Source organism: Pogona vitticeps, chromosome 2, assembly GCF_051106095.1.
Source record: "Pogona vitticeps strain Pit_001003342236 chromosome 2, PviZW2.1, whole genome shotgun sequence".
Lineage (NCBI taxonomy): Eukaryota > Metazoa > Chordata > Lepidosauria > Squamata > Agamidae > Pogona > Pogona vitticeps.
The window spans coordinates 99965656-100109834 of NC_135784.1; the positions used below are offsets into that span (position 1 = coordinate 99965656).

At 41.0% G+C, this 144179-nt stretch overlaps 1 protein-coding gene across 1 annotated transcript; it reads right to left on the minus strand.

Annotated features, from left to right (window-relative positions):
- Positions 1-59304: 59304 nt before the first annotated feature.
- On the minus strand, positions 59305-115776 carry TGFBI (transforming growth factor beta induced). Its single transcript, XM_020782669.3, has 17 exons — positions 115533-115776; positions 111702-111800; positions 83674-83738; positions 82749-82906; positions 81961-82125; positions 80319-80465; positions 80050-80191; positions 78475-78687; positions 77387-77524; positions 75754-75890; positions 74847-74983; positions 72259-72389; positions 68022-68146; positions 66921-67023; positions 64749-64828; positions 64510-64534; positions 59305-62012 (listed from the first exon to the last, which is right to left on the minus strand). Exons 1-17 carry the CDS (start codon positions 115652-115654, stop codon positions 61969-61971), a joined length of 2031 nt encoding a protein of 676 aa, XP_020638328.3. The 5' UTR covers positions 115655-115776; the 3' UTR covers positions 59305-61968.
- Between the last annotated feature and the right edge of the window lie 28403 nt (positions 115777-144179).

Consider the following 144179-nt stretch of genomic DNA (forward strand, 5'->3'; position numbering starts at 1 on the left):
ACGGAGGGTGGGGCTGAAGAGGGAGGAGCTGGAAGAAAAAGGGGTGTAGATAGTAGACTTTATATTAAGGAAATAGAGAAGCAAATTAGGGTTGTATATTGCCCTGTAGCAGTTTTAATTTTTTTTTTAATTCAAGGAGCATTGTTAGAATAATGCAAAAGTCTGTTGACCAAAGCAACCTTCTACACACGAAACTTCTTTAATGTAACATTTTCTCATTATCCTTTCAGAAGATTTTGAGAAGAATTTTCAAGTTTTATGCCAATCACTTCACAGTCCTAAAGGTTTTACAGTAGTCAGAAAGTAATGAATAACTAACACTCTTTGCAACATTTCCTCACACAAATTACTTTGGGGGAGGAGGGTTACAACAACATCCATAATGAATTACCTTAAAAACAACTTTCCAAGTACCCAACAGAACAATAAACAACTGAACTGCTGAATAGCTCAATGAGAGATGGCACGCCACCCCAAACTGACCCGTTTCTTTCCGCGCGTCCGTTGCAATGGGCGGGAAGGTAGGCCAAGGGCAGGGGATTGTGGGAGTTGTACTCTAAACCTTTTGGAGCACCCCCGCCACCCCCTTCTTGAAGCAAACTGTTACACTCAAGCCACTGACATGCTGCCCTTTTCGCCTTTACTGAACGGATCGTCAGGGTTCAGGGAGAAAGAGGAGCAGCTGACTTTCTGCAGTGCGTTTGCTTGTCTCTCTATGACAGCCCCGTAGATTTTGCCCTCAGCGCACTCAGTTCAATTTGAGAGCTTTCTCTCCCAGAGGATTTACACATAGAGGCACATCACACCCGTGTACACAGAAGACAGGGGAAGATCTCAAGTTTGACGTCCCTCAAAGCCATTTAAAGTTGGCCAGGTGAACTTTCTTCCCCCCTGACAGCCAGCCAACAGGACAACAAGAAAAGCCGAAAGAGCTGCTAAATTCCCACCCACCCAGGATGACCCGAGCCAGCCCTGTCCCTAGGAATCTTGCCACGCCACCCCAAACCGACCTGTTTCTCTCCACGCTTCCCTTGCCACAGGTGGGAAGGCAGGACGGACAAATGGGGCTTGTCTCTCCCTCCCCACCCAGGGGCAAGGCAGCGCTTCACCGGGTGAGGATGAGGATCTGAGAGACCCTTTCCTTCCACCCAATCCACACTTGGTGCTCCCCTAAGGGAGGAAGGCAAGACGTGGCAGGCAGAAATAGCTGGATTGTCTGGTGGTGGCGCCACTGGATCCTCTGCCAGCAGCGTGGCTGTAGCTGCCTTCACAGGTTTGGTTTGCTCCAGCGTCCCGCTACCGCCCCCTTCTGTTCCACTGCCCTCACACCGCCACTTTTCGTTCTACCGCGCCCCTAAAAAATGAAATCGCCCCCTGGGGGGCATTATCGCCCACGTTAAGAACCACTGTGCTAGAGTGAATGATAAACAAGCTTATAGAGAATGAATATTTCAATATAATGGATGAAATGCAATTAGAGTGGGGTGTTTTTTCTTACTGAAAATGATTCTCCAAAATTGTTTTTTCTGATATAGGACAATGGGTCACAATGCAGCCTTCCCTGTTTAGTTTCATGACCCCGTGCATTTTTTTTTAAACCTCAAACTGCAATTTTCCTTTAAGGGGTGCAGTGAGTAGACATCTTCTTTTCAAGCCCAAATATTTTCTGGAAAACCTGGAAGAAACATGATTCTGCTTAATAAGCAGATGTACACTCTCCAAGCACCTTATTTTAAAGGAAAACTGTACTTTGCTATTACCATGCCATTGAAATTCAATGCCGTGGCAGCAAAGCCAGTCCTAGCCCCAGATGTTGGCTATTATTTCAGTATAGGTTTAACCAATTATATCAGCATCCAGGGTGGGAAGATACAGAAATAATGTTTCAAGAGATGGCTGAATATACTGTACAAGTGGTTCACACTCAAGCTTGACTGTTCCTACACTAGCAAATAGCGATTATCTTTGATATTGCTTTGGAGAGAATGATAAGCATTGAATATGAATAATAGACAGTGCTCTGCTGTCACTATCTTGAAATGTATGAGCACTTCTGTGCCCATGCTGTCTTTTCATACAAGGAAAAAATCTCTTCTGCTTGTCATCTTATGTTTTGCTTTATGCAGAAATCAGATAGAAATGTAGCAAGCTGACAATTATTGAACAATGAATACTGTGTTCTGCTGTTGTCCGTATTAACTACCATTGCATGTAATCCATTAAACAGTGAAAAATTCCAAAACACCGTTGCACTTCTGCTATTGAATTCTTAAGGCAAATATTACGGCAACAAATTTGGAAGGCTGTCATCAACTACTGGAAGAATTTTGAACACTCAAATCATCTGTGAGGAATATGAAAGACTTGGGGACGGCAGTATAGAACATCTGTTATCAGAAGCTGCATGTGGGATTTCTGGGAAACAAAGAAGGGCAGTTACTTTTAGGTTTGGTTAGCTGTGGAAAATAGGTCACTGAACTAGATGGATATTTGGTTTCCTCCAGAAGTAATCTTACTGAAAGTTTTATTGATCTGTTTCAGTCTACACTAGCTAAATCTTAGTTCAGGGCTAAACTCCTGATCCTTGTGGACTTTTGTCCTCTCCCTCCTTCCCGTGCAGCCCTCTGCAGGTCATCTCCAATCCCTAGAGAGCTTGTCGCAGATTGTTTTCAGGGTACAATGGAGGCGGGAGGTGCGGATGAATGGGATTAGGTCTCCACTTGGGCTTCTGCACATGTAAGGAGCTTCTAGAACTGGAAGCACCCCATTGGTTATCCACCATAATGTTTGCAATTCTGTAAGCCAGGGGTGGGCAATTTATTTCTATAGGGGGCCACATGAAAAATCTGAACTGTGTTCGGGGGCCGAACCAACTTTACTTAAAAATAAAAGATAAGCAACTGATCAACTTTAGACAAAAAGCTATAAATGGTTTTGATGTCCAACTTGTTCATTGAGAGAATTCCAGTCTGTCTTGGGCTTGAACAAGTGCTTGAACACCAGATTTCAGCAATGACCAGCGGGCCAGACTGGAGTGGCTCACGGGCCGTATGTGGCCCTCAGGCCGCACTTTGCTCAGGTCTGCTGTAAGCAATACAACATCATAAAGGTACAGAGAAGCAGACAAGGCATGTAATCCAGATGCATTTTTAATTTCACTTGAGGGACATATTTTTTTAAAGTCGCCACCCTTCTGTGAGCACACAGATCCTCTCACCTCACCTGCAATTAATTGCAAATAAATGAAATGAAAGGCATTAAACTTCTCCTTTAAGAAAAAAAAAACCCTCTAGACTGGTATTTGGAAAGTTCAGAAGGGAGAGATCATTTTCAGTGGGAGTATCTTTGTGAATTGTAGTCTAAAGGATGATTTCTAATTATACTTGGCATTTCATTTTGGCTGTCTCTTGCTAAACAAATGATATAATCTGTGACATTGGCAGTAAAATGTCGAGTATAAATGGGAATCTATTAAGAGTTGCCCGCAATTACTATGATCATTCCAAATCAAGAAAGAAAAAGGACATTTGTTGTTGAAATAAAATGCACCCACTAGTTTTCCTGTTGATTTAAACTGGCAGTTTAAAAACAAAGCTATTTACACAGTGGTCATGGTCAGCAAAACCCCATAATTTTCACTGCTGTGAGAAGCTAAACCAGAAACAGACCGGAGCAGCAAGAAAGCAGGAAACAACAATGTGGAGTGAACCAATTCAGATAGACCAGTCTGGGAATTTTAGGGAAGAAGCCAAAGACAGACATGGCAATCTGCCCCAGGCTGTCAATTAAGGGATGTGTCCCTAGGAGCAGAGTGGAACATCTTTGACCCTATAAATGTTTGCAAATCACAGCTCTTACCATGCCTGACTTTTGGCCAGGCTAACTAGAGACAATGGGAACTGGAATTCAACACTGACTGGAGGACTACAGGTTTAAGTAGTGGTTTTAAAGTTCTAGAGAGCTTGTCACAGATTGTTTGTGAGAAAATCAGTAATGGCAGAACGACATCTCACAAAGTTTGCCTGACAGTCATTGCTTTCCTTTGTGACCGGGGGATGTTGAATGTGTTTGAGGACATCTAATTTCAGACAAAATAGCAGTGAGATTCCATGGGCCAGAATCCCACATGGACAAAATGCGTATCACAAAATGTGGCCTGTAATCTGTGATTTGTTAAACAGCAAGTGCCAGGACTGTATCCTCTTAAACCAATCCTTACAAAGCAAGAGGTTGGTACTTTCCATGGACCAAGCCTTTAACCGAGTCAAATGGACCAGTTGTCTTCACAACAGGGACCAGGCAGAGACAAGGCTGTTGTCAATGGCCTCAGTCTGTTCATCACAGGTCCAGGAATCTGGATATGTACCACAGAGTTGCAGGTGAAAGATGGGCTTCCACAATGTCTCCCACAAAGGCTCTACTGGCAAGACACATGGAATTTATCTCTCCCAGCTAGCCTTTTTTTGGTGTCCAGCTAAGTAGCATTCAGAGAGCCTTGAAATGCTGGCTGTGTTTGTACTTTATAACATTTTCAACCTCCATTTCTCCTCACTCTGATCATCTTCTGATACCTGTTAGTTTTGCTGCTTCCAGAAATGTCTAAAACAGCAGTGGCTGTGAAAAATCAAATGTTTTCATTCAGGCTCATTCTATAAATAATAATTCATTAAATGCAATTCATCCACTATTCTGTGCCCTAATTTAAGTATTCAGACTCATGTTAATAAGATAAGAGCTGTACCAGAGAATCATAGCTTGATAGTTCTCATGCGGCTCATAGTCTCTCAAACGTAAGCCTCTTGTGTACGCTACAAGAGGCTGTCCAGTCAGAATCGACTTATAGCGTCCCTAATAGGGCTTTTGAGTTAAGTGAAATATTTAAGGAGTGGTTTTATCACTTCTATTCCCCCAGTGAGTTTCCATGGCCAACTGGGAATTCAGACCCTGTTCTCAAGAGCCCTAGTCCAGCACTCTAGCCTCTACTCACCAAGCCTCTTAAATAACAGTTAATGCTTAAACTGATAAATAAGAAAAGTGCAGTCCTCACTCAAAGATGTGCCAGCTCTGAGTGGGCTCAGAATGAACAGAAGTCTCTTGAGCTGGCGTGGCTGCTCGTAGAATTCCCTTGTGCGGGATGATCTTGGAGATCACTGGCAGAAGGATCTGACAACACAACTGCTGTACTGGCTCTGATCAGCCAGCCCAAGAGCCAAAAAGGGGTGGAGAAGGGGTGGAGAGAGGGGGAAGTTGAGTTACGCCAGACCCAAACTGCTTCCCGGCCAGGGATGCAGCCACCGTGCCAACAAAACTCAGGCCAAGGTGAGGATAGTCCTAAATCATGTCCAGCATTCCTAGGTTGGGAGGGGTTTGGGTTCAGCACAGCTTCAACTGGCCTGGTGTCAGCTTCAGCTGGCCTTTAGCCACCTTGGCTGGTTGGGATTGCAGTCTTCATCTATCACTGAGATAAACAACCAGAATTTAAGGCAGAGTAGTGCTGAGCAGACATGTGGGAACAAGACAGTAAGTGAAGGTTTCCACTTCTGATTAACACTGACAAGAAAGCTCACAGTTTGCCATATTGAGGTTCCTTTTTCGATGTAACAGTTGGGCTTCTATGAGGATTAAAAGAAAAATCTGGAACACTGGAAAGCATGAAGTGGGGCATAAAAAAGAGCCATGTTGATTTATAACTGGTTTCAGTTTTATATGTGTGATTTCATATGTAGTTTTCATATGTTTCCAGTGTAGACTCGCATATTGTTTCATATGTTTCCAGTGTGGTGTAGTGGATAGAATGACAGACTAGGACTTTAGAGATCAGGGCTCAAATCCCCAATTAGCCATGGAAATTCACTGGGCAATTGGGCAACTGGTACAACCATTCCTTAAATATCTCACTTACCTTGAAAGCCTTTTTAGGATCAGTGTAAGTCGGTACTGACTTGACAACACATAATTAATTAACTTAGTTGCATATAATAGTGGAAATCAGTCCTGTTCCATACAGAAGAAATGACAAATTATTTGGACTCCTCAACAGAATTACTGGCTCAAGTCCAGTAATACGTTGCAGCTAGAGTAGGCCCATTAAATCAGTGGAGCATATGGAAGAGCTGACTTTCCAAATCCCCTCTGATTCAATGGGCTTACTCTACTTGTGACATACTACTGGATTTCAGCCATTGTGTTGTGAAGAAGACTAATCCACCAAGGGGACTGATGTTACACCATCTTCCCACTGCAGTTGGCATGTTTAAAATGGGTGAGGGATACCGGCTTCTATCAGAAGTTTGGGATATGGTGCATATGGTTAAATTTAGACATGCTGTTTGTGTTAAGAGAGGAGCAATAATTGCACAGGCTTTCTCGGACTGAGCCTTTCTTAGACATTGTATTTGATTCTCCAGCACATGCGTACTATGTGCTGAGCTGAACGCAGATTGGCTTTCCACAATCCCATCACAAGTACAGCTTTCTGAGCAGCTGTCACAGCACATAAAAGCTACTCTAAGTCCCGTTTAGTCTTTCAAGGGCAGCAGCAGAAAGCCATCAGTGGCTCAGGCTTATACTGTGATAAAAAATTGTCACTATTATGGGTTCAAGTGCTGCTCTGAAGTTGACAGCTCATGCATGTGGAATGCAAAGATACCAACCAGCAAATATACATAATCTTTTTGTAGGGGACTATTACTTTTGGCTGTGATCCTATTCCCATGTATCTTGAACTCAATTGGACATCATTATAACTAGCTATTTATAAGATTCTTTACTTCCCAATCATGGTGTGCTCTGCTTTCTCCAAACAGGGCAGCCTAAATTGTATAGTATGCAAATTAGAATATTAAATGAAGTGTGGATATTCAGACTTGACATTTTCTGCATGTTAATGGCTGCAGTGGCTTTCTTCCATCATGTTCCAGCCTTCAGGCATTCTTTCCATAGTAGCCACTGTCCTGAGAAGTGTAGCACTGCAGTGGTTAGATTGCTAGAACTGGAACCTAAGCTTACTAGGTGACCTTGAGCTAGCAGTTGCCACACAAACTAACCTACTTTATTGGACTGGCATAAATGGGGAGAGGCAAGCGTATAAGGCATACTATTGCTTCTGGAATGAGTGGCAATGAATGATTGTTTCATGACAGTGCAGCAATTATATTATGCTGGCAGAGCGAAACAATATTATACAAGGCAATTCTAAAAGTGGGGGTGGCCCAAACAAAAAAAATAATAACTCTTAAACGGGGCTTCAGGTCAGCACAAAATTTAGCACAGTTGTAGCTGTTCTTGCTTTCTGCCCAATTTGGGAACATTTGGAGAAAGATTGTTCGAGTTGTGTTTTTTAAAAAGTAAAACCGTTCACCCTGTGCAGAAACAGGCATCCCTAAATGTCTTCAGATTTAAAACAAATCACATAAATTCAAAACTCTAATCTCTAATACCCTCCAATGCTCACTACCATTCACACCTTTCAAAAAAACAGTCATGACAATTGGTTTGCGTTTGGGTGAGAAGTGGTTAACTGATGAACAAAGGAGTCAGCTTCTGGTCAGTTTTCTCTTGCTTAGTATCTTTTTGTGAATAGGAATGAGCACAAGAGGTTATATCACTAGTAAACTTCAGAATCGTTAATGTGTGCAAATTTAATTGTAGCGATTCCACCACCTCCACCTCAAGAGCCCTTTACAATATCATCCCGAGTTATAGAAAGCTATGGAGAGAATTAGGAAAATGCAAGATGGCACCTGACATTTAGCCTTTTAATGAAGCTTTTCTAAAGACTCTATTATGATTACGCAGTGACAAAAGACATGTTAGGCAAATTACCTGCTACAAATCCTAAAGTAGGTACTATGCTAATTAATAACTTGCATTCTGTTTTAATTTATTTTGCAAAATTGGGTTTTTCCCATCTGTCTAAAAAAATCCAGTGAAACATATGTAATAATCCCTGAGGGAAAAAATGGGGCACAAGTGCAAAATTAATTTGTCAGAACAGCATCACAAAGCACCTTAAACTGTAAATAGTGAAATTCATGTTGTAAATATCACAAAGGATATTAATATGGCTGGCACACAATTATGCACCCTGTTGTCTTTCTGGAAGAGAGATACACAACAAATTGAAGCAGAAAAATATTCTTTTATATCCAGCAATTGAACTTTTCCATTCTGCAGCATAACCCTATGCAGATTCATTAAAAAGTAAATCTCACTTCAATGGGACTTATTTCAAGTGAGAGAAGAGCTGTTAGAGGAAGGAGCCAAAAAATGAAGCACTTCACATAATCTTAGAGCTTCCATCCCACCCAAGTCTTGCCAGATTCTTGCTGGTAGGACTGAAATATCAACAGCTGCTCTCTCTTTTTTAGCTGTTCCCCCCATACTCTCTCTTCAGTGACTACTCTCTCCCACTGCAATCAGTATGAGGGGAGTTACACACACACACTCCAGATACATCAAAATTATTTTGCATATGGGTGAGAATATAGTCAAGGGCCTTTGAGCATTGTGCATCCATGTCCTCACTTATCACACACCAGATTTCCAAGGTTCATGCTGGGGTAAGGGAGGACAGAAGAACTGAAGTTGGCTTCCAACCCCCTTGCTCCAAGGTCATAAAATCATCTGAAGGGAATTTCTCATTTATTCTGCAGTCCCCACCACCACTGTGTTGGATAGAGTGATGGACTAGGACTCAGGAGATTTAGCAGCCTAAATCTTTACTCCTCTTTATCTTTATTTGTTATCTAATTGCTTCATTACTTTTTAAAAGGTCAAATGTCTTTGTAGATAATGGTTTTTCTCATGCCCCACTTTTAAAATACAGGTGGTTATTTATGTTCTACCTTTGCAATTTCTCAGTAAATATCTCGTGAAAAATCAGTGGGATCATCTTGTTGACTATACTAATTGGTTTCTTGTATGCCTTTTCATGAGGATTCACTTTACAAACCAATATACGCATATAGATGTCTATCCACGTTTGTGGAACAGATTGTTTTGAGAATTTTATGGTGGAGCCAGGACTTGTGGATCAAAGCTCTGTGATCTCTTGAATAATAGGAATGCTGATGTCATCAAACAGAGAGAGAGAGAGAGAGAGAGAGAGAGAGAGAGAGAGAGAGATTCCCTGTTCCCTTTGCGTTTAGATGCAACCCTCTCAGGAGATGTGGTGGCGTTGCGGGTTAAACCGCAGAAGCCTCTGTGCTGCAAGGCTGGAAGACCAGCAGTTGTAAGATCAAATCCATATGATGGAGTGAGCTCCTGTCGCGTGTCCCAGCTTGTGCCAACCTAGCAGTTCGAAAGCATGTAAAAAATGTGAGTAGATAAATAGGTACCACCACGGTGGGAAGGTAATGACATTCTTTGTCTAGTTGTAACCATGGAAACTGTCTTCGGACAAATGCTGGCTCTACAGCTTGGAAATGGGGATGAGCACCACACCCTACAGTCGGACACGATTGGACTAAATGTCAAGGGGAACCTTTACCTAACAACAATATACTGTTGTGAGTAGGGTTATAACTAGCCATATTGGTGGCTCAAAAGTGTGCTACTCTGTTAGTGAAGATTGGAATCATGTGACTATGTGGGGAAAGGACGGAGGAATTGGGAGGAATACCCAAGTGTCTGTACAGAATGGCCATATTAATTCAATGCTGAGTCCTCTTGTGTTTCCTTTAGCACAGGGAGGAGTGGCTGGAGGAGATCTACTCCCTTAGTGTGGGTAGGCTTGTATTCTTCCAGCATCCAATGCCAATGGGAACATTTGCACATTTGAAGCAGCTAATGTTTGTGCCTTCTAAATGTTGGCACTTGGAGTTAAAACCCCAGTAGCTATACCCCCATTACAGCGCTGGTTGTGAGTGTAACTAAAACATCCCTGTGGCAATGCAAATAATTTTGGCATGCTTGATCTCGATTGGGCAGCCAATAACCACTTAGATTTCTAAAACACTGAGTTAACTTAGTGGCCATTTAAGGATGTGAAAGCCAAAGCCAAAAGCCAGTTGTAAGTCCAAACTAGAACAGACCCACTGAACTGGTGCAACTTTAATACATGGCAGCTTACTACAATCACATTGATTCCATAGGGTTCCTCTAGTTAGGGACTACGCAAGTGTTATGTCCAGCATGCTAATTATTTCTCTGCCCATTGCCAGCCTACTGGTCTGTGATTGCCATCTGATCCAAATAAACTGTATTATTTCATTCTGTACTGCTCAACAGAGAGACAGAGATATGGATCAATGCAGCTGCAAGCATTTATAGAGTGTGGGAACCATTATTATGAACATCTGCATGTCAATCTTTACCATCACACCACCAATTTTAAGAAATAGAACATATCTGATGATCAGGCTAGATAGCGCTTGCTTGTATTTAGAATATTTTGTATTTAGAATGCTTTGCAACTTGAGCAATGGGAGAACAGTCTAGAAATGGTTTCTGCTGGGAGCCTCCACAGGACATTGTATACATATTTTAGTTAGCTTGACCAGCATGAATCCATCACTGGAATTTTGTAGTTGGCTATATCTGCAGTAAATATGCAATTATCTGTTGCCAGATCTTGCCAGATTTCACATTGATGGCTTTTTAATGAGGAAAAGGAGATAACAATTGGGATACACATGTGTCTAAAGTACAGTATATTTGTTCCCAGAAATACTTCACACTGAACCCTTTCTGGAGCCTAGGGTGGAACAACTATTCGGTTATCCATTGATAGCAGTAGTCTGTGAGTTTTGATTGAACTATTTGGGAAACAGCCCAGTACAACTCAGGCCAATTTAGAGGATTCCAGCTCTGAGTCCAAAGCTTGATTCAGAAATTTAGTGCCTGTTGTGAACTATCATTAGAAATAAACAAAACGCTAAAACTCATCCATTCTCTCTTCTGTTTGTCAGAATTAGATTTGCAGAGAGTCCCCTGGACTGCAAGGAGATCAAACCTATCCATTCTAAAAGAAATCAACCCTGAGCACTCACTGGAAGGACAGATCCTGAAGCTGAGGCTCCAATACTTTGGCCATCTTATGAGAAGAGAAGACTCCTTGGAAAAGACCTTGATGTTAGGAAAATGCGAAGGCAAGAGGAGAAGGGGATGACAGAGGACGAGATGGTTGGACAGTGTCAATGAAGCAACCAACATGAATTTGACCCAGTTCCAGGAGGCAGTGGAAGACAAGAGTCAGACACGACTAAACGACTAAACAACAACAGTCTCTTATGAACTGGGACATGTTTCAGACAATAGATGTAAGGGTTGTTCTGCTATGCACCTTTAAGTTTTAATTCTCACCACCACCACCACTGTCATTGCCAATTTTAATACAATTTGCAGACTTTAATAACTGCACTAACAAGATTTCAGCTACTTAGCCTGTAATCTTCTCCAATTTATTGGCAAGGAATAAGGTCTGTAGGATGAAGGCTGGTGCATAAGAGGAATGGGTGTGGACCAATCCAATAGATGATGGCCAGTATCTTGTTTAATATTCAGGTTGAGAAACAGAGATAAACATTGCTGAATAGACACATGGGTCTGTAGCCTTTTAATATTTAGATGCACGCAGAGCTCTAACTACAGAAGCTGCTGTGGCCATTTGAGGAGGCACCAGTTGTACACAATCAAGCACATGACTAGAAGCTCATCGGATTGCCATGGCAGCTTCCGCAGCTGGAGTTCCACATGTGGAGAAAGTGAACAAGATACCTTCCAAAGTGTCTACTCAGTGGAGCTTGCACATCACATATCCTCCTCGGTCTATTGTCTGTAAATACTTTTAAGCAGCATAACCATGCTACTTGGCTGGATAGCTCAGTGAGAAGGAGTATATGGCTGTGGACTCAGGGGCTGGAGGTTCCATTGCCCACAGCGCTTCTCAAGAGAACAGCCAGCCTTTGTGGCCCTGGGCAAGCTGCACAGTCCCAGGTTGCCCCGCAGAAGAATGGAATGACAAACCGCTTCTATTTTGCACCTAGAAAATCCATGTGAAAGCTGGACAGTGAAGAAAGCTAACAGACAAAAGCTGTAGAAGCAAAAATAACAAAACTGAGATTGTTGTACTTTGGGCACATCATGAGAAGACAAGAGTTGCCAGAAAAGAAAGTAAAGCTAAGAAAAGTTGAAGGAAACAGGAAAAGAAGATGAAATATGAGATGGACTGACTCTGTAAAGGAAGCCACGTGCTTGAGTTTACAAGTGTTGAGCAGGGCTGTTGAGGAAAGAACGTTTTGAAAGTCACTTGTTCATAAGGTCACCCTAAGTCAGAGATGACCTGACAGCACGCAGTTATCACAGTCTGCTAGCTTGTTATAATGAAAGCAAGGAGTCTTTTAGGACTGGAAAGACAAACCCGTTTCTTGTCATGGACTACGGTCTCTGTTGATCAAACACATCCTCTTTTGTCTGCTGAAGCCAGGTCTAGTCTGTGTAAGCTGGCAACACTACAAAATGTGTTACTTGTTATGGTGCAACAGGACTGTGTTGTGGTTGCTGTAAATGCATTCATTGTCAACATATTCTATACGAGTTCTGTCTTCTCTATAGCTGCTTTGCTCCCTGTTTGTCTGGTTCCTTGCCCTTTCCCAACTTAGAGACTGACACTAGTGTAGGGAAGCAGAGCACATGCCTCTGGTTACGAACATACCACACCCTACTTGCTCCAATGAGGATTGTATTGGCAGAACATTTGTGTGTGTGGGGAGGGGGGGGACCGGCCTGTGAAATTTCCTTTGATGCCATGTGTTTCTGGGAATAAGAGCAGGATTGCTTTTGCATCCTGCATTGGTCCCATTTTTACAGCATTTTGAACGGCTTCCATAGGAAATTTCAGCAGGCCTGTTGGCAGGCATTGATTCCAAATCGAAATGATCTCATCAGGAAGCTTAAAAGGTAAGGATGTGTTGTAATTATCTCTCTTGTGAGTTGGCAAGCTTGGGAGAGACCCACTATGAGGTAAACTGCACACTGGGGTTATAATAGCAGCTATTGCTCTAATTTATGCAGTTAGAGCTTTTAAAGCATTTTCATTGTAATTACAAGAAGTGTGGATCCCAAAAATGTCCTATTAGGTCTTGGAAACACAAAACTGGGCAGAAATAGTAGTTAAATGTCCTGTTCATCCCTATCACTTGCAGGAAGGAAATGAGGCAATTAAGCTTTCAAGCTTAATACTACTTATCGGTGGTTTATGAAGCATGCACAATGAAAGCTGAATTCCATCCTTAATAGGTCCTCTTTATTTAAATTAGGAAAGTAAGAGCAAAACAATATGGACCAAGATGACGAATGACGGAAAGCAAGTGGGGCTTCCTGCCTGACATTTCAGGGCATCTTTTTGTTTCCGAACAAGAGCTAGGCTGTTCATCATTCTGTCTAGTCACATGCACCCTGGCTGTTTCCTCTCTCCTTCATCATGATGTAACTCCCCTTTTGGGTAGCTTTCTTTTCCAACAGATGTTCAGCATTTCTGACCACTGAGCATACCCCCCCCAAAGGCAAGAGTGGCACACACTCTGAACTTCCAGGAAGAACTTAAGAGTCACCATTGGTCATGAGAAGGATCACATACTCATTCTTATGAATTGACCCAGCAATTCAGTTCAGCCTTATATGTGTTCCTGTAGGTGTTCCTTCCTTCAGAGGACAATCAAGTGGCTGTGGCTGGCTTCCTCCAGAAGAACAGATCCTCCATACCATTATGGTCAAGGATGGAGAACACTTGCATCTTTTGGAGCTCCCAAAGTGATTTTCCCATACAACACATACGTAGCCTGTACATCAAGTCAGACCATCCCAAACATATGGAGAGAATTAATTCAGACATTTTTACACAACGTAGTAGCTAACGAAGAGAAACTTAACCTTTTTATATATGTATGAAAATAAGCATTTCCTAGGCTATGCAGCTCTTGAGCAGTCGGATAGCTAGATGGAAGTTGCCCACCTTCGTCTTTTTATTTTGTAGCATTTGAACTGGATGTGAGTTGAAGAACTGCTTGTACATGTTTGAAATAAACAAATAAATTATTGTCTATGCACGCAGAGCAGAGTTGTTCCATCCCTATTAATCTCTACAGTGAGATCCCTATATTCTTTACATGAGAAGAAATTTTAAACTGGAAGCACCAATGAAAGTTTGAATAGCATACATATATAGTTTCTTTCAGTCTTCTTGTTCTGTCTTAGAAATCACAAAAGCTGAATGTTACCTGCTTTTCAATCATTAGTAATCACCTGGTAAGCTTCACACTCTGTCAGGATAGAGAGATTGTTAGGGTACTGAAAAGCTGAAATTTGATTTGTGGTCTGTGTTATGTTTGAAATCAAAATCAATACTCTCACAGGGGATTATTTCAGGAGTTCATTGTTCATACTGGATGTGATGCGAATCACATTCTAATCCCCAGCTCCCCTTCTTCCTTCCTATAGTCCCACCTCTGCTGATCCTTTTATGGTTCACTGTGAAGCCGCTTTCTTATTTAAGCCTTCATACTACTACATTTCTCAGAAAAATCTCTAGACAAAAATAACATGAAAATGTACTTAACAATCTAAGAGAATAGAATTTCAAACCTTTTAACAGTAATTATTGCAAAATATATCATAATTCACATGTTATGATGTTTCCATAACAACAAATGATTCCCTTCCCATCCACTACTCTTTTCCTTACTTTCAAGTAACAGATACAGGAATTACCTCACCTTGGTCAAAGTATATCTTGCTAATAATTAAAAACCTTATGTGAACAGTGGAGAGGCAATTCCTGCATGTGTTACTTGAAAGTATGGGGAAAGATTAATGGATGGGAAAGTGAAGGCAATTTTAATGACACTGTTAGACCTGTCAATTAAGTTATTAAAAGCACTCAGCTTTTGTTTCACAATAAAAAGGATTTCCCACACAGTCTGACAGTATTCAAGACTAGCATCCAACACCCCCACAAACACACATATTAAAATAATGGTGCTTTGCTTTTTGCAAAAGAACATTTTGGGAGTAAAAAGGGCTGGACTGATTGAATTCAGCTTTTGCATCATGTGGTCGGTAAAAAATACTTAGAATTCACCCATTTTATAAGTAGAACAAATCCTGTGGTATTTGACCATTTAGTCGAAGTCTCTGCAGGGCTTGGTATTTTAGAGTTCTTGCACTTTCTGTTTAGGCCTGCGGGAGCTCTTTCCGCCATTAAGGCCCACAAATCTATTGAGTTCATTGCAAAACAAAAAACAAACAAACAAACAAACAAACAAACAACAACAACAACAACAACAACAACAACAACAACAACAACAACAACAACAACAACAAACCTATGATGAAATGCAACATGAAATTTCTGTGCTCCTCATAAACACATCCATTTGGCCACGCAGTGCCCTGGGTAATCTTGGGCCAGTCATCCTCTTTCAGCTGTACCTCCTTCCAAATTGCTAAGGTCATCGTGAATACTGATTCTGTCTTCTGAAGCTGCCCATCTCAGCTAGGTGTCATCTGCAAATTTGATGAGCATGCCCTGCACTCCCTCATCCAAGTCACTTATAAAGATGTTTAGCAGCACCAGGATTAGGACAAAACAGTACAACAGCGTCCTGAATCCTTTTATCATTTTTGACTCTACAGTCAGTTGAGGCTTGATTTGGTTTATAACCCATTAGTTTCTGATTCTGGCAGTCCAGGATACCCACAAAGTTCTCTTCCAGCAGCATATTTCAAACAAATTATTATTTTTTCTTGTTTGCTCTTTGCAATGTCTCTCCTCTCTCATGGCACTTTTTTAAACATCTTCTCCAGGGTGGGCAATCCTGTTTGTTTGTTTGTTTGTTTGTTTGTTTGTTTGTTTGTTTGTTTTTAACAGCTTAATGAGGTTTACCTGCCGAGCTCTACCTGCCAGTAAGATAAGATACAGAAATGAGTGATTCTGGTAGGAAAGCCTTCTTAAGGGAGATCCTTAAACCAGGGGTCGTCAACTCTGGGTCTGCAGCCCGGTGCCAGTCTGTGGCCTGAGCTGGACTGGGCCACGAAGACAGACCTCCCGCCCCCCCTGCACACACTCCCCTCCCCACAGCCGCTTTACACACACACACACACACACACACACATACACACACATGCCAGTGCCGGTGTGAGCGCTCCCCCACCCCTTCACGCATGCACCCGAACGCCCATGCGAAGGGTGTGTGTGTGGGGGGGGATGCATGTGGTGGGGGAGGGCTCACAACGGTGCTGGCGGGCAGGTGCGCATTCCTCACCACTTCGCACATGCACCCGACAGCACGGGGGGTGCCTCTGCCTTCCTAAGAGGGCTCAGCCGGTCCACGGTCCCAAAACAGTTGGGGACCGCTGCTTTAAACTACGTCACGTACAGGCTTTCCCCTCCTCTTCTACTTGTGCAATCAGTTACACTGAAGAGAACCAGATCCGCTGGCGTGACTTCACAGCCAGATAATGTCACATTTCCCTCACTGTGTAATTGCACCCTAGATGAAATAGATGAGGAGATAAAATTCACTCTTCTCTGACACCTTTGCCTCTCAGAAACCATTCTGATTCTCCATATTCTGTCCTAACAGTAAATTCTTGTCCACAATGCATGTTATGCTTCAGGATAATCAAGCACTGAAAAATACCCATGTGTTTTAGAACAATCTATAGCTTCTCGTGATCCATGAATCTCCAGGTTCCTTATCATCAATTTCACTTCAAAGGGAATAATATTACCACTTGTTCTTCTTTTGCCAGACCTCTGTAATAGTATGCCCATTTCTTGGAACCACAGTTAAAACAGGATATTGTTAAACTGGAACACATCCAGAGGAAGGCAAACATGATGGTAAAAGGTCTAGAAACACAGCCTCATGAGGAATGCTTGAGGGAGCTGGGTATGTTTAGCTTAGAGAAGAGAGACTGAAGAATGATATGAAGATGCATATCTGAAGATGGAGCAAGCTTTTTAATATCTAGCAACTTACACAAGTGTTGATTTACTATGTTTGCATTGATTCAGTGAGTCTGCTCTAGTTGGAATTAACGATTGGATTCAGACTTTGCCTTTAAGATATTGGACATTGCCTCTGGGTAACAAATCCTTCTCATCTGAATGCTGTGTTTATTCCATTTTCCTTATCTACAGAGAATAACAATTTAGTTTTTTAAAAAAGTCAGAGAAGTTATAGCCAGCATAAAGTTATTTTTAACACATTGAACAATAGCTGACCTTGGACAACTACAAATGTTTGGAAAGCCCAACATTTTCATTGCCGTAGAGACTCCTACACCCATCAAAATGCCTGGGGCTGGCTTCCCTGCTGAAAGTTGCCCAGATGTTGAACCAATGACAAGCACACGGAAAGCAGGCATAAACAAAGACAGGGAGGTGAGGCAGTGTGAGTAGCTCATGTGTTCTGAAGTATAGATAGCCTTTTGTTTTCTTTCTTGGAGTGACAAAAATATTGGTCAAATCCTTCATCTTATTTTCTTATCACTGTAATTTAAAGAGAGTATTACAGACGTTGTTGTGTAGTTCTCACATTTCATTTGCTAATGACAAACTCCATTTTTCTTGTTGTTGTCTTGTTGCCGTCAAGTCACCTCTGCCTTATGGTAACCATATTAATGAGCGATCTCCAAAATGTTCTGTCCTCAACATACCATATTTTTCCATGTATAAAATAATTAGAGGAAAATTTGAGGGTCGTTTTATACATGGAAGGAGGCAGTCGTGCGTGTGCTCGGGCACCTCTTGCTGCTGCCGCCACCTCACGGCTTGTCCCCTCTGGTGGCTGAGGCGGCAGCAGGAGGAGGCGGAAACGGAGGCAAAGGAGCATTCACATGCACTCGGGCGCCTCTTGCTGCTTCCTCCCCACCTGCCCGATCACCACCTCCAGTGGGACTGACAGCCTCAGCTCACATCGCCACCTTGTCCCCTCTAGTGGCAGAGGCAGCAGGAGGCAGAGACGGAAGCAAACAAGCATTCACACACGCTCAGGTGCATCTTCCTGCAGCTGTCGCTGCCAGATCACCTCCTCCAGCAATCGTCTCCTTAGGGCAGGGGAGAAGGTTGTGACATGAGCTGGAGGTTGTTTTAGACATTGGGGGGTTCTGTACATGGAAAAATACGGTATTTGGTTTGCTGTTGGATCCACTTGTTTGTCTCTCTGGGCATACAGAGTATTTATAAAGCTCTCCTCCAGCACAATATTTCAAACAAATCAATGTTTTCCTGTCAGCTTTTTTTACTGTCCAGCTTTCATACCGATACATAATGATCAAGAATACAACAGTGTGGATTATCTTCATCTTGGTCTCCAGGGACACATCCTTACATTTAATGATCTTATGATTTCTTGGCTGCAGCCTCTATTTGGATAGTTGATTGAACCGAGGTATCCAAAATCTTTCAGTATTTCAATTCTTGCGTTGTCAGCATTAAAGTTGTGTCATTCTTCTGTAGCCATGATTTAGGCCTTCCTAATGTTCAGCTGCAGTCCTGCATTGACATTTTCTTTTTTCACTTTCACTAAAGGTCATTTCAAGCTATTGCTGCTTTCTGCCAATAAAATAGTTTCATCTACATATCTTAAATTATTGATGTTTCTTCCACCAGTTTTCACTCCTCCTTCATCTTAATGTAGTCAGCTTTCCATCAGTTGTGTTCTAAGTATGAACTGAACAAATAAAGGTATAAAATGCACCATTGTCTGATACCTTTGCCAATAGGGAACCATTCTGTCTCTCCATATTCTGTCCTAATTGTAGCCTCTTGTTCATGATACAGGTTACATATCAGGACAATGAAATGCTGAGGCACACCCATTTCTTTCAAAACTACCCGTACCTTTTCATGTTCTACACAGTTAAAGCCTTTGCTGTAATCTATATAGGATAGACTTAACTCTTTGGTTTGTTCTAGTAGCCAATAGATAGCTGCAAAATAATCTTGCTTCTTCCTTTTCAAGATCCAGCTTGAACATCAGACATACAGCAGAGAGAGAGTGTGGTCCGTTGGTGACTAACCTTGGGTCTGTCCCCTTGTCATGGTTGGATCACCACTTAATTAAATGCAACTTGACAATGGCCCTCCCCCCCTCACAGGAAGCTGGAACCTAATGTAATGGTCCACCCTCGCAGGCTATTGGATCCTATTGGATTCCAGGATTCCATGGATACTATTTGATCTGGTTGGCGCTCCTGTCAAAGCTCTGGTTGATGGATGGTTCGCCGCTAGCACCAGGGCTGTAGACACGATAACTCCTAAATGTCCTCTCCGCTGCTAAACTCGTTCATCGCCCTGGTTCAACCAGCAGCTGAGAGCTATGAAGCAAAATAAGAGAAGTCTAGAGAGCAATTGGAGGTGGTACCCGATGGGAAATAATTTAAAATCTGTCAAGATCACATCCAACCTTTATCTTTCTAGGATAAAGGCTGCAAAGAGAGCTTACTTCGCCATCCAGATAAGCGAAGTTTCCAACTAGCAGGTGGAGTTATTCTGTATAGTACGCGACGTATCCGGAACTGGTCACAGTGATTGGACTCCCCCTAGTATTTCACCTGACCAATGTGCAGCCTTTTAAAAATCTAAAGTGGAGGCCATCCTCTGGGACCTATCCCCCTATTTGAATCCAGTAGATCGAGCAGAGACATCCAGTGCTCTGTCCTGTCTGATGAAGATCACTCACTTTCAGGGTGACATCACTTGAGGTTGACAAGGTGCTTGACTGCTGTTGTGCCACCACCTCCTCCCTTGCCCGGCCTGGCTAATCAAAGCAGCCAGGCCCGTAACAACTGAATGGGCCACTGCTATAATAAATGGGTCTCTCCAGGAGCGCAGGGTTCCCCTTGCCCTCAAGGACACACTCATTATGCCCATTAGGAAGAACCCGAGCTTGGTGGCAGACAACATTGGGAATTATAGGCCCATTGCCAATGTTTCTTTCCTTAGCAAGGTAGTAGAGAGGGTGGTCGCTGACCATCTGTAGGCTCTCTTGAATGAGACTAACACCCGGGATCCATTCCAGTCGGGTTTCAGGCCATGCCATGGCATGGAAATGGCATTGGTCACCCTGCTTGATGACCTTTTGAGGGACGCCGATGGGATATCAGCTGCCAAGATATCTCAGCCGCCTTTGATACCGTTGAACACAGTAATCTTGGGGAGGCTCTCTGAATTGGGAATTGGTGGCCTAGCTCTTGCTTGGCTCCAATCCTTTTTGAGAGTACAGCTTGGAGAGTGTGTATCAGCCCTGTGGCTCCTCAATTGTGGGGTGCCGCAGGGACCGATAATCTCTCCAATGCTGTTTAATATTTATATGAGGCCACTGGGCAGGGTCATCGGGGGAAGTGGCACTTCATATCACCATTATGCTGATGGCACACAGCTATACATCTCCATTTTCCAACAGCAGTGGATGCCATTGTGTCCCTTGAGTGCTGCCTGGATGCAGGAGAATGGACTGAGGTTGAACCCGGACAAGACAGAGGCCCTGAGGGTGGATGCCCCTTCTATCAGTGGTTTGGGAAGCTCACTCTCTTTTTGGGGGAAAACTCTCACCACGAAGAGTGTGGTCAACAGCTTAGGGGTCCATCTTGACCCAGAACTTACCATGGAGTCCCAGGTGACATCTGTGGTCCACTCCACCCACTTACATCTTCAGCAGATTGTCCAGCTGCACTTCTATCTTGATGTCAGGTCACTCACCACTCTGGTCCATGTGCTCGTAGTCTCAAGATTAGACTACACACTCTATGTGGGGCTGCCCTTGAGACTGATGCGGAAGCTACAAATGGTCCAGAACATGGCCACCAGATTATTAACTGGGGTGAAAATACACCAACATATTTCCCCCACTCTCGCAGCCTTACACTGGGTACCCATTTATTTCTGCATTGATTTCAAGGTACTAATGCTTATAAAGTCATAAATGGTTTAGGGCCTCAGTACCTGGCACAGCACCTGTCCCCAACTAGACTCGTGTCACTCGATCAAGCCAGACTGGAAGGTTGAGGGGCTTAAACCCAAGAGAGGCCCAGAAGGAGAGAACAAGAAATCGGACCTTCTCAGTGGTGGCCCATCATCTTTGGAACAGCTTGCCCCTGGAGATTTGACTGGCACCCTCGCTGGGAATTTTTAAAAACAAGACTTGGTTCTTCCGGCAGGCCTTTCCCCCCTCCTATTACATAGCTCCTTTATCTCATCTTGGATCCTGTTTTCTTTATTGCCCTTTTGCTCTTATGATCAAAGTTATTTTAATGCTGTTCTTATCTTTATATTCTGTAAGCCGCCCAGAGTAGATTTCTGAATCTAGATGGGCGGGGTAAAAAAATGGAAGGAAGGAAGGAATAAATAAATAAATAAATAAAAAACAGCAAACACTTTTGTTGCAACACCTTGAGCTTGCATGAGAATAATAAAGCAATGGTCCTATGGCATCTCTTTTCTTGAGAACTGGAATGTATATCGAACATTTCCAGTTTGTTGGACATTGTTTTGTTTTCCTTATTTGTTGGCATATTCCTGTTAGGGTTTTGACAGATTTGGTCTCTGTGTCTTGATATAGTTCTTTGGCATCCCATCTACCCCTGGTGCTTTATTTCTTCCTGGTGCTCTCAGGGCAGCTTTTACTTCATTTTTTAGAACCGCAGGTTCTTCATCATAGGATTCCTTTTTAAAAGAGTCTGTCATTCTTTTATATCTCCTGTATAGACCTTGAGTATATTGTTTCCATCTTCTCTTTAATTTGTCCTGGCCAGATAATATGCTTCCCTCTTGGTCATTCAGCATTCCTAACCTATGCTTAAATTTCTCTTTGATTTCTTGGATCTTCTGCAAGAGATCTCTTACCCCCTCCTCCATTTTTGTTGTTCTCTCTTTCTTTGCACTACTTATTGTAACCAGTTCTCGTTGTCCCTACGTGATAGTCACTGAAAACCACATTCAGATTTCTGACCCTATTTCTGTCACCTTTTACTTTTGTGTCTCACCTATCCTTAATGATTGTAAGTGTTTCTTACATCATCCTTTTAGGTGTTTGTTTTTTCACTACAGGAATTGTCTTTCTGCATTCTTGGCTAATGATATCTCTGGTTTCAATCCATAGTTCTTCTGGTTCACAGTCAATTGAAACTTTCTGTCTGTAGTAGAAATTGCCTAATTTGGGGTCTTGGAACTGTTATTAATTACTTTTTTGCTTTTAGTTGTAAAGCTCTGGATACTATTTTAATGAAGCATGCTGTTTATGATGGGCAGAATCCTGCTGGGTATTTATTCATGCAAAGAAGGAATGGTGGAAGTTGGTCACATCTGCAATCACACACCCAGCACCTTGTAAATTAGTTACAACTAGCTATGGCGACTTCTGCAATTTCTTTTACATATGTGTACAGTAGATGTCTAGAAGGACTTTGGCCAGTGCATCTTTATCCACCGTAATCTTTTCCTCAAATAGTGTTTTCCATGATGGTGGTTCACGCAGCTGACCACTAGAGGGATCTCTTGGCATGAGCTGAAGAGATTGTGCCTAGAAGAAAGGAACAGAAGGGAGCAATGTTTCCATTTTCCATTCATCTCTCTCTTTCTTCAGTGTTCGGCTTTTGGTAATTTTGATTGCCTTTGGTTTTCATTTACTGCTATCCACCTTGAGATTTTCTTTAAAACAAACAAACAAACAAATGGAATTATCAATGTTTTGAATTAGAATTAGAAACGTGTGTGTGTGTATTATAATTATATATAAATATTATATAAATATATATTTAATTATATAAATATATATATATATATATAAAATTATATAAATATATATAATTCAGGAAAACAAAATCAACATGTGGCCTTTGGGAGCAGGAGAAAATGTTCCGATTTCACTGGGTTGGAAGATTTTGCAGAGATTTATTGGAACGTGTTTCTGGTTTATGTTCTCAGAAGTCTTAAATTATGATGAAGGAATGTTATTTCTGTCTTGATTGTTGAAGATTGAGATTCTCCTTAATTTAGGAAAAGCTTAGCTAGTTCCTTTCCTCAACATTTATTCCTTGAGATGTATACAGGTAAATTTCCATTAAGGAAGCAGAACTCAGGGACAGATATACCTTTACTGGATCAGTAAAAAGTTACCTTTTTAGGTATATCAAAATGTGAAGTTCAAACACTGCCTGGTAAAGAATTTGGTAGCTCACCTTATTTATAAGTTTTCAGTGTCCCAATAAAGTTATTGCCTAACTTTGTGTCTATGAATGGATCACTCAGCTATTATTTGTATTTCCACTTAGGGTCCTTTCCCCTCATAAACTGTCTGTCTTTCCATCGGTTTGGATTGTTTTTTAAACCCAAAAGCTTCCTTATCAGTCACTTAGAGTCAGTGTTATTTTTTGTTGTTCTGTAAACCACATTCCAAATGCCTTCATTTCAAATGAATGCCAGATTTCATGATGGCATTGGGGCTGAAGCAATCAGGCCTCTGGACGTTCGGCAGATTTCCCTGATGTCAATGTGCTTTTCCCATCAGAGAGGAATTTCAAGCGGCTTTAAGGATTGTTATGAAACGTGGTGTTCGATTGCAAGTTAAGAAATGATACTCCATGCATTTAGAATATGAAGCCCTTTATACAAGATTTAAAAAGAGAGATGAAAAAGGAATAGGCAAGCTCAGGCAGAGGGATTGCTGCTACAAAATTAAGATGTCTCTATGGATTTTTGTCATTTCAGATGTGCAGGCCCTGATACGTTAGGAGGCATTAGTCAGCCTGTATCAAGATCACAAGAGGCTGAACTTAACACTGATGCCACATCTGTGCATGATCCGTCCCCCTGAGGAGCTTGGAGAAGGAGACGTATGAGGTTCGCTAATGCTGCCAGAGCTTGGAAACAGTGGCTTGCCTTTGTCCACCAGGAAATGTAATCACTGAGCAGTTTTCCATGCCAAAAACACAACATTCTTGCCACTTCATTACTGTGGTTTTCAGCTGTGAAGATCTGGTGTTCATTGCAACATAAGTAGATTGCTTAGACTCATTTTTGTGGCGAGAAGCCCCATATTGTTACACTTAGTATACTCAGGGCCAGAGAAGATGCTAGGAAGAATGATCTTTGCAAGGATTTAACTCATCTCCCTTCCCACAATGGGATTTTCTCAGAGATACCAGCCTCAGCAATCGTAGCTGCCATTTAAGAATATGTTCACCTTCCAATGACCAAGGCTAAAACAAACAAAAAAAGTTAAATGCCAGATGCATAAGGGAGGGAAGTCACATGCTTTGAGAAGCAGATGTCTTTCACCATTTGAGGAAGCAGTTTTAAAAACAAACACCTTGATAACCACATTGTTTCATCTAATAGTTGTAATGCAAAAGGAGGAGTTCATTTTGTTACATAGTTCTGTTTTCCCTTGTTAGGATGAATGCAGATTCCCTACAATGAACTTCAGTGGGACATATACAGTGACCAATCACTAAAGAAAGCATGGTAAATCTATTATATGTAGATAACCAGCAGTACTAGACAAACAGATGTCTTTCACCACTGAGGGGAGCACTTATAGGGGAAAAACATGATAAAGATATCATCTTCTACTCTCAGCCTACAACTTTCATGAGTTTTAGTTGCTTACCAGGATGTATGGGCATGCATTGATTTCTACATTCATGGTTAATACAGTCAAATAAGCTATAGCTTTCAGGCTATTTGTAAGTCTATGTTAACAGCCCTATAGTAAACTGCTAGGGATCCTATCTTGAGTTTTATGTCTTGATTTCCAAAAGGAAACAACATTTGGTCCATTTGTATGTATTACAGGGTTCACAGTTATGGTCTTATGTTAAGGCTGGGTTGGATACACCATTTTGTGTCATTTAACTAGAAATGGATGTGAGGGCAGCAGCTTCCAGGGATTCTCAGAAAATATCTCCATAGACCGATTGATCTGAAGCATGGTGGCATGGAAGAGAACATTCGGGGGATGGCTTGTGCTAATTTGTAAGGTAGAAAAGCTAAATCTGATTTATTTATTTCAATTTAATGTTTTACAAGTGACTTCCAGCTATTTAGTAGGCAGTGCCAGGGGTTTATTTTCCCCCTCCTGCCCTTGCCCCAAGATTTCACTGAGGTGAGCATATGACCTCTAATTTCTCTACTTGTAGCACAGCTTTTCGGGAAACATTTGTAGTGTTGAGAAAGGGACAATGTCTAGTACGTGCTTTGCAATATTGTTAGCATAGATGTTATCATTCTTATTTTTACAAAGGTGATGATGTGTTCTATTTTATGGAAGCTGTTATCAGGCACATGGAGAACTATTCCACACTTTGCATTTGTAATGTGGAAGTGTTCGGATGGAGAGGTCAGGATGAATGTTACTGGTTACCAGAAAGATGGGAAAGAAAGTGGGGAGTGTGGAGAAGTATAAAGAGTGGGGAGTTGAGGAGAGGGACAGGAGCTTTGGCAGTCATTCCATTATAGGCATGTTAATTTTTAAAACAGCTTTTCAGAGGAATATGAGGAGCTAAGGGGTTCCCATGCTCATTCCCCCTCCCATATGCCAGGAAACTGCAACTGCCGAGAGCCCCAGGTCTACCAAATTTGTTATGCCTTCTGGATTTAGATATAGACGACTAGTTCCAGATTCCTGTTTTTGGAGCTGGGTGGCTGTCAATGATACAGTGGGAGATCAGAGTCACAGACATATCCCTTTGCTGAAATTGGCATGGAAATCCATGGAAATACAGCTACCCTTCAGTATGTGGCAGCCCTATGAATCAGTGACCTCCAAAACTCCTAATAGTCCTGCTCTGATTTTATCAGCTAAGAACCATCGTTTTCTTTACCGAATCAATCCACATCATTTTTAAGCTTTCCTCTTTTCCTAATACCTTCAACGTCATTTAAGATTATTGTCTTTTCCAGTAAGTCTTCTCTTATAATATGTAAAAAAGAATACAGTAATGTAGTTTGAACGAATTGTGGGGATTTTTCCCTATCCGCTTTCTGCATTGCCCAGCTTTTACATCTCTACTTTGCAACCAGGAACATCACAGTACTGAGGGCTTTCATTAGAGGACTGCTGTACAGGAGACCTTATCACCAAGTATCTCTACTCACCTGTGTGTGAGATGTGTCCTTACCAGCTGAACGAGTGCATACTGGCGAAGTAAGAATGTCAAGAACTTTCACTGATGTGAAGGTCTGTCCCAGGTGCCTGCCTTCAGCAAAAGGGCTGCCAAGGAATTGTTCAGCTGTGGAAAGAATTTGGCTCTACTGATGAGACACTGTGACTAATGTGAAGAATTCGCCCTGCAAGGAGACAGGCTTAACTATAAAGGTGGGAAGCACTGGCACTTACAGGTGCTGGAGTGAATGAGTTTTCATGCTTGTTTTGATTCTGTCTGTCTCTATAGTTGCCCACCTCCAGCACCACCTTTCCCACATAATGTTCCTGCCCTTTTATCACCCTCAGAGTGACAGTAGGTAAGTTGTTTTAAGCCAAGTACCAATACCGTCTTCACACTGAATATCCACACAATCAACATACAAGAATTTGATTCTTCATTCAGATCATGGACATTTCGGTTTTACAGGTTTTTGTCTTGCTGCCAAGCTATCTTGTGGATAACTGCTGCCCACAGAGATAAGTGTAAGTTCCTGCTTCCTCTTTTAGCTGCCCTTCGGCCCTGGCCCCATTCTAATCATCATTTTCTGTGAATTTCTATTTGTACAGTTGTGAGTGTGCTTGTGTGCATTTTGTAAATAGACCATAGAATTCAGAAATGGAATCTAAATCAGCCCTCTGCAAAGACCTAAGAGGCAAAGAAATCTGATGGCATAACTACTAATACATAAGGAATTGCTTTCTCCCTACACATGAATGCTTTGGCATCTCCATACTTCACCTCTTTCTGTATCAGCTGAATCACCCATCAGTTTTGGAACTATGTTGATATCTTATGAAACTTCTGGTTTATTCAGCATTGGCTGTAGATAACAACTGAAAAATAGCCCTTTGCTTAACAGAGTACATATTCTACCAAAGCAGTTATTCTTTAGTACGAAATCAAAGGGTTCCTTTGTGATCATTGGAGAGATTCCTTTCTCCAAGCATCTTTCTCCAAAAATCCTCCTCTGTTATCTGTGAAGATTCTCCGGGCAAGGTTATCTGGAAGTTGAGTCATGAGAACTTTCTTATTAGGTTGAGATATTTCACTACTCATCCAAGTAGCTTCTTCAGTCTGAGGAGAGTTGGTAGGAGACCCCTGATGTAGCCTCCACGTTGGTTTCACAACCAAGCTCCTACACAGAGATAAGACCGACACTTGCAATGAAACAGTTCCATAACACACTGTGAAGGGCTAAAGTGGTGAATTTAGATCATGAGATGTGAACTGAAAGCCATGGTCTTTCTGGGTGGTCCTAGTTCCATAACTCTCCTTTCGCCTCACCTCAAAACCTACCTAATGTGGAATTACTTACAGTAATTTATGAGAACATGAATTAATTACTGCAAAGAATGTTGAACTATGTGTATAAGAGAAAACGTTGGGAAGTGGTGGGATTAATCCAGAAATACCACCCTGTTTCTTTATAGAAAAGCAATGCAATGACTTGCGGTTAAAGCATCTGGAACTTAACCAATATCCATGTTCCAACTAAACCATGACATTCTCAGCTGAATGGTCTAGGACAGTCAATTGATGGCTTGGCCTGGTGTAACCTAACCTAACCCTGCTACCAAGTCAAGACTCACAGTACCCAACAGTAGTGATGCAGAAAACAGCCAAAATGCTTCTATCTCCCCCATCAGAAGAAATACAATAATAGAAAAGTACATATCTTATCAGTGTTCTGCATTACATGCAAAACCTGCTAGGTGAGTTGGCTGCCTTATTCTATGTCATGGAAGAGCCCTCATGTGCATAATTTCTGGATGAAGGACAAGAAGGATGCAGATATGAAAAGTAATTGGTGGTGTTTGCACAAATGTTATTTGCACATTGATCACCAGAACATTCTAGAAGTAGCACCACAAAGTTCACAGTGGAGTATTTAGTACTCTGAAACCCATTGCACACACACACACACACACACACACACACACACACACACACACACACACACACATACACACAAACACACATTCCCTCATGTTACTTACTCGTGGCTTTCTTTCGGCAAGAAATGAAAAGTTCTCAGTCAAGAGTTATTGGCATCATCAGTGCCAGTTTACTGTGATAAAATGGCTTCTCAGAAATGACCAGACGTCATCGAGTGCCAGGGAAACAATAGCAGTTCTAGTTCTTGTATATAAATAATGGCAACAGTTCCCAAAAGGAAAGGGTGAGACTGAGTTGACAGCTTCTGGTCCAGGGCTTAGTCAGTTTTACAGCACTCAACTGAGGTGGTTTTTATTTTTTAATTTTGGCTTAATGTGAAACATTCCTTGTTGAGGAAATAAACTCAAGCAATAGAGAGCACATTTAAATAACTTTGCAGATGGGAATAGGCTACAAAGAAGAACCTAGAAAAGAAAGGAATAGATTTGCAGTAAATTGAGGGAAAGTATTTATAAAACTGGTAGGCTCTTTTTGGACATAGCCTGAATTTTAAGACAGTGTTGTTGGGGTGGGGGTTGGGGGGGATAGATGCTTTACAATAACAGAAAAGCTTCAATAAACATAGTTAGAGGCCTTTGCTGTACAGTAGTTAAGGAAAGCACATTTTATCAATGTATTTCAAAGCTAAGCAAATTCTTTTAAATAATATAAAAGTTGTGGGGAAGAATTCAGGGTTGTTCCCTCAAAATACCTATGTGGTAGCTGGCCAGTTACACTAGCCACTTGCTTATGTGGTGTTTTTGTGTGTGTGTTTTTTTTTTTGTTTTTTGTCCTCAATGTTTTGCACCAAAGTTCATGACAGGAAAGAATGTTCTGCTTAGAAACAGGGTAAACAACCCATTTCAAAATGATCAGCTGCTAGGAGTAACCCTTGGTCATTTCCGTTCTTAACATTTACAACAGGCGAGGCAGACAAATGTCATATTTAGTGGCCTGATGGGCAGGCACTAATCTTGTCAGTATTGGCCAATACTGTACATATAGTTGTTTAGGCATCATTAGGAATTTGTGCCTGTGTGTGGGTGCATATATGTTTCTCTCCATTGAGTTTTCTTGGCAAAGATACTGGAGCGGCATTGCCAGTTCCTGCTCCAAGTGGATCGCTTTTAGTCAGAACTCTCCACTATGACCTGTCCGTCTTGGGTGTCCCTGCACGGCATAGCCCATAGCTTCTCTGAATTACTCTCAAGCCCCTTCACCACAGCAATACATGAAGGGGGAAATGAATGTACTGATGTAGAAATATTGTCAGATAAATGTATCAATAAAGCATACACACTCACACGGACCAAAAAAACCCCACCCAGCAACAAACAGCAATATGCTGCCACCAGTGCTCAGGAATGGCACCTCAGTTTCAACCACTTGGCTTGGAGTACATGGCTGGGTAAGAGGGCATGCTATGGCCCCTTATTCACAGTTGCTATCCCACTATCCAGATCATGTGGTTGGACCTCTTTGAGAGGCAGGAGTGGCAAGGGGTGAGGGACCCCCAGGAAGGTCTGTTGGATAGCTAGCAGCACCCTGTGTTTCCTACTAGATTAAATACCCAGACATTTCGTTTAAAGGGCCACACTTCTCATGAGCTGATAGGGACCACGTATTGGACTTGGGCAAGAAATATAGTTATGTGGTATTAGTTCAGCCATAGTGGATTGGTTGTAGCTGCAGTTCTCTGGTGGGTTTAGGCATGCATCCAAATGGCTCAAGGGCAAAGACAGGAGCCTATTCACCCAGAAGAGTGAATCTCCTTGTATGAGGAAATTGGGGCAGTGCGTCAACCCTTGACATATGAGAGTCATGGAGAGGGTATGCCTATGACATTTTCAGAAGACAGCTGCTTTTGGTGGAACCTTTAGCGGCTGCTGAAGCAAATGGTGGTGATCACTGGGTGGCCCTTGTACCTCACAACACACTGGATCCAATTCCCCAATGCTGACTAGGGACTGCCACTGTAATCTATAACATTCTGGCCTTCCTTCCAAAGAATTGTGAGTATTGCATTGTAGTCCATGGGCGCCTGATCAGTGGTAGGCCAGCAAACAGGGGGATCAGGATGCCATATATTGTAGATTGGAAAAAAACCCAGTTACTGTGAGGACTGCAGTCAAGCTAAGAGGGAGCAAGAAAGCCTTTGTTTCCACTGCTTAGTAAGTCCCAGGGATTTGAGTCTGCATGACCTGATTCCAGTACACACTCCTTGTACTACTTATGTAAGTAAAATACAGAGAGTAGGCCATTGCGGCCCGAGACTGTGAGCATTGTCTGCATTTTTTAATTTTTACATCTATCTATCTATCTATCTATCTATCTATCTATCTATCTATCTATCTATCTATCTATCTATCTATCTATCTATCTATCTATCTATCTATCTATCTATCTATCTATCTATCTATCTATCTATCTATCTATCTATCTATCTATCTATCTATCTATCATTTCAGTTTCTTAGTTTCTGTATATATATAGATTCTCTTCATACAGTTTAATCATGTTTCTAGCCCACTTTGCACATCTGATAAAGCTCATGCTCAAGTAACTTCTAAAAATGTCATGTTTGATCAGATATACAGACATCCAGGAAGCCAGGGGATAAGGACAAGGAGAAACAAGAAAAGAAAACAAGAATTTTCAAGGAAAATGTGCAAAGTTACTGAAACTCATCCTGTCAAATAAATTACTCCCTCTCTCTCTCAGTACTCATGTATTGGCCCATTTTAGACAAGGAAGTTCTTACAATAAATAACTCACTTAGTAGGACTCACGAGGGTTTATGCCAAAGTACTCCACCGCTAAATTTTATTTCTGGTGCTTTTGTTGAAGGCTGCCGAGGAAGTCAAATAAGTGTCCAAAAGCTGGTAAGCAGTCTTTTGAAGCCTGCTGGATTCCATTCCCTCTGCATGATTCTGATGTCTCTTGGAAACCTAAAATAATCTGGTTTCTTCTCAACCATAAGGACTCTGTACCGGAAGACACCAAGGGAGTATGGAAAGCCACCTGAAATAATTTGGCCACATGCATCAGTAGCACGAATGGATTTAAGCCAGAACAGTGAGTCCCATGAGAACAGAAAGGGGAGAGAATGAATGCAAAATGGAAGTCCTAGTATCAGTGTGATCAGCAAATGGAAAGAATGACATATTTTTCCACAATCACTAAAATTAAGAGGTGGGCTTTCCAAAGTGGAAGAAATCCAACAATTACTTATCTGTGGATTTTATTCTTACCTTATTTGTATAGTTTTTGTCATCATCAATAACAGACTCAACATTAAGAGTATCTGGGTTTCATCAACTGAATCTTCTCTGCTGACAAGAGAATTTGTACAGCTACAGCATTGGCTTTAAGAGGACTATTCCTGACTAAGTGGTATAAAATGTTTAGACATCAGTTGTAGGGAGGGTGATAGATGAAGGGCACCATTTGGTGAATTTGTCTGCTTTATCTCTGTTGCTGGACAAGTGTGTAAAAACGTGTGGGAGTCAGGAAAGAACTGTGAGCCAAATCTGGCCTCCTGAAGGATGATAACTGGGTTTCCATTTCCCCCACTAGAAACTAAAGGAATGGACAAAAAGCATCAGAATCAATAGACTTGCTGACAGGCTTTTTGAGGGACAACACTGAGGTGCTGGCCAGCATATATACTTGCTTCTCAAGGTGACCCACCAGTTGCAGATGAAAGAAATAAATTTTTGCATAATGATTTATATGTGCAAGTATGTCTGGGTCCATATTTTCTTAGAAGCCCAGTACTTCATCAGTGATAAGGCAAGGATTTCTGACCTAAAAATGTCAGAAATATGCAAGCATTTTGTGACCTCAAAATGATTTAAATATGATCAATTATACCAAAAATATGACTTTACAATTTTTCTGAAATTAGTACCCAATTTTAAAAAAACCTCTGCTTATACACATAAAAATTAAAAGCTTTGTTCTTCTTCACTTCCAGTCCAGAAGTACTAGTACTGAAGAAATCAAAGAACATTTTGAGAGTAAAATGGTCATATCTGAATTAGTTTCTGTCAACAGCAGAATTGCACTGTGCATCTGGAGGTTATGAAACTCAGAATTCCTTCTGTTATCCCTCAGTATGTTCTTGCTTCTGGAGAAACTCTGTTTGACATCACAAGAGGTTATAGGAATAAATCTAAAAAAACACCAATTTATCTGGAGAAAATTCTGGCTCAAATTTTGCTTCAAGTCCATTTAGAAAGTTTCTTATTTTGCAAAAGTGTTGAATAATCCAGATTAGATTGCAGCACTCTGACGTTTATCGGTAATTTTTTAAACCACTTTCCTTTTTAATCACTTTAAATCACTGTCAGTTTGTTTCACAGTTTTCAGTCATCACTAAATTCCATCCCCACATTTTCAAGGTGGGGATGATTGCTCTTGATAATCCAGTGAAGTTAGATTTTATATTTGTTAAGTTTCCAGCCAAGGTTTCAGAAAAGGAATCTTACACAATCTTGATGGAGAAAGATTCACAAGAGTAAAATTATTTAACTATCCGCTGCAAGGAATCATTATTTGTGGAATAATACATCGCAGCATCCAGCCATGTCCCCCAACATATCACAAGAGGCTGAGAAGGAAAAGCCAAAGTAGGAACAATTTCTTTGAACTTTTGTACTTGAAGTGAAGCTTGATTAAACAATTTTTTTTCCCATTTGAAATTATCTTATCTACATCAGTACAGTTGCTTCAAATCTCTTTGGCCACTCTATGTAAACCATGTGCAAGGTATGTGATATGGATCATTTTCGGATAAAGAAGTTTAAGTCCCTTGGGTGTCTTAGTCATGTATAGAGTGGCATGTGTTACAAAGAGGAGGATGTTCCCCCCTTTTACACCATTTAGTCGGAATAGTTTCATAGAATAGTCAAAGAGCATAGTGATAGTGGAATTGTTTACATTTTGTAGAGTTTCACGTGTTAGAAGAAATATTTCACCAGGCTTGTCACACTTCAGAGTTCCAATAATTAACATAGTTACATATCTTCCATTGAAACTGTACACTTTTCCCTCACCCACTGCAGCCAATTAGGTGAGTCAGGCAGCCTCGCGATTACCCTTCTCCCTCACACCATTTGCTGGCTCATCAGCAGAGTTGTGAACAACCAAAATATGATGTTTATTACAAAATTAAGCAGAAATATGACATAACACTTAAAAAAGGTCAAAATATGGTTTTCCAGGCAAAATAAAAACAATGTAATCCTCACCAGATTACTCATAAATATGTTCAAATATACAGTAGTTTGCAGAAAAAAATATGGCATGTCATAGAAACCCTCACTCTACTGATAATTATGAGTACTTAGCTGTTACATCAGTCAATCTATCCTCTATTTTCTCTTACATTTCACAGCATTTATGCTATTCAGTGCTTAAATATGTAGGGCTAAATGCTTACAGCAGGCTCACTAGAAGAGACACATTAAATCAATGGTATCTACTTAATTGTTGACTTAAAGTGTCCCATTCATTTAATGGGTCTACACCACTTGGGACAAACATTTGGATTTAGCTCTTAGTTTCCATGATTATCCTGTGCCCTTTGTTCTAAATTGAGACATTCCTTTTGGTTGGACAAATCACAGAAGCATATCGGTCTTGCACTGGATCAATGTGTCCATCCAGGTCAATGTTGACTACATTGACCAGGAGCAGTTCTGCATGGTTTCACACTAGGAGACTGTCAGACTGTCCTGGAGATAGCAACTTCTTCATGCAAAATGTGTGCCCTAGAGCTGAGGTGTTGCTCATCCACTTCGTTCTAAAGCTTTCAATTTATAGTGATCCAGTGAGTAACTTTTAAAAAAAATCACAAACAGCCATGTCACAGACTCAAGACTATGAGTTTCTTTATTGAGTCAATCTCAGTCATGGCACAATCTCAAATTGAATAAGCCGCTTCTGGTGCATAAGTTCAGTTGCTGTTCAGCATTCGGAACACTGTGATTATTAGAAAAGCATTCAACTCATAAAGAGTTATGTCAAAACACTGGGAAGGTTTGTTGCTAAATTCAGTTTATACTGTTTTCATGGGCTATAAATCTTCTAGCCCTGAGCCCACAGTGATTCTGCAGAGCAGACACAATGATGTGCCAAAGACATCATCAGCATCAGGTATGATGCAGAAATGGAATCTGCCATAAGCTGCCATAAACATTTGTTATTACTTGCATGCTGTGTGAGTAAATCCCGTCTTCCATTCATCATGCACTCTCCATTTATAAATAATGAGACTATAACTCAGCTGATATGTAGTTCTTCATCTATCACCATCAGTAATTCAGATAGGTTCTATTTGAGTAGGGAGCAGGGGCTGTGAATAAACTTTCCATTTTGCAACTATAATAAACTTTATGAGACTCCAAGACCATACATCATTAGAATTTATGGCAATGATTTTTTTCAAAGAATGTTAAATGATCTCCCACTGCTTCAGTAAAATAGGAGAAGGAAAACTCCGATTTCAAACCTCCACTGCCTTGTGGCTATATCCACTCATGGAAAAGGCTTCAGGAGTTAACCTCGAGGCAAAATCCGGAGCTGGAGACCCGAAGGCAGCATGTGTCGTTCTGCCAACTCCTGCGACATTGCTGGAACCAGTTGTATTGGCTCTTGCCTTTCCATTGGATCATTTCAGCAATGTGGAGAGGGGGGATCTGCTGCTTGGGTAACAGCCTATCCTCCATATTACCTTACCCGGGCTTCATGCTCTGGAGAGGACACTCCTCGATTCAGAGCATGTTACCATAGTCTCTTGAGACTGAAGGATGCCTATGCTTCAGTAAAATGTGCTAGTTTAAAAAGGCACACAGTAGAGGGGGCACAGATGGATAGACATAAGAGTAAAGCTGAGACTCACTTGCTAGGCTTTAGTGATGAAGGCAAAAGAATCATCCTGGTAAGGTAAATGGAGAGATGAACACACGTGAGATTTGCATTTGGCCGGAATTACATATTGGTGAATATTGGTGTTCTCAACCAGCCCTCTTACTATTTCCCCTAGCTTTAAACCTCACATTTGTCCTTAGTTGGACAACAGCTTAGGTTTTTCTATGCCTAGACTTCAGCAAAGGTCAAATATCCTGCGTCCTAAAACCACTGGCCAGAATCCAGTTGGTGTTCAGTTGTTTAGTGGAACTAGTTGTGGTTAATTGCAGCTTATTGATGACATCTTGGTTGCATGCCAGGACACACACCCCATTACACAGGCAAGGTGCATGCTGACATCCTGTCAATGCTCACTTATAGCAACCCATTCCAGGGTTTCTTGCCCAGGGTCAGACAGGCTGGCTGAGTTCCCAGGAAGCATTGGGGGTGTTAATACCCAATTCAGTTCCTCAGCCATGTGTCTAACTCACTGAGCTATCCAGCTAGCTAGCCATAAGGTGTGCATAAATGTCACAAGTCTTACACAAACACTAAAGGATTCTGGCCAGTATATAAACAGTGGTAACTGCTTAGCAAAGGATCTTCCAGTGTGACAGAGTTACTAAAGATGGCTGATGGACTAAGTACAGAGGCAAGGAGCACTTCATCCTCAAATTTCAGGAGGTGCCCCTGGCTCTGATCACAATGAGTGTTGCCATACTTTTCCCAATGGCAGTGACAGGAACTCTAGTTTTGTTCAGAAGTATGGACTCTTTTCCTTGATATGTTATGGACTTCAGCTTCCATAATCCTTGGTCATTTTCTTTGATGGCTAAAGAAGATGCGAGCTGAAGTCCAAAATAACTGGAGGGCAAAGTTTCTGCTCTTCTGAGTTAGCTCTTCCCAGCAAGTTTGTTTCCCTCTTTCTACAGGTTATTGATATGGCTTTTGTGCCTGCCACCTGCCTTGTCTTAATTGCCCACCTAATGTTATGCCCAGAAAAGCAAATGAGCAGATGTTGCAGAGTGTATGTGTGAAGATCTGAAGAGCAGAATCTGCCATTTTCCTGCAGTCCCCTGTGTATGTCCCTAAAATTCATAGTGTAAGGCAAAACCAAATGGTAAATTTAAACCAAGGATGGATCACCTGTTGTTGTTCTCCAGATGAGTTTAGGTTGCGACTTTCAGTAGCTACAGCCACCACAGGTAATAATGAAGGCTAACAGGAGTTGCAGGCCAAGAACATCCACAGTGCCAGACATTGCCCACTCCTGATATAATGATATACATCATTGAAGAACTGCTTGTTATGAATTGGGTCAGTCCCAATTCATTTTCAGTTAAAAAATTTGGTCCACCTTTTGGGGTGCCTTTTCTAATAACTTCAGGGACATCTTGAGGAGAAGGCGGAGACATGAAGCTGTCCCATAACCTGGCTGTGGCTTAGATCTTGAATAAAAGCCCTCCACCTGAGGTGGCACCCAAATTGTGAAATGCTCTTTCCTGGCCCCCAAAAGGGTTTCCTGGCACCTACTTTGATATGAGAATGTCGTGGTAATACTGGTTTAGTTAAAAGAACCAAGTAAGACTGCAGGGGATGGTACTTGTGGAGAGAGATAAGGCCACAGGCATTTCATGTCTTGTAACTTAGACCGACCCCTCTCTTTTATATAGACTGATATTCTCAGGGATACTGCTTCCTTCCCAGAGTCTTCAAACTGCACAGAACAAGTGTAATGGACATCCTAAGCACCAGACTCATCTTCAATGGAGTTCTTATAATAAAGCCTGTTTTATTTCTCATCAGCTGGTCTTTGTTTCTTGATAATGCGTCACACAACACCTTTCCTCCACCCCCCCATTAATTATGGCTATACAAAAAGAAGTTTTTTAAAAATTTTCTCTGGGTTTTATATTGTTTTGATTCACATTGTATTTTATGGTTGTGTGTTGGTCTTTTAGTTTTTCTTACTTCCAGTGTGTTGTTTTTATGTTTTGATTATTTATTGTATTTTATTTCTTTGTAAGGCATCTTGAGTACTTGTCTGAAAGTAAGATAGATGCTTCTATAATATGTAAGAAATCTGTTCGGGAAAGCTTTCTGTTTGAAGCTTCAGTCTTAGGAGAGAACCAGTTCATTTTCTGACCTCACATACTGCAAAAATAATTCAATATCCTTATTGAATAAGCACAATTTAAGATCTGAATTGGCATCAAAGAAGGGCATTAAATGGAACAAATGTGATTTCTTTAATAGACACTCAGCTTTGCTCTGCATTAAAAGTTGGTCTTTAAAGTGGTGGTGCATGGAATATAAATCATCGACATCACTTCATTTTCTGCAAGATTCTAAATTAAGTGGAATATTTTCAGTCTCAGAGCTAGTTCAAATATGTGTGGATATCACTTTGGCTGAACATATGATTGGGCCTGAAGTTTCTGTTTTGTGACGTTTCTTCATTTTGTGTTGACGTAATTAATGTGTGTGTGTGGGTTTGCATGAAGCACGATCAATTTGTTTCAGAACAGTCACATCTGCTGCTCCATCTTCCAATATCACAGCCAAATAATAGTATGCATGTATATTTATTGGCACATTAGTTAGGACTGAAATGGATAACTTCCAGAAATCTGCAGATCACATACCCTCATCTCTGCACTTGCTCCATCAAATACTCAAAATCTGTGCAACTTTTTTAAATGGAAAGAACCCCGTTTTGCCCTCTAGTGGCCTATGTTTAATTTTTTTTAATAGGATGCAAAGAACTCCATGAGCACCCTGGTGCCAATAAAACAGGTTAAATATGCCCCACGTGTCCTTTAGAGTCACAAGGGCATCTTCGGGGCCAATGTTTCTTAATATTTTCAGGTGTGCTTGTGTGTGTTTCGCCCAAGGATTGCCCATCCCTGACTTAGCTAAAGTTACAAGGCTCCTTAATCTTTTATAGAATGTTGGAGAAATGAAAGGTCCATAATTACTTTTGGATAAACTATGGAAGTGCAGCATTTATATTGTTCCTTAACTTGGTTTTACAAGCTTAGGGTTTGTTATGTGCAGAAAGAGATTTGGTGCTGGCTGCAGTCCTCTGCAAGCACCAAAGGGCATCTCCGCAGTCTTTTGAGAAATCCATGATAAATCCGGACCCAAGAAATGTTGCTGTTTGAGAGAAAAATGGCATCCTCCCCCACTCCATTTATTAAAGCTGGCTGGCCTGAGAGTTGAATCTTCTTGCATCCTTGGTGATGGAATGGGGTCCTCAACCACAAAGGGTAGCAAGTAAACTTACAGGGGTGGATATGGTGGACATGTTGTAATGCTGCCACTGCTCCTTCCCAATATCTTCTTCCTTAGCAATTAAACTGTCTAATGATATGGACAGATCAGAAGAGACCAGGCCTTGAGAAAATTACTTCTCTAGACCATAGCTCCCAAGATTTTAAAATACAGAGAACATTCAACTAAGTCAGAAGCAGAAAAAAAGAATAATAGTAGATTAGTAGGGAAGAAGAGAATCCCTTTGTGTCCTAAAAGCCTCTCTCCCACTGATGTCCAGTGTCACAGTGCATGCAAGATTGTTATCTCAACATAAAGTTCATGCAGTTTTACAAGAAAAGTGCTGGAAGTATGGTAGAAGAACAGTGCCTGAACAATAACTGGAAGCCCAATCTTTTTCAAGCAGTGACAAAAATCAGTCAGTCCGTCTGTCTCTTTGTACTCTTTGAGTGCAATTCTGTAACAGTGTATTCACCTGATAGTTCTTCTATCCAGCCCACGTTTAATTAGCTTGCTAATCAGAATATCACGGGACATTTTGTCAACAGCTTTGCTGAAGCCAAGCTATATTATGTCTACAGCATTTCCATCATCTACCAGGGAGGTTACCTGATCAAAAATGAGACCAGGCTAGTCTGGCAAGAGTTGTTCTTCACAAATCCGTGTTGGCATCTAGTTATTACTGGATTGTTTTCAAGGTGTTTTCATGTGACCACTTTATAATAAGCCTTAGAATTTTACCCAAGATTGATGTCAGGCTGACGGGTCTGTAGTTCCCATGTTCCTCTTTTCTGACCTTTCTGAAGATAGGGATAACGTTAGCCCTCCTCCAGTCATCTGACACTTCACCCATTTTCTATGATTTCAATAAAAGAATAGATAGTGGTTCTGAGATTTTTTCAGCCAGTTTCTTCAATACTTTTTGGTGCAATGCATCAGGCCCTGGTGATTTGAACTCATTCAAGGTAATAAAGTAGTATCCTTGACTATTCATTTATCACTCTAAAGCTGCAATCCTGCCCCATCCCTTTATATTTCACATTTGCCTGAAGGGTCATAGACTTTAGTTTGGAAAACAACCAAGCTAAATAGGAATTGGGTACTTCTGCCTTTTCTTTGTCACCTATTATCATTTCCCCATCCCCACTGAATAGCTGAGCCACTATTTATTTTCTTTGTCTTTCACTATGCACATACCTGAAGAATGCTTTTTTGTTGCTTTTAGCATATCTTGCTAACCCCAGCTCATTCTCCGTTTTTGCCCTCCTAATGCCCTCCTTGTAACTCTTTGCAATTGTACTCTTCCTTTGTAGCCTGGCCTTCCTTTCACTTCCTATATGTGTCCTTTTCTGTTTTCAGGTCCTCTCTGAGCTTTTTGTGAAACTATATTGACCTTTTTGTTCTCGTCTACCTTTTTTCCTTGTTGGTACTGTTTGCTATTGTTAGAATTCCATGCCATGGGACTTTACTTATCATCTAAAACCCAGCATATATGTTTGGCAACACTCTGTTTTAAATTTCCTTTGAAATCACGAATTCAAGTAGAACATGGTCACTTTCTCCCAGAGTTCCCGTCACTGCCGTTCCTTCTACCAAGTCACCTCTATTGGTTAGAATTAGAAATGGGCACGAATTGCTTTGTGCCATGTTGTCTCAAGACATCAGCGTGGCACCATAGGTGACACATGTTACCTTCTCCTGCCCCCTAGCTGGCTCCCCCACTCACCAGCTGTGCACACTGCTTTTCTCCTGCTCTTCTCACGACTGTCCAATTGCCTCAGGAACATCTGCTTCCCTCCTCTGCCTCCTCTGGCAGCTGCCCACTCAAAGGCTCAAATAAGGAGATGGGTCAGGGATTCCTGCAGCAAAGCCTTTGAATGGGCACCTTTGAGTGGGAGAAGATAATGTGCAGCACATGATGCAAAGCAATTCATGCCCATCTCTAGTTAGTATCAAGTCCAGGATGACTAATTTTCTAGGTTTTTTTCTCCATTCTTTGCAGAAGAAAATTATCAGCAACACAAACTGGGAACTTCTTGGAAGGGCCACATTTGGCACAATTTACCTCCCAGCAGTTATGAGGATTATTGATATATTATTTATTATTTTATATATTTTATATTATAATGCATATTATATATTATTTATATTATATATTATTTATATCCCGCCTATCTGGTCTTACGACCATTCTAGGTGGCTTCCAAATACATAAAACAGCATACAAATATAACAAAAGAAATTATTACATCAAATAACTAGTTCTTCAAGATGGAAAAGAAAAAATAAAAAGTGAACAAAGAGAAGAAAATCAAATATTAACTGGAGGGAAGGCCTGCATGAACATCCATGTTTTTAATTGGTTTTTAAAGATAATCAGTGAAGGGGTCACACTAATCTCCGGAGGCAGATTGTTCCAGAGGCGAGGAGCCACCGCCGAGAAGGCCCGGTTTCTTGTTTTTTCCCTCCGGGCCTCCCTCAGCATCAAGCTCCTCAGCCTCACCTCCTGACTTGCTTGGGTGATATGGGTAGACCTTGGTGGGAGTAAGCGTTCTGCCAAATATCGAGGCCCTAAACCATTTAAGGCTTTATAGGTAAGCATTAAGACTTTGAAGTCAATGTGGAACTGAATGGGCAGCCAGTGCAATGCGGCCAGAATAGGAGAAATATGATGGTATTTTCCAGCTCCACTAAGGAGTCTGGCTGCCGCATTCTGCACCACTTGGAGTTTCCACATCAACCTCAAAGGTAGCCCCATGTAGAGCACATTACAGTGGTCTAATCTGGAGATTATAAATGCATGTACCAAGGTAGTGAGTGCCCCCATATTGAGATAGGGTCGCAGCCGGGCTATCCGCCAAAGATGGGAAAAGGCGGTATGGACCACAGACGCCACCTGAGTTTCCATGATGAGCGCCAGGTCCAGATGGATCCCCAAGCTCCGAACCCCAGACCTTGCGGCAAGGGTCACCCCCCCAAATGAGAGAGAGTCACCCAAACCACTGACAGTGGGGGCACCCACCCTCAGGACCTCCATCTTGTCCGGGTTCAGCCTCAGCCCATTTTCCTGCATCCATTGCAGTACAGCCCCCAGGCAGCGCTGAAGGGACAGAATGACATCTGCAGGGATATATCCCATTACTACAATATTGTGTTTCTGCAATTCTTTAAGGTTTGATCTGTATGTTCTCCGTGATTGGGCAGACAGAAGTAGACTCCAGCTACCATGTTCCTTTTATTTTTCACCACAGTTACATTAATCTGGATGCTCTCAACCAACCAAACTTATCCTCCAGTATTTTTGTGAAGGAATGTGTATTTTTGATATATAGTGCAACTTCACCTCCTTGTCTGTTCTTTCTGTACTTTTTGGATCATTTATATCCTTCATCTGCTATATTCAGCAATGAGAGTTGCCCCACCAAGTTTCAGTTATCCCTATCAAGCCATATTTGCCCTTCTGAGCTAAGATACCCCCCAAAAGTGAAATATACAGATAGGCTGGTCCACTTCCACTTCCAAGCAGTGTCAGTCCAATATTATTATGCCTTTTGGTATTGTTTAAATGCATCTATGCCAGAAAAACAGGAACCTATTTTTTAAAAGGTCTTAAAATAGCCAAGTCCTCCTTAGTAGCAGTATAATTAATGCATTATTTGTTTTGGAAAATCTTCTAACTCCAACAGAAACCCATAATATATTTTTTTCCAGGGAGCTAAGAGTGATCTGTACAATATATCTTTCAGCAGCAATACCATAAATCAATGCCTGCTTGAAGAATAAATAAAACAACACGCTCCATTTCTGAAACAGGACTTTCAGGCAGTTGTCCACTGTGGCAGTATTTTCAAGATGTGAACTGCGGAGGTTGAGTTAAAGGGGTACTTCCCGGGTGTTTAACTTTATCAAGGACAATAAATCCAAGCTTCATTCAAGGTCCTAAATGTGAGTTTACAGTAGCACACAAAACAACAGAGCTCAGACAAATAGCTGCACGCAAGTACTGTAAAGAGTTGCTGTATTTGATTTTCCTCCCATCTTGTTTCTAGAATGCTTCAAAAAACACCATTTTCTTCATGCGATGGTCAAATACCACTGTCAAATCCATAATATTATCTACCTACTTTCTTATGCATCCAAAGGAGGTAGGCACAGCGACTTGCAATGCATAGTATATCTTGCAAAAATGACTAGTTACATCTAGGCCCTAAAGGTAATTGTTGTTGTTTAGTCATTAAGTCGTGTCCGACTCTTCGTGACCCCATGGACCAGAGCATGCCAGGCCCTCCTGTCTTCCACTGCCTCCTGGAGTTTGGTCAAATTCATGTTGGTTGCTTCGGTGACACTGTCCAACCATCTCGTCCTCTGTCGTCCCCTTCTCCTCTTGCCTTCACTCTTTCCCAACTACAGGGTCTTTTCCAGGGAGCCTTCTCTTCTTATGAGATGGCCAAAGTATTGGAACCTCAGCTTCAGGATCTGTCCTTCCAGTGAGCACTCAGGGTTGATTTCCTGCAAAATGGTTAGGTTTGTTCTCCTTGCAGTCCAGGGAACTCTCATGTGTCTCCTCCAGCACCACATTAGGTCATTAGTTACCATTAAATACCTCCTTTGAACATAATTATTTACTTGCCCAATTCTCAAAACTGAATAAAATTGTTACTCCGGGTATTTAAAAATCCTCCCTACAATTCTAAGTGCTGGATGTTGTTGGTCTGTGCTAGAAAACTGAGCAGATGGCTACATGGGCATTTGGCCCACTGTTTGGTCTGCTGTGGGGACAGACTATTTTGCTCCTTTTGCTGGTGATCAGATGATGTAATTGCTAGAGCGAATCAGCCTGCCCCCAGAGCATTCCTACCCACATCTTCTTGGGTCCATTTCAGGGGCTACTATTTTTTTTAGGTGCAAGAAGGATCACTCAATTTTAGTTTGTTTCTAGGATGTGTGATAATTGGGATTGAACCAAAATGAAACCTGTTGCTTTGATTTCCTCAGAGGTTTCAATTTATTAATATCATTAGTGGGTTAAAGCAAGCAAGCAAAATAAGTTTATTGCATGGCACACAGGCTATTGCAACATGCATGAGATAAAATAATATAAAACAATATAAACAAAATAATCTATTCCATTACAATATAGTACAATAAAATATTAAAAGCTATTTGGAATCAAATCAAGTTGATTTCTATTATGGCACAAAGTTTTAATATCTAAGGAGAGGACAAGGCAAATGGAAGACATTAACCAATGCCAGCTGCAAGCACTCATCGCGAGGGAAATAACCCCCAAAATACAGTTACTTAAGTATTGACTTTATTGGTAGTAGCGGGTGATACAGATTCCATTTTTAACTATGTAGAGACAAACTGCCATTCAGAAAGTGACAAATTTGTCTCTGTTGGAAAGTAGGATCTTCAACTTTTCTTGTTCAGAATTACTAGAATGTTTTTGTAAAATAGGGTTGAGAAGTCTTTCATGATAGGTCTCTAATATTGGCCAAAAGGGCACTATATGTGCCAAATTCTCCACTGATTTTTGATTACAAGAGCAAACCCTATCATGGTATGGAATTTGGGTTAAAGAGGAAGCTTTGCCACTTAATGATATTGGGAAATAGAGAAATTAAAAACTTCCCTCCTCTGCTCCTCTCTGCAGAAGAAAGAATCAGTGTTGTGTGTGTGTTTTTGTGTTGTATTTTTTAGCCAAGTAGACAGCACTGATCCACTATATCTTTTAGATTTTTTTTAATTGAAAGCTTCCTCCTAGAAATAGGAGGGGGCAAGGAGGCAAGGCCTTATAACTACAAAAGGAACAGATACAGCTGAACTGAAAAAAGAGGGAGGTTATGAATCATTACGTTACAATTCTGACATAAAGGAGTCATATTGTTATTACTAATTCTAAACTTTTGTTCTTAGTGGCTACATGAATGAATGAAGTTGTCTGCCATGGTTCTGGCTGTAGTCCTGCATTCCAACTGGAAAACTGGTCCTGAGCAAAATCCCAAATTTTAAGACTTTTATTATGATCAGTTATAATTCTTAAATTGTGCAAGACTTTGAGTTCTTCAGGATAGATACTAAAACAATAGGGAGGGGGAAGGAGCATCCTAAGCAGTGTGCCCAAAGAAAAATGATTGCACCATTCCCCAAAAGCAGATTATAGACCTCCGTGGTCTGTAAGGGAACTAGGTCAATGCCTTTGTATTGCACACCACCCAAGTAAGTACCTCAAGCAAATCAGAAAATCTATGCACCATCAGTCCATCAATGTCTCCCAACATCTCCATAAATCCTTATTGGGCTGCCACCCAAGCTCCCCAGAAGCTATACAGGAGATCCATAAAAGTGTATGTTTCTAGGCCAGAGTGTACTTTCTTTGAACTTTATTCTGTTGGAGTTTTATTTGCAACCTTACATGCTGTCTGTTTGGGAGGAAAGCAATGACAAACCTTGACAACATCTTAAAAAGCAGAGACATCACCTTGACGACAAAAGTCCACATAGTCAAAGCTATGGTTTTTCCAGTACCAATGTATGGAAGTGAGAGCTGAACCATAACGAAGGCTGACCGTCAAATAATTGATGCTTTTGAATTGTGGTGCTGGAGGAGACTCTTGAGAGTCACCTGGACTGAAAAGAGAACAAACCTATTCAATTTTGAAGGAAATCAATCCTGAGTGCTCACTGGAAAGACAGATCCTGAAGCTGAAGTTCCAATACTTTGGCCATCTCATGAGAAGAGAAGACTCCCTGGAAAAGCCCCTGATGTTGGGAAAGTGTGAAGGCAAGAGGAGAAGGGGATGACAGAGGATGAGATGGTTGGACAGTGTCATCAAAGCTACCAACATGAATTTGACCCAACTCCGGGAGGCAGTGGAAGACAGGAGGGCCTGCCGTGCTCTGGTCCATGGGTCACGAAGAGTCGTATACGACTTAACAACTAAACAACAACACTGTTGTCTGTAGTTTGAGAGACTGGAGGGACTTTCTGGGCCACAATGATTTTCTATTTATCCCACACCAACCAATCATCCTTTCCAGCTTTTGAATTTAAAAATAGGCCTGCCTGTCTGCTGAGTGTTTTTACCCTCCCTTTCATCTGTTGGAGGTAGTTGTATGTTTGCTCTTGATCTGTTCAGTTGCTTGCTAAGTGTGTCTGGAGTAAAAAAAGCACCATACACAAGTTAGTAGCTAAAAGCAATTGTAAGTAAAGAAATGTTTTAATTATTTCTCCTACAAATGTTTCAGTATGTTATTGAGACTTTAAGTGGAAGTTAATGAGAAAAGAACAGTCTTTGGGAAACTTGTAGCTATTCTCCTCTGTGGATATCTGTGCTTCTATTGTGTAGCAAAAGGAATTCTACCAGAAATTCAAAACTCTGCAGTATATTCTCCATTGTCTAATAATGGGCATTGTTTAGAATGGCTATCAAGCCCTTTCCCCTAGAATCTTGGATCTAGATTAAAAAAAACACATGGTATCTGATTTTCCTTCATATGTGCACTTCATGCCCAGCTTCTTTGCTAAATGCCCTTTGCTAAGTGCCCATGAAGGATGCAAATTACAGAAGAATGTGAGCAGAATTCCAGTTAGAGTGAAGCTGGAAGAGAGATTCTTCTATTCCTTTCCCTATTTTCTTATTTCCTTATCAATGTATTTCCCTCCATCAGCTGTTTTTGTCCCATGAACTCTGTAGGTGAACTGTGTAGCATGTTGGAAGCAACTGACTCCTGCCCTTTTGTGCTATCCCTTAGGTGGAAGACTTTATGTCTGTCTTTAAAAGATCTAATACCTTCTCTCTTCCTGTGGCTCTCCTATTTCCTGAGTCCCGTTTCCTGATCTTGCCATTCACTGCCAGGTGTAATAGCTTGCCCACTTTTTATCCAGCCAGATTTCAGAAGTTCCCTTGCACACATTTTTAGTTTCAATGATACCTCATTTTTAGTTTCAATGATACACATTTTTAGTTTCAATGATACCTCTCCAAGTAAACAACAATATTTTGTCTTTAGAAATATACCCCTATCTAGGTGTGTTCCCCACCCCGATGTACTGAAGTAAAGGGTTGCATGTAGCATTGGCACTTCACATGAACCTGTAGAATACAGAAATTAAAATTTTTGGCTGGAGCTTCCAGAATTGTTAGCTGGCACAACCACTAGCCATACTGTATCAGGTGCTGCAGAGAAGTTTGATTGTCATATACTGTGGTTCCAGCTGACCTGTTCTTCAGGGTGTTGCCCACTGGCTTTTGTGCTTCCTGACTGTTCCCACAACAGTTGAAAAGTGCATTCTAAAAATATGTATTTTAAATCCACATTTTAAGAGAAATTAGTCCTCTGCCTTGTCTGATCCTCTCCAAATTCCAGCTGACTCCAAACAGTTTCCAAATGCCAGGCCCTATTCTGAAGGGTACTACCTTCTGAAGGCTGGCTTTTTCATTTTCAGGAGAAAAAGTTTACTGAGTAGTAATTACAGGGGTCATTAAAAATCTTTGCTTAAAGTCCCTGGCTTGCCATCTATAGCACTCAAGGCAAGTGACACATTGCATGGCCCATGTATATTGATTTAATATAACATAAATGGAGCAAATACCATGGGTATATACATCTCAGCTCATATACCCATATCTTAGTGCAGTTAATAATGTCCTCTTGAATTTCCAATAATTGCTTGTACCTACTACCATCTCTAAGAAAGCGAGCCTACTTCCATACAATAGAACAATGGAGTCTTCCCCCCTTCAAACTTTTTGCAGCTCACAATTTTGTGGAGCTGAAAAACAGGAGATGGGACCAGCTATTCATTGGCTCCAGCATCCCATGTGGTCAAGGGTTTGCCCCAAAAGCAAGCATTCTATTCCCTGGAATGGTTGAAGGGGAAGACCATCTCTCATTTCCACCCAGCGAGACGGGTAAGAGTAAGGAACTCAAGCCCACTGTTGTCTAGGACAGCCATGTTGCTGGGCTGTTCATTTTGGAAACATTTCACAAACGGTGGAAACTATTATAACAAATAAAGGAAAATCCAACACAATGCTGAGAGGCTGTCATTAGAGTAAGGAAATCTGATGCAAAGCAACCGGGTCAACATCAGTTCATTGTGTTGCTGCCAAGAAACTATAGCACCTAATATAAATGCTGTGACTGACATTTTCGTCCCATCCAACTACAATAAAGAGAAGAATTACAGTTAAGCCAGTAACTCTGATGTTGATTTTCCATATTTGCTTCCTCTGCTTCCAGTTCAGTTCACACTGTGTTATGGGTTGTTTGTGTAATTCCCTATCCTAGTTAGCGGTCCTAGTTTTGAAAAACTATAGCACTGATGAAATGGGTGTACTATTGGACAAGCGTGGGTAGGGAGGGTGGAGGTGGGTCTGGAAAAGCACCCCTTTTGCTGACTTCATAACAAAAGGGAAGATGGAAAGGTGAGAAGGGTGAGAAAATGGCAAACCTTTCCTCATGATCCTCGCCATTATCCACACCCTTCTTGCATAGACAAAAAGGAAGGAGAGGGACCATGCAAGGCTATTTGTGCAGGCATAGGGCAGCCCCCAAATCAACCTAGTTTGCCACAAATGCATATACAAGCTGCCCTCTAATGCAGTGGTCCCCAACCTTGGGCCTCCAGATGTTCTTGGACTACAACTCCCAGAAGCCTTCACCATCACCTCTGCTGGCCAGGATTTCTGGGAGTTGAAGTCCAAGAACATCTGGAGGCCCGTGGTTGAGGACCACTGCTCTAATGGCGCGCGCGCGCGCACACACACACACACACACACACACACACACACACACACACACACACACACACACACACACACACACACACACATGCCATTAGAGGGCAGAATGTATGTTTTATTTGCATTTGTGGCAAGCTAGGTTGATTTGGGGGCTGCACTATGTCTGCACAAATAGCCTTCCACAGTCCGTTGTCATTCCATGGGTAAGAATGTAGACCTTCCTGACTTAGTTATAGCTTATTTCAACAAGCCTTCTCCGGGGCTTGGCTGGCTACCTCTCTCAAGCCAGATACTTCATATATTGGGGTAGAGGGATACCGAAAGGTGCTGGGGGCTGACTAAAAAGGGCCCTGGGACCACATGTATCCAAGCTGAGAGGTGTGGGCAGCAGGGGATTCCTATTGCCAGCCTCTTCTACAGTATTTTCCCCAGAAGGTGAACACCTTTTATTCTACCAACGTTAGGCATCCTTCAGTCTCGAGAGACTATGGTAACTCTTCCCGGTGCTTTCAGATCATAGTATTCCTTTACAGAGATGGTTTCAACTATAGTCTCAGACCCTTCCCCCGTTTTGCTCCATTTCAGCATTTCTGGGTTGTTGTTGTTGTTTTTAATTTTGCTGTTGGCTTTGCTTTGCATTTTATAAGCTGTGGTGTTTTTATTCTATGATGATGTCTTCAGTCCTTCTTTTGCTGGTATTTTATGTTTTTAATGCATTGTACACCAGCTAGTGAAGTATGGTGATCATGTAGCCTGAAAGTATAAAATCTAAATAAATAAATATATCCAAACTTCTAATTATTTATAGACATTTTTACACACTCCCTTTCACATTAAGAGTTTGGACGTAGCGTCCTCATACCCAATACTTACCTTCTTTCTCAGAGTATCCATCAAGCTACTTTCCTGTCGTTACTGGAAATAAAACAGTTGTTGATTCTATGATGGCATTTGTTTTCACACAAGAAGTCACCCTTATTCCTAGGAGTTGCACAGTATTGGGTTTTCCAGAGTTTTCTCCTACTTCGTTCACTTCCGCTGAGAAATCCAATTAGTTCAACGAGTTGCCAGCCATTGTTGTTGAAGTTGTCACTGAGCATTTGTAACGATCACAGAATCAGAAAATATGGTACCTATAGGAAGCAAATGCTTTTGAGCAAAAGTGTGTGGGTGGTTTCACCTTTGCCTTTCACGTCGTCTGTTTGAAAGGCCCTGGGAAGCTAGGGTGCCTCGGTGGTGGCCTTCCTTTTTTTCTCTGCAAACTGTTTTGCCCTGGGTGGCCTTTTTATACAAATGAATGCTCCCACTGTTGCACTTTTTGCAACAGAACGCTGAGAAAAGCTCTAAATGAGATGCACGTATATGTCAATAGTGCATCTGCTGCACTGTTTTCTGCAAACGACCACCCAAACATCCGCCCTTGGGTCAAATCAGGTCCCAACCCGCTTCATAAGCTAGTACAACAAGGCTCTGCTTTATCCGCATGGTTTTACCACTGAATCACTGTCTATGGGGTTTCTCTTGGAAGAGACCCCTGTGCTGTCTCTGAAATCCATTTGCAAAGCATCAGTGAAAAGCTGAAGGAAGAGCATCTGTTATTTTTTTTAAAAAAGAGAGTTCATTTAAAGCTTGTTTTAATAAAAAGACAGTTGTTTCCAGCTGTTCTAAGACTATTTGTTATGAGAAATGGTAGCTCTCACACCAGTCCCCAAATGGTCCAAAGGTCCCACAACAGATTTCTTGGACTTCATTTGCTGCCTTGTCCTTAGCCCTGGCAATAATATTTTGACAACTGATAATCTTCTAGTGAGTCCTGGGAATAACATCTTAATCCATAGATAGCAGAGAACATGGTTTAGCAGGTCGATTCAATGTTTAAAATGAGCAGAAAACTAAGTTCACCATTCATCATTTCAAAGCGAAATTATTGCCAGCATTGGTTTTAGCACCTGTGAGACTTGAAAGAAAAACAAGGCCACATTTTAAAAAGTGCTTTTAAAAAAGCTTAAGTTTAAAATGTTGAAATGTGAATGCATGCATGTTAGCATCTGAAATCTCACTCACGATGAAATTGCCGATGGAGCAAAGCTGTATGCCATCTCTGGCATGAGCAAACGGCAGGATGATTCCAGTTTATGAAGTAGCTGGCTTTATCACACCAAAAGAGGTATTTTGTGCCACTCTTAACAAGAGGTGAGAAGAAGAAGAGTTTACAATATATGCAAGATAACAGAAATATTACTTCAACCCCAAGTGACACAGTGGTTGATTCTATCTCTTTAAACAGCCAGTTCTGTGCCTGCACTCTCGGTTGTGCGCATGCACTTTGCTTCTGAAAGAGAAAAGAGAATAGTTTTGCACAGAGTGAGTTCACACAGATCAGGAAAGTCTTGATGTGGCGCGGGGGGGGGGCTTCCTTGTCTTGCTTTTTTCTGAAAGTGAGGAATTTCACAGAGCTAGAAGATTCCATGTTGATTTGCCTCATTGTGACAAGACGGCTTAAATCAACAAAAAGAAATTATCTAGGGGAAATTGTTTCCATTCCATGTGGGACACTGAGAAGGGAACACTGAAGGGGAAGGATAAGGGGATGACGAAGGCATTAGATTAAGGAAGCTTTTGGAACTTAAATACATGTGCGCACACATGCCCCTACCTACACACACACCACTCGAGGGCAGAAAGCTGAGGAAATTGTCCCTGGCTGTCATTGGATTCATCCACCTGTAGGGAGCACTCCATCCTTTCCCTCCAGTTTGCCCTTGTTCTTCATAAAGAAGCATGAGATTCACTGGGATTTCAGCCCCACATCAGAATGTGGGGTTGAAAACATTTGCTGCCATTTGGCAGGAGGAGGTCATGGGTGACAGAGAGTAGGAGGAAAACAAAACAGACGTAGAACAAGCTCGTTCTGTAAAAAAGCATACTCTGGAAAGCAAGGGAAATGCTGCTTCCAAAAACAAATAAACAGAAAGGTTTTCTTTAGAAACGACTAGCTTTCCTAGTCCTGCAGTGGTGGCAGCACCAATACCTTCCTCGGCTGCTGACTAGCGCAGCTGTCAGCCTGCGAAGTTGGGTGAAATGCTAAGATGGAGTGAACTGGCTGTTTGGCCTCTCAGGCGCAGGCAGGAAGCAAGACTTCGGTTTGTTTCTCAAAAAAGAATGTTCAAAAAATGCAATGATGTGCCAACAGGGCTAAATCCTACCCACAACTGAAAAAAAAACATATGTTGGGAGAGGAAAAACAAAGAAAAAAGAGAAAAAGGTCATAAGGCCAAGAATTTTGTCACTGACCATACTGAGAGCCACCTTATGTCGTGTGGATAGTGGAGAAAATACCACACTGTCAGTGATGACCCTAATACAATACAGAGAAGAAATGTTTGATCTGGAAAAGCCCATTGTCAGGAGTAATATAGATAAGAGTGAGTGGGTACATTTCTAAGGGTGATCTTTCTGTGGGTGTGACTGCATTGCAGTTTTAGTATTCCTTTCAGCCGGAGATTGGAATGTTTCTGTTTAGAAGTCTTTGTAAACCAGCCAGCCAGCCCCCGTATTTAGTTACAATTATTCTTAAACTGTATATTAAAAAGTAGCCATTTATTTTCTTACTATTCAAAAGTAACTAGAATAGGTATTTTTATTCACTTCTCTTTTTTAAAAAATCCATCTGATTGCTAGTTTGTGATACAAAATACAATGAAGCAGAGAAGCTAAATAACCTGCATACACTGCAGAAAAAAATGAACTTATCTCTTGTGCCTTTTAATAGTAATACAATTACGTTCAGCCTATGTTATAAAGCCTGAAAGTAACTCACAGTAACTAGTTTCTTGGGTATGATCTGTAATGCAACTAGTAGTTCTAAATTTAATTTTAAGGTATAATAAGTAACAACTGTATTTCTTTGGGGTGACGGTAATACCTGTTTACTATCACAAGTTACTTCTTAAGAGCAATTTAACAAAAATTCAGAGGATTTTTGACAGGAATTTTTCAAATTTTATGTCATTCTCTTATCAATCATCAGTGGCAAGGGACATATTCTTTGCAGTTGTTATTTGTGATTTTTAAAAATAATTCTAACTGGAGCGTTGGCAATTTTTTTGGTCTGTCCCAAGTCTTTAGTATTAAGTACTGAGTCGGAGTCCCTGTTAAAAACAATTTTTTTCCCTCAGAGAAAAGAAAAGGATGGGTAGGTTCTGTGTGATGAGTTTGTCTGTGTCATTGAAAAAAAAACACCCCTAAGTTGAGTCACCGGTGTGATTTAAGTCCAACTTGACAACAAGTACCGTGACTTGAGTCCACATCCCCAGTTTCTAAGGAGCAACATTGAATTGTGAGAGTTAATACTGTGGTACAGCAAATAATGTTTCAGTATAAGTTTCAGGAGACCTGTATTCAAATACCTGCTCAGTCATGGACACTCACTGGACAGTGTCAGTCGTAAACCAGTTCTTGAATATCTCATATACCTCAGATATCCTATTAGGGTCACCAATGGTAGAAGTGAGTTGAGGGCACATAAAAACAATAATATAAGATGGTTGTTGTGGGTTTCTGGGGCTCTTTGGCTGTGTTCTGAAGGTTGTTCTTCCTAATGTTTCGCCAACACAGAGTGCTGTCCTCTGAAGATGCCGGCCACAGAGACTGGCAAAACGTTGGGAAGAACAACCTTCAGAACACGGCCAAAGAGCCCGAAAAACCCACAACAACCGTTAGATCCCAGCCATGAAAGCCTTCGCGAATACAAATAATATAAGAATTGGTCACTACAAGGAATGAGATATAGGCCAAAATCTGCTGTTCAGTGTAACTAATCATACTAGAATCAGCCCATTGATATGATGAGTCAACTCCTTCATAAATTCCATTGATCAAAATGGGCCTACTCTAACTGAAATCTACTTTAGCGTGGTAAGTCACAAGTAGAGTAGGACCACTTGAATCGATAGAACTTACAGAGAAGCTGACTCACTAACCCCCCATCAGAGCAATGATAATGATAATGTCGACCTAGCTGTGGAGAGGGAATGAATAATGCAGTTAGTTCCTTTTAAAATGTAACATTCTGAACTTGACTTATTTATTGCAAGAAGGAATTAGAAATCAATTCTTATTTGTAACAAATTACTGCCAAGTTCTGCACTCAACTGCATGAGTATTGTATGTATGGAGATCAATGTCTCTGGGAGAAGCCAAGCTTTCTTTTATCTTAAACTTAAGAAAACCACAAAGGAAAAGGATTTGTGAATGGCATTTGGGGGCGACTGCAAGCTGAAGGCCACTTTCACAAGGGTTGAGGTTCATTACTTTTCTTTAGAAATTGAAGATCTCAGCTAACTTTGCCGATGGCCCAGAATCAGAGGTGGCTGTGCCAAGAACAAAGTATTTCACAGGCATGGAGCCTGAGGTAGCGCTGAACTTGGCGGGGAAGTAAGCCGCCATAAATCCCTTGAATCCTCTCATAGAGAAAACAATAGCAGAAGCTGTTTTCATCTGAGCAAATTACTTTTCCCTCCTCTCCACCAATGGTCAATGTTTGCAGCAACTGGGTATTTCCTCCCTGTTTGTTTGTTTGTTTAATGTGAAGGTTTTAAAAGGTTGGTGTGAAAGAGCCAGCCCTTGAAAGAAAGGTGATTAACAGTCCCTTTTGCAGCTGTGGCATTCATAGTTTCTGTGGCTGTATTAATGATTTCAGTTTTGGGACAGAAGCAAAGTGCCATTTCAATATCTCAGTAATCTTTCTAGAGCACACACACATGCTTTGGTATGCGGTTTTGACTGCTCTACGCATTCAGAGCAGTATCCTGTTGTGTAATCATGGAAGGGTGGAGGCAGCATAACTGTTTTCCTAGCCCCAGCAAGCTAATCTTTGTGTCCCTGGGTGCACAGTGGTTGTGGGACTGGCTGCCCAACTGGTTACATGATCAGTCATGTGATGGGAAAGCTGCTGAAGGAGAGGAAACTTTACAAGGCTGCCCTTCTGCTCCAGGAGGAACAGAACTGGTCTTCTCAGAGGCCTCAGAAGACCAATTTGTCCCATGTGACGAAGGGATTTGGGTCAGAAATGGGATGCTGCTACAAAACTGCCAGGTTACTTTTCAAATTTTATTCATACAGATGCAGAATTGAGGTATCACTACTCTGAACTTCACTGACCGAGCTGAAGGTGATTTCCCTGTTTGTGACTTACAAAGGACAACATAGCAAAGGTAGTTTTTAAGACTGCAATTCCCAGAATCCAACAATCCATCTGCTGGCTCAGAGATTAAAGGAATTATCATTTACAAAAGTGACTTTTGGAAGTTCTGTAAAATAGGAACTAGGATGTAATAAGGGACAACTAAAGGTAGCAGTCATCTGAGCTGGTGGCAGAACAACATTGAAAACTTCCTCCTAAAAAATTGTCTAGCTTTCGTTCCTTTTTCAGAAGTTCCCATTTCATTTCCTAAATTTTAGCTGTGTTATACATTTTTGTTTATAAAACCGGGAGGAGCCCTTGCCCTGTTTGTCACTCACATCGTGTGGTTGTTGCTCAAGAGAGACTGTGGCAAGTCTGTTTTTGGAGACTGACCATACTGTATCCCTCAAACCATGTCTATTTCCTTTCTGATGATTTGGTACGTTTGCCTGCTTGTTTCTCAGAAGCCTACGGTTCATGCTTTAGTCCATCAAAGGATTTTCTTTCATGCAATTTTTAATTACAAAGCCACTCCTTTTACCTCATCCTTAGGACCATCTCTGCATGTCCAGCGTATGTGAGAAGACATTTACGCTCATTTCAAAGTGCTGGCCATTACCTATAAAGCCCAATCAATACACCTTGGGTCCAGGCTGTCTGAAGGACTATCTCGCCCCATATGAGTCTTCTTGGTGCTTAAGAACATCAGAGGAGGCCCTCCTATCTGTCTCATTGCCAGCGCAGGCACTGCTAATGGGGAGACAAGAGAGGCCTTCTATGTGGCAGCTCTCAGGTAATAGAAAGCTCTCCTTTATAGAATGGCTGCCCCCCAGCTTTCCTTTCATCCTTCTGCTGAAAACCCCGCTTTTCAGGCAGATTTTTAACAACCATTACTGAATCCCTGAAGGTCTTCTTAATGATAAGATAGTTTTTAATATTTATGTAAAGGCAATTTGTCCAGTCGTGCTCAACTCTAGGGGGCGGTGCTCATTTCCGTTTCCAAGCCATAGAGCCAGCATTTTGTCCGAAGACAATCTTCTGTTGTCACATGGCCAGTGCGACTTAGACACGGAGCGCTGTTACCTTCCCACCGAGGTGGTCCCTATTTATCTACTTGCATTTTTACATGCTTTCGAACTGCTAGGTTGGTGGGAGCTGGGACAAGCGACGGGCGCTCACTCTGCCACATGGATTCAATCTCACAGCTGCATATCTATAGACCTTACAGCACAGAGGCTTCTCCGGTTAAACCGTAGCACCACTACGTCCCTTTTAATATTTACTTGCTTTTAATTATTCAGTTGTATTTTAATTAGATTTGAAGGCACTACATATTACATGGGAGGACGCTGAAACACTCGCACAAGATCGAATGAGCTGGCTGATAGGCTATGCAGCATGGAAGTGGATTATCATGCCATTTTAATTAGTATATAGTTTAATTGTTTTTTAATTTTTAACTTACTATGTTTTCAATTCTATTCCTTTTAATATTGTGAGCAGCCTTGAGTTCCCTTAATGGGGGAAATACGGCATATAAATAAAACAAACAAGATTTTATGTATACTCTGAGGAAATAACCTATAGCTTTTTCATATGCTTTAGGTGAGTTACACACAATCAAGTGCTTTCAGTTCAGGTGAGATCTTGCACATTTGGAGAAGCCATATTTATTTATTTATTTATTTATTTATTTATTTATTTATTTAGTTAGTTAGTTAGTTAGTTAGTTAGTTAGTTAGTTAGTTAGTTAGTTAGTTAGTTAGTTAGTTAGTTATTTGATTTATACGCCACCCATCTAGACTGACGTCTACTCTGGGCGGCTAACAATAATGCATAAAATTAAAAACAATATAATAAAATAAACACAGCAGTAATAATATAATTCAAGATGGCAAAAGTAATCAGGTGATGACAGGAAGGAAAGCCTGCCTAAAGAGCCAGGTCAAGTTTGCTCTTAAAAACACCCAGCAAGGGATTCAGACAGATCTCTGTGGGCAGACTGTTCCAGAGGCGAGGGGCCACTGCTGAGAATGCTCGGTTTCTTGTTCTTTCTCTCCGGGCCTCCCTTGGTGTTAGGCCCCTCAGCTGCCCATCTAGGTGGGAGGAGGCATTCCACTAGATATTGAGGTCCTAAGCTGTATAGGGCTTTATATGTCATCATTAACAAGGCAGCCAGAGTGGGGGAAATATGCTGATATTTTCTCACTCCAGTGAGAAGTTTGGCCGTTGCATTCTGCACCATTTGAAGCTTCCATATCAATCTCAAAGGTAGGCCCATGTAGTAATCTAATCACATTGCAGTAATCTAATCTCGAGATTACAAGCACATGAACCAGAGTGGTGAGCGCCCCAACATCAAGATAGGGACGCAGCTGGGCAATCCGTCAGAGATGGAAATAGGCGAAGTGGACCTCTGACGCTATCTGGGTTTCCATGGTGAGCGCTGGATCCAGATGGACCCCCAAGCTGCAAACCTCACTCTTCATGGTGAGAGTCACTCCCTCAAAAGACAGGAAGTTTCCCAAACCACAGATGGCAGGGCCATCCACCCTCAGGGCCTCTGTCTTGTCTGGGTTCAGCCTCAGTCCATTCTCTTGCATCCATTGCAGAACGGACTCCAGGAAGCTCTGGAGGGATGGAACAGCATCCAATGTTGTTGGGAAAAGGGAGATGTAGAGCTGGGTGTCATCAGTGTACTGATGACACAAAGCCCCACAACCCCCTGATGACCCCACCCCAGAGCCCTCATGTAGATATTAAACAACATTGGGGAGATAATCAAGGAGAACCAACAGATACATTTTGCCCTTCGGCCTCCCTCAGCAGGTCATCAAACAGGGTGACCAATGCAGTTTCTGTACCGTGGCACAGACTGAAGCCTGACTGAAATGGATCCAGGGCATTGGTTTTGTCCAAAAGGACCTATAGCTGGTCAGCAACCACCCTCTCTACCACTTTGCTTAGGAAGGAAACATTGGCAACAGGCCTATAGTTGCCAATGTCATCCACTGGCAAATTTGGTTTCTTTCTGATAGGCCTAATGAGTGTCTCCTTGAGGGCAAGGTCCTGGAGAGACCCATTAATTATTGCAGTGGCCCATTTAGTTGTTACAGGCCTGGCTGCTTTGATTAGCCAGGCCGGATAAGGGTCAAGGGAGGTGGTGGTGGCATGACAGCGAGCAAGCACTTTGTTCACCATACAGTATCAGACATCACAGGCAGAAAATGATTACATCTTATCAGGCAAGGAGGAGCATTGGACGCCTCTACTCAATCTATTTTTTTCAAATAGGGGATAAGATGGCCTCCACTTTAGATTTTTAAAAATTCTGCAAATTGGTCAGGTGAGATGCTAGTGGGAGGCCCATCACTGTGACAAACGCTGGATAGATAGCGGACAATACAGAAAAGTTCCGCCTGCGGATTAGAAGCTTCACTCATCCAGACAGTGAAGTGAGCTCAACTGGCAGCCTTCACCTTAGTAAAGTACTGGTTAGTTGTGATCCTGACAGCTTTTCAATTATATTCTGTTGGGTTCTGTCTCCAATAGCAGTCTACCCTTCTCCTGTTCTGCTTCATAGCTCACAGCTGCTGGTTAAACCAGGGCCCTGGACGAGCTCTGCAATGGAGAGGGCCTTTAGGAGTGATTGTGTCAACAACCCTGGTAGCAGTGGCAAGCCAGTCATTAACCAGAGCCTTGACAGGAGCACCAGTCAGATCAGCCGGAATCCCTCTCATTGAATCCTGGAATCCTAAAGGATCCAGTAACCTTTAAGGGCGGACCATTAAAATAGGTTTTTGCTCCCTGCCGGGAGGGAGAGGCACTGAGAGGTTGCATTTAATTAGGCAGTGATCTGAACATGACAAGGGGACTGACACAAGGTCAGTCACTATCAGATCACACACACTCTGCTCGGTGGAGAACACAAGGTCTAACGTGTGACTGCCCACATGGGTGGGGCCCTTGACATGTTGGGACATGTCCAAGGAATCCATGGTTTCCATACACTGATTCATATCCATCAACCAAAAACACCTTTATTTTCACAGCAAGGAATTTTAAAAAAAGCTCACCCCACTGCTCCAAATGGTACCGTCTAGGTAAGTTTTATTGCTCAGCTTTGCTCTTGCTGGGTGGATAAACTGTATTCAGTTTAAGAAGCAGCATGAGGAGGACCTCTTGAATGGGATGTGTATCACTGTTAAGTGAAACAGCAAACTGTTCTGCTGGGAATGAAGCAGGCTGGGACTCCTGGGGTTAGTATGAACAATGCACAAGATAGAAAGGATACAGCTGGCAAGAGATAAAGGGCCATTGGCAGGGTGTACTGAAGGCTGTGGAAAGTGGCTTGCAGCCCAATTGAAGTGCTTAACTGTACGAGTTAAAGAAAGCCTGTGGGATGCCAGATATTACTGGACTGAAATTCCCATGATCCCTCACCATTGGCTTCATGGGCTAGGGCTGATGGGAGTTGCAATCTAACAAGAATGGAAGCACTACATGTTCCTCAACCCTTGCTTAGAGATATGCCTTTGCCACTGATTCTTGTGCACAGTAGGCAGCTAAACTTAAAACATTTCTACTGTTGTTTTTTAACTTCAGGTTCATCTATCCCAAATACGAAGACATTTGAAAAACTAGCTTGAAATGAAATTCTTCCCCATCTTTCCCAGCCGAATTCAACAGATACTGTCTTTTCTGGTATGCTGAGCCTGCTCACCATACAGGTGTTTAAAATGCAGCATCTCAGGGAAGTAACAATAATAATTGTGTTCCCTCAAGTCATTGGCTTATGGCGCCAGGGTTTCCTAGATAGAGAGTACTCAGAAATAGTTTATCATTCCCTTCTTCTGGGGGCACCTCAGGTATCATAGGAAAAGAATGGCTGGGTGAACTTCTTCCTGGTGCCCTGGGCTTTTCACATTACAGTGGTGTTTTTCAGAATAATGGTGCTGCTGTAGCTCTTCTACTGCCCATGTAATCTGAGGACCAGAGCATCTTGGTAGTAGTGACTCCTTAAATAACAAAACATACTGAAGTCATCATCTGTGATCTTTAAAAAGCATACTTCCATGTTTAAAATAAACCCCAAGCTTTATTACAAATGAATTGTTTATTCAAAGTTTTTTTCATGAGGAAGAGGACTATGACTGCATTACAGAGGGGGTGTATTTTCAGACTCAGGAAGAACAAAAGATAATAAAGTTAGAACCATATGTGTAAACAAAAGCTAATTGACGGCACTGATCAGACCATAGCTTATGTCATGCAAATTCCCTAATATCAACATCGAAGTTTAAAAGGAAGACGAAGAAGTGAAAGCACAGAATTGCATGGAAGGTTTTCAAAGCACAGGAGGGAAGAAAATAAAAACCACATGTTCTGGCTGGAGTACACAAAGTGCATGGTTTTGAGAGTGCCTAAGCAAGGTCTCTCAAGATTATAGTCCAACATTCAGAGAGCTCTGATTAGCATGTGTAAGATGGCTTTGACAACAGCCCCCCACGTTCACCCCAACCCATCTCATTCATGGTGAGGTGGGTTGGGATAGAAAAGCCAAAGGCTTCACTGTAGCCCTGTTTAAACATGAAGACTGAAAGCTGGTAGAAAGCTTCACCTCCCTTATTCTACCCAGATGCTACACAGGCCTCCATGTGTTCAGTGTGAAGGTCTGCCTGTGAGGAAACAAAATGCCTGGGCAGGGCTTTGTACTCAACACATGAAGATCTACTTTACTTCCACATGCAATGTGGCAGGAGAGGCTTGAATGTTAACTTCTGTCCCCACCATTCCATTGAATCTCCAGGTTTAAGCCCCCCCCCCCCAAAAAAGGATGCCATCTGTGGTGCTAGCTGTGAAGCTACTTGAATTGTGACCTACAGATAAAGTAAAGGTAAAGATTCCCCTTGACAATTTTTTTGTCCAGTCGTGTTCGACTCTAGGGGGCGGTGCTCATCCCCGTTTCCAAGCCATAGAGCCAGCGTTTTGCCCGAAGACAATCTTCCGTGGTCACATGGCCAGTGCAACTTAGACATGGAACACTGTTACCTTCCCACCGAGGTGGTCCCTATTTATCTACTTGCATTTGCATGTTTTCGAACCGCTAGGTTGGCAGGAGCTGGGACAAGTGACGGGCGCTCACTGCGTTGCGTGGATTCAATCTTACGACTGCTGGTCCTCTGACCCTGCAGCACAGGCTTCTGCGGTTTAGCCCACAGCGCACCACGTCCCTGTGACCTACAGAGCCATGGTTCAATTGAAGGCACAAGTTACACTTTTTACAAAGCCGTTTCTCTTAAAATGTGCCTATACAAACATATGCATCACAGATGCAAAAGGGAAGAAGAGGAGGAGGTAGTAAGGTTTTAGGTTATTGCTAAGAAATCTGTCTTCCCTCAGCCACAAGATCTGAAAGCCTCAACCCACAAAGAGTCACAAAGTTGATTGCTTAGTCAAACAGAAATAGGGAAATTTTGGCCCTCTGCATATTTTAAACTACAGCTTCCATATTCCCTCACTTCACCATTGGCTATGCTCAGTAGGTCTTCAAGGGTGTGTGTGTAAGAGGATCAAGAGATCCAAAGCTTTCCCATCCTTGTCTGTAAGGAGACCTGTTTACTCTGTGATTTAAAAAGAAAAATCAACATGGAAATTTAATCAACATGGATAAATCCAAGTACAAGGTGATGATTCTATCATTATCCATACATAAATGAATGCTAGATAGACATTTTGACTCTTGCTAAAAATTCATGAAATAGAGTAATTTTTTACATTAGCACCTTATAGAAAACCGATTATTCACTGTATTGGCCTTCAAGGACAAAGAATACTTCTTAGGTACATGAGCACCATTGATTTTATTTTTTGATGTGAACAAGTACAAAGGTTTAGGATCAAACTCAGTGACCGTATTTTGCTTTCTGACTATATAAAACATATAGCATAAAATAGATCCTGAGACTACTTCAGGCTAGCATGATTAATGTTGTCTCTGAAGATCAAGTCCAAAATATTTCATCAGAATCTCTGCAGTGGGGGGGAAACTTAACTTTCAGAGGAATTAAAAGAGAAATAGTATGTAGCTCAGTGATACAATCAGAGCTGAGACAAATTACATGTTTGGGCTCTGGAGAAAGCTCAGCAAAACTGAAGGATCATGGGAGCTGAAGTCCAAAACCAAAAAGTTTTCCAGGTCTGGGTAGTGTGGCTGGTTTGTGTGCAGAAGGCCAGCAGGTAAAGGGCTTGGTTAGAAGGAATGGGAATGGTCCAGACTTGAGAATTTGAAGAGCCGCTGCCAGATAAGGAAGAAGGCTCTGGGAGAGGGGGTACAATGGTCTATCGCACCATATGAGAATACATTCGGCTTCTGACTGTCCACGAAAATGTTAAATCTTAAACATTTTTAAAAGGCATAGATTTAATCTGAAAGGCATAGATTTAAGTGTAATTATTGGTCACAGTCAAGCTCAGCTCTTGCACATTTGGAGACTGGGCCAAAATTGTCTGGGAACAGATAAGGCCACCTCGATTGCTAGGTATAGATGGGAACACATGTAGCCTATCACATAAAGGTTTAAATATATATGGCTTTTATTTTCTCTCCTTTATCAGGGGAAAAAAATGTAACTTCTGCACAATACATAATGAAGATGGTCTTTGGTTTTATTTTCAAAATGGAGTCCTTCTCTTCAACAACCCAAAGGCAAAAACAGGCTGAATCGTTGGTTGTGCTTGACTTGTAAAACTGCTGTCACTTTACTGTTGCTTCATCCTTGCTAACAATCTGGCATACACAGGAGCTGAAAGGAAAAAAAGAAAAACAGCAGTCACAGTCATTAAATGTATCCATATTAATCATGTCTACATATCACTGAGACTCACTGAGTCCTGCATGAATTAAAATCAGCATTCATTTATTCCTGCTTCTCCGTCTAATCTGTTCCTTTGGAAAGCTCTTCGCAGCTAAGAGGAAAACAGGGACTTTTTGGGAAAAGATAGAATGGTGTTTATTGTGAACATGGGCTTTAATCATGGAGTAGATGACACATACTTCATTGCAATGGATTTGCAGAGATTTATCAAAAATACAGTATCTCGGCGTCTGCGAGCACTGAGTAAAAGCCACAGAGGTCTGATGTACCCATGAAAATTTACAAGAGCTAATACTAGTATCATTCCCCTTAGAGAAAGCGACAACTCAGCCCCCTGGCCAGGCCTCCCTGTAAACAGAACAGGGAACAGGCTGAGGTATGAGCTAGCTTTTCTGATGCATTCATTTTTAAGTAGAGTTTTCATTTAAAAATGTAAATTTATATATGCATTGATAAGTGTGGGGAAGTATTGGCCTAAATCTACTTGCTTGCCCCAGTTAGAATAGACCCATAGACTCAACGGGGACTTGGTAAACAAATGTTTATGTAAGTTCTACATTGGATCTAGTCCAGGTGGGACTAACAACTGGATCCAGGCCACTATGTGCATTAAGACGTTCTGCTAATCCTCTGCTTCAGATGCCTCTGTCAGACAGCAGATGTATGTCAATAAAATAAACGGATATCTTGTTTGTGGTGTAGTGGAATTCCATCTTGACAGAGCAGGGCTGGGCAAGTTGTGACCCTCCAGATTTCCTCACAACTGGTGATGCTGTCTATGCAACCCACCCATGCTATATAAGCTCAGATGGTAGCCAGATTTCAAACTTTCAAGCACCAAGTTAAATCATTTTTGTTCTCTAGGCACTTAAAGATGCCTTTCAAAGAATTTAAGAGGTTCAGTTATTATTTTATTGCATTGTTGTATTTTTGTATAGTGATTTGATGAAGTTATAAACAGAATGAAACGTGGCTTTATACTGTTTTTAAACACCAAATAAATATTCCAAAATGGCATCCACTGCCAAGTATCCAGAAGTGGCACTGTTCATTCTTCATTTTTACCTCTGTTCTGAGGCACGTGTGACCTGGGTCTTATGCTAAAATCCTGATAGATATTACCCTGCCATAATATCTGAGGTGAGCATTGTGTGGCCCGAGGACTATAGGGATGTCCCCAGGATACGCATGCCCCTTCCCATCATTCCTGTGGCCCTCACACCCAATTTTGTTTTTCAAAAATCCCACTAGAAGATATGAGAGCCCACTTTCAATTAAATAAATTTAAAGAATAATATTTTGGTGGGTGGGAGATTCAGCCACCCAAGATCTAGGGATGGGCTTGTGCAGTCCATGGGCCTCTGAAAATTACCCAACCCTGAACTCAAGGAACAAAGGAGCCCTATATAGAGAGAGAGAGGTTATCAATTCATAAATACAGTATCTGACTCTAGGCAGTTTTGGTTTGTGTTGTTTGTTTTTTTTGTTCTTTTGTTCTATCAGTGAACATCATGCATTTATTATTTTGGCTATTAAAATTTTATGGGAATCTGGTTTTGCCTTCACCTGATGCTGCTTAACTAATCACTAGGTTTGCAAGATCAGATTAAAATAGGCACTGGATAAAAATCCTGATGAATTATACAAAATGATGCAGAGAGGGAAATAAGCCAATGACGTGGTAAGCTGAAAACAAGGTCTACCTCCATAAATTATGAAAAATAAATATTTTGAAGCCTGGACAATGTGTTCCATCAGACTTGTTCCACTGAAGCCCTTTGAACATTGGCTTGGATAGGCGTACCAAGGTGATGCAATCATGACCAAAAACTCAAGACCTGTTTTCTTCATCTAACTTTGATAGTATTTGCCAAGTCTGATGTGACAACAAAGTATGAATTAACCATATTTAGATTCTCAAAAGCTCTATTAAGATAAAGATAAAACAACACCCTGCCAATTTTATTCTACACCATGTTGTGTCTCAACTCTTTGCTGATTGTTTCACAGAGAAAAGCAAGGGAGCCTTAGAGATCTAACAGTATATAAGGTATATTATTAGCATGTCCCTGCTTTGTCTAAGCTATCAGGCAACATCCCCCATCTTTTCAGCATTTCAATTCAGGATCAGGCAGTGAAGCCGCCAACACAGCGTCATGCCAAAAGAGCTTCTCCTGGCTGACACACAATATGCTAGTAAAACATTAATGCACAGATCAAGGGAAGATGTTTCAGTTGCTTAGGTCTTTCCTGCCAAGCCACCCACAAGCAACGAGGCTCCGGCGCTGGGATTGGTAGCTCATAAGGGGTCAACCCCTGCTGTTACTACTTGGATCAGAAGCCACAGTGGATGTTGGGAAGCAACCCCTTGAGAGACCCACCATTTAATTTATGCCAGCATATGTGACATATAAAAATCACTCACCTAGTCGAGCATTCCTCAAGGAAACCTGCCAAAACAGAAAGGCAAAAACAGGTCAACGTCTGTGTTATGTGCATGTGTGCATTTGCATTACAGACAATCTCCCCACACTATTATTATTCTATGTATGGTGAGGTCAACAGTTGGGCCTTAACCCCATGGGGGATATTCCTCAGCCCCTCTCTTAGTGTCTGTGTTGCATCAGTCTTAAGGAAACCTGCCGAATTGAGTCTTGTGCATACCTTGGATAATGCAGAAGCATGCCTGAAGATTTCCATGCCAGGATCTGCAGGCTCATCACTCCGTTCACTGGGTGTCGAAGCTAAAGGAGGACAGAGTTCAAACAATATTAAGCTATTCCTTGCGATCATCATGCGTTGTTCTATCGGAATGTTTTTGCCTAGGTTTTACGTTGTGGGGATTTTGTTTAGCTTTGTTCTGTTTGGTTTCAAACCACCTTCAACACAGGAAAGAAGCAGGATGCAGTTTTCTCAAAATGCAAAGCAGAGAGCAATCCAATATCAACACTATTAAATCTCCTCCTGACCTAATCAGACTTTGCAGCTGCATGCTGAAACCTAGAAAATTCTGCATACTAACCCATAACTTCCCTTAAGAGGTAGGCTTGACTAGATATATTGAATTAATAGCCACTATGAAAGAAATTATCACGTTAACTAGTTCTCAGTCTCCCTCTATTCTACCCACCACCCCTTTGTCAATACAGATATGAATCACATGGGTACTCATCAGGGTAATTATCTAATCCAGGTAATCTGAATAGAATTCATTACATGAGCTAATTAATTGATTGATTGCATTTGATGAAAATGGCAGTTCTTTGCACCAGGCGTGGTGGTGGAGGGGATGAAAATGTTATATTATTGTTTTGAGATACACCACCCCATAGTGCTTGCAGCACTCTCTGTGTGGTTTACGACATAATTATGCAAAGAACATTTTGCCTCCCAGTGAGGTCTGTACTCATATTACCGATCTTGGAAGGACAGAGGACTGAGTCAACCCTGAGCCAACTACCTAAACTTGTCAGGATCAAACTCAGATCATAAACAGAAGCTTGACTGCAGTATTGCAGTTTAACCATGGTGCTCGCTATATGAGGCACCACTATGGAAGAGGCATTTCCCTCTCTTTATTGAGAGAGAAACAAAAATGCCTCCTCCCAGATGACATTGGATGCTTCTGACAGTACTGCCATTAAAAATAACCACAGTTTACAAACAAATTTACAATGAATTCATCAAAGGCACTTCTAAAAATTAATCCAAAGGGTGGGCAAATGTGGTCTTCTAGACGTTATTTTGGTCTACAACTCCCATGAATCCTAGCCAGCAGAGCCAGTAATGACAGATGATGGGAAATGTGGTCCAAAAATATCCAGAAGGCCACTCCTAACATATTTCTGCTGCAATTCAAAGGGGAGAATGAGTGAATAGAAGATGTTAGCTGAGGGCAAGCAAAAGGATTATGGCAAAACATACAAGGATAATACACACGTGAGCTGAGAGGCAAACAACAGTTCAGAAGTTAACCATTGATCTTATTGTCAGTCTATTCTTTCCTCAAAATTAGTGGGGCCACATGTGACACATACAGCAATTGTGAAGGTAAAATCCTTGGCTTCATCTAGCACTTTGATGCAAAAATATTTGAAGGTGCCAAATTGTTACCAAAGAAATAACAATTCACAACATGGTGAAATCACTTTTCTTTATTTTTCCCCTTTTAGCACATTTATTTTTAAAAAACCCAAATTACTACAATTGTTCATACATCCCTTTTACCTCACCTAGCAGACCCTGCAAAACAATTTAAAACAACAACAAATGAAAACCAGAGGTGCAAAAAGTTGCTTTTCCTTTTGTCCTTTCTTTTTCCACGACATGCCAGCTGGATTATTTTGGCAGTTATATCAACAAATCAACACAGAACCATTCCTTAGGGCTGAAACCATGTTACAACTGAGTGAATTATATAGGGGTGGGGGAAGCCAGCATGATTTTTTGATTAAAAAAATCTCTGCAGGTATGAGGCCAGCCTGGCCCTTTTGTGGAGGGAGTTTCCACAGAAATGGCAGAGCATTGCTACAGAAATCACATCAACGACACCAGTCTTCCTTTCTTATTTTAACCTTTATTTACACAGTCAAAACACTTTAATGTGACATGTGTGCCTCTCCTAAATGAGCAAGCACTTTGGAAATAGCTATAATGTTTCTGTAGAAAATAAGAGTCACTTCTTATTTCCTTCTGCACAGGAAATGAACTTCCTTTCACCAACAGACATTTCAGTGCTGTTCCATAATAATCGCATGCCTTTAACTAGGTAGGAAAGAAAGATAAACCTGAGGGAAGCATGAGATCTCTTTTATGCTTGAACCCAGTTTGACTTACCTGGTGGTTGTAAAACAGTATTCACTGCATAGATCACGCCGTTAGTGGCCATGATATCAGCCTCAGCAACAGGTTCCTTATTGACATTTATGACATTGTTTTTCTGAGGTGAAAATATTAGAGATAAATTGTCAGTAATACATGACGGTAGAAGATCAAAGGATGGTCTTCTCCAAGCTTCACAGAAATTTAGAATGTCAAGAGAGAACTCATTAATTGTAAGGAATAAACATTCCCCTTAACATCTCATTTGATCAAATTTGGATTTAAGTGGACTCAAGAGTTCCTTGTTTTCCAAGCTGTTCTTGTTTGAGTTGTATATTTTAAAAAGTCATCTAGCTTCCTTGCTAGTTTATCCTCAAAGCCTGCCCTAATATCCCCTGTACAATTCATACTCTCTGCCCCCCCTCAAGTCTTCTTGAAAGGTGGGTGGGAGACTGAGCCTCAGAACTCAGAAGGACTCTCTGTAATTCTGCAAGACAAGATATGCTTTGCAGGAGAACCCTTAGAATCTGTCTTATATCCCTTTACTGTTAGAAGTGAATTAATGAATTAGGGACTGAAGATTTGAACAGGAGATAACCCTGCCCATATGAGATGAAATACCCCTTTTTGCTCATGTCAAATAACAGCAGAACAAAAGTGTGCCAGCTTGAGGCCCTTTTTTCTTCCTACCTCCTGAAAGGAATATCACAGGATCAAGTTTGGCCTGAACATTGTTGACACTTTTTTGTTAGGAATAGCTATCCTGATGATTCTTTAAGAAAACCTTTAAAAACTTAAAAAGTGATCCTTCATACCAGGAAGACCCAGAACAGCATTAAAAAATATGAGTATATTAAATCTATTTGGGGATAAAGAATTCGAACCAACCATCTGGGACCAAAACCAGATTTTTCTCTAATACTAAGAGTTTAAAACTTCCTTAGGCTCCATATGGTAACATTCAATCTGCTAGGCCCTTGTGGCCTCTCTCTCTCTCTCTCTTTTTAACTAGGAAAGGATGTCAATTTGAAAAAAAAAGTACATTGAGCTTGAAAGAAGAAAAGACTAGTGTGTGTATATGTGTGTTTTAATGGATACTAGAGGTTGTAAACTTACAGAGCTGACTTCCAGTTTATCTCCCTGAAGAGACTTCATCCTGACAACAGCACCAACCGCTCCACTAACCAATATTTCATCTCCAATGTGATATTTCAGAATATTGGTGAGTTCATTCGCGTTACCTAGGGTATAACAACAATATGGAAGGATTATAGTTCAACAATTACATTTCATGACATTTAAGAAAGGAAACAGCGTGCTTGGATCTTAAAGCTTGCAATGTTAGAAGAACAATACCATAAAAGTATTTCTTCCTTCCACTGAAAATACACAGCTGTTCCACCGGGGAAAGATTGTAACCATATTTTTTAAATAGCACACTTATGGAGAGCCTTCTGTTTGCTTGTAGATGTTGCTTCCAGCTAATGAATTCTCTCAGCACTTCACAGCTGAAGCATTTTGCACAGCAGGGAATACGGTGAGATACAGCTTCCCTTGCTTTAGTTTTTCAAGTGCAAAAACATGTGATTTGGGTGATCCAAAAGTTTTGGAATAATAGTGCGGAGAATAGTCTGAAGTCTTTACTTTCTCAACAGAGGTGACAGATTCCCATTATGCCCATATTTTACTTTTAAAATATATATCTTTCTTTGACATGATGTCATTTCTTTGAGAAAAAAAAATTCTGCTAGACTCTGCAGCCACAGTGGTCCTTCTGTATAGCTTTTGACGCCTGTACCTCTGTCTGCTTCTTCCATAAACAAAAAGAGCAGGCAGCACTGAATCATAGCAGCTAGCATATAAATCAAGGGATTTGGCAAGCACTTCTTCAAGTGGCCAAAGATCTGCCAGAAGAGAGGAGCTCTGAAATGCTGTCTTTGGAAGTAAATGAAACTGAACCAAATATTAGGAACGTTTTTGATAAGTCTTTATGAGTTACAAGACTCGTTCTTCATAACTAAATGTTTGAGGGACATTCATATAAGAGGAGAGAAGTGCAAATCCACCACAACGTTGTTCTCCATCTTAACAGTAATAAAGCTGTTTAATCAAACCTCTCATAAGAACACAGGAAGCTACTGTATACTGAGACAGATCCTTGCTCCACCTGTGTGTGTGTGTGTGTGTGTGTGTGAGAGAGAGAGAGAGAGAGAGATGTGCTGTCAGGTTGGAACTACCTTAATAGGCTTTCAAGGAGAGGCATTTAAGGAATGCAGGGCATGGATAAAGTGGATAGAGGAAAGCTCTTTTCCATGAATTTCCATGGCTCAGTGGGGGGTTTGATCCCAAGTTCCTGAGTCCTAGTCTGTTACTTTATCCAATACACCAGTTGAGAGATCCATCTAGCCCACCACTGTGGACAATAACTGATAGCAATGATTCCCCATGGTCTCTCCTATTTGTATATGAAAATGCCTGTATTTGAAATGGGAAACTTTTGCAATCAAAGCAGATGCTCTACAGCCAATCTACATCTTCTCCAAGGCTTTACTGAGAAACTGCAGTTCTGGGGTACTATCAGACTTCAATGGACTTGGAATCACACTTTGAATACTAGGAAAGGCACTTGCATTTTTTACCTCTACAGCCTCTGGCAAACTGTTCCACTAGGGAATAATCAGCAGTTATTGATTTATAGGTCCACTCTCCAGTGTCATGGAAAGCATTGTCCCATCTAAGTCAGCAGGCCTTCTCTTAGTAGGGCTATCATTGGATTTGGATTTGAGCAGTGGTTGGATCTGATGGCCTTATAAAACCCCTTCCATCTCAGTCATTTTATGATTCTATGATTTAGCTCATGATTTTTAGCCGTCTACTATGACTGCTGGTTGCCCAGATCTAGAAACACAGCTAAGCTTTCTCATTCAAAAAAAATAATAATACTCTGGTTCAACCAAACACTGGCCACAAATTCTGCCAAAATTTAGCAAACTGTCATTTGCAATTTTTTTTTAATCCACAGAGGCAAACAAGGCACATTTTACGATGTGATGTGTGAAATATTCAAAGTGGCATTCACTTTGAAGAAGAAAAAAATGGATTAACCAAAAATCACAGCTGCTGCTGCTGCTCCTCCTCCTTCCCCCCCCCTTACACAAGCCCTCTCTTTGCTATGTATTCCCACCAACTGTGAGTCATTGCTTTCAGAACAGTAAGCTAAATATTTTGCTTACAAAGCCCGAGAACATCATGACTGTACACATCTGGGATGTTTCAGCTCTGCAGCTGCTTACAGTAGCTACAAATCAGTTATGAAATATTTGTGCATTAAGCAAGAGAACAAGCGTGCCGAGTGCTGTTTGACCAATTGAAAAGGATAACTTGTTCCCATAACCAGAGGTTTCATTACGATGTCCTAAAGTGATTGGGCTTTAACGATGAAAAGACACCGTCCTAACTGTTGCTCGTATTCTTTCAAACCCTTTTTTAAAAGTCCGAGAGAGAGAACGTCTCAATATTTACATGAAAATTTACTGACCGTGTATACATGCCCTTTCCTTACAGGATGGATGGTGTCTACAAGAGCACCATCTATCACAAGAGCCATCCTGAGTCAGACCACTTGTATAATTCAGGGTTATGTCAACAGAATGGGCAATCAGGTACCTTTGGAAAACCCACAAGCAGAACAGAACAGCACCATCACCACTGAAGAAGTATACGTTTGTACAGTAATAAGTAGTAGGCGCAGACAGCCCCAATCTTCCATTAGTATCTTTCTTTCTACTAGTCCAGTAACTAAATCAATCCATTCATCAACATAATCAGATTTTGCTTCTTTCCTTCAATCATTTTGGGTAAGTGTATTAGACACACACATTACATTTTTTCAAGTAACTTAGATCCTTCCATGTTCAAAAGATGGTATCTTTCTTTAGCTGAAAGAAAAATCTATCTTTTTGCTGAAAAACTTTTAAGAACCAGTAGGTTTCTCACTCATTAAATAGATCTGTTATAGATTCTGTTTGTTAGCTTCATTGGGTTCCTTCCATAGTAAAGAAAATAAAATATAAATAATGCTACAAATAAACAAAACAAAACAAATTAGGTACTGCATGTGAGCCATTCACAGGAAGATTTTGGACAGTCCTAGAACTATACAGTTATTGGACTACCTCTTCCAACCTGAAATCTTGACTTATATACCTTTTCTCATCTCTGTTCACTCTTAAATCTGGAGACTGTGGCATATGGGAGATTTGAATAATCTGGACAGGAGGCTATAGGCTAATCACACCACTAAGCACTAGCTCTTTGAAGATTCGGTACAGGGTGCAGTAAGCAGTTGGATGTTAAATATTTGAAGAAGTCAAGTTATAACCAGGAAAAAGTGATGAGACTACCACTTTTCATAAGTATAAAAGGACAGTGGATTGCTTGGTATACATTATAAACTACCCCGTTTCCCTGAAAATAAGACAGGGTCTTTTATTAATTTTTGCATTCGGGCTTATTTTCAGGGAATGTTTTATTTTTTTCATGTACAACAATCTACTTTCATTCAAATACAGTCATGCCATCTTATTCTGGTTGCTGCACAGTGGTGGAGGGCGGGGTTTCACTTAACTGGGGCTTATTTTGGGGGTTGGACTTGTATTACGAGCATCCCGAAAAATCATACTGGGGTTTATTTTCAGGTTAGGTCTTATTTTAGTGGAAACAGGGTAAGCCCATAGGATGCCTCTCCGAGAACAACATTTCAGCCAGTAAATAATGATGATGGAACTGTGTCACATTTAACGCAATAAGATCAATGGAGTGCTCCCTTCCCCTTATCCTCCTATAGCATTAATTTCTTGTTCCCTCAAATCCGTTTCAAAATGTTGACCAGTCCTGCTTCTCATGCTTCGCAACTAAAGATCTAACTGCATACCACCAGTTTTTAACAGCATAGTAAAAAAGGGTGTTTTTGTGCTGAGGCAGGGGAACCTCTTACCAGCCCAGTTATGTCCTAGCTATGAATAATAGTTATAGCATACAATTCTAGCATGCACAGGGGGAAAATTGCAACTTTCAGGAATTTCTTTAAAAACTAATACATAGGAATAGAGGAGACTAATAAATTGATTGTTGGGGGGGGGGAAGGTCTGATAGAGTAGATAAATTAATTCTGCACATTATTTTTCTAATAACATCAGGGAAATGTGAATGCACTTTTGTGACTTATAGTTTCCATCCCATGGGCATGCAGACCAATTCAAACTGAGTATTTTATGAAGATCCCTTACTGAAGTATAAACTATAAAATGATGGGACCATCAAATATCCATCAACATGATCCCTGGATATTTACCCATAAGTTTCCTCAGCTCCCCTTGAGGAATGGCTCGGAAAGCTTCATTTGTTGGTGCAAACACAGTGAAGGACTTTGGCCTGTTCAATGTTTCTGTCAGACCTGCAGATTGGATGGCAGCCACAAGAGTGCTGTAAAAAAGCCACACAGACACAAATCCAATGGTTATCACAGTTTTCTTCCAAAGAAGAGTTCACAACTACAATACATGAGCCCCAGTCTAAGGCTTCAGATGTGTTCTGGTGGAGTCCTGAACAAGTTGTCTACTCCACTCACTTCCTAAGAAGCTACAACTCTGTGAAACACAACCACTTGCTTTGGAACTTGCAGCCAGGATCTATTGGTGTGCATCTGCTGGATCCCACGGTTTCCTCTGGGGCCAACAATCTTCTCTCCACCTTCTGTAGTCCTCTGTGTATGCTAAATGGAGTTGGAAAAACCCCTCTGGAGGATTTTAGGTCAACATGTGGGATTGAAACAGGAAGTGGAGGAGAAGGAAGTTCTCTACATGTTGGATCTTATGGTTGGACTGCAACAAGGAGCTTTAAAAACAAGTAAGGAACACCGGGTCTTGAAAAGAGGATGTTGATCTAGGCAGACTTTTACATTTAGCCTCTCTATAACAATGGCTCCACTTAGAGCAAAACAACAGCTTGAGTGATAAATCTGCCTTCATGTAATACAGGTTCGCTCAGCTTCTAAGGGCTTAGTGGGAGGACTTAATTATCACTCATTCTAAATCTGAAAAATGGAAGCAATAAATCTATTTGCTTTTACTTTTGGGGAGAAAAAAATTAAAGAACATTGCAGATAGTATCTAATTTAATTGCAGTGCTTGTTTGTGTTCCCCTGACTTTCACAAAGTGGATATTTGAAGAGGACCTTCTTTTAGTCTCACATCAAATTAATTCAATCTCTCCAATCATTTAAATTAAAAGGCATTTTTGAAAGATAAACATTTTTACTAGATACCTGAGGTTGGACATCCAATGTCATCAAGTTAGGATTTCCTTTCCTCTAAAGCCTAGATTTTTTTTAAAGTTCCAGGATGGCTCAAGGAATTGCAGACCCTGATGTCCTAAACATCTGAAGGGTCAAATACAGATAACTACAAATCTAAAGGGTCACCTTCACCCACATGAACCTGCCTAACATTTAAGATTGTCTTCTCTTATCAAGCCTGGCTTTCTCATCTCCTTTGAAATCAAAATACCAAGGACAGGGCTTTTACTGCAGTGGCACCTTGTTGTTGCAGAATATCCTCTCTGAGGAAATCTGGCAACAATCCTTTTTTAAATGTAATTTTAAAAAATTTTAAAATGCAGAGATGGACATGTTTTGTGACTCTCAGCTCTCTGGTTTCCTCCTTTATTTCTGGCTCAAAAGAAAAACAGGCATTGGAAGCATCTAGCAGTGGTGATTCACCCTTCAAATTGGGCAAAACTAGACATGAACCTCTAACCACTTCCCATTTCTTTCTCCTTATTTTTTTATTACTTTCTTTGCATTTGGGGTTGGAGGGGCTGGTTCTGTTTGCACACACACAGGAGGGTCCCAGAGATGAAATGGGTTCTGGATCCATCAAAGTTCTTTAAGAATTGTTGCTAACTGATACTTACAAATGCTTTTAGCTTCTCTCTCTCTCTCTCTCTCTCTGTGCGCGTGTGTTTTAAATACATCTTATATTACTGCTGAAATTTTTTTATTGTTATATTCAGGAAATTGGCCTGTGCGAAGACATAGGATATACATCCATGACAGAAACACATTTTACAAAGCAATGCGGGGGAGGAGGTGTTCTCGTTTCTGTGCTCTTTTGCACAACTGTGTGCAGCAACAGCCAAGAGAGTTCAGGGAATGGGAGGCCAATGTGCGCTTCAGATCTCTCTGTTCAACTGCCTCTCACTCTGCTCTGAAAGTTCACTCAGGACTTGAGTGTGTTCCACATTCTGAACAGGCAAGCTGTTGGAAGAGGTGGGGGTGCACATATAGGCTCCCCTTTTCACTCTTCTGGTTTGAGATACTGTTTGCGCTTATACCTGCAGGGAGAAACAGGGCATTCTTGACTACTTGGCAATCTTTCCACAAGTATTGTGTCCTTATTCACTGGGGAACGTTTAGCCCTTCTCCTGTCATTGAACAATGATTCCCACCAGCACAACATCTAGAGTGCAACTCCTGATGCAGGGAAGGGTCATACTTGTAGCATTATAGTGCTATTCAAACTAGATAAGTAGTAAGTCAAGAGCAATACTGTTAAGAGCCACTGCTCAGCAGGACAGCACATCCTTTGAATGCAGGAGATTCCAGGTTCAATCCTGGGGCTGAGGGATAAATAACCATCTGGCAGATCCTGCCAAATCAGTGCAATCAATTTAACATGTACTACGCAAAATGGACCATGCTCACTTGGTGGAATCCTATGTTCTTCTTACATATCAAAAGCAAATCCTTAAAATCAGATGACTGACATGGAAATATTGACAGGTGTTTAGATGTGTTAATGATGAGCTCCACCAAAAAATGTCCTCGCTGAAGCAAGGCTACTCATGTTACTCCAATATCCTCACACTCATAGTCACCGTTACCTGAAGCGGTCATCTGCTTTGAGCACATCCATCACGGTTCCAACAGGAGGTGTCAAAAACTTATCAACGCTAAACAAGGTGCCAAATCTTCCTCTCTTGTCATGGGCAGCAATGCAGGCATTTTCAATGCACAAATTCTACAAGAAGGAAGGCATTTTATTATTTCTTAAAAGGTAAAATAAGTCTGAGATTATTACATTTCCACAGGCCAGGTCCACATGTAACAATAGGCCAGATAGTAGTTTGCTGTCGCCTCGTTGGTTGTTATTCTTGTATCCAAATTTGCATCCACAAGCAAGGCTTTAAACAACTTCTTCACAGTTATTGTTTTGTTTTGTTTGGATTTGGAAGCATTTAGAGCCATCTGTGTAGCTACACATACCTGCCAAAACTACCCACTTCGCCTTAATATGGCAGGAAAATTTAGCAACAGGGAAGGTAAAGGAAATCTGGGACCATATGGTATCCTGAGAAAGTGCTTGGACACCACCCACCTCTCCCAACAGTTCAGTGCTACTTGAAAATGTCTTCCAAATGAGGAAAAAACCCAGCTTTTTTCATTCTCACTCAATCAAAAAAAAAAAAAAGTCAGTGCTATGTATCAGGCAGATTTTAGTTGGTGGAACAGGATGAACTATGTCCAAGCCCTTGCTCTCCTATGAAGTCACTGTCTGGGTGATGTTGGGCTTAGTCAGCTGTGGAGGATTGTTCTGGAGTGCAAGGAGGAAGAGCCTCATGGACGCTGCTATAGGTGGCCGGGGTTTAAAAGCAAGAAGCAAACTGACAAAACTCCAGCGCAAAAATCCAGAACTTATCTTTGATCTGCACCTCAGAGTTATATAATATACACCTTTAATTTTAGAGCATGAATTGTCAGACTGGGAGCAATTGTTAAATGGAAACGTACATTGCGGTACACAAAAACCCTTAGTTCTTTGCCACTCAGAGTTTCTAGCTTCTGTCCATGGAAAAGGTACTTGGAGGAATGCTGGCCTTTCACAATGTGATCACGGAGCAAGTTGCGATCTGTTAATGGAGTCTGGTCTACAGGACAAAACAGAATAAATGTTGATTAAAAAAGCATCTGTGCAATTAGATCCTCTGTTGCTTGGCACCAGCAATTGCTTTCTTTTCAAAATATATGAATTATTTCTGGGGGCGTGGAGGTGGGCAGGGTAGAATCAATGTCTGCAACCCATTTTGTGAAAGCTATATAAACACTGAAATTTGCTGATGGAACATTATGATTCACACTGGTGTCATCCACATCCATCATTCTGATAGTTCTCAGAACTAAGATCGACAACAAATGGGCTTAAATTCCCAAGAGAAGAGAATGCAGTCCCATTCACACCTATTTTTGCTTGCCAAAGACACCAACATAATCTGGCCCATATTCAGAAAGTATTTCCATCTATAACTAGCTTTAAAAAGGAAAGTGAGCGAAGGGGAATTCTACTTTAGTCAATCTTTTCAAGTACAGTGGTGCCTCGCTTAGCGATCGCTCCATTTTACGGCGAAATCGCTTAGCGATGGACTTTTTGCCATTGCCAGAGCGATCGCTTAGTGATGGCCCCTATGGGTAAAAATCGCTTTGTGATGATTGCGGGGACGTGATCGTGGCAAAGCACCCATTTTTAACAGCTGATCGGCGGTTCCAAAATGGCCACCGGAAAAACAAAATGGCGACCGCTGTTTTGTCTCGCTTTAGAGGCACCCAAAATGGCCACCGCTATGGAGGTTTTTCTCTTACAGATAAGTTTTTAGCCCATAGGAACGCATTAAATGCATTTTAATGTGTTCCTATGGGTTTTTAAAAATTGCTTAGCGATTAAATCATTTAGCGACGTTTTTTCCTGCATGGATTAACGTCACTAAACGAGGCACCACTGTATTTCTGTGCAGTACTAACCATCTCCTTTGCAGCCCTTAGTTCAAAAGCATGATTATCATGGCTCTGCCACAACTCCCTTCTCTCATCTCTAGTCACAGTGATACCAAAGATCAGCAATTTTTAGAAGCCATTTAGGACTTCTTTGGGTAACACAACTAATAAAAGAAACCCAGAGCAGCCCCATATATAAAGAGCATCAGTGAGAGCAAAGTTATGCTGATGCATGAGAGCTATAAACATGAATACATCAAACTCTTAACTAAAATTTCAACTGATTAAACAAATGTTTAATAAATCTGAATAATCCCAAAATTTATATTGATTTATTTATATATGTTTGTGACTGAAGGACACTCAAGTTCCAACTGAGTGAATAAAGGTTTCCATTCATTTTTAGAAAGGATGCATCTCTTTCCTATTTTCATGTCTCATTCTCTGTTACACAGTGAAGCACAAAAACCAAAACAGCCTCAAAATAATCAACAGAGGTGACCTTAACTTCCAGCCTTACCAATGAAAAAGGGACTCCCCGCAGTCAGTTTATATACATCCAAGGGCCGAGCTTCATTTGTGAGGATGTAATTGATTGAAATTTGCAGTTCTAGTTATAGGCAGATGACATTTCTACATGAGTTCTAGGACTTACCTTTGTAGAAAGAATTGATGGGCACCAGGAGTGTCAGTCGCTCCTTGCCAGTGAGATAGGAACCGAGACCAGCTTGTCTAAAATTTTCAACAGACATTGAAACTTCGGATTCCCTACCCAACTCCAACAAAGTTTTGGCTTCAGTTATAAAATGACAAAATAAGAAAAGAAAAAGGCTGTCAAATTTCCCAATTATATTTTTCATTATTGAAGAAGTAACTAAGGAATTCTCAGAGGGTTTTTAATTCCTAAACTAATAGATGCAACTAGAAATACGCATTTTAAAATGGACAGCATACATTTTAAAAGTAATAAATATGTCAACTGTACTCTTTTAATGCTTTATTTCACATCACCATTTCAGATATTCTCTCTCAGTTTTCACCCTGTTTTGAGGTTCAAAGTTTGCCTTCCCTTCCATTAAAAATAAATATATAAATTGTATTTTGTATATTTTTCTTTCAGATTTTTTTTAAAAATAAAAGAATTAATTTCCTTTTTTTAACAGTGCCAAGTTTAACGGTACGAACAAAGGAACTGGAAAACAAAGTACAATTTTCAATGAAATGAATGGTATAGTCTGGAATATCTATTAATGATAAGTTAACATGTAAGAAAGTAAAGAAGGATTTGATAAATAATATTTGTACAGATATCTGGGGAGCATTTATCAATTCTGTATTAATAAAGGGAGAATTTTGAGCACCTTTGCAAGAGACAATGCAGTTTTGGAAGGGGGAATGAGGTTCCATAAAAGGAAGAAAAAAATGGTTATATCTCCAAATGGTCTGGGGGGCACATTTTGCATAATTTTATTGTTCTGTATTATTAAGTTCCTTAGGTATATACGTTATTGTTTTTATATTTGTTAAGTTTAAAAAATAGCAAAATACATGTTAAACCATGCTTCTTTCACACTCAAGACTGAATATGTGAAATGGCATCACTTAACTCTTCATACATTTGCAGAAAGCAGTACAATTCAGGCTGATTCAGCATCATTTGTTTTATGTTGGTCAGTCTGGACAGCATGCTGCATTTTGAAGAGGGAAAATAAATGTTGCAATGAAAGGGAATAAAAGTATTACCTGAGTCTGGGATGAGTAGTTCATTGACATAGTGTATCACACCATTGGTTGCTATAACATCCTTGTTGGCAATGATGGGCCTCCCATTGAGAGTTAGCTCATCACCGTTGCATCCAACTTCCAACATGTTGCCCTCGAGGGTTTCCATGGATAAACCAGCAATGATCGCTTCAGCACACATGGCAGATTTCAAAATATGGTTGCTCAACAGGTCTATATTGGGAGGTAAGGGACCGTAAAAGGCAGATCTAAAGCAGCTTGAAAATTACCTCGGATATGTCAAAGACTATGACATGAAAATAAACCACTAACACCCCAAAATGCTTGATCTCTTCCCCACCCCACCAAAAAGCAAAATAATCCAGTTAGAAGTTCTTATATACAGCACGCTGATTTAGTACAGGGACAACTCAGTACTGTACAGAAAGAGACGCAAAGGGCAGCTCATAGTTTTTGCGTATAAGGTGTGAATGGCCAAAAGGAAAGGGAAACTTCCTCAATGGGGTCCTGTACTCAAAAGAAGCCTGTACTCCTGAGAAATGTACAAAATATTTCTTAATATTTTATATATATATTCTCCCCTTTAAAGGTATGGATACCTAGCTTAGTTAAAAAGCTGACTTTTTTGGATTACCATTCCCAAAACCCACCAACTCATATGGCCGGTGAATGTCTGGAGACTGGAGATGGTTTAATCTGAAACAGTAACTCTGCTTGACTGTAATATATTTCTTTCTGCTTTGGAAGCAGACTTTTCTTTTCAAACCAGCTTGCTAGGGCAGGTCACAGAGACCACACGGGTGCTCATCTCGTATACCATTCAAAGTGCTGACCAACCTGGTAATTGCTCATCTGGTTCCGGCTACAAAATGCTGACCATTTAGACTCCTTGTCTGCCTTCTGGCTAATGACTCAGTGCTGACACTGCTTCTTTTTCTTCCCTTTGCTGGCTTCCTCTCTGCAACTTTACCACCATAATAGCAGTGATATGCCATGCAAACTCAGGATACAGCAGTGGGGAGTGGGACCTGCTTTCTATGCACAGATGTCCTCCTGCCTCTGCCGAGGGCAAAAGACTTTAAAGAGTTAAGGAGAGCAAAAGACCCTTTTAAAAAAAGGGGCTGCCCTTCCCAACTCTTAGTGGCCAGGGGTATCAGAGGTGGACTTTTCAGTGAAGTGGGAAACTATCATTCCCAGAATTCCCCGGCCAGCATAGCTACTGAAAGTAAGCAAAGCGAGACCTGGCCATCAAGGGGCTCTGATTTCAGATCACTGTTCCCAACTTCTGAAGGCTGGAGCACATGGAGAAAGGCCTCTGAGCAAAGTCTCCAGGAATGGACAGGTGGCTATGGCGGTCCATCAGAAACATTCATCTCAAAAAACATTATGTGGAATTATAGCCCAAAATCATTGCCAGCAGTTCTCACAAAAAAAGCCAACAGGAAAGCTGGCACAATCCAAGCAGAAGTATGAGACCTTTCATAAAACATTTGGAATGAGCGTATGCCTCACCTTGCCGCCCAAGGGGAACTGTGTATGACACCCATATACTAGAGACATGTTGTGGCTGCTTACCTTTCAGAGCTTCTGGGTCTCCCAGGATTCTGTTTAGAGTTTCTTGTGGTATCTTTGCAAAAGCTTCATTGGTTGGTGCTAACAAAGTAAACTGCCCCTCGCTTTCCAAAAGATTATTGAGTCCAGCTGCTACCACAGCAGTCTTTAAAGAAATACCAAAGAAACAGAGTGAATCCAGTAAGGGTATGAATTTTAGGGATACCCAAGAAACTGACCACACCTTAAACTGATATTGGGAAATACATTGCAGCAATCCAAGGTGGACTTACCCTGAGAGTGTCAAGGCTTTCTTCAATTTCAACAATCTGCATGATATTGTTTGTTGTTGTGGAAATGACTTTGTCTATCAGATGGACCACCCCATTGGTTGCATGATGGTCAGCCTTCAGTAGCCTAGCACAGTTCACTGTCACAATCTGGAAAAAGCAAGGGTCAGCACAGTGAAAACAAGAAAGATGATGGTGTAATAATAAAATGTTGATTTATTTGGAGAATTGTACGGCTTATTATGTGTATCATTATGCCTCTGTGTTCTTATTAAAGAGAGATTGATTTCTAATTATTGTGTGGGGAGAACTGCGAGAGACACTTAGAGGAACCTGCTGTTCACATGTTTTAATCAAACAAACCAACAAACAAGGAAACACATAAACTGAATACTGTACTCTTATTCATAGGATACTTCTAATGCAATTTTCTCTGCTAAGGGAAGGACACCCAGGCACATGAAAAGAACTATGAAGGCAGCATGACAGCTTCATTCATTGCTGCTCCTTCATACTATTTATATCACGTTTACCTATACACTTCTCAGCAGGCTGAAAAATATGTGGCTACTCAGATACAGTGGTGGCTTGCAAGATGATTGCCTCACGGGGTGAAAAACCCGCAAGACGATTGCTTTTTGTGATCCCTATGGTGCTTCACAAGATGGTTTTTTCTATGACCATGCTTCACAAGATTTTTTTTTTTGAGACCGATGCTTCGCAAGACGAATAAATTTCATTCATCTTGTGCAGTTCCCATAGGGAACCGCACAAGACGATTTTTTCACAAGACAACGATTTTCACGGAATGAATTAAAATTGCCTTGCAAGGCACCACTGTATTTGTTGTACAACTACTCCCATCATCCCCAGCCATTGGCTATGCTAGCTGATGGAGGATGCAATCAGACATTACAGCTATTGTTTCCCATCCCAAATGAGGCCCAATACGTCTCTAGATATTCAAGCATTTAAAATAAGTGAGCTTTACATTGTACCTAATTACTGTCTAAATTCTCTGACCCTAATCAAGAGAGCTGCGGAAATAACTACAAATAGTCAGTGGGACTTTGCAGTTTTCTCAATCCAAAAAGAATCCCAAGAACTGCTTGTTGAAGCCACTAATGATACTCCAAAGTTCAAGTCACTGGAGAGTGGACTACTATGGGCTGTATTCTGCTTATTTGGATCAATTTACCCCCTGCCCTACCCCAGGGTTCTCAGAGCAATCTTCTACAGCGAATCCCAGGAAAGGATAAGAAAAACCTAATTCCATGAGCTTCATTTTTGCTTAGTTTCCAACACCCAAGACAGAATAAGCAACTATTTGCTATACCTTGAGCTATTTATGGGCCTGTCTACACCTTACAAGCAGCCATAGGAAGGCCACTTGAACCTGCTTCTGCATATCAGGAATTCCACGTGACAGCTATATAATGTAGACTGGCCTCTGGTTTACATCACCCACCTTAAATGCTGTGGAAAACCCACTTTATATATCTACACCTGCTGAAACAGTTAATTTGTTCTTATAGCCAACTCATCTAAAACAGTAAGAAAATAATAAATCCATCCCATGTTGGTTTGGTACTTTGCCAAGAAAAATCTCACAACATTGGCATCTGTAGCTTGACTAAATACTTACTCCATTTGGATAATGGTGGATCTGGAGATCAATATTTTGGTACATTGAAGGCAAAGAGATTCCATGCTTCAGTTCATCAGTTAGGAGTCGCTTATTCACCATATGGTAGCGAAGAGCATTTAACAGCTCAATGTTAACGTTGCTTACCAAGGAATCCAATGTTTCCTGAGAACAAGAAATTTAACCCATAAATACATTCTGTGGAGCCTATTTTCTCACCTTCAGTGACTGATCAAAGCAACTATCCTTGACTATCTCTTTGTCTGACAGGATGAGGGAAAGTGGAGCCAAAGCTGCACCAGTTTGTCCATAGTGTAGGGATGGAGGACTCTCTCAGAGAAGTCACCAACAAGTGTTAATGCATTTCTTGAACTACACTGTCTTACAAACAATCCCAAGATCAAGGGTAGAGGGTCTGTGGCCCTCCCAGAAATCTACCCAGCACAGCCAATGGTTGTATGGGCCAGGGGATTCTGGGAATTGTATTCCAAATGGGGAACCTGTGTGAGCTCTGATCTATTATTGGATGGCTACAGGATAACCATAAACAAAGAGGAGCTGAAATTAAAACATAAGGAAGAGTATTCTTGATAGAGGGTTGCATAGAACAAAGGATACACTGGGAACTCTGATTGATAAAATGTTTTGTTTGCATTGACTCCATATAGCAAAAGCTCCTGCTACTTCTTACTGTGCACTACCCACTGCGTGGTTAAATGAGTTCTATCTTTCATTATCTCTTTGCCCATTCAAGTTCAAGAAAAAGAAGAAGTTTTCTTTATTCTTACAGCAGGCAAGGATGCCCAGGCTTCATTGGTTGGGGCAAAAATCGTGTAGCTCCCTGGACCTGTGATTTCAGCACTCAGATTGGAACTGAAGGAGTAAAGTTGAGTGGTGGTGGCCCCAACAACTCCAAGTGTCTCATAAAGATTTGCAAGAGGCAAAGCTGTTAAAAACAAGCACAAAATGTCACTTCAGCAACATTGCAACATCATTTTTTACTTCACAGTTAAAATAAGAGAGGAGGATCAGACACAAAGCTCTTGAAATAAATACAGGACAATAAGAACTGTGTAACATTTATCAATAGCCCATTAATACATATCTGGATCTATAGATATACAGCCAGTATAGTACAATGGATAGTGTATTGGACTAAAACTCAGGAGATCTGGATTCAAATCCCTACTCAGCTGTGGATACTCAATGGGTGGCGGTAATAGTAAAACCACTGCTTAGTATCTCCTAGATCTTGGAAACCTTACTAAGGCACTGTAAATCTGAATTGACTTGATGGTAGACAAGAAGCTGTTTTGGTCATGGAGAAATGCGATGGAGGAACACATTGCCCTTTCTCCACCCATTATAGTTCAATTACAATTTATCCAACCAAGTAGCTTTCCTGCCTGTAGATTGCCAACTGTCTATTGGCCTCTACAACCACATATTTGAAACCCTGGAGCTGGCAGCAACCATCCACATTTAGGAGGTGATATCAAGAAGACTACATGCTCTAAGACAATCCACATTGTGATATGTAAACACAGATGCTGAAGATTAAAAGAGCTGGCATTTGTCCTTGTACTAGACAAGGAGCTTATTGGCTCTTTGCTGAAAGCTACCTAGGAGGTACTGTGGATGAACTCCGATATATACCAGCATGTCAACCATTTCATATTCATTTAAGACTTGATTTTACTTTAGTTTTCTTACCAGCTGGGCAGCCTTTTTCTCCAGGAACCTCTTCATAACCTGGGCAACATTCATATGCAATCACCCTGCAATAAGAAAGAACACTTACTATTAAAAGACACAATTAATCAGAATTCAGGTTATCTGTTTGTCAGTACACCATCTAAACAAACCACCTTTCTCCAAACTGGACCCTGCCTGATGTTTTCACTTACAACTCACATAATTCCTGACTTTTGAATATACTAAGTGGGGCTGATGAGAACTGTAGGCCAAATCTCATAAAGGGCTTTAAGTTAAGGAAGGATGAATGTGACAGCTCTGAAGTTGAAAAACATTTTTAGAAATATAGAATGGTTGTAGGTAGAAATTCCTGTATTTGAATGGTCTTCCCGTGGGGCCTGCTTATGCTGGCAATTATGCTGGAGTGACTAGAGTGTCAACAGCACAGTGCACCCTAATTATGAACTGCATGATAATCACATGGGTTTAGATCCAACTGGTAGTTCCAGCCAGAGTAAACCCACTGGTCTAATAAGATTTACATTCAGTTTTGACTTGCCATTTATCAGTTGATTCAATTAATCTATTTGCGTTGGGACTAGCCACGGTATTTATATCTAGTTTGATCTATGCTCTGCACAATTTGCTCTACATAGGGCTACAAATAAAGACAACTTGGAAGACCAGAGCACACAGTACTACTCCTGTCCTCTGAAGATGCCGGCCACAGAGACTGGCAAAATGTTAGGAAGAACAACCTTCAGAACACGGCCAAAGAGCCCAAAAAACCCACAAGAACCACAACTTGGAAGCTTCAACTGGTACAGCATGTAGCAGCTAGGCTACTGACAGGTGCCTCACATTGCAATCTTATAACACCTATTTTGTGCCAGCTATTCCGGCTGCCAATCTTGTTCTGTGTTCAGTTCAAGATGCTAGTTATTATCTTTAAAGCCCTACATGGCTGTGGACCCATACATACCTCTAACCATATGAATCCTTGTGCCAGCTGTGGTTGTCTAAGATTCCCCTTTTACAGTGCCAAGGAAGAGATCCTTTCATGATGTTGCCCCTATACTCTGGAACTCACCTCCTGAGTCCTTTGCAGGGGGTGGGGGTGGGAAACAAGGCAGCAATGTTTCAGCAAGCTTTTAGCTGCTAGTTATGGTATCTGGGTTTCCAACATGATCCGTTGATATATTTATGCTTTCTGAATTATTATGTCTACTATGTTTTCTTGTCTTAATCATGTTAGCAAGCAGGGTCACTTGAGGTCAAGGGAAGAACCCATATGCCATTTGGTGTGGTCCTTGCACCTAAATGGCATATCAACCTCAAGCCACTCTCCCTGCTTCTGCTGTCAAGTGTCAACAGAACACTTCCCCCTTTCAAATGAACACTTGTCAATTGAAAGGGACAAAAAGAAGGCAAGAGACATTTAACAAAAAAACAAACAAACAAAAAAGGATCCGTACAACAAAGCTGCAAAGGAGCACCTTCTTTGTGGTGCAAGAAAGACAGAAAGAAGATGGTAAAAGGGAGCCCACCAACTAGAAAGCCCCCTCTCTCTTTCTGTTTGGAGACATAAAAAAGGGAGCAGAAAAAGGAAGGGAAGGAAGACAATCAAGGGGGGGGGGCGGCACCAAGGCAGAAGGAGTTAGGAAAACTCCCTGCTCCTCCTAACTGCTGTACACCTCCCTCCCTCTCCCTCTTCTTCTCCCTCTCCCTCCCTCCCTCCCTCTCTCTCTCTCTCTCTCTCTCTCTCTCTCTCTGTGTGTGTGTGTGTGTGTGTGTGTGTGTGTGTGTGTGTGTGTGTGTGTGTGTGTGAGAGAGAGAGAGAGAGAGAGAGAGAGAGAGAGAGAGAGAGCACAGAGCAAAGTGATACACAAAGTGGGAAGAAGGCAAATGACTCCAACATTGAGGAAATCATTGAGAAGAGGCATCATATTACTAGAGATCCCAATAAACCATCCAATTAGAAGTGAATTTACTTTTTTTTTTGCCTATGCTAGAACATCAGCCGTGCAGTGAACCACTTTGACTAGTTTTTTTCTCTTTTACTTGTGTGTAGTGCCAATTGGCAAACTGTCTGCAGCTTCAGCCAAAGCAAAGAATTTTAAAAAATAATCTTAAGCGATTGAGTATGACAGCAATAGTCTAGAAGAGTTAATAATAATAATAATAATAATAACAACAACAACAACAACAACAACAACAACAACAACAACAACAACAACAACAACAACAATTTCAGTTTCCCTGCCCCACCACAGAAGAGCTGGGGAAGTGTTCAATTTGCCCATATCATTGGTTATTAAGCCACCTGTCAATATTGGAAATTGATAGTGGAAGGAGCCTTGGCAGCTTTAATAGCTGTAAGGCTTGATTTAATCCATTCCCAGCAATTGTACTCACTAGGAGCAGAGTAAACTAGAGGGCACCCACCCACACCTGGCAGGGACTTTAAAAGGTTGGGGTGCTCTGGAGGCAAGTTGGTCCACTCTAGTGCTCACTGGAAAAAAAGAGTGAACCAATTCCCCCCACAACACACCAAAAAGTGGGACAAATGACTGTCTGAACGAATTATATGTAAATGTATGTTAGGCTGTCTTCCTACGTTGCCTGAGTCCTGTTGTTGTTGTTGTTGTTGTTGTTGTTGTTGTTGTTGTTGTTGTTGTTGTTGTTGTTGTTCTTGTTGTTGTTGTTGTTGTTGTTGTTGTTGTTTAGTCGTTTAGTCATGTCTGACTCTTTGTGACCCCATGGACCAGAGCACACCAAGCCTGTCTTCCACTGCCTCCCAGAGTTCGGTCAAATTCATGTTGGTTGCTTCGCAGACACTGTCCATCCATCTCATCCTCTGTCATCCCCTTCTCCTCTTGCCTTCACACTTTCCTAACATCAGGGTCTTTTCCAGGGAGTCTTCTCTTCTCATCAGATGGCCCTGCTAGCCCTAACTTACCTAATCATGAGGGCACCAAAACTTCATTACAGTCTCCCAAATTTAAAACATGTACATCACTACATTTTGAGTCTCTTGAGGAAACAGCAGACCTGTTTGGTAACAATCTCTGGTACATAATCTTAAAGGAATGAAGTTGCAAGTGCTGTGCTTTGTTAGCAGATTATGCTATTTTGGGAACTACTGGGCATGTAGACCACATTTAATCACTGTTTGGATAACACTGTAATTCCATTATGTTTATTATTTTAACAAAGCAACCTCATGTTTTCTCCCATCAGAACCCGTCTTATAATAACAATTCTCCTTGAGACACACTTTTTTGCTTTCTTGGATCCAAAATGAAATAGAAGTTTCAGTCTGCAACACTCAGAATTTATCCCTTGCATTATTCATCTCTCTTCTGTATTTATATAAATAAGCTCTGGGGACATCTCAGCTATATTACTAACAGCTTGATAATGCAAAGCAACAAATGGACCTCTGTGATATAATGCAAGCAGTTAAGCCAATTAGTTATGTTTTGAGACTTTATAGAGAAGTGGGAAAGGAAATGTTGGCCAACTTCAAACTAATAAACCATCCAATATATTTCATAGTTGGTGGCTCTGTTCCTTTTTTCTGCTTCTAAAAGGCTGTTAAGTCATAGCAGTAAACTTCAAATTAATTATCCTACAAACCATGTACAAGCTTTTAAAAAAGACAACATTTCCATTTGATCACAATTTCTTAAAAGCAAATAAAGACTGGACCTCAAAATCCATTATGTTGCATATGGTAGCATCACAATTCTTTCTCTCACAACCCTCTGTGTCACAAAAGAAGGTTTTTCAGCCCCCTGAAGACTGGGGAGCTGTGAGACGGAAGGTGAATTATATCTCCATCATCCATTCTTGTGCAATCTGAAGTCCAGTGCTAATTGCTTTCTTTTGAATAAGTGCAACAGGCAGAGACCTCCCCCCAATATTTATGCATTTTAAAAGAGAATAGCTGTTTATTGTATTTTTATCCCACTTTTCTGTCAGAAATGGAACTCAAGGCAGCTCACAAAGACGGTATTTTTTAAAGTGCAATTAAAATACGAGTTCAAATATTAAAACACTATTTACAACAGTTCAATAGACAGCTCAGTGGTTTAGGCATCTGCCTGCAGAGCCAGAAGTTGGGAGATCAATTCCCCACTGTGCCTCCTTGACAGGGGCTGGACTCAGTGATCCATACGGTCCCATCCAACTCTGCAGTTCTAAGATAAGGATGAGGATGAAAATACAGCACCTATCAAGGAAAAAAAAGTGGAAAGCATTGCGACTACCCTCAGGCACTCCCTGTGCAATGGTGTGTAGCCGGCCAATCCTTTACCTCCAGAAGCCTTGCCCTTCAAATTTGCTGTTGAGCAAAAGGACCCAACAATCCTTTGGGCACCCCCCCCCCAAAAGGACAATTCTTTCTAACATTTTAATGTGCTTTTAATTTTTACCTACATTTCAGATACATCCATAATTTTAAATTGTTCAATGCTCTGATAGGAATAAAGAAAGTTTTTTTAAAAAAGGCATTTCTATGGCGACAGGTCAATTGCCAAAACCGGCTGAATAGAAAGCTCTTTCCTACCAGGTAAGGAGTAGTTGGGGGGGGGGAGGCAGCCAAGCATCCCAAGGAAGAGAGTTCCAGACCTTGAGAGTCAATATCAGTGTCAACACTGCAAAGAGTAATTAACATGTTTGCTGACCCGAATTGTCAAATTGGCTTGGAAGCAAGCATAGCCAAGAGCTGGGTTGCAATGATAAAAAGGTGCAATCCTGTTTTGTGTGTGTGTGTGTGTGTGTGTGTGTGTGTGTGTGTGTGTGTGTGTGTGTGTGTGTGTGTGTGTGTGTGTGTGTGTGTGTGTGTGTGTGTGTGTGTGTGTGTGTGTGTGTGTGCGCGTGCAACCCAAGCTCTTTGGTATGGCATGATTTGACCCAGTATGTCAACAGTGGGGATACTATGGGATGAAACAAAATCCTTCAAGATAATTAAGAGTTAGCATATGGAACAAATACCTACACTTCAGTTCAAGAATAAATTGTATGTCACCGTTTCCAAGAAAAATTACACAAGAAAATCCAGACTGATTGTCTAGACATTATATATTCCACATGGGAATGGTTTGCCTAAAGCAAATTGCTTTCTTTGACTCCTGGAAATCTCAACACCCCCCAATGGTATACTTTTCAATCTCAACTACCCTGCTTTCTCATTAGGAAATACATACATTCACTTGTGTTCCCTAATTGTACTCTTCAGCCACCCACCCCCCTCCCCTCTGCCTGTATAGTCTCTCACAGTCCAGCCAGCCCTTTCGTTTGAAACGTGAATTAAACACAAAGAGATGATTAAAGACAAGTCCACCCAAAGTTTAGCATAAGGAATTCTCCAGATCTGACGTCGTTTCTCAGAGGCTTATTTAGAAAGAGTTGGGAGGCTAATGAACTGTGAGTAAGAGACTAGGAACCTAATGTACACAATATTCAGGGTGTCAGTCTAAACTCTCCATTTGATGAGTCTGTTTGGGTAAGTGGGGGAGGCTCTGGAAGTGAACTGGGCTTCTAATTAATTCATAAGGGGCTCAAGAAAAGACATAACTTGCTTGAAAGCATGAATTGCTTTCACTGACACATCCTTTTCCAAGGGGATCACTGTGTTAGACTGTTGCCGAACAAAGCACAAACATAGCTCTTCAAAAAAGTCTTATCTGGCATAAGCTTTCATGGACTGCAAAACCTTTCGTGCTTTATTTATTATTTATATTATTTTTACCCTGCCTTTCCCTTTAAAAAGGACCCGGGTGGCTTACATCATTAAAAGACAACATCTAAAAGCTAAAAACAGTACATATGCAAATATTTTAAAAGAATCAAACGAATGCCACACTAAAATGGTAAACAAAAACGCGCAACAAGGCACAACACTCCATTAAAAAAAAAAACTCTCTCAGACACTAAGGGAAAACTTGTCTGAAGAGAAGGTCTTGGCCACTTGTAAAAGGACAGCAAAAATGGGGCCAGTCTGGCCTCCAATGGGAGAAAATGCGAAAGTCTGGGAGCAACCACAGAGAAGGCCCTATTCTTTGAGCCCACCAAATACACCCATGAAGGTGGTGGAACTTAGAGAAAGGCCTCCCATGATGACATTAACACCTGAGCAGACTCAAAAAAGGGAGACGTGGTCCTTGAGATTGCTTGGACTCAAGCTGTTTAGGGCCTTATAGATTAAAAACAGTGTTTTGAATTGTGCCCAGAACCGAATTGGCAGCCATTGGGGCTATATTAATGGGGGGGGGGGGGGAGATGTGATCCTTGTAACCAGCCCCAGTTAACAATCTGGTTACAGCAATTTAGCATAAAATGACACAGCTGATGTCCATGCATCCAAAGAAACAGGTTACAGTCCACAAAAACATACATTAAAGAAACTTGTTAGTTTTAATGATGCCACAAGGCTTTTTATTCTTGATGTATTAGGGCTTTTTCACCCATTATAGAGCAGGAAATCTGTATTTGCCCACTGAAGATGCACTTAAAGAGCCTGCTTCACTAGGTACTTCACAGCTCTGTGGTACAAGGATAATCAACTGAAAAACATATCACTAGACCTGGCTCCCAAATCAATCTGTGCTCTAAGTATAATTTTCAGTTATACTTTCCTTTGTAAGAAAATGAAGCGCTTGCAAGTACAGTAGTAAGAAATAGAGGTGGAAACATTACAGGTCTCTTTCAGATTTCTGCATATAGGAAGAAGGCCTGCTGCATATATACCACCCCATAGTGCTTAAAGCACTCCCTGGTTAGTTTACAGTTTAATTATGCTGGATTCAGATTGTGAAGGATGGAAGGCTGTGTCAACCTTGAGTTGGCTATCTGGGATTGAACTTGGGTCATGAGCAGAGTTTGGGCTGCAGTTTAACCACTGTGCCAGAAACAACCTGTAAGGACAGTGAACATGGTCACTGTAGCCCTAATGCACCACCAGGATGTAAGGACAGAGGGTATAGGCTTGTGATCAAGACTGACCATTCCAGAAGGGGTGGATTATCCACTATACAACCCCACTTCATGTCACTCTCAAGTGTGATAATTTCTTTTTGCAGAATGCAGAAGCACCACCTCTGGCACAGTGGCTGCCTTCAACACATACAGAAGGAGCCACCACAAACACACTACCAGGAAGTCTACATGTTCTATCTCCCGGCTTCCCTCCGCACCTCTCATTTAATTTTCTTTTTCTTTTGTCCATGTTGGTGCATCATAGAAAATGTGAATGCCTTCTGCCCTCATATTCCACAGCAAAAGTAAGAAGAACCAAGTAATTCAGATGAACCTTTCAGTTCAGATTAGACCTGTGGTGCAGTTTTATATGCTATGTATATGCTTGTTTTTTAATATTCATTTTGAGTTGTTGTATCTCACCTTGAGTTAATAAATAAATAAATAAATAAATAAATAAATAAATAAATAAATAAATAAATAAATAAATAAATAAATAAACAAACAAACAAACAAACAAACAAATAAATAAATAAATAAATAAATTTTTTAAAAAAGCAAGCAAGCAAGCAAGCAGAACCTGGATAATTGTCCATTCTACACTTCCCCGTCCAACCTGTCCACATTCTGGTAAGTATGACAGATTGATTTCCTATAAACTATGCAGTGCATGCAATGTACCCCAACTCTCACCTGTAACCGTTCCCCAGAACATATAATGGCTTATTTCTACATAATCTGTGTTCGTGGAATGGCATGATAATTTCCAGACTATAAGGACTAGGATCTTATCAACTCTGGCTCCCTGCCCCATTTCCATGGTTTTATTACTGCCTTCTTTCTCAACCTGGTATCTTAGTTACCATAGGTTACTAAGCACTGGTTTTGTCATTTTCCTCCTGGCTGTCAGTGAAACATCCTGCAGATGCAAGCCCTTGGTGACATCACTGCAAGGACAGCAGTTATCTCTGAACTTCCCTGCTAATGCCTTTGCCATCTGTTTCTAATTGGTCAGGTCTTCTAACCTTCAAAACCTTTGGAAATCAAATTTTCATCAGAATCTGTGCAGATGGGTGGGCTCAATACAGGTAACCATAAAAACACTCATCACTCTTCCAGAGCCTTCTGCTATTTTCTCTTGAGAAGAGATAACCAGCAGTGGGGGAAAAAAAGAATATTAATACAATCAGAATAACAAGCTGTGAAGACTTATGATTATCACAGCTATAACTAACAGATTGGTTCTCACACATTCTATAAGCTACCGCAATGAAGAACAGAGCTTTGAAAGTTATTTTTAAAAGTCATTAATTTCTGTCACTGCTTATACTGTTTGGCAACTCGATGGCATCCTTCAGTCTCGAAAGATTATGGTATCATGCTCTGAATAGAGGTCTTGGAAGAGCGTCTAGTGTGGCTGAGGAGGCCAATTCGAGAGTGACAATCCCTTCCACACTGAAGACAATCTGTCCCCTGTCCAGTTCCCTGATTTTGCTGCTTTCGTAACTGCCTCTTTGCCTCGGCCTGCTGGACAAGGGTCTCTTCAAATTGGGAGAGGCCATGATTGGCAACTAGCCTGTTGTTATTGTTACAATATTGAAAAAGAAGCTTGTTACATTACTTTGTGTACTACTTATTACTTTTTTCCTACTTTCTGGTGTTTTGGGGGGTTGGGAGTAATCAATTAGCAGTGGCAAGAGAACTGCATAGAGCTTGACAAAGTCTTGTGAAAATGCTATCAAAGATGCCTTAAAGTTTCATTTAAAAGTGATTTTTGTAAGTAACAATCTTATATGTTTTTAATAAAGATTTTTTTGTTTCTATTTCTTACCTTTGAAATGCACCTATGTCACACCCTTGTTATCCCAGAAGCAACTAATTAAAGAAAATCAGTTACTTATAACTTGTTATTTTCAAGGATGGAATATGGAGTCAGAAAAAGAACATTGGTATAATTTTTTAAAAATGCATTTTGAAATACATAATAAATAATACATTTAAATTGATTAGCTAAATAACAAATTTGAAGGGATTAAGCTAAAAAGGCTTAACTGAAGGAAGAGACAGCACCTTAAAATTAAACACATTTCCATTAACTATTAGTCATATGTCTGAAAATGTACATTGTACTGAAGAGAGGAACAGGAATTTGTGTTGGGGTTTTTACAACCTCACATGCTGCCTCTGGGCTGAGTGACTAGAAAGGACTCTTTTCGGCTGCCTTGACTGTCAATCTATCCAGCAGCTGCCAATAGTTATTTCCCACCACTTAATTCAAAGAGAATCCCACCTCTCTGCTGAATGGTTCCTTTCCTCTCTGTAGTCTGTTGGAAGCAGTCAATTTGCTTAGTTTGCTGTTGAAGTATGAAAACATAAGTAATGAAACATTTTTTGTTCTTTCTGCTACAAATGTCTCAGAGTGTATTATTAAGACTGAACATTCCAGTTAATGAGAAAGGGGTAGAATATCTGGGGAACGTGAAGCTATTCTGTGAGCCTCTATGCTTCTGTAGGCGTCCTTCAGTCTCGAAAGACTATGGTAATATGCTCTGAATAGAGGTCTTGGAACAGCATCTAGTGTGGCTGAGAAGGCCAATTTGAGAGTGACAATCCCTTCCACACTGAAGACAAATATAATCTGTCCCCTGTCCAGTTCCCTGATTTTGCTGGTTTTGGGATTTCCTCTTTGCCTCGGCCTGATGGACAAGAGTCTCTTCAAATTGGGAGAGGCCGTGCTGCACTGTCTGCCTCCAGGCTGAGTGCTCAGGCATAGGCATCCTTCAGTCTCAAGAGACTATGGTAACATGCTCTGAATCGAGGAGTGTCCTCTCCAGAGCATGAAGCCCGGGTAAGGTATTATGGAGGATAGGCTGTTACCCAAGCAGCAGATCCCCCCTCTCCACATTGCTGAAATGATCCAGTGGAAAGGCAAGAGCCAATACAACTGGTTCCAGCAATGTCGCAGGAGTTGGCAGAATGACACGAGCTGCCTTCGGGACTCCAGCTCCGGATTTTGCCTCGAGGTTAACTCCTGAAGCCTTTTCCATGAGTGGATATAGCCACAAGGCAGTGGAGGTTTGAAATCGGAGTTTTCCTTCTCCTAGATGGGCTGCCTTCCATGGCTGACGAGCCCCACCTACCCGGCCTGCTCTTTAATAGTGCAAAAGTATGATCTGATCCTTAAAACTTTCCTGACTCCCCGGCTTATGCAAATCTAATTGGCTTTCCTATTTACTATATTAAGGTGAGATACAAAGTTTGCGGTCCTGGGACACGCTCTTTTAAAGCAGGAAGTCTCACCCCTAGGCCCCACCCCCAGGCCATGTGGTCAGGAGACAAAAAGAAAGCCCAGGAAAAAAAAAGGCTGCGTGCTCAGATGTCAAGGTTTCCCATCTGTTGAGGTACATTCATAAGGCCTTCAGATTCTGCCTGCAGATATCCTTGTATCGCAGCTGTGGTCTCCCTCTAGGGCTATTTCCTTGCACTAATTCTCCATACAGGAGATCTTTTGGAATCCGACTGTCAGCCATTCTCATGACAAGCCAACGAAGACGTAGCTGTTTTAGTAATGCATACATGCTAAAAGTTCCAGGTCGTTCTAGGAGTACTCTATTTGGAACTTTGCCCTGCCAGATGATACCAAAAATGTGTCGGAGACGACGCATATGGAACGTGTTCAGCTTCCTCTCCTGTCGTGCACAAAGGGTCCAGGACTCACTGCAGTACAGGAGTGTACTCAGGGCACAGGCTCTATAGATCTGGATCTTGGTTTATGCCGTCACCTTCTTATTAAGCCATACTCTCTTTGTGAGTCTAGAGAAAATGGTAGCTGCTTTGCCAATGCATTTATACAGCTCAGCATCTAGAGACAGAGTGTCAGAGATCATTGAGCACAAAATCATGAACAACCTCCAATTCTTGTGTAGAGGTGGTAATAGAGAGAGGTGAGTCCATGCCCTTACCCATGACTTGTATTTTTTTTTCAGGCTGATTGTTAATCCAAAATCTTGGCAGACCTTACTAAAGCAATTCATAAGTTGTTGGAGGTCTTCAGCAGGATGGGCAACAACAGCTGTGTCATTGGTGAAGAGGAACTCCCGCATGCATTTCAGCTGGACTTTGGTCTTTGCTCTCAATCTAGAGAGAATAAAGAACTTTCCATCTGATCTAGTCCGGAGATATGATTCTACTGTGTAGCAAAAAAGGAATTTAACCAAAAATTCAAAAACTCTGCAACAGTTTGTAAGGCTGAAATATACATATATAATTCTGATTCGTTTTCTGATCTCAGTTCTGAGGCAGAAAAAAAAGTGAACTGCCTTACATAATGATTGTGTGTTTTGTATATATGGGCAGCGAAGGACACAAAGTCATGATTATTGTCCATGATTACTTGGACAAAACTTCCAGTTTTCTCCATGTTCAAGCAATAATAAACATTAAGATTCAAGTGGCCCACCAATGTCAGAGATTCTAAAAACATTTGGCTCTTGCCTGCTCTAATACAAATTTACTGTAAGCAAGATTTGACTCATAAGATCACAGAACCATCATTCTTCCAGCAAGGAAAGGATGGAGGTTACTTCTTAAAGGACTATTTGACACACTTGTTTACAATCAACCTTTAACAAGCTGCACAAACCACTAGTATATGATGTGATGCAGTAATACATTTTTATTTTGTGTTTATGGTATCTGATTAAGCACAGTAGATACTTACACCTTAATCATGCTAGGTTCATAGCCAGGATGTTTGTCCTATGCATTCTAATTTCTACTAACAACAGTTTTGTGCCTTCTTCTGAAAGTGATTATAATTAAAATGTCTCTCAATAGTTAATCATAGTATAATTATAAAAAGTAAGACCAGCCATAAAAAGCTATGTGGAAAGCTCTTATTTCAGTTGGCCGTCATTTTTCTTCCCTTTGTCCAATTATTATTAGCATTCTGACATTAATACACGATTAATTTCGAAGGTCACTAAAAATGAGTTTAAATATATCAGTCAAATTATAATCCACAAGGGCTGTTGTAATCAAATGTGCATGCTTTAATTTTAAAATATGTACCAAATATTCATTATTTTCCTAAGTCAGAGATCATCCTTCACTGGCTAATGAATATTTTGTTTAAAAACAAAAGAACAAAAACAGGGTTTTAAGAATCTAAAATCATAAAACTCCCAAGGACGGAGTCATACAGACACACATCACTTTCCCCCTCCGTGTGATCACCCATTTGAGTACCTTGTTGTTGAAGACAACAAGGGCTGTTTCTTTTACTGGGAAGCACACTTCCACTTAATTCTGGCTATTATGCCATTGATTTGAGGGCATGTGGAGTTTCCACTGGGCTACAATTTGAACTCTTGTAGCAGTTCAAAAACTGTGCACATAGCTACCCATATGAAAGAGGAACTCCATGACACTGATGCTTGCATGTGATTCCAGATTTGCTGTTTGCACAAACGCCCCATGTGCAAATGGGATGTCAGCAATAGACAAATACATCAGACTGAATAACTGAGTAACTGAATAAAATAATGTGGATTGCTCCTCACATAGGTCAAGAACTCCAATCCATGACTCCAGAGAGAAAACCGCAGGTACTTTAATTAAAAAAATTAAGTAACCTTAAGCATTGTTGTGTATGACCATCCTGTCCTAAACCCGTTAGAAGTTTTTCTGTGCTGCCTCTGATTTGCATAAATCCCAGAGTAGCTTACAACAACACTGCAGAAAAATAAAACAGCACGATAAAACCTCAATAATGCAATGTATGAGAGATTTCCAAGCAGTTTATGAAACCTCATTTATAATGATCTAATATGAACTCTATTCCTATTTGTATTTTTGTGGGGGAATTCTAATAGCCTGAAGTAATTCTCTGTTAAAGAATGAGTGAAACTGAAAAGAAAACAAGTATCAGGTATCAGGAAAAACAATTTATCCTTTCACTTGCACCATCCATCTCTGGAAAGTAACATAATTCACTAAGCAGGGCTCTTCTTTCACTGCACAGTTAATAAAATATAATGATGTCATGTTAGCTGCCAATAAACTCTTAGATCAATTTATTCATAATACAGCCAACCAAATCTTGACATTTATACAAACGGATGTTCCTATTAGAGCTACTTCTAAACAAAGAACACAGTTTAAAATGTGGAATACCAAATATAATGTCCTACATTTTCTAAGGGAACCAGAGTGGGGAACCAAGGTAAGGTCAGAATCACCACTTCTTATACATATTCTCTGTAGCTTATTGCCTATCCTTTTATTTATATGCCTGAGTAAAGCTATTTCCAGAACAGTAATTGTGTTAGTTTGTTGTGGCACAGACAACAGTCCTGTGGCACCTTAAAGCTAATACATTTTATGTTATTATAAAACATAAAATGTATTAGTCTCTAATACAGTTTCATGCACTGTGATCCACTTCACCAGATGCATCAGATGATATGGGGCTGGGGTTGCAAGGTGAATGGTGAATATTATACATTATATTCACCTACCAAAACAGGTGGACAAGCTCATAATGCATGAGTCCCAAGTTACAAGACAAGATGCCTAACAATCGTAACAGCAGCTAAACTGGAGAGTGGGAAGGAGAATTCAAACAGGAGAAAGGAATATATCTGTGAAGATCCTCATTCATCCAGGTGAGGTTATCTGGAAGTTGAGTCATGGCAAATGGACTTCTTTCTTATTAGGTTGAAACATTTTGCTATTCATCCAAGTAGCTTCTTCAGTCTGAGGATATCAGGTAGGAGACCCCTGATATATTCTCCACCTTAGTTTCCCTCCCCCCTGGTCTGAATAAGCTCCTTAGATGGACAAAGGATGGGGGGGGGTTTAGTGAAAATCCAAAAAAGTATTTGCTTGCTTGCTTGCTTGCTTACTTGATTCACTGTTTATTTTGTTTTTACTGTTGCACAGCTCTGTGTGTTCAATGGCAGTGATGTTATCAGCAGTGGCAAATCACAGCTGATTAAAGAATCCATCTGGGGATTCTGGGGTGCACGTGACTTTGTCACATTGCCTACAAACCATGTGCATCCCAGAACTGTTTTTAATCAATGGCAATTTTCTATTGATGATGACATCCTCAGTGTGCATGGAGAGCTGTGAAACAGGATTTCAGCCTGTGTACCTCCATCACTGCCCTTTGGAATCTTGCAATTTGTGATTTGTTGAGGAACTTGGAGTTCTCTGTTGTATTTCAGGGGAGCACACTAGCAGCTCTACACTATCTCAGCAAACTACGAATCCTACGATTCTGCTAAACAGAGCCATAGCAGTTAAAAGAGGCATAAAACTGCTATATGTGTAGTGCAGAATATACCACAGGTCCAGCTTTCCTCTGCTATTCCTGAGCAAATATTCTAGTTCTGTCTTTATTTTGGGAAGGAAACAATAAAAAGTCCTCATATTAGAATAGTGCTATAGCACACCTAATATTCAAACAGACATTGAAAAGTATATTACTTTCCTGTTCTAAACTGGGAAACAGATGGTAGGTCATAATATGGCAGTCCCCCCCCCCTTATTTTGGCAACTCTTCAAGATAAGTCATGCAATAGTGCCTTGCCCTAGGTGTCTTATGGCTGAGCAGGGATTTTTAACCAACAGTTCATACCTTTAACCTAATAGTCTACAAACACACTGTAAGCAGACATCCCCGTTGGCACATATGAAGAAAAAGCTACAGATATTGACTCTCCTTGGCAGGTATTTAAACATTAACGTTCTGGAATGAGACATTCATCAGGAAACATGGGAAAGGTAATGTTGTAGCAGCAAATGTTTCCAATTACATTAGGCTGTGTCTACGCCAGTGATACATAACCACTAGACTCAACTGGGATTCCACAGTAGACAAGAGGTATTAACTACAGAGCACTGAAATGAGCTTTTTGTCTCAGACTGGAAGGAAAAGTTGGAAGACATAATTTAAAATGAAACTGACAGCAAAGTTTAAAGTACAAGAAAATGTAATATTCCACTACGTCTTAGATCAACCAGTTGAATTTCAGTACTAGGGTAAGATTTCCCAGCCAGTGGTGTACCTTTGCTTGGGGAAGCTGGTTTTGTTAAACAGGGACAGCATATGGGAAAGAGCAATGCAGGGCTGGCCCGACCATTAGGCAAAGTAGATGTTCCTTTTTTGGAGAATATCTTCCAGCATACCCCAATTGGCATGGCTGTTGGCCCCTGCTCCCCATTCTTACAGTTTACCATTAAATCAGTCCTGGACTGGGCATTTTCAGATAGGGGTCTTTCTTCTGACATATCTTCAAATATCTTCATAAACTCAGACACATGGTACCATCAGTTGCTGCTTCCATGCCTTGTAAAGGGAAACCAGTGGCTCATACATGCTTAGGCTGTTTGCATTACATATATTGTTTAGATTTCTGAAGTAGAGAACAGAACAGAGGATGAAAGGCAGTATACCCTGAGATATTTGCCTTCATCTGAGTCTGCTTTCATATCACAGGTCCTGTAAGATGTTACTGTTCAGGCATGCCTGAGAAGGAATTGGAAATTTTGGCTGTTAGTCATCCTGCTTCCAGTGTCTTCACGCAACATGTTTAATCGACTGTGTTGTCTTTATCATGGTAAACTACTCAAAACTTGAGCAGACAAAGAAAAACAGAGGAAGGCACCTTATGTGTGATGTTCAGCCTATTTGGTCCCTATACGAATAGGACTACCAAGCACTGTTGCATCCCATACATCTATACTGCCAAAGTGCTTGGGCACTTTGACTCATGCTTGAAATGACAGCCAGCTCAATGTACCCTAAAAATAGTTCAACTCCATCATGGTACTCTAGTCTCTCAAAACCTGGGACAAGTACATACAAGACAGACAGTTGGTAGTATGATTCTGCTCTTAGCATTTTACTGAATGACTCAAAGCTCCCTTTTAGCTCAATGGCTAATCACAAATGTCCAAATCTCTACTGAAGGAAATGGAGAAAGACAGGAGACATACCCTCTAGCTGCTCAGTATGGGTACCAACATTCTTCTTTTCTGAAACAGTACAGTGGGGTCTTGACTTGAGAACTTAATCCGTATTGGAAGGCGGTTCTCAAGTCAAAATTCTGTAAGTCAAGTCTCCATTGACCTACAGTGCATTGAAAACCGATTAATCCCGTAACAGGCCGTTTTTGTTCCATTTTGGTTTTTTTCTGGTCTGTAAGTCAATTCTCAGGCTGCAAGTCAAACCTAAATTTTGCGGCCAGAGAAGTCTGTAACTCAAAAAGTCTGTAAGTCAAGCCGTCTGTAAATCAAAGGTCCACTGTAATTGTGTTAAGTGTTGGAAATGAAGCAAAGAGCTGAGATGAGAGGATTCCTGTCCTACCTACCTGCTTTTCTCCTGTGAACAAAGAAGTACATGATAGAATCTCTATCGTGATTATTATTCTCCTGTTCACATCTATGTTATCTCTAAAGCTTTCTTTCTAAATATGCATATATGGCACCCACACAAAAATGATTAAACTGAGACAATTGTACTTTGGATGCATTATGAGAAGACAAAACTCACTGGAAAAATTATGCTGTGAAATGTTAAAGATAACAGGAAAAGATGAAGGCCAAATAAGAGGTGGGTTGATTTAATAAAGTGTGGCCTTGATTTTGCAGCCGTTGAGAAGGGCACTTGACACAATGGCTCTTTGGAGGTCACACACTCATAGAGTCATTGTAACTTGGAAGCAACTTGACAGTGCATAACAATAACAATCCAATATATATTTATATTTTAGAGGTCTTGCGGTTTTTAGGTTTCTGCACCTCCCATTTAGAACCATGAGCAACAAAACAATTGTATAAATAGTTGTTGTGAGTTTTTCGGGCTCTTTGGCCGTGTTCTGAAGGTTGTTCTTCCTAACCTTTCACCAGTCTCTGTGGCCGGCATCTTCAGAGCACAGAGTGCTGTCCTCTGAAGATGCCGGCCACAGAGACTGGTGAAAGGTTAGGAAAAACAACCTTCAGAACATGGCCAAAGAGCCCAAAAACCCACAACAACCAGTAGATTTCGGCCGTGAAAGCCTTCGCAAATAAATTGTATAAATACTTATGCCTGTTTTCATAAAACAGAAAGCACTGTATCTGTAGCCAGGTGATTCCACACCCACATATTACTTTGTCTCATGTAAGAGGAAATGAGAAGCTAAACCAGGAGGACTCAAGTACAGGAAATATTAAACCACAAGAGATACCTTGTTTGTTCAAGGAGATTGGTAAGGGACAAATCTTGAGGAAGAAAGGAGTTGGTAATACGTAGAGCTAGAAAGTAACAGGAAGTCCCCTATCTAGTACGACGTCCTTCTGAGTGCAGGATCTGCAGTGCAGGAGGCAAATATAGAATCCTTGAGAAACTAAAAACCCAACAAAGGAAAATGCAGCATCTCTTCTTCAACTGCAACGATTGCTTACTATTAAGATGTTGTTGTGTTATATCCCCTCTCCAGGCTAAGCGTACCTCACATTAAGTTTTTTCACAGGACTTCGGTTTCCAGCTGCCTCAACACCTTGGTCACTCTTCCCTGAACATGACCCAGATTGTCAATGGTCTTGTGGTGACCAGAAACTGAGGCAGCCTGATGAATATAGAACAGAACAGAAGTATGACTTCCTATGATTTGAATGTTATATTTCTCTTTGTGAAGCTTGAGAGATTTATTAACTTCCTTAGGAGTCACATCACATTGCCAGTTCATACTCAACATGTGATCCACTAACACTTAGATCCTTTCCACATGCACTGCTGTCAAGCCAGGTCTCTCCCACTCCACGTAGTGCCTAAGATGTAACAGGCACTCAGATTTTTCTCATCTTTTATGAAAAAAGAATACCTCAATACATTAAGACACCCTGCTGAGAAACCACCACCACTGTAAGATGGTTTACTTCTGCAGAGGAATGGGAAAACAGTGCAATTTTGGGTCATCTGAATCATTAGAAAAAATAAGTATTTTTGCCCAAAGACTTGCCTTTTGCACAAAAATACTTGCATCTTGCTTGTAACATTTGCTTTTTTTGCAAAACTTAAGTATTTTTGCAAAAACACAACTTCCGTTGTAAAAATCCATTCACCATTTCTGTGAGTTTTTCTCAAAAAAAGTCCATAAATGCTAAAAATGTCCACAAATGTTCATCATCTTGCTTGGCAAGGAGGAACTCTTGAAATGTTTTGTTCTCAGCCATAAGGACAAGATAAACAAATATCTACATTCCAGTGCATGCTTTGACTCCTTCTAAATTTATTTATTTATTTATTTATTTATTGGACTTATATACCACCCCATAGCGCTACAAGCACTCTCTGGGCGGTTTACAATATTTTAATTATACAGGCTACACATTGCCCCCCCCCCCCCCAGCAAGCTGGGTACTCATTTTACCGACCTCGGAAGGATGGAAGGCTGAGTCAACCTTGAGCCGGTTACCTGGGATGCATGGAAGACTCCCTAAAATCTACCACTCATGCCACTAGCTGCTCCCAATCCCTGATGTTGCAGGTGGCCACCCTGAGGAAGGCCTGGAAGTCTACAACTAGGAACCAAGCCTTCTCAGTGGTGGCCATCTTGTTATGAAATACATTACAAGTAGAGATGGGGACGAATATAAAAACAGATCGCTTTTTCCGCCAAATATAGCCGATCCATTAAATATTCATCAATCCATATTTGTGGGTTCCAGAGACCCCCATGAATACAAAGGGATGAATATTTACCCATTTTTATTTGTCCTTTGTTTTTTTTTAAAAAAAACCACACCATTCTGCCTACCAGCTGCTGATCACCTGACTGGCAGCAGAAAGACAGCCACCACCCCACACTGCCACCCAATACCACAGCCTACCCCCCCTTCCTTTCCCTACCTTAGGCACCACCCCACCCCAGCCCCACCAACACCCTCTTACCTTAATAGCTGCTGCTGATGTCTTCTGGCCTCAGAGCCATGCTTGTAAAAATGGAGACTGGCTGCCCTTTGCAAAGATGGCAGCTGTAGCTTCATTTAGGGTAGGGAAGCTACAGCTGCCATCTTTGCAAAGGGCAGCCTGGATTCCCTTAGTGGCCTGTCTTAAGGAAATCCAGGCTGCCCTTTGCAAAGATGGCAGCTGCAGCTTCACTACCCTAAATGAAGCCGTAGCCACCATCTTTGCAAAGGGCAGCCAGTCTCCTTTTTTACACGCCGTGGCTGTGAAGGCCTGATATAGACCGAGCAGCAGCTATTAAGGTAAGGGGGTGTCGGTGGGAGTGAGGTGGGGGCTAAGGTAGGGAAATGAAGGGGGTGTGGGTGTAGGCTGTAGGTGTGGCTGCCTGTGGGGGGTGGCTGGCCTATCGGCTTTTGATCAGCTGATCAGTAGGCAGAATGGGCTTCTGTGCCATATGGTAAACTCTCCTGGAGGGACCCAATTTGTGGGTGAATAAACCAGATGTCCAATATACAATCTTCATCAAAGTTGGCAGGCATGTTGAGGAAAGACATAGGAAGCTCTGTTGTGATTCTGAAGTTTCTAAGTACCTGGGGGAAGGTTTCCTGGGAGGTCTTCTTTGTGACCATATAACTTGGGGGGCCCATGATTCAATTATCACCAAGCATTCAGGAGCAGTAGAAAAGTGTCTGAGGAAGCTTCCCTACAAATCAGGTGTCTCTAGGTGGTTGGGGACCAGTGTTATAGCTGTTCGAAGTGCAGACAAATCAACAGATCAATTTGTCGAAGAATATTCATATTCGTTGATCCATTAATCTTGATGAATAACGGATCAAAACGAATCACTATTTTTTTTATTTGTCCCCATCTCTAATTACAAGTGCAGGTGCATCAGGCTCACACCCTCATACCATTTGGAAGGCAAAAAAAACCCCTACTGCTCATCAGTCAGGCTTTTGACAATCTCCTCCCTATTTAAATATTTGATTGTTTAATTATTATATTGCCTAATTTATTTTATTGCCATCACCATCTTGGGAACAGTATTTGTTTTCTTGTTATGCCGGTGGTTTATAAGGGTGCAATTTTTCCTTGTTTTTCCTCTGTTATTTTTATTTTACATTCATATCTTATGTTGACATTTTGTTGTAAGGCACTGAGTGTAGTGGCTTGCCACTGCATGGGCAGGGTGGAAATTACATTGAATTAAATAGAATTAACTTAAAATAAAATAAATAGATAAATAAATATTATTCTCTATTGAAGTGCCTCTCGTTGCTGTAAGTCCAGCATTCTAGCCAGTCAAGGTCCATTTGACTCTTAATCCTGTTCTCTGCGCTGTTATTAAAGAGTTTCCTCCCTCATTCCGCAGATCCTAAAGATTTCCCCTGGACATAAGAATATTTTAATTCTCCCACTATGGCAATAGCTGAGGATGTAACCACGGTAGCTGATGATGTAACCCTGGCAGAGCAGAATTCCGGCCAGTGTTAACTGAAAATTTCTTACCATTCCTGTAAAATATTATATTCCAACAGCCAATCATTCCACTATTTATTGAAGGTCTAAATCCAGCATAATGCTAGTGGAATAAAAACCCCTGCTACCATAATTGTGTTGGATTACACATTTGTGTAAAAGCTCGCATATATAGTTACGCAACAAATTGTGTACCCTCTTCTGTGCATCCACTTTCCCAACCAAAACTGCATTGGATGTCAGACCTATATTAACCCCAAGCATGTGTAAGCACTGACACATACATGAGCAGTTCAACATCACTGCATACAGGTCACAAATGACAACTCTGGCCCCTTAGAAGGAAAATGGCATAGCAAATAACTGAATATAGAGATGCCAAGCTGCTTCAATCCTTTGTAAATCCAAATTACTCCAGTATTGTGCTCCATAAAGCAATTATTCCACTGCTTTTGCCAGAAAGGCTTTAAATGCAGGTGGAATTAATTCTGCCCTTTGCCAAAATTATAAAGAGTACACTTTTTTTCATAAATCCCTTAATTTTTGCCAACATTTGTTCTAGTTCACACCACCTGCGTTTTAAAAGATCCCAAACCAATGAAAGTAATCCCACATGTTTAATTTATTCATCTTCAATAATTGGATTTCCATTCATTGACCACCTATGTTGTTTCTAATCTTTCCTAAAACCATAATCTGTGTTCCACCATAATTAATATTTAATTATCCATTATACAATGGTGGCACATTTCACTTATTTACCCTCTCAGACCTACATATCAGGAGGAAATAAGGTCAGCATTATCAGCAAACCTTAGCAAGTTTCTGGCCTGCCCTCCAAATACACTGAAGTGAGTAGTAATACTGGATTGAGTGCTGGGGGGGATGGGAATTTAATTTAAAGCAATTAAAGCTAGATCCCTGCTGCCTAGATTAGCACTGGTGGTGGGGAATCAGGTGGTGACTTTTAGTATTAAAGGCTCCCTCCCTCCCTGTCCCAGGGCTTCCAAAGGCTTCCTCAGGGCAAGTAACCTTAGGGAGACCCTAATCCAGGTGTGTATCTTGAACATTAAAACCCTGAACAGCTTGGGACCTGGCAATCTAAGGGATCACCTCTCTCCCAATGAACCTGGCCAAATGGTGAGATAGCGTCCTCAGGAGAGGCACTCTTGAGAACACCATCACCCACAGAGACTCCCGTGATAGGCACAGAGGAAGAAAAGAAGGGTTTCTCCTGTGTGGCTCTCAGTTTGTGAAGCATTCTGCCTCAGAGTTGTCACCCCACTTTTCTCACACAACCCTTCAAACCTTACAAATTATTTCTCAATTTTAATTGTTTTATTGGCCAATACGTTTTCAGTGATTATTTGCATGGATTTATTTCTCGTTCTAGGATGTTATTAGCTGATTTGAGCTGTACTTTGAGTGGAAATGAAGGAGGTGTAACAAAATTTAAAATGCCAAGGTTTTTCACAGAGATCTCGAGGTACGAAATCTCACAATAAAACAGACAATGCCGTCGTTTATACTACAGTAGTTGAAGGCAATGTCTCCCACAGACATTCCCTACTAACCAAATTAAAATGTGGTCTTCAAAACAGCAAGTGTGCAATACAAAGAACCTTTCTTTCCCTCACATCGTGCACAGCTCAGCAGAGAAGTGATCAAACAGGGACCAACTGGTGACTTTTCCACTCTAAACCCTATTTGTTCCCAGGCTGACTGCCTCAAGCCAGTCATTTTCAGCCAATGAGGTACACCCAGTTTACTCACAAGTTAAAGCAAAGAAGTTGGCTTTTAATTCACCTGGCCAGTCTTTTATAATTTGTATTTCATGTCTGAACCACAGTTCCTCCCTTCTTCCCTTTAGGAATCTTTCTAGTCTCATTATCACATTAAACAAACAGAGCCACAATCCACCTCCTCTACTGCCTAACATAGACTTCAACAGTTCTGGCGAGTCAAATGCCAGAACTTTTGAATTCTTCAGATAATATATCAAATACTGTATACTCAATAGCAATGCATCTACTTCTTCAACAAACATGGGCAACAGTTCTTCGGGGGGGAAAAAGGAAGGCAGCTGGATTAGCACTAGATTCCTTGGCACTTCCAGTTCACTCATATGATAAAGTACTTCTCAAGTCAAACATACTGGAACTAATATTTTATCCTGTCACTGCTGCTCTCTCTGCAACCCAGGAAAAAATTCCCGATTTGGAGGTACCCAAATGTCTTTCATCCCATGAAAAAAAATTACCTTCCTCAATTCCTACCACCACTGCCTTTCCAACCACTACTGTTAACTTACAATTTGCTCTGTTTTAGGTCAGCATACCAGTCCTTGAAATTCAGAGACAACACCAGAGATTAGGGGAGGCAAGGGGTGGGGGTGGGGGAGAGAGACTGGAACTTCTTCTGTGCCACCTATTGGTGGGAATGGCTAGGAACACCTTAGAACCACTCTTTATATTTAATCTATCACCCCTAAAACAGGAATGAGCAACTCCATTGGTCCAGATAGGCGGGGTACAAATCAAATTATTATTATTATTATTATTATTATTATTATTATTATTATTATTATTATTATTATTATTATTATTATTATTATTATTATTATTATTATTATTATTATTATAATATAATAATAATATAATAATATAATAATAATAATAATAATAATAATAATAATAATAATAATAATAATAATAATAATAATAATAATAATAATAATAATAATAATAATAATAAAAACAACAACAACTTCTGGTGCTCCAGTTACTTCTGGACTGCAATTGCCACTAACCCTCACCAGCATAGTCAAAGGCAAGGGATTAGGAGAGCTGAAATCCAATAACACCTGGTGGACCAGATATTGCCTTTCCTAAAACTTAAAAAATTTGTATAAGAATCTAAGAGCCAAAGGCTAGGGGTGGGGTGGGAGGACTGTCTTCATTTGGTTTAGAATGGGCAAAAGACTATGGTTTCCAGAACTGCTTCCTCATATAAATTTTGGCATTTTAGAAAGAAAAGAAGGGAAGGGAATAGATGAACAACAATTAAGCTAAAATTAAACAAGAAGGACGTGGTGGCACTGCAGGCTAAACCACAGAAGCCTGTGCTGCAGGGTCAGAAGACCAGCAGTCATAAGATCGAATCCACGCGACGGAGTGAGCTCCCGTCGCTTTGTCTGAGCTCCCGCCAACCTAGCGGTTCGAAAGCATGCAAATGCAAGTAGATAAACAGGGACCACATCGGTGGGAAAGTAACGGCGTTCCGTGTCTAAGTCGCACTGGCCATGTGACCATGGAAGATTGTCTTCGGACAAACGCTGGCTTGGAAACGGGGATGAGCACCGCCCCCTAGAGTCGAACATGACTGGACAAAATTTGTCAAGGGGAACCTTTACCTAAACAAGCCCAAAAATCACACAACCCAACATCTAGGCCAAGTTCTGTACCCAACACTAGTGGCATTTGGGGTTTTCTCCTCCTCTCCTATCTATTGCAACCTCTCACAGTGCGAAAAGCCTACTCCAGAGGTTTTCCCAGCCTTCAGAGAAGGGTGGGTGCAGGAAAGGAGGCAAAATTGCAGATTCTATGGGAAGAAATAGTGGAATTACACCATTAAAGCAGGTGAATCAAACAATATACAGTGGTGCCTCGCACAACGATTGCTTCATACAATGATGAATTCACACAGCGATGGGTTTTTTTGAGGAATTTCCCCCATCGTTTAACGATGTTCTCTATGGGGGAATTTCACTTAACGATGTCCCTTTTTGCTCATTTAAAAGTGTCTTAAAATGTTTGAAACCTGTTTAAAATGCTTGGATTCCATAGTGCACCTTGTGAAACATGTGCAAACTTAATTTGGTTTTGTTCTGAGTCTTCATTAATTTTTGATGATTTTTTTATTTTCCCCATTTAAATCAATTGAATGGACAGTTCAATTCATTTAAATAGGGAAAACAAAAAATCACCAAAAATTAAGGACGACTCAGAACAACACCACATTAAGTTTGCATAGGGTTCAGGAGGTGGGCTAACAATTGCAAGCATTTAAAACCTGTTCCAAACATTGTAAGACACTTAAAAATGAGCGAAAAGGGACATCGGAAAAGACTTCAAAAGCACTGAAGCCGGCTTCAGTGCTTTTGAAGCTCTTCCTTTTCGCTCATTTTTAAGGGTCTTACAATGTTTGGAACAGGTTTTAAATGCTTGCAATCGTTAGCCCACCTCCTGAACCCTATGCAAACATAATTTGGTGTTGTTCTGAGTCGTCCTTAATTTTTGGTGATTTTTTGAATTTTTTCTCAATGGAATGTATTGAACTTTCCATCCAATGCATTCCAAAGAGAGAAAATTCAAAAAATCACCAAAAATTAAGGACGACTCAGAACAACACCAAATTAAGTTTGCATAGGGTTCAGCAGGTGGGCTAATGACTGCAAGCATTTAAAACCTGTTCCAAACATTGTAAGACACTTAAAAATGAGCAAAAAGGGACATCGGAAAAGACTTCAAAAGCACTGAAGCCGGCTTCAGTGCTTTTGAAGCTCTTCCGTTTTCGCTCATTTTTAAGGGTCTTACAATGTTTGGAACAGGTTTTAAATGCTTGCAATCGTTAGCCCACCTCCTGAACCCTATGCAAACTTAATTTGGTGTTGTTCTGAGTCATCCTTAATTTTTGGTGATTTTTTGAATTTTCTCTCAATGGAATGCATTGGACGGAAAGTTCAATACATTCCAATGAGAGAAAATTCAAAAAATCACCAAAAATTAAGGACGACTCAGAACAACACCAAATTAAGTTTGCATAGGTTTCAGGAGGTGGACTAACCATTGCAATCATTTAAAACAGTGTCCAAACATTGTAAGACACTTTTACAGGAGCGAAAAAGGACTTCGCAAAGGCATTGAAATGTATTGAGTCGGCTTCAATACATTCCAATATAGGAAACATTGTTTCACTCAACAATGTTTCCTATGGGGATTTTCACTGAACGATGGCAATCTGTTCCAATTGGAACGGATTAACCAGTTTTCAATTCATTCCTATGGGAAATGGTGTTTCACAGAACGATGTTTCACACAACGCTGATTTTTTGGGAACCAATTAACATTGTTGTGTGAGGCACCAGTGTATCTAAAATAATTCATTCATTCCGCTGCTCAATTTAAAATTACTACATGCATCATCCCCCTACAGGGACCAAAAGCATCAAACGGGCCATGACTTCTAGAATGTTTTAGAGCTGAAATGGGGCATCCTTTCCTATGGGGATCATTGACCCACAGAAAAATTCAACCAGCTGCTAGTCAGACAAAACTAGAGTTAATCGTGGGTGGAGTGTCTCTTTCTTTCTCTAAGTGTGCCTCTCTGTGTCAGACTATTTTTCTTCCTCTCTGACACCTCCTTTACTCTCTCGATAATTTGGATTTTCCTGAACCAGTGTTCCTACACTGGTACATTTTCCAAAATATTGAATGTCAGGAGTTTTCTTCATGACAACCACACTGTCTGGGTTCTGTTCTATACATAGATCAGTTAGAATGTCTGTAAAGTACTGAGTCCAGTGCTTCATCTTCAATTATTCTTGAAACATATGCCAGCGGTTACTACAGTAATAGTAATTCAACTTGACTTTAATAAAAGAAGAATCTCCTAGTCCAAGAAGGGAGGAAGGGTTAATACTTGGTTCCTGTCTTTTTCCCAAGACAGGCACACACCTTTAATCAATGTGCAACACACTTTTCACAATACTATGCAAAATTTTCAAAAACATTTGGGATTGCGAGTGTGAGATAATGTCCCACCCTGCCACCATCAGAGAAGTACAATCAAGAATACACTTACTTATGAGACATGTCTCCATTTCTGGTTTTCAAATGTTGCTCTAACTCCTGCATTCATCTCACTTACACAACAACTTCTTTACCATGATTGCTGACAAACACAGAAGTTGCTGTCTGGAGTCTATCATGGCCATTTATGAGCTTGTCCTGTCTTACTCCCCCCTCAACTCCAATTTTCTGGCGTTTGTGTGACCTTATGGAGGTTACACCTTCCCTAGAAAACTAGCAGACTTCATCTCAAGACTGGCAGTCAGCCAGCCCCGTATGCGTTCTTAATTAGGTGCAGGCTGCCCCTTACAAGCGTACATGTTGAGGCCACTTTTACAGGAAGCTGTATGAAATGACTGTTGAACACTAACATCTGCCGGGACAGACCTTGGATTGGCTTCTAAGATTCCCTCGTGTGGCTGAAGGGGCCAAGGGAGCCCCTCATCATCTTGCACAGCTTTTCTCTACACATGTGCAATAGTGACAAAAACAAAGACATGCTTCCAGTGACTTTACACATGAAAGCAAGAACAAGTTTTCTAAGTGGAACTTATTTCCCCATTAGGTAATCCTTGTTTTGCTATTCATAGATATAAAACAAAGGAAATGGTTTCTGTGTTGTGTAATAAAAATAACTCAAGAAAAAAGAGAGATTAGTAAATCTTGAATCCACTTCACACAAGGTAACTAAACACCTCAGGGCTTGGAGAAGTTACTTTTGGACTACCATTCCCAGAAGACCATTTGCCTTCCTTTTATTCTTTTTTATCTTGTATTTTGGTTTTTTGTTGAGTTTGCCTGTTTTTTTTACTGCGTGTGCACTATCATCCTGAGCACCAGTGGCTGGACTATAAATTTAATAGCAAAAACAAATAACTATGGTTAGGAAGTTACATTACACTGAGCCTGACCATTGGTCTCGATCACTCATTGTTAACAATACTAGTTAGCATTTCTGAGTTTCAGGTCAAGCAAAGTCCACTATGGAGTCATTTGAAATGTGGCGTTGGAAGAGAGATTTGCAGATGCCCTGGACTACCAGCAACACAAAGAAGTGAGTCCTAGTTCAAGCCTGAACTATCTCTGGAGGCAAAAATGATGAAAATGAGATTGCCCTACTTTGGCCACATCATGAGAAGGCAGGATTCTCTGGAACGGACAATAATGCTGGGAAAGGTTAAAGACACCAGGAAAAGAGGAAGACCACATACAAGTTGGATTAATTTCCTAAAGGAAACCACAGGCTTGAGTTTGCTGAGCAGGGCTGTTGAGGACAGATGTTGGAGATTGCTCATTCATGGGGCAGCCATAAGTGGAAGGTGACTTGACAACACACAGCAGCATCAGCAACAACAACAAGGCCGACTTTGGAGATACTGGAGATTCAACTGAGGACTTCCTACATGGAAAGCATTCTAATTCATGTGACATTCTACTTCAGATCCTTCTTTTGGGTTCACTCTGTAGGACCACTCAGCTCACAAACCAGAACCAAGCCCGGGCTTACACACAAGGAAAACACAATTCTTATTTTGTTGGTTTGGACCAATCATCAGGACCAGAGGGAGGGAATCACAATTTTTTTTCTTACTCATGCACAACCAAGAACTTCAAGATCCTCTTGTTTTTACTGCTTGTCAGCTACTACAAGGAAACAACAACATAACAGGAGAAAGAAGGAAAACAAAAGCATGGGAGGTGGGCTATGTATGGCTTTAATCTGGAACAATCAAGACCTACTTTTTTTTACAGTGTGATCTTTAAAGCTCACAAGTACTTACGTTTGTTTGCCACAGATTTTCCTCTGGTACCACAGTTTGCAGTTCGGCAAGTACTTCCTGTTTGTTCCAATGACCTTCAGCACAGCACACACATTCGGACTAGAGAGAAAGAGGAAGTAAATAAGAGAGAGATGTTCTGAGTTTCTTATTCATACTCTGATGTTCAAAGATACATTGTCAATAATAAATCTGAAAAGAAACAGTGTGTCTATAATAACAGAAATGTTTGTGTGTGGTTTTAACTTTCCAGGAGATGACAAAACAAAATGGCTATTATTAGGTGAGCTGAAAGAGCGTCTTCTTCACTAAGGCAGGTGTAGAATATTTTTTAGATGATTTTTTCTTCCCCAGACAAAAAGAATACATAGTCTAAAATATTATAATTACAATTGTGCATTTTCATTAGGACAGCTAGTCACTGGGAATTATAACTCAGAAATAAAGTAGTTTTGCAACTAAGTAAGTGTACCAAAATAACAGATGCTGGAAATGTTTCTTATCTTGAAGATTGGTATAAAGAAATGCAGAGTTTAGGGATAAATGATAAGTTAATATGTGAAATAAAAGTAAGAAGGTGAATGACAAAATGTAATGATTTTAAAGAGATATGGAATCCATATTTGAATTATGTTTTGGTAAAAGGGAAAGGTCAAAAGCCAGCAGAAGAATCAATGTATTTTTTGAATGGAATGGGGTGAAAAAGTGATTAAAAGAAAATATTTTCTTATCTCATCCCGAGGGTGATGATAGCACCGTGGGGGGGGGAGGGGATTTTGTATTAGTGCATGGTATGTATGCATACACACTTTATGTTAGTATTGTTCTTATTGTTTGTCTTTAATTAATAAAAACATTTTAAAGTAAATGTTTATTATGTAAATAGTAAGACTTCTACTAATCTCAGATCACACAAAACCTACATTCTGGTGGCCTTACAGTAAGGTTTATAGTGGCAAATTGTTCAGCCATACCTTTCCACCTACCAAGGTGGAAAGATGTTATGGGTATGCCTCTGACCCATGATAAATTGGAAAAGTTACTTTTATGGACTACACACTCCCCAAAATCACTTAGCTAGCATGACAATTGTTTACTTGGGGGTCTAAAGTCCAATCATGTTACTTTCTCAAGCTCTGTCCTAAACCATTTCTAACACTGTCCTGTAGAGGAACATGAATTGACATGCAGTTGCCATGTGGGGCAAGACTAGTGCTCCATGCAGTTCAGCATTTGGTATTCAGCCACAGAGGGGTGGCACTGGACCAAAGTGCACTGGAAGTGGACAAGAAACAACCAAATTAACTTCAGGATGTAACCTGAGCTCGTTATTATGTGTCCTGGAGTCTTTAATGATTGAGAACCTATTCTGCTCATCCTCTGTATGACAATCTTTCAAATATTTGAAGAGTACTATCATATCTCCTCTTAGTCTTCTTTTCCCAAGACCAAACATGCACAGTTCTTTCAGTTTTTCATCATAGGACTTGGCTTCCAGTCCCCTGATCATCCTTGTTGCCCACCTCTGAACTTGTTCCAGTTTGTTCTTAAAAGTGTGGTGTCCAGAACTTGACAAGTACTCAAGATGAAGCGTAACCAGTGCATAACAGAGGGGAACTTCATATGATTGGAGATTATACTTCTTTCATTGCAGCCTAAAATAGCATTGCCCTTTTTTGTAGCCACATACCACTCTTGGCTCATATTCAGCTTTTGTTCTACCACAATTCCAAAATCCTTCTTGAATTTAATATTACTGAGCCAAGTATTTCCTATTTTGTAATTGTGCATTTGGTTTCTTTTTCTTGGTGTAAAACTTTGCACTTATTCCTGTTAAATTTTATTCTGTTGTTTTCAGCCTAATGCTTGAATCTATGGAGTGCTATTTTAAAGTTTTCGCATGGGAGGAGAGAATATGCAGAAAAGATGGTTGCCAGTGTCCAGCAAGCCTGAAGCCTGCCCATGCCTGAAACATGAGGTCAGGAAGCACATATCATAAAAGCTACAGGAAGGGCTGCTAAGACAGGACGCTGGGACAACAGATGTCAGAATCCTGTCCTTTCTTTGTGCTCATCTTTATGTCTCACCCTTTCCTTCATATCATCTCTCCTGCCCAAACCTGTCACACACACACAAAAAAACAGCTAGAGTAACAGATCCTAACTCCTAGACTATAACAGATTTTAAAACTGTAGTTGTAAAAGAGGTAGCCGTGTTAGTTTGTGCAAGCATTATACGTAAAAAGAAAAATGAAAATGAATGAAATTTAAAAAGACAAAAATGTGGTGGTACCTCAAAGACTGTTTTATTTTAATGAGAGCTTTCATGGACAAGTCCACTTCCTTAGTCATATATGAGAGAGAAATAACATGGCAACTATTTATACATGGCATCAAAATATAGAGATTGTGGTTGGTTTGGTTGGTTGGTTGGTTGGTTGGTTGGTTGGTTGGTTGGTTGGTTGGTTGGTTGGTTGGTTGGTTGGTTGGTAAGAAAGTGAATGGGGTGATATTCTCTTTAATATACATATATATTCTATTGAGGTTTGTGCTGTAAAGCATATAAGAACTTCTGTCATGAATAACAATTATAGAATAACATGAATGTTAATTATACTGAGGAGAGTGTCCTTTTATGGTTGCTAATTACCTTTTCTTTATAGGAGGTTATCGGGGATAATTCACACATCACAATAACCATAAGAGAAACATGGCAATGAGTTAAAACTCTCTTGTTTACCTTTGAAGTTTTGAAGTGTTTTAGGTGGATCTTTTGAGGAGGCAATTATATCTGGGATACACTGTACAGTACAATTATTGTAGTGTTCATCTTTTGTACTGCCCAAAAAAGTCCTGGCTTATATTGAGTCCATTGAGATGGGTATCTAGCCTGAGTATATATTTTATCTCAACTGTCTCTCTCGGGATTCTTATCCTATAAACTACAGGTGACAGTCCTCTGTGATTGTGGTTCACAATATGCCCAACCTCATGTTCTCAAATAGCGGTGTGTGGCCCTAGGAGGATCCTGGGGTTCTTCATTGGTAGCAAGAGATGAGACAGCAGGAAATAGCCATGAGGTTTCAAGAAAGGGGATGATTCTCAAGCAAGCCGTGCCTTTCCTACTAGGAGAAAGGAATGTCCATGGTGAGGATCAGTCTTCTAGCTGATCTGCACCAGGATGGAAAAGAGTGACTGACTTCCCTGTTACTGGGCCATTCCAATGACATCAAGACAGAAGGCTTTTCAAAAGGGTAAATGCATTGCTACCTGTGGCTTTAGGAGGTAATCCTGGGCAATTCTCTTCTGGTGCTAAAACAACAAAGAATCTTGTGGTACTTTAAAGACCAAGAGATTTGTTATGGAATAAGTTTTCATGGGTTAGGGTCCACAGATCTACACATGCATGCAAGCAGACTGTTTTAGTTCATACTTTATGCAAAGATCTCTGCGCTTCGTGTGGGAACAGACAAAGCTGAATTGTGAAAGGGGCAGAGGAATGTGTTTAGAAAGTGGTTAGAATGGTAAAAGTGTGGGCAACTTTTTAAAGGGGAATGATCCCATTCCCCTTTAAATGTTGGCTAGACGTCTGACGAGTTGTCAGTAATCAGATCCAAAAAGAAATTCGTAAGATAAATTCAGATTACATAAATCATGCACACATTTTTTCTCAAGGGTAATACCCAGTCCCTTTTTTTTTATCGCCTCCACCGGGGCACAAGGATCCCACCCTGGCTCCGCCGCCCGCCAGCGGGCCGGGGGGACGGTCTCCCGTGCCCAGAGACCTCCCGCGCCCTCTCCCGCGGTCCCTTCCCCAGCCGGCTCCGCGCCTTACCCTTGATGCCTGCCCCGGATCCGGCTGTGGTGCAGGATCTGCTGGTATGGGGTCCGGCTGGCAGCCCACGAGACGGTCACCCCGAGAGCCAGGGCCAGCAGGAGGAGCAGCCCCGAGCGCATCGTGAGGCAAGGCTGGACAGAGCCACCCGGCGGAGAAGGGCGAGCGAGGCGGGCGGGCGCGCACACGCGGTCCTGAGGAGCCCGGCGGAGGGAGGCGAGAGAGAGAGCGAGAGCCGCCCGCCGAGTCGGGAGTCGCGGTTAAATAAGGGCGTGAGCGAGGAGGGCGGGGACAGACCGGCGGGAGCAGGCACGCTCTGGGGAGGGGAGGGGAGGCGGGAGGGGACGCCCGAAGGCGACTCCCATGGCCAGCCCCGGGCTACAGGGGAAAGCTTACCCGAGGGGCAAGGGCGGAAAGGGGGCGGGGGAGGGGGGAGAGGCGTCCCCCGAAGTGTCCGAAGTAGCACTGAAGCTCCTCAGGGGACGTGTGGAAGCGCGCGCCATCATCCAACCCCCCCTCCGCGCGCACCCGGCCCGCTCCTCCAGAAGCTGCCTCACGCTTCTGTCGGCAGGAGGAGAGGTTCGCTGCCTCAAGACTGAAGCGCCTGGCTTAAGTGCCAAAGGCTCTCTCTCCGGGTCTGGCCGGCCCCGCGCGGTCTGGCCCCGGTTGGGGACGTGCCAGAGTTGCCCAGCTCTCCTTCGGCCTTGGGCAGGTCCTCCTCAGGAAGGAGGCGCAAAACTGGAGCCCAAACAGCTCGTCCTCGGGGGGGGGGGACGGGAACGGACACACACACACACACACACACACACACACACAGACACACACACACAGAGAGAGAGAGAGAGAGAGAGAGAGAGAGAGAGAGAGAGAGAGAGAGAGAGAGATGGAAAGGAATCGGTGCAGTTCTGCTCAGCATTCTGGAGTTTGTTGTTTCTGTGTCCGGGAACTGACCTGTACTTCCAGGGGAAACCAGAGCAAGACCGGACTATTGCAGAGGAAGTGATTTTTTTACTCATTGGATTTATATCTCCGACTTGCTCCCCAAAGGGGGACTCACAAAGACTCAACACAGGGTCAACTACAGTGACCTCATTGAATGATATGAGTGAGGGGATATTACGTTGTAATTGTTTTAGTTAAATATTATAACTCAAACACAAACAGTTGACACATTAAAGCCCAAATAAATGAATTGGATCTCATGAGAAGAGAAGACTCCCTGGAAAAGACACTGATGTTGGTAAAGTGTGAGGGCAAGAGGAGAAGGGGATGACAGAGGACGAGATGGTTGGACAGTGTCATTGAAGCTACCAACATGAATTTGACACAACTCCAGGAGGCAGTGGAAGATAGAAGGGCCTGGCATGCTGTGGTCCATGGGGTCATGAAGAGTCGGATACAACTAAACGGCTAAACATCAAAAATGAATTAAAACACAACTGGATTAAAAGCAAAGTGAAAGCACGGCAGTTAAATTTTACAAAGTGTGAAACGTGGACCACGGATTCAATGCTCAACAAACTTTCAGTTGGCAAAGTTGTGCCTGATAAAAAGCCTCTATCTGTGTGGGTGACAGAGAAGAGCATTGGGGAGAAGTGGGGGTCACAACTCAGGGACACTGCACAGACTTCACATGGACAAAATCCAGGTCAGGATCAGCCCAGGACATTTTGCTACCTGAAGCCAAGGAAAATATAGTGTTCCTTCTGTACCACATAGTTGACTGAACTAGCAGTAGAAACTTCTTTCAACCCAGGCGATCAGATACATATCAACACGTACAAGGGTTGTATCTCATGCTGTCCTGTTGCTATGTCCCCAAAGCTGGCAGAGCTGGTCCAGGAACTCCCCCAGTCATGCATGTTGTCAGGTCATAGACAAGTCTCAGGAAGTGGATATCAACGAAAACTCACATTAAATTGTAACAGTTAATCTTTAACTGCTAGCTGGCTGGATAGTTCAGTAGTTTAGAAGCCAGAGGATGGGAATTCAATTTCCCACTGTGCCTCCTGAGAGCAGAGCCGGCCTGTGTGGCCTTGGGCAAGCTGCACAATCCCTGGGCACCCCCAGAAGAAGGGGATAACAAACCATTTGTGTGTATTATCTACCTAGAAAACCCTGGAAAGGGTTGCCATAAGTTGGAAGGTGCCGCAACATTTTTGCCTCTTTTGCTTCGTTTTGTTTCTTTTGCTTTGGCCTGACATGTTTGCACAGACTAGCGTGGCTATCTCTTATAAAACCTCACACAAGTTTAGGAAGTACAGGACAAGCCATGTGACATAATGTTCTGTCTTCCAAGGGGAGGGGGAGGGAGGGAGAGAGAGAGAGAGAGAGAGAAGCTGGGATTCCTTCTAAGGGGTTGACTCATTCTTCCTAATCATAGAATCTGGTCATGAATTTGGGAAAGAGAAATTCCTAGAATATTATGACAGCAATATTTTTACCAAGTCCATTGGAAAGTCATAAATACTGTGCAAGGTTTTTAATTCTCCAGAATTCTTCATTAGGCAAGTTGGGAAATAAAACAGCAAAGGGGGGGGGGGGGACAAAGTGTCTGACATTGAAGCCACAAAGACCGTGGTTGTTACAGACTTAAGATGGAAAGTAGCAGTAATTAAATAAGGCTGTAGTCTACACGATGCTAAGGGAGTTCCAGATAGCACCTGAGACCCTCCCAAGGATTTCTGGGAAAAAGAAACAGGCCAACAATACTTAGTTTATCCACTGATCAACATTAGAGATTCAGCCAGTGCTCTGAACTGTGTCTGGCTGCCAGTGCACTGCGAAGATCCCTCTGGTCAATGGATGGAAACTGGACCATATAAATAAAGATGGAGAAAAAGACTTAATATGCTGGAAGTCAATTTGGGTAGCTTTACTTTGATGTTAGAGAATAAAGTCGCCCCTGAAAGCATCCAAGCCTACTAGAACCTCCTCAGCAGCTTTTTCCTGCTTTCTAACTCATAACTAAAACAACCATGAACATCAGCTACTCTCTATTCCTTTACCCTCCTTGTTCCCTTCTCATTTTGCTTAATAAAAACTTCTAAAGAACTCAGAAGATTCTGTAAAATTTGTGACCTTTGAATTGGCCTGGTAAAGGTGTTCTTAATACAGTTCTTAAAAATATTAGTCTGACTCACTCTGAGCTGGATTCCTATGTTCTTCTCTGTTTATGTAAGACATATAGGTTTGAAAATGAAAGAAGAAACCTCTTGCTAAAGCGTGAAAATACCATGTCGTTAAAATATTAAATCCAACAATTAATATTTCTTTAAATACCTCATAAGCAGGAAATCAGCCAAGGAGAAGATTGGACTGTGAGTTAGCAAGGGAGTGAAAGGTGTATCCAAAGAGGATAAACTGAATGAAATCTTTCCAGCTGCCTTTGCTGCAGAATCTGTAGAACAGATGCTCATGCCTGAGTGGATATGTTCAGAGAGGAATGAAGAACCAAGTCAAGCAGATGTGATGATGGTTGACATTTGAGGGCCTGTCACGAATATTAAAAATTAACAAATGAACAGGCCCGGACAGCATCTCCTCAAGAGATTTTAAAGAAATCAAAGGTAGTATTGCTGATCTTCTAACAGAATGCACACAATGTACTGCACATAATCCTGCATTTTAGAAAGGAGATGAGGGGGAAGGAATTCATGGAATTACAGTCCATGTCCGTCTTGTAGGAAACTTTATAAAACACAAACATTATCAAACATAGAACTATCCTTCAAAAGAATATCAGCATGACTTCTAGGAACTGAAGTCTTTCTGAAAATTTTGGAGAGTGTTAACAAATAATCCTGGAAAGGGAGGGAAAACAAACAATTTTATTTCAGGGAGAGAGTTTTTGTGTCTAAGTCCACTTCTTCAGATGTAAAAATATATCAGGATATTTTACTTACAATTCTTAGTCTTTAAGACTTTCAGATCTTGTTATTGTTGTTATTATGTGCCATCACATCACCTATGACTTATGCAAACCCTATGAATGAGAGACCCTTAAAATGTCCTCTCTTAACTGCTTTGCTCAGCTCTTATAAACTCAAGCCTGTGGTTTCCTTTAGGGAATCCATCCATCTTGTATTTGGTCTTCCTCTTTTTCTGCATTATTGAAGAATTCTGCCTTCTCATGATGCGCTTAAAGTAGGACAGCCTCCATTTCAATATTTTTGCCTCTATAGTTTGATCTTGATTTGATGTAGGACCAACTTATTGTCTTTCTGGCAGTCCAGGTTATCCACAAAGCTCTCCTCCAGCAGCACATTTAAAACAAATCATTTTTTTTCCTGTCAGCTTTTTAACTGTCCAACTCTCACATCCATACATGGTGATCAGAAATACAAGAGTATGGATCATCTTGGTCCTGGTCTCCAGTGACACATCCTTGAGGATCTTAATTGTTAGACTTTAAGACATGGTCATTGGGGTATGTATAAATATACCAGTCATGTATTTGTCCTCCACAGAAGCTTATACTGTACTGAAAATAAATATTCCAGTCTTATAGTGACCTCATGCATACCAATGGTGTGATTGTAATATCTTATAAAATTCTGGTCAACTTATCTCAAAAAGTTATTTTCAGAATGGGGTAGCAAAACAGTCAGGGGACAGATACATATGATGGCGGCTTCTTAGATTATACCTGATAAGGAGAAATTGAATGGCACGAATGTTTTACCCCCTTTCATCGATTCCTGTCTTGTCATGGCAAAGGGGCTTGAGTAATTCAGAGAAGCTAGGGGCTATGCCATGTAGGGACACCCAAACTGGACAGGTCATAGTGTAGAGTTCAGATTAAACTCGATCCACCTGGAGCAGGAACTGGCAAGCCACTCCAGTATCTTTGCCAAGTATGCCCCATGACCAGAAAAAAAAGCTAAAAGATATGATGCTGGAAGATGAACCCCTCAGGTTGGAAGGCCTCCAATATGCTATTGAGGCAGAGTGGAGGACAAGTACAAGTAGCTCCAGAGCTAATGAAGTGGTTGGGCCAAAGCCAAAAGGATGCTCAGGTGTGGACATGTGTGAAAGGAAAGTCTGATGCTGCAAAGAAAAATATTGCATAGAAGCCTGGAATGTAAGATGTATGAACCTTGGTAAGCTGGATGTGGTCAAACAGGAGATGGTAAGAATATACATTGACATCCTGGGGTGTCAGTGAAGTAAAATGGATGGGAATGGGCAAATTCAGTTCAGACGATTATCATATCTACTATTGTGGGCAAGAATTCCGTAGAAGAAATGGAGTAGCCCTCATAGTCAACAAAAGAGTGGGAAAAGCTGCACTGGGATACACTCTCAAAAATGATAGAATGAGTTCAATATGAATCCAAGGCAGACCTTTCAGCATCACAGTAATCCATGTTTATGCACCAACCACTGAGGCTGAAGAGGCTGAAATTGACCAATTCTATGAAGAATTACAACACCTTCTAGAACTGACACCAAAGAAAGGTGTTCTTGTCTTTATAGGAGACTGGAATGCTAAAGTAGGGAGTCAAGAGATAAAAGGAACAACAGGTAAGTTTGGCCTTGGAGTTCAAAATGAAGCAGGACAAAGGCTAATAGAGTTTTATCAAGAAAACAAGTTGGTCATTGCAAACACTTTTCCAACAACACAAGAGACGACTCTACACATGGACATCACAGATTGGCAACACCGAAATCAGATTGAGTATGTTCTCTACAGCCAAAGAAGCTCTATACAGTCAGCAAAAAGCAAGACTTGGAGCTGATTGTGGCTTTGATTATCAGTTTCTTATAGGAAAACTCAAGCTTAAACTGAAGAAAGTAGAGGAAAATAATAGAAAGCGGAAAACCAGAGATTTGTTCAAGAAAATTGGAAATATTAAAGGAACATTTTGTGCAAAGATGGACATGATAAAGGACAAAATGGTAGGGACCTAACAGAAGCAGAAGGCATCAAGAAGAGGTGGCAAGAATACACAGAGAAATTATACCAGAAAGACCTGGATGTCCCGGACAACCCAGATAGTGTGGTTGCTGACCTTGAGCCAGACATCCTGGAGTGTGAAGTCAAGTGGGCCTTAGAAAGCATGGCTAACAACAAGGCCAGTGGAAGTGATGGTATTCCAATTGACTATTTAAAATCTTAAAAGATGACACTGTTAAGATGCCACATTCAATATGCCAGCAAGTTTGGAAAACTCAGCAGTGGCCAGAGGATTGGAAAAAATCAGTCTATATCCCAGTGCCAATGAAGGGCAGTGCCAAAGGATGCTCCAACTACCGTATAATTGCACTCATTTCACATGCTAGCAAGGTTATGCTCAAAATCCTCCAAGCAGTATGTGGACTGAGAACTCCCAGAAGTATAAGCTGGATTTCGAAAGGGCAGAGGAACTAGAGACCAAATTGCTAACATGCACTGGATTATGGAGAAAGCCAGAGAGTTCCAGAAAAACATCTACCTCTGCTTCATTGACTACACAAAAGCCTTTGACTGTGTGGACCACAGCAAACTATGGCAAGCCTTTAAAGAAATGGGAATGCCTGACCACCTTATCCATCTACTGAGATATCTATAAGCGGGACAGGAAGCAACAGTTAGAACTGGATATAGAACAACTGATTGGTTCAATATTGGGGAAGGAGTACAAAACTGTATATTGTCCCCCTGCTTATTTAATTTATATGCAGAATACATCATGGGAAAGGCTGGACTGGAGGTAACCCAAGCCGGAATTAAGATTGCCAGAAGAAATATCAACAATCTCAGATATGCAAATGATACCACTCTGATGGCAGAAAGTGAGGAGGAATTAAAGAACCTCTTAATGAGGGTGAAAGAGGAGAGCAACAAAAATGGTCTGAAGCTCAACATCAAAAAACCTAAGATCATGGCCACTGGTAAATAGAAGGGGAAGATATGGAGGCAGTCACAGAATTTACTTTCATAGGCTCCATGATCACTGCAGATGGTGGCAGCAATCATGAAATTAAAAGATGCCTGCTTCTTGGGAGGAAAGCGATGACAAACCTAGACAGCATCTTAAAAAGCAGAGACATCACCTTGCTGACAAAGGTTCACATAGTCAAAGCTATGGTTTTTCCATTAGCGATGTATGGAAGTGAGAGCTGGACCATAAAGAAGGCTGACTGCTGAAGAACTGATGCTTTTGAATTGTGGTGCTGGAGGAGACTCTTGAGAGTCCCCTGGACTGCAAGGAGAACAAACCTATTCAGAAGGAAATCAATCCTGAGTGCTCACTGGAAGGACAGATCCTGAAGCTGAGGCTCCAATACTTTGGCCATCTCATGAGAAGAGAAGATTCCCTGGAAAAGACCCTGATGTCGGGAAAGTGTGAAGGCAAGAGGAGAAGGGGACGACAGAGGATGAGATGGTTGGACAGTGTCTTCGAAGGTACCAACATGAATTTGACCCATCTCCGGGAGGCAGTGGAAGACAGGAGGGCCTGGCATGCTCTGCTCCATGGGGTCACGAAGAGTCGGACACGACTAAATGACTAAACAACAAGAATGTTTTATCTCATAATAGTGGAGAAACAGGGGTCATTGAATGAAATTACAGTATTCAGTAGTAAATTTTGCAAGCTAAAAGCAGTACTTTCCTTCAGCATCCTGTGAAACTGCTCTATAGAACTTTGTGCCACAGGATGTACAACTAGCTAATAGTCCAATCACTTTAAAATGGGTGTAGGCAAATTCATGCTCTATCTTATCAAACCTGATACTCAGCACTTCATACTGGTCACAATAGCAATGGAAAAACATCCAGATTCAAAGTATACACTCCTGAATATTGTTGCTAGAGAGCAACAGACAAAAAAGTTACTGCTTTTTGCCATCTTGCTTGTGAAATTTTCATGAGTCTTTTGGTTGGCCATTAGGGTGCTCAATGTGTTTGTTTGAGAAATCAGAGCTCTCAAAAGTAAGTACCTCCTTCACAATGAGGTTTGAGTTCAATGTGATCCTGCTTAGAGCTGGCCCTACCATTAGGCAGAGGCAAGGTGGCCACATCAAGTAGCAGATTTTGGAGTGCCAAGAAAAGAGAACAAATTATTAACGATTTCATTTGTTATTATATAGTAATAACAAATGCCAAGGATAGAGATGGGCTGTTCTGTTTTGTGTGCTGAAATAATTTGTCTGGTTCTGGGCATTATACACCTTGACTTGAATCAGTGCCATTTGTTCCTCTGCCTCACTGTGTTTAGCTACAGTAGAAGGAAAAAAATATATCTGAAGGGCTGTCAGGTGGACTTGCTTTCTGTTGTCTCAGAGGACAGGATTTGTGCCAATGAATTCAAGTTATAGGAGGAAAGGAGATCCTGACTAAACATTAGGCAGAACTTCCTTATAGTACATAGCTGTGGAACAGTAGAATGGGCTGGTTTAGAAGGTGGTAGATTATTATTATTTCTTCTTCTTCTTCTGACATGTAATAGCAAAGCAGGACCAAAAACCCTATTACTGCCACCTACAGGCAAATTTATACTCAAGGAAAAGATCTGGTAAGCAAAAGAAGAGAGAGAGAAGAGTGTGTGGAAAAAGAAGGGGGAAGGTGGTGGTCTCTTCCTTGGTGGAGGTTTCTAAACGTGGGCTGATGGGCCATCTAACAGATATGCTTCGCCTGTGGATTTCCTGCATCAGCAGCAGTGATTTGGACTAGGTGATTATTGGATGCAATTCCAAAGTTCTGTGATTCTTCACCTCTGTTGGCAAAATATCACAGGCTAGCCATGACTCTGCTTTAGAGGCGTAATGGAAAATTTGAAAGTGTGTGCACTCATTGAGACAGTCCCCTTGGTCATTCCCTTTCCAGGAGAGTCTAAAAACACAGGCTTCTGGATCAGTCCATATCAATATTTGGAAAAAAAACAAGGTTTTTGTAGAGCTAACAGTTCTTCATTGCTTATTCAAGACCAAACCTCCTTCGAACACTTTGCATAATGACAGTGATAGCTTATAATCATATACTGACCTCTAGCCCAGAAGGAACTGGAAAACCTGGGGGTGGTAGTAGCAGATGATGTCATAAACCCTACTATGCACAAAGTCCCAGGGTTTCAACCTGCAAACTGTAGCTCCATTCCACCACTATGCTGCTTAGTGTCTCAGTCTCTGCAAAGGCCTTCAATTTAAATACAGTGGTAGAGGACACTGGTGGATATACAAAATCTCTGGGAGAATATGGGAGAATCTGGGGATGAAATTCCAACTGACCCAAATGGGAAGGTGTTCTCATTCAGGATTCGAATGTGAAAAGAAGTTCTGATGACCATTTAAATTAAGACTTGTTCAGCCAGAGGCCTTTACATTAACAGTGTTAAGCCAGGAAGGAACTTTACTCAAGTACAGTACTCTGTTGGAGATACATTGGCAGCCTGTTTGGGACTGGTGTAACAGGATCTGACCATCTAGCAGCTAGCCCAAATAAGGATTTAAGTGGCCACATCTGGTGCCATCTTAAGTTTCTAATTCTTCTTCAGAGTCAGCCCCATATAAAATGATGAGAGGTACATGGGATTGAATCCCAAGTATTCATTTCAGAAATAGAGCAGCTCTTTCCATTCACATAACAACTTTCCTCTAAATATGTGGTTTTTTTAAAAAAAAGAACATGCACCTTTCAACCCGTGGGCTCGTACATCACGTCCTTGCTTTTCTGGAGGATCTTCTAACTTCTCAGTACATTTTGGAGGAGAAGGAGAAAAGTCAACAAAAATTGCCTTCGGTCTTCCTTCGGTGGGAGTGTCCCATGAGTGGAGTTCTGAATGCATGAGGTAGCTTCTGCCTTCCACCTCCACTCATGTCCAAAGGTCAGCTGTACTAGCCCCACAGAAATTAGAGAGATGCAAGGGTGCAGTAGAGATTTGTGCTGGATTGGGTTCAGTGGCAGGACTTACAGAACCCAAGCATCAGTCCTGGCCAATGAGCAGAACATACTGTCAAATCAGTTATTACGTATTTTAAAAATAAGCATTCTCATCCATTAACAATCGTTTTCTGCATAGTCATATGGGAATACCTCACTCATTGTCTTGTGCCTCCAAAATAGACTGGAAATGTTGACTATACACACAAAGATACAAAAATGCTTTTATACACATTTTTAAACCAAGCAGCAGCCAAGAAATGGCAGCTGTTTCAGTATAAGTCAGGAAACAAATTTCTCCCAAAGGTATCCTGGAGCCAAACTGAAGAAGCCTTCAGCAGTGATAATGCTCTATTATTTTGGAAACCCCCACCCCCAACTTTTTCCCCTTCCGTAATCAAAATATGAAGAGCAAATTACTAAATGATGGATTTTTTTTTGCACCATGAATACTGTTCTCCTTGTCTTGAGAACTGCATGGGAGAGCCAGGCAGTTTCTATCCACATTCAGTGAATTACTAATATGTTTTCCATAGACTTCTGATTGGAGCCAGCCCAATGAGGGCAGCATTGGGCAGCTGATTTGTAAGCTGTTTAATATATTATTGCTTTATTATTTACTAAGGGACTGAAGAAGTGCTTGTGGGATTTTCTGCCTCAAGTGCCAGAACACCTTGTCTGGCCTGGAAGATGATGCACCTTGATTTATGGGTTGGGTGCGGGTGGGGGGGGGGCTGATCTGACTCAAGCAAAATGTCACGCTCTATCCCCGGTGGAAGGAATTAGCCTCGGGGAATCAAAGTAGAATATTTTGTTAGATACCGTACAAAGGTTATAAAGCATTTGTGGAGCAATTTATTAAAAAGTAACTTCTAGGAACTAAGTGAGACATTGCTGGTCACAACAACTTTTTATTGTGGAAAAAGCGGATGAATGAGTGGAGGGAAAGGGTGAAAGAAAACAGCTGCTGGTGGTTTACAATGATTCATTGGGCAGGTTTATCTAATGAAACACTTTCACTGTGGGTGGTCATCACAGTTCACAAAAGACAGTGATTAAGGCAGATCAATGACTAAGACCACTGATCTTACAGATGCTTAATACCATACCTAGATGTGTAGGCTGACTGATTTGATGAGACAGGAACGTTCTTGGATGCTTCTTAACCAAGTCAGTCAGAAAGAACATTTAGTACATGAGAAGAAAGAAGACATGCAATGGTCCGTCCTCACTTCATCTCTCATGAAAGAACCTGAATAATAAGAGAAAATCAATGAACACACGATTTAGGACAAAAGAGTATGGGCCGCTTATTTTCCCATTCCCGATATACCCATTGATTAGGGAAACACTGTGTGTGATATTCGTTTGGGTAAAATTACATGAGATGCTTAGCTATGCATTGAGAAGAAGAGCTCCCTTAAGTGTTAAAAGTCATCTGTTTACACTATTGTAACATTCTCTCATATAAATATCTTGCAAATTAGCATGCTTTGTGCTATAATTGGTCACTAGGAGGCAAAGGTGGGCTTCAACCAAGCAAGTGTGACCTATGAGATTCTAATTGTGGTCTGAGTGTCTTCTGTGGTTTGATCCTTAGCTGCCTTCAGACAGGAGATCGTTTCATCTGAGATACCAAGTAATGAAATTGGGAGAAGATGGAAAGGGTTGGCTCTACAGTTAAAACTGTAACCCCTCCCCAAAGCCATCCCTATTTACACCGCTACTAAGCTCTGCTTTATGATTACCTTTGGAAATTTTGCCTCTGCTGTAAATGCATCACATATGCTTCAGGCCCACTGTCTCCCAGGGTGCTTTCCAGCTGACTTTTATTACACAGTGTCACTGCCTCAAATTCTGATTTTTACTGGGGGTCCGCATTTAAAAGTATATAATGCTTTCATTTGTCCCTATTGTTTTTTCTTTCTTATGCGGGGGGGAGGGGCATAAGGAGTAAAAATTTGAACAGCTGCTCAGGGTTTTGATGGGCAGTTCTAAGAGCTTTCCATTTGTAAGCACCCTCACTTTTATCCTCATCTCTGTAATAGGGCAGATTCTACAGCTCAGAGAAAGGATGTTGGACTACAACTCCCATAATCCCTTTCTACTGATTACACTGGCTAGGGGTGACGGGAGTTACTATCAACAAGATCTGATGAGTGTCCACCACTGCTTTATAGGAGTAAAATGCTCCATGGATGAAGGCTGTTCCATTTCAAAGCATGCCCTAAGCACAATCAAACTCTTAAGCCAAACATAACAATGTTTGTCTACTGCTTTTCTTCCCTACTTTATTTAGTTTCTCCAAACCAGCTACTAAAGGGCACTTTCCTGAGGGTACCTACTTTATAGATGTTTAACTTCAATGTCTGAAACCCAAACTTCACCAAGCATGCAAGGCTTGTAGAGGAGAGACAGGGGAAGAAGCTTCCCTGTGAATTTGCTATCTCTAGGTGCTGGGGGGGCATTTTATAGGTTGTAGAAGTAAAAAAATGAATTGACAAATTGATTCGTTGATTCATCTTAAAAATCATAAATTCATAATTCGTGATTTGTTGACCTTGATGAATCATTAATCAAAATAAATAAACATTTTTTGTGATTCATGCCCATCTCTAGTGGTAATACCAATGGCAGCAGACCATGTCGTCTCCAGGATACCCTCTTGTGCTTATTGCTATTCATAAAGAGACACCAAGCAAAGGAAATTCTCAGAAGATTACTCTCTTTTAATCAATTAACCACTTTTCACTCAAAGATAATGCAATTTTCATGGTTGTTTTTCAACAAGTGTGAATGGGCAGGATTAAGAGAGCAAGGATAGGGTTGAGAAAGATTAAAGACGGGAGGGGCCAGGGCAAGAATCAGCGGCGGGCTCTGCCAGTCATTGAGACTCTGGCCAGGCCCTGATACCAGCCTTGCTCTGAATGTTGTGGGGGAGGGGCATCCATTTTATTCCTTCCTGAGCCTCCATCTATGACACTAAAAGTTTGGGGTGATTTTTGATGACTCCCAAATAACCTTAATTTCTGATATGCTTAAAAGTGTAAATCTGAAACTTGTCAATCCACTGTGGTTGAGCTTTGCAGCACCAAATGACAATTTATTCAATTAATATTGTGGATACTAAAATGTTTAGTACAGAGTTCTCTCTCTTTCTCCATTACATCATGATGTTAGACTTTTTAAGGTCGGTCCAAGCTCAGAGAGTGGAAAAATGGCAGCCAGCCACCGACTTCTCTTCACCCTTGGGCTTTATATTGAGAATGCTCTAGCCAGCCACTGAAACTCATATATGTCTAGCTATATACCACACAGACAAACATTTTGATCTTGTATTTCTATTGCAAAACATATAGTTTGCTTTACAAAAGAGTGATTCTGTATATTACAGTTAAGGAGATAACTGGGAAAACATGTTGTTTATAGAGAGAGTAATAAACAAAATATTTTCAGAAGATTTGTAAAAGTTCCTTGATTGGGATTTTTTAAAAAACAAAACCAGATTTAATCTTTGTCCAGATCATTAATAATCTAGGCATTTATACATTATGTTATGTTTTGGATTAGGAGACTTCGGTGATGAAACAAGGTTTGAGAGCCAGCTAGTAATTAAACCAATGATTAATGTGTACTTTATATAGAAGCATCATGCAATCTGCTTTCAGTGGCTCCACAGACCTACAACAATACCTTTATTGGATGCCCACTGTTGAACTCAAGGATATGCAATGCTCAAGAACCCAAGCCCAATTTTTACCAGTTAAAATAAAAACAGATGTAAAATACGGCTCTGGATGCCACCATGTGCTATGTGTGAAGGGGTGGGTTCAAGATGAAGTTGCAGCTTAATCGTCTTCCAGACCATGCGTTTTCATCTTCAAAATGTTTGTACTTCTCCTCCTCCTCCTCCTCTCTCTCTCTCTCTTTTTAAATTAAGGAATAATATTACAGGTGCTCATGACTTTTATTCTGTGAAGGCAAAACACTTTGGAGAGGGGACAATCTTGAGTGGAAAAACAACTGAGAGACAAAGGTTAAAGAACTCTTAAATATGTTTTCTGCTGCAGATTGCAGTTTATGTGGATAAAACAGAAAAATAAAAATAGGAGGAAAACTGGAGATACTGAGGATGGTGTATAGATTAGCTTGCAGATAATAGCAACATCCAGCTGCCTTTTACAGGTTTTTCTGTGAAAAAAAATCAATTGAATGTAGCAGGATATTGCTTAGGAGCACCTATTTTGGGACTTATCCAGATGGGACAAACATTCTGCCCCAATTGGTTGCTGTTGTCAATGGTTTATCACAAAGGAGAGCAGGGTTTACTGGGATTCATTGTGCTGCAATGTTTTTGAAAATTGTTTCCCTTTAAGATCCTCAGGAGGAAAAAATCTTATAAAGCCATGTTTCTGCTGAGGCTTCACCTCTATTTATTTTTGAGCTAATTTAAAAATTGATAGCAGAGCAAATTAAAAGCTTCCAACCAGGTGCCTTGGATGTAGAAATAAATTTCCCATTCCAAGTGCCTTTCTATCCTCAAGAACAAACCTTGGAATAAAACAAGGCAGCCTTCTAATGGAGACCAAAAAACACATCATGGATAGGGGAAGGACAGATCAAATTGGTTCAATCCTTGCATTGTCTGGATGGTGTAGAGGAAAATGAAATCAACAATGGAAAATCTAATACCATTTGGAAGAGTCCCTTTTCTTACACATTCCAAACAGCAATCCTACATCCATCTTCTTTGAGATAAAGAAGCATTGAACTTGATTAAGTAAGCCAGTTGAGCCACTGGACACTGAGGCTATAACCAATTGTGAGTCCATATTACAGTGGAACTAACAATTGGATTCAACTATACTTTTGTCCCAGAAATTGGTTGGTCTCACCCAAATGATAACAGTGGATCCAGAATGTTTTCTGTGAAAGAAAGGGCTTTGCTGATGGAAGGTGCTACTGTCTGATTTTGTGGATTCCTGCTCCCCTGTATTACAGTTCCCACCAATTAGCAAGGTTCTTCAAAGTCCACTTCCATCAATCCAGTTACATATGACTAGGAGAATTCAACACATTGACCAGTATCCTCTTGCAGAGCTCTGTTGGCACAGCAGAACTGACATAGCAAGCAGGGGCAAGTTATTACTAATTAGGTATGGGATGCTTGGATTTTCCAGATTAAAATACCATAATTCTCCATTCTGGGAGCTCTTTCTCCTCTTCAGACTTTGCTTTCCACTAAGTCTGAAGAAGAAAAAGTGACAATAGAGAGAAGAACGACTCATTGCCTCTATGTAAGCATGCTGATTACGAAGGCAGTAAAATATAGTCCCTAAACAAGGCTATACTTTCCATAAACATAACATAATGCCTACTAAGATGAATAAGTCTCCTTTCTTTGTGTGGAGAACATGAGGACTAATTTCTCCATCCTGAAAAGTGTATAACTCAAGTCCTAGAAAATGGCAGTAAAGCCAGGTGTTGCAGTTTTATTATTATTGCCAAGGGGGAAGGCATGTCTAGTTATTACATTTTAAAGAAATCATCAGCTGTTATATATGGCTCATGAATAACATGATGTAATCTATGTAGAATTCCAGCAGGATTCATCTGCATTCTGTATCGTGACCAAGATGGACAGCTTTGATGTTCATGACTTCTAGTCAGCTGTGTTTGCAGCAGAGACAAGGCATTTGACAGCTGCAGCACAGAGATGAAAAAAAGGACTTTGCAAGGTAAATTGATAAATATCTACATTTGTTTCTATGGTTTATTCTTCCTATGGGATGTGCTAATTAGACTTGTTTGTTTGTGTTACATTGTAAAATAAACATAAACAAGAGAGAGAGAGATCAATGGGAATTTACTCCCCTCCACAACAATATAATAACATTGGATATAAAGTCATGTCGCTTGGGTCCTTTGAGCTAAATGAAAAATTGAGGTTATTTTTTTAAAAAAAAATTTAAGCAATGTTGCACATTCCCATGCCATGGAAAATGTAAGAAGGTGGCACAGACATCATTGACATCTTTTGGTCTTTTTCCGTAGTTTGTCCGTGCCCAGAGGTCTCCTGAAGAACTGTACAGAGCCCTCAAGGAATGTTCCACAACATGAAGAGCTCTGAGTTACAACACGTTCTGCATCTCTCAAGAGGTGTTGGGGATCAGTTTGAACACATGCTGAACAGATTAGAGGAGTGATTGAATATATGAGAGAGTTTACCTGTGTTGGGCTAAACCCACAAAATAGCTACAAGAGAGTCTGTCTGAAGATCTGAGGGAAATTAATGGTCCATTCCTGAACGGCTTGAGACAGTTCTAGAGGTCAGGCAATGGTGCACCATAGATGTTCCAAAGCTCTTGGCAGCACATGTGGGCTTCAAGCTGAAAATATATTTGTAGTGCATAAGATTCTTGATATACACAGATGTTGAAAAGAGATGGTGTTGTTTGTCTGGTATCAATTTCTTACAGTGCAATGTTTTTAGACTGATGTTCTCTTTGGGTGCACAGCCTAGCTCCAGCTTGTGAAAATTATATGCATTTCTGATTGTAGCACACCAACCTAGAAAGACTTCTAGTCCAAAAGGAACATAAGCAGATCTGTACTTTTCAGGTAAAACATACTTCCAGTTTACAAAGATGGCAGTCAAATATAGTCCAGAGAAACAGCCAGGTGTTTCCCTAGTATTAGTGATGTCTGGATATGTTTTTCTAGTCAATGATATTCAAAATGATGTCTCATCAGTAAAATGCTTGTGGGCATTTGGAATCATTGCTGCTTATATAGACAATGACAGACAATGAGAATGACATTCCTTCAAAAATGAAGGAGAGATTGATAGCTAGTTTGCCTCCATTTCCCATTATTTCTTGTTCCATGCTGTCAAGTCAGTTCCAATGTATGGCCACCCTATGAATTAATGAACTCTAAAATGTCTTATCATTAACAACCTTCTTCGGGTCTTACAAATTAATGGCTATGGCATCCTTTATTTTGTGAACACATTTCACATTTGATCTTTCTATTACCGTACTGCCTTCCATCTTCCTAATATGCACTTTTCCAGTAAATTTTGTCTTCTCGTTCAAAGCATGAAAGCTTCTTTTTGGCTGGTTTAGCTTCCATTAATAGTTCAGGCCTGGTTTGATCTAGAACCCGCTTAACTGCCCTCCTGGTGGTCTTCTGAAGTAGTTCAAATAAGTTGGGGGTTTTTTCAACATTTTTTTCTACATTTTGTTTCCTTTCATTCTGTTTCTTCATGTCTGACGAAATGGATATGTCCACAAAACCTTGCATTAAAATATAATAGTCTTTAAGGTGGCACATGTTTTTGTCTTGTTCTGTTTTATTTCTTTGGATTTTGCTTGATATTTTCCCTGTCAGTTTTCTTGCCTAGTCTTCACATCTATAATTAAAAATACCATAATATGGATGATCTTGGCCTTGGTATATAATGACACATCTTTCACTTAAGGATCATTTCAAGGCCTTGTATAACAGCCCTTCTAGTCTTGAGTCTGATTTCTTGCTTCAGTCTCCAATCTTACTGAAGATAGAACTGAGATAAAGACATTTCTTAAACATATCTGTTTCTTTGTTGTCAACAGTAAAGCAATTATTCTGTAGAATTATTTTTCTCTTCTTAATTTTTGGCTGTAGTTCAGATTCTATACTTTCTTTTTTCTTTTTTGTCAATAGTAATTTCAGTTCGTCGCTCTTTAATTCCAGTAATGAGATGCCATCTGCATATCCTTCATTTGAATCTAATCCAATTTTTTGTGTAATACATTCTGCATATAGATTGAACAAATAGGGAAATAAAGTGTACCCTTCTCTGATACCCATTTTTGGAATAAATTGTTTTGATTCATGGGCCATCATGACTGCTTTAAAATACTCAGTACTAGTTTCTTCTTTTAGTGACCTAATCAAGTGGCTGCTCAGAAATTCTTTCAAACCATGCCTCTTGAACTAAAAAAAACTAAATGACAAATCACATGCCATAGTACCAACACTGTTTTTCACATTCTTTATCATGCATAAATATCTATATGTTTCTATAGATTTATGCAGCTGCTATGGATCCAAAGGATCTGTACATTACAGATAGTTCCTGGGCATTTTCTCAATTACAAATTCAATTCCCATATGGTACCAGTCAACAAAGATCAGCATCAACATGACCTCATCTAAATTAAAAGATTAGGCAAGAACACACTCAGTATTTGTATGACTCTTTACTGCTGGGGGAAATTGCTAATGATAAACAACTAGAACAAATTTACAAATAAAGTCAACAGATCGCTGGTAGTGTCCATCAATGTAATTATGGGAATCAGCAAGGAAAGCTTGACATATACTTTAGATGTGGCAATTCCTTTGGTGGATTAGATAAAAACAGATATAGGCAAATCGTTCTGCTGGGGTGTGGTATTAGAGCTGTGGGAAATGAAAATGTGATGCTACTGGGGTTCACGCCAGGCGGAATAATTTCTGGTGTGCCTCCTGCTCCGCTGTCAGTTCACTTTGGTGGCCTTACTGGGCGGCAGCGGTGGTGTCTCCAGTGAAACAGCCCAGTCACCCACTCAGTGACAGCAGGTCAGGGATACGTTGGGAAACTAAAAAAGAGGCAAGGTCCAGGTGACTGGCAGTGCTGAGAGTGCTGGACGTGGAGAAGGGAAAAGAGAAAGGCCAGGACAGGCATCCATAGCAGGTCGTGCCTGGATGCTTAGGACGTTTTAGCGGCCCAAAAATGCCCTGGAATCATATTGGATGCCACTAACATGACTTGCCACTCCTTTTCTTTAACCTATCTCTGTAGATCAAGACGCATGAAAGACTGAAGGCATGAAGAAGGGTGCAGTAAAGTTTTGCCCACAGAACTAGAAACTGTATGCTTACATGAGGCAGTAGTAGTGGAAACAGATACTGTAGTGAAGGCCACCTGTGTTTCCATTCTGGTTTATCTGGCATGCTCCCCAATGTGACGTAGACTGATGCTCTCAAGGATGGCTTCCTTTCCCCCTCAGTCCTTTTTCAGCTCTTTCCTAAGCATGTGAGAAGAGTCGTGTGGAATCTTTAGTATCTTGCCTAGCTTCCTGTAACAACGTCTATTTTCTGTGATTCTCCAAAGCTGTTTTTTTTCCTAGATCACACTTCATGCTTTACAGCCTGTGTGAAGGAAGGCCAAACCTCACTGTCTGAAAAAAAAAAAAAAAAAGCAGTTAGTGGCTACCACAGCCAGCCAAAATCTGTGCGCCTTGGCAGAGCTTCGGAAATCTTGCTCATAGTCTCTTTGAAAAGCCCATGATAATTGTCAGGGAAACCCCAGAGTCTCCCACAACATAGGCACTGACATGAAGGAAGGAAGAGCAAGCAGAGGGAGGTACAGCTACAGAAATAATGCTCTGAACGGTTAGATGATTTACTTCAGCCATTGAGGTCTGGCTCTCAGCTTCTCCTTTTCCTCTCTAATGTTTGTGTTTCCTATTTTCAAATTAAAAGGAACCTCTCTAAATAAAATAAATGACTGCTTCCTCCTTTTGCAATTTCTTCCATTATGAATCTTTCCAAGCTCAAACCGTTTCAGGTTTCCTCTAAAATTTCCAGAGACACACACGTATACACAGAGAAGGAGATGTGTAACCATTATTTCTTTGCCACCTACAATGACAGCCTGGTTTGGGTTTAAATGTTGCAGTTTCAGTATTCCTTCCAGTATGCCTTATTATAGGCAATAGATCTATGCAAATCCATGACTCCAACCCTGCCCTTAGTTGTAGGTGCATATTTAATAATAATAATAGTGTGCCATCTATTATAACTTAGGGTGATCCTTTTCATGGTGGTATAAATCCCTTCTTTTGTGAAACTTAACTGCCCTTAAAGTATATATGCTATGAGACAAATAGTGCTGCAACAAGCAAAATAATCATTCTCCCATTACACAGAGTAAATTAGCTGTCTCATGCTGTAGGTGCTAGGAGGCAGCCCCCACCCCACCCCTATACAATTCCTTTCTCTTGAGAAACAGAGTGATATTCCAGCACAGCCAGTCTGGAAAGCTCAAACAAGATGTGGTTCCTGCCCTCAAATGTGGTGGAGAATTGTTTCCCATTGCTAGCACTGAAATAGGTTTCAACACCCAGCTTTTGTGGAATGGAAGAAGGCGCCATCTTGCCCTTTGCCCTTAGGCAGCAAAATTTATAAGGGTGACAGGTCCTGGTTGTAACCCTCCCGTGTTTTCCTACAGTTTCTTGTCTCCTTTATAGCAAAACAGGGAGCCTTCCATCTGGAAGTCCCTTTAAATGTTGCGTCCACTATTAAAAGTAGAGAACACTAATATCCCACCAAAATGAATGGAACTTGCAACATGTATATTCAGGTATAAATACCATTGGTTTTCCCTGAAGTGTTAACATCTCTAACTTTATCTGAATTCGTATTTATTTTGTATTCTTCCTTGATCTTTGTGCCAGTATCAACACAGTGAATATTACATCCCTGCAGTATTTTTTTTCATGATGTTTTTGTCTTCCTTATTTTTCTTCTCTTTCTTTTTTTTCAACTGTAACAGCAGCAGCTAGGTCACTTCCCCCTTTTTACGAGCCCTTCACATTCTATTCCCTGGGATAAGTCATCTGAGAGACATTTTTCCACCTTTTCCAGTTCCTTAATCTGTTTCCTTTTCTTCTGGTTTCTTGATTTAGCACAATGCCCTATTCTTTCAGCACTTGTCCATGTAATGTGCTGAAATAATATTCCTTTCATAATTCTCTTCTTCTTTGTTGGCATCAGCTTCTGGGATGCAAGCCGATGAACCCAAAAGAAAAATGAAATAAATTAGCGTTGTCACAGGGACCAAGGTTCAATGATATATATATTTTTTCTCCTTGCAAATAATTTCCAGATGTTTAGCACTGGGAGTCTGCCACACATGGACATGGCTTAACGACAAGTTGCTCCCTCTGTGGTAATGACAGCTACTGTTTCCCGGGAGAGCAGCAGGAGATCTCTTTCTGCTTTTTCACTGCGAAGTCCAAAATGATTTTGCAGGAGCTTTTTCTTTTTCCTGTTGCAAGCACATCCATCACACTCTTTGCAAAATGACTCCTGCATGAGTCTGGTAGTGCAATGCTAATCAAATCCTAGAAGTGAGTTCCCTTCAGCTAAGTTTGAGAGGGAGGGATTTCTTCACACATTCTCTTCTTCTGGCTTACCTGCTCAGATGTCCTCACCGTTCAATGCTCTGTTTATCAGCATCCCTCCGCTATTTGGCCAAGTCTTTCATCTGATCACACAACAACAACAACAACAACTTGTGACGCATTATGACAAGAAGTGCGTAGCTCCTTATGTGTAGGGATAACAATCCCAGCCTGGGCTGAATCAAAAGCAGATCCTTTATCAAGCCCTTAATGGTCTGTCAGAAATGGCTGGTAGTTTTGCTAAGTCAGCAGAGGAACAATTTCTTCTGCCCTGTCTTATATGAAACATGGGCCTGGTATTCAAAGCAGCTACCTCTGCTTTGCAACCATTTGAGCTAAAGCATTGCACAAAGCTCTACTTCTCTGGCCCCATTTTCCCCCTCGTTCCTCCACCCATCTTGACACTGGGCATTGCAATGGCAAAAGGGAAAGGTCAGTACTGTATCAGTTAGGGTGAACCCCGCCTCTTTCCTCCTCCCAGGTAGATGCTGTTCATTGCCATTGTAGTGCGCTGTTTCAGATACATTGATATATCACATATCCTTCCTGGCAGCATCCAAGGGCAGGATCAACATAGGCCCTTAACACGAGCAGGGCAGGACAGAGATACACGTACCTAGGTAGCAGGTAATAAAGAGAGCATGTGTTGCCATAACTAACTACTGAAACAGACGTTGTCTCCCAAAGGTGGAGGTGGGGGAAACTACCCTCTTGCTATGAAACCTGGTGTCTCTTGACCATCCATGTATGGCATCTTCATTGTGTAGGACAGTGGTTCTCAAATTGGCATCCCCAGATGTTCTTGGACTACAACTCTCAGAAATTCTGGCCAGCACAGCAAGTGTTGAAAGCTTCTGGGAATTGCAGTCCAAGAACATCTGGGGGCCCCAGTTTGAGAACCATTGGTGTACAAAGTAGGCTTTGGTGGGGAAGGATACATTATACCCATTTACGGGAGGGCATCAAAATGGATCATTCTTTTGCCCCCTAATACCTAGATGTCACTTTGGATTGTTCACTAACCTGTCAGAAATGACAAAATACAAAGCAAAAGGTCTGCACCAGAAGCATTATTCATTGAAAGCTATGGGGAACCAATTGGAGTAGACAACAACAAACACTGAGAATTTACGCCTTGACCATATGGTATGGCCAAGGCAGGCCAGTGTGCTATATTTCAGCCCATGCTTAATGAAAGCACCAGAATTATTACTGAATAATCTGAAGCCGACCACTATTAATAAAATCGTTGATGCCATGCTTTTAGCGAGAACTCCAATCGGCCTAAAGAGAGCCCTTAAGAAATTTGCAGACTTCTGCAAAATGAATGAATTAGAAATGAATTATCAAAAGACAAAAAATATGGCCTTTGGTAGAAGACAAAAGAAAAGGTCTTGGACTATAAATGGGCAATCTCTTGAACAGGTTTCCTGTTTTAAATATCTAGGTATGGCCCTTCAATCCACTGGGGACAGAAAGGTTCATATACAATATGCAGCTACCCTAGGGGAAAAAACAGCAAATGCCATCTTAAGGTTCTACCATTCCAAAGGGGGTCGATATATTCCAGCAGCCAAAAAACTCTTCCATGCAAAGGTGGTCAGCCAGATGCTCTGCAGCACTTTTATAGGGCCTTCATCTAGCTGCTTTGATCCGATAGAGCGGGTTCAGACTAAATTCCTTAGAGCAATCCTTGAAGTTCCAACATGTGTAACAAATGCACAAATTCATTTAGAGACAGGCTTACTAACAATGGTAGCCTAAATTACACTACCCTCCCTTCAGTACTGACTTAAGATAATTTTTCAATTACAGGGATTAACCTATCTAGTTCTAGAGGACAATTTTCAATCTAAGTGGTTGAAAGCGATCCTAAACAAATTGCAAGTTATGGGCTTCTCTCCACAAGCAATATTGAGTGTGCAATGGGATGAAGCGAAATCAGCCCTTAAACAGAAAATAATGGACATGGAAAGACAGGTAGATCTGAGTAGATGCCCCAACTTTAGAGTGATAGACACGCACAAATATTGCTTGCTCCCCATGGCCTATTTATCACAGCTTGAGACATATAAGTTTAGGAAAGCCTTTACTCTGGCTAGATGTGAGGCCTTTCCCTCAGAGGTGTTGGAAGGCAGATTTAAGAAGATCCCGAGGGAACAGAGACTCTGCCCTTGTGGATCTGGTGAGACAGAATCTATTGAGCATATGATGCTCAGATGGAACAGGCATAACAAGATTCGAGGAAAATATACTGTATTACACTTCTCTTAAAAGACATGACAAGCCACTCAGACTGTGACTACTGTAACCAATTGTTAATTGATCAAAATTGGACTGCTACAGAACTGGTAGCGAAATTTTGGGCGGCATGCCTTCATGCCTTCATGGATTGCTGCCTTGTCATGGCGAAGGGGCTTGAGTAACTCAGAGAAGCTATGGGCTATGCAGTGCAGGGACACCCAAGACGGACAGGACATAGTGGAGAGTTCCGACTAAACGCAATCCACCTGGAGTAGGAAATGGCAAGCCACTCCAGTATCTTTGCCAAGAACGCCCCATGATCAGAAACAAAAGGCTAAAAGATATGACGCTGGAAGATGGGCCCCTCAGGTCAGAAGGCATCCAACATGCTACTGGGGAAGAGCGGAGGACAAGTACAAGTAGCTCCAGAGCTAATGAAGTGGTTGGTCAAAGCTGAAAGGACGCTCAGCTGTGGACGTGCCTGGAAGTGAAAGGAAAGTCCAATGCTGTAAAGAAAAATACTGCATAGGAACCTGGAATGTAAGATCTATGAACCTTGGGAAGCTGGAGGTGGTCAAACAGGAGATGGCAAGAATAAACATCGACATCCTGGGCATCAGTGAACTAAAATGGACAGGAATGGGCGAATTCAGCTCAGATGATTATCATATCTACTACTGTGGGCAAGAATCCCGTAGAAGGAATGGAGTGGCCCTCATAGTCAACAAAAGAGTGGGAAAGGCTGTAATGGGATACAATCTCAAAAATGATAGAATGATGTCAATACGAATCCAAGGCAGACCATTTAACATCACAATAATCCAAGTTTATGCACCAACCAGCATTGCTGAGGAGACTGAAATTGAACAATTCTATGAAGATTTACAACACCTTCTAGAACTGACACCAAAGAAAGATGTTCTTCTCATTCTAGGGGACTGGAATGCTAAAGTAGGGAGCCAAGAGATAAAAGGAACAACAGGGAAGTTTGGCCTTGGAGTTCAGAACGAAGCAGGACAAAGGCTAATAGAGTTTTGTCAAGAGAATAAGCTGGTCATCACAAACACTCTTTTCCAACAACACAAGAGGCGACTCTATACATGGAAATCACCAGATGGGCAATATCGAAATCAGATTGATTATATTCTCTGCAGCCAAAGATGGAGAAGCTCTATACAGTCAGCAAAAACAAGACCTGGAGCTGACTGCGGTTCTGATGATCAGCTTCTCATAGCAAAATTCAAGCTTAGACTGAAGAGAGTAGGAAAAACCACTGGACCACTCAGGTATAATCTAAACCAAATCCCTTATGAATACACAGTGGAAGTAAAGAACAGATTTAAGGAACTAGATTTGGTGGAGAGAGTGCCTGAAGAACTTTGGATAGAGGCTCGTAACATTGTACAGGAGGCAGCAACAAAAACCATCCCAAAGAAAAGGAAATGCAAGAAAGCAAAATGGCTGTCCAACAAGGCCTTAGAAATAGCAGAGAGGAGAAGGGAAGCAAAATGCAAGGGAGATAGGGAAACTTACAGAAAATTGAATGCAGACTTCCAAAGAATAGCAAGGAGAGACAAGACGGCCTTCTTAAATGAACAATGCAAAGAAATAGAGGAAGACAACAGAAAAGGAAAGACCAGAGATCTGTTCAGGAAAATTGGAGATATTAGAGGAACATTTTGTGCAAAGATGAACATGATAAAGGACAAAAATGGGAGGGACCTAACAGAAGCAGAAGACGTCAAGAAGAGGTGGCAAGAATACACAGAGGAATTATATCAGAAAGATTTGGATATCCCGGACAACCCAGACAATGTAGTTGCTGACCTTGAGCCAGACATCCTGGAGAGCGAAGTCAAGTGGGCCTTAGAAAGCCTGGCTAACAACAAGGCCAGTGGAGGTGATGGCATTCCAGTTGAACTATTTAAAATCTTGAAAGATGATGCTGTTAAGGTGCTACATTCAATATGCCAGCAAGTTTGGAAAACTCAACAGTGGCCAGAGGATTGGAAAAGATCAGTCTACATCCCAATCCCAAAGAAAGGCAGTGCCAAAGAATGCTCCAACTACCGTACAATTGCACTCATATCACACGCTATCAAGGTTATGCTCAAAATCCTCCAAGGTAGGCTTCAGCAGTATGTGAACCGAGAACTCCCAGAAGTACAAGCTGGATTCCGAAGAGGCAGAGGAACTCGAGACCAAATTGCTAACTTGCGCTGGATTATGGAGAAAGCCAGAGAGTTCCAGAAAAATATCTACTTCTGCTTCATTGACTATGCGAAAGCCTTTGACTGTGTGGACCACAGCAAACTATGGCAAGTTCTTAAAGAAATGGGAGTGCCTGACCACTTTATCTGTCTCCTGAGAAACCTATATGTGGGACAGGAAGCAACAGTCAGAACTGGTCGTGGAAAAACTGAGTGGTTCAAAATTGGGAAAGGAGTACGGCAAGGCTGTATACTGTCCCCCAGCTTATTTAACTTATATGCAGAATACATCATGCGGAAGGCTGGACTGGAAGAAACCCAAGCCGGAATTAAGATTGCCGGAAGAAATATCAACAACCTCCGATATGCAGATGATACCACTCTGATGGCAGAAAGTGAGGAGGAATTAAAGAACCTTGTAATGAGAGTGAAAGAGGAGAGTGCAAAAAACGGTCTGAAACGCAACATCAAAAAAACTAAGATCATGGCCACTGGTCCCATCACCTCATGGGAAATAGAAAGGGAAGATATGGAGGCAGTGTCAAATTGTATCTTCCTGGGCTCCATGATCCCTGCAGATGGAGACAGCAGCCCTGAAATTAAAAGACGCCTTCTTCTTGGGAGGAAAGCGATGACAAATCTTGACAGCATCTTGAAAAGCAGAGACATCACCTTGCCAACAAAAGTCCGAATAGTCAAAGCTATGGTTTTTCCTGTCGTGATGTATGGAAGTGAGAGCTGGACCATAAAGAAAGCAGACCGCCGAAGAATTGATGCCTTTGAATTGTGGTGCTGGAGGAGGCTCTTGAGAATCCCCTGGACTGCAAGGAGAACAAACCTATCAGTTCTAAAGGAAATCAACCCTGAGTGCTCACTGGAAGGACAGATCCTGAAGCTGAGGCTTCAGTACTTTGGGCATCTCATGAGAAGAAAAGAGTCCTTGGAAAAAACCCTGATGTTAGGAAGGTGTGACGGCAAGAGGAGAAGGAGATGACCGAGGATGAGATGGTTGGACAGGGTCACCGAAGCAACCAACATGAATTTGACACAACTCTGGGAGGCAGTAGAACACAGGAGGGCCTGGCGTGCTCTGGTCCATGGGGTCACGAAGAGTCGGACACGACTAAACGACTAAACACACACACACACATGCCATAGTAGCTAGAATAGATAGCCAAACCCTTAGACATTGGTCTTTTATTGTTATATTTGTAGTTTTATTGCTTTTTGTTTATTTGATTTGGCTTTTTTCAGTATATGTAAGCACTTGAAGCTCTGCTTTCAATTTTGTTTTCTGTATGGCTTGATGCTGTACCAATAAAGTACGTATGTATTAATAAAACCAGTTACCTAGCAGACACTGCACCCAGTGACATATGGGCAGAGGTAGAAGCTAATAGTGAAAGATTCAAAGCATTTACCTCAAATGCACTTCCATTCTTTGGTTACCATCCCAAACCACCCCCCATTGTAAAATCCAGCAAAGTTTTTTCAGAACATCTGTGTATCTTAGAATCCTGAGATTCTAAGGACACAGTCCTTTGTGACTGCAGAGAAGAAGAGACACCTTCACACCACTGTCAGTGTACTTTATGCCCCTCAACGTGTACCATGGAACACTTAATGTTTGTTGCCCCAAATGCTATTGATGATGCTTGTTATTGAGTGAAAATTATCTGATATGTTTATTAATTTTACCAAGTTGCTTCTGACATGAAAAAAAAAGAGAAAGGAAGAGTTAACTTATGTGGAGAAGCAGAAAGAAAGTCTTTTCAGCTTATTCTGCTAACCGCCACCCATATTCCTCATGAGAAGATTACACCTAATAATTCATTTTCTCTTGGCACCAAAACTCCTCTGAAATGCCAAGGGTTTCCCGCCTATATGTCTTTGGAAAAAAAAAAGTCTTTGAATCTTTTATGCTTAAACAAATTACTGATGTTCCACCACTTCAGAAGGTTTCTCCTTTCCTCCTTTCTAATTACTTTTTTAAAAAGCCCACTTCAAACTTTATATCCTTCTGCCTTTGGCCATTGTGTCATCTTTTAAAACAGTAATTGGTTTCTAAAACGTGCTCTGACTAAATTACGATGTATAAGTTCCTTGATTTAAACATGTGGTGTTTTTATGCATAATTTTCATTAGTGTTAATATAAGTTATCAGTACAAATTTCTTCTGCACTACAGATATGGTGTTCTATTCTGTTTTTAGAAATCTTTTACCCTCCTCTCTTAATTTGGTTTTATAAATTCGTATAAGGGGCTTGGTGGCTAAGGCAGCTAAAATTTAATATGAAATAGTGTGAATGACAGGGTTACAATAGAATCAGTGATAATTTTAGCAGCAGAAGTTGTGGGGATGTGTCTACAATACAGTACTCATGAAAACATAGGGTTTTCCAAATCAATGCTGGGGAAGTGGTAGCCTTCTAAATGTTGCAGGATTCCAGCTCCTATCAATTGCAGCCAGTATGACCAATGACCAAGGATGTTAGAAACGATAGCCTGAAAGGATAAGGAGGGCAATAGGTTTCCTGCCGTATTAGCCACCTAGAGTGGTCATAAGACCAGATAGGTGGGATATAAATAAATAAATAAATAAATAAATATTTAATTATTTGTAAGACTGTGTGATGTAATATCATATGATGAGGAATATAAAAACCTGCTGAAATTTGAACAAAACTACCTGGTACCCATGGTTGGGGGGGGGGGAGGAAGTGCCAAAGCAGAGGGGAGCCTCAATGGAAGCCAAAACCTGTCCAGGAAACTCCAGTCACTGAGTCCTGGGAAGACTCAGATTGACCTCCCTGGACTCCATTTATTCTCTCTCTCTCTCTCTCTCTCTCTCTCTCTCTCTCTCTCTCTCTCACACACACACACACACACACACACACACACACCAAATCCTGATTGGTGTAGAAAATATTTGGATACAAATAGAATTGGATGATATTGGCACTCCCATAGTATAAACAATATATGCAAATCTGGGAAAGCGGTTCCATTGGAAAAATAACCTGCATCTTAAGTGGGTTTAACACAATGGTTCCCAACCATGGGTAAGCCAGGAGTTTTTGGACTGCAATTCCCAGAAGCCTTCACCACCAGC

Bases quoted from the DNA above. Each gene is read 5' to 3' on its own strand.
- TGFBI (XM_020782669.3), bottom strand. From the start codon at position 115,654: ATGCGCTCGGGGCTGCTCCTCCTGCTGGCCCTGGCTCTCGGGGTGACC. The intron at 80,192-80,318 runs GTAAGTCCACCT...ATTTCTTTAAAG, and splicing joins AAAGCCTTGACACTCTCAGG to ACTGCTGTGGTAGCAGCTGG. The intron at 62,013-64,509 runs GTGAGTGATTTT...TTTTCCTTTCAG, and splicing joins CTTGAGGAATGCTCGACTAG to CTCCTGTGTATGCCAGATTG.